Here is a 144179-nt window from a genome sequence, read left to right as displayed (position 1 = left end):
CACAAATCTATAGTCATTACTTTTACATGTATATAGGGTTATTTTAAATGATGAAACCAGTGTTGGAGCCGTCTGGTGCTTATTTCGTAATGCTCATGTTTTAAGGTTTCAGGAGCTACCTCAGCATTCAATATTAAGTATTTGGCATCAATAAAAAATAAGATTTTTATTTGGTATCTGAACCCAGGTCCACTTCTGGTGGTCAGATAGACCTCTAAATATATAATTTCTGCACATTTCCTCATTATCAATTTTTTTTTTTTTTTTTTACACACGTTACGTTACATGTCCCGAGGCTGTATCCACAAAAGGGAGCACATATATTCCCATTGCTTTTTGTGATTTTATTATTCCTATCCTTTCTAATTTCTAGGCTAGAAGGTGGTTGGTCAAGCCACCTTGAATGTTCAAGGTTTACTATACCCCTGTAACATCCTTTTAAAGGTGAGAGCAGTAAAATTGCTTCAAGATAATTCCAGCAATTAATGGATGACTTTGAATATACTGTATAGTATATTATCTTTAGGGAAATTACCACCACAACTTTTAATTACCCTGTCATTCTCATTTATTCTTACAGGGAAGCAATTAATACATGTAATTGTACTTGTAAAGCTTCTTATTAAAAAAGCTTTTAAAAGGAATCCTTCTGTGGAGGGTGTAAGAGAGCTCTTCATTTCAGCTGTAATTATAGTTTCTAAATGCAGGATCATTTCTAAGGAAACTCTAACATTAATACACGTTTGTTAATTATCATAAGGCAGACTGGAGAAGTAGGAATAAAACCCAAAAACCCATCAGTGTGAGGAGTGTTTTTCTGGTTCTTTTTTTATTACTGACAAGTCCAAAGCTTTTATTCTTAATGTAATAAATATAATCATTGATATTTGTAGTGTTTTTTCTTCCTTCAACCTTTAAATGAGCGAAATTCTCTCACATTTTCAACAGAGATCTAACTAATTTGTGTGCTTGCTTTGTAAATTATTCTATCATGATGTTACATTATTATGTTTTTTATCCTCACATAATGAAATAAATGCAAAAATCAGTTGATCTGTTGGTTCACACGACACGCTTGATGTAAGTTTCCAATCCCAGGGCCCTGCGTACTTTTTTGTTTTCAGTCCTACATACTCAGCTGAATTCCCTGATTAGATGGTTAGAGAGGAAAACAGCAGTGTCTGGATGACCAGGAGTGGATCCTAAAGCTTTCTCCCTCCTCCTTCAGGAAGTAATTTGGAGCAGAAAACACGGAGGGATGAAGAGGCAGAGAGGAGGGAACAAGGGAATGTCGAGGCACAGTGTATTTTCTACTCCATCATTAAACATGGACGTCAGTTATTTATGAAGCGGCCGTATTGTAGCTGATGTAGCCCAAATCCACAATATGCCTCAATGCCCATCAAATATGCACACATGTGATGAGCATGTGCAGCCTTGTTAAGCTACTGTGTTACTATGCGTACAGCAGCATCCTCTATTCGGTTGATACTGAATTAACATTGTTGTTGCTCTTGGGAGCTAACTGGCTTAATCTGGTAGCTGTTGTTGATCTTGCTTGTTGAAGAGAGGCAGGAGAGGGCAATGACAACACCACTGAACAGTGACATTATGCAATACAATGTGACACAAAATAAAAGTGTTTTTGTGAAAAATGCCATTATGATATAAGAAAAAAAGAACAAAATAAAGCTGAACTCACAGAAGCATTTATGTTACTATTAAAATAGGAATGATGAAATAATATTTAATAAAATTGTACGGGGTCAAAGTTTCTTAAAATCCCTACTACTACAGAAAGTAATTACACGAGACCCCAGAATATCTATATTAGGAGACGAAGAAATGCTCAAAGAGTTTAATTGCAATGAAGAGAAATTAATACTATTAATAATGACAGCAGCGGCAGCAAAAAAAAAAAGTAGATTAATTAAATGGAAATCAAAGCACCCACCTTCAATAAAACAATGGTGGATAGAACTATTCTAATAGTGCACCGCGGGAAAAAAATAATGTATAATGTTAAAGGTCTAACGATGACATATGACAGGATATGGGACCAACTTTTTAACAATATACAGAAAATAGAGGGGCAGATATCACTATAAAAATATATACATATTTTTATATGCAAACTGAAGCTATGATGGAATGTAAGATACAAGTTGAGAAGATACTGAATATGTATGTGTGTGCTGTGGGGCAATAGGGGGAATAGTTTAATGATGAATGTATTGACACATATTTATTTAAAACCATTCATTTAGAGATTTCATAATTATTTATTTATTCAAATATGAACACTTTTGGATCCATGTTTGACATTATAATATTGAAACAGTTGTGGAACTGGAAGACAAGCGCCATGCATATTGATTTAGTTATATGAAAATATTAAATAACCTCATGTAAAATTATTTTTTAAAAAGGACCATGTTGCACTTTACAACACCTCTGTGAGAAACTTTTAATTGGCTATTAAACAATTTAAAAGTGATGCCCCTATATGACCTAAATAAACAAACAAGAGAAGGTTGGCTATTTCTTATTCTTAATGCTTGTCATCGGTGCCGCCGGGTCAGATTACACTCAAAATCAGATAAAGTCATGCAGGTTCACCAGAAACTCCTACAGCTCAGACGGCCTCCGGCAACAACCAGCCCGCCGCGGACAGAGTCAGATCCGGTTTCAATGCCGCCTTTGACCTGCAGTCGAACCTCCGACGGGAGGTGGAGAGCTCCGTGTCCGGCAACAGCGGCTTCTCCTCTGGCCAGGAGCAGAGCTTCACCTAAACTGGGAAAAAAAAGTTTGGAAACTTGTGTTTGGTCAATTATTTCTCTGTTGTTACAATGCTAATGGTCATTGTATTTTACATCGTTGGAAAGCCTGTTTATTTACCTTCACAATGATGTCCAACTTGTAAGGATCATGCATTTGTGGGATGAGCAGCACAGCTGATTATGTGGGTAGCGCCCAAGAAAAATCTGCCAAAATACTCTGCCAATGGTAAACAGTGTATTCTCCTGTTGGTATCGACTCTTGCTTTGAGTTGTTTGGTGGATTGGATGATTGAACTCTCTATCAGTAACAAGGAACAAACAAGACATATTGGCTATTTTACACTTTATTTATTTAATACACCGTCAGGAGCCTCAGTAGCGGTGAAGGTAAATACACAGGCTTTCCAACCATGTAAAATACAATGCCAATTAGCATTGTAACAACAGAGAAATAATCGACCAAACGTTTTTCTGAGCCCGCTGAAGAGAAGGGGGGCACGGGAGAACCAGAACCAGGACTGCGCGGGGCAGATTATCAGACCCTGTTGCGGTAAAATGATAGGTTTTCTAAAAGGAAACTGGTGACCGGAAACACTACCACTTTTGTCCACAGGGACCGCTAAAATCAACACAAAATTTAAATTCTTCGTAGTAGCTTTAAGTTGTGGGCAAAATGAAGTTCTTTAAAATCCAAAGCTACTTATCTTCACAAAGTGAAGGCTTTTATGTCCTCAGGAATCTGAACACAAAGTGACCGTACAGGACACAGGCCACAATGCCATAACCAAAGGTGTCCTTGTGAAAGTACGTATACTAAAGGAAAGGAACACTGACAGCCATTAAGTGCAAGGGAAAATACAAAACATAAAAAGTCCTGCCAACTCTTTCCAAAAATAATGGAGCTATCAGCTGTAATGACATGGCCTCTGCAGCGGGAGACTCAGGGAATATTCAATCTGAAGGCTATAAAAGAGCATTGTCAACCCTGTTAACAGCCGACCCCTAAAAGCAATGTCTGGTTACATGTTAGGACTTAACCGGTGGAAGCACTTCCTCCGTGCACTCCATCTACCCCAAGGAGATTGAGTGTGAAGATAATGCACCAAGAAAGATGTCATAGTCACAGTTTAAGCCTCCCCTCCCATACCAATGTAGTCGGACTCTGGAGGCATCAACAAGGTGTAGGGACAAGAAAGTGATAAATCTAATACACGCTGACTGAAAGCTCACAGAGTCGGATGCTGTTAAGGGATTTTTTTTTCCTCTTTTTCTTCTTTTTTTTCCACATCGGTTGAATAAGTGGCGCATGGTTCACGCAGACTCGAGCAGAAACTGATTTCTATATTCCATATATTCCACCTTGAGCATGATGAAATGACGCCTGGAAACTGTACTCACTGTCAATGATTATTGACGTCATCGAAATTGCACCAAAGGCTCCCACAGCGCCGGAGAGCACGTTTGCATCCCCACCCCGACGACCTTGTGTGACTGAAGAAAGCAAAATGTCATAAGTATGGATTGTAATATATTTTTGACAGGGTTATTTCATGCGGTCACATGGGAAATGGAGATGTCAGCGCACTGTTATCAAGTTATGATGTAAACAGATATTTTACATGCCTGTCAGACTGGGGCTGACGTCAGGAGGCTGCGAGAGAGCCGTTGCCTCAGGACCACATCTTTAATATGAGTTTTCCAACAAATACATCAGCAGTTTATACGTAAGAACACCTTGAAAATAACATTACCACAAAATGCATTAGTCAGGGAGAATAACAACAGTCAATCGCGGGGCTTAAATGAAGACGAAACGACGAGGCTGGGCGTTGCAGAATATTTGCTGGGCTCTGTGTGCTTGCATGGTGATTGTGTCTTTCACATTAGCAATCAGGGCTATGTACTTTAAGGGTGACAGTAATGAATGACTTGCTCTTTATGGACAGCAGGGCACCCAGATAAGTGATGTCTTTCCCTACAAATTATTCTGTTTTAAGATGTGCACTTTCACATCACTGTGGCACCAACAATCTCCTGCTGAGTAACGACAGCCATCGGTTACAGCTAACACTTCTGTTTGTAAGTTAAGATAATAATTAGTTGAATGGTTTTTTTTTTTGGGGGGGGGGTGAAACACTTGATGGATTTTTTGTTGTGACATTTAAACTGTTCTGAGAGTGATTGCTTGGATTCTCATTTAACTAATCTTTAGAAACATTGGTGCATCACTTATTCACTCTGCTTCAAAACTGCCTTTTTAAATGTTAAATAAAATATTAAAATACTACATGTATTGAATATAGTATAGTATGCTTAAGACAAAACTGGAAACTGGAAATGACCAGTGGTGTTTTGTTGACGCATCCATCTACACCAACCACCTTCGTATTGTTCTATAACAATGCAGGCTGGTCTCATACACTGTTCGTAGCTATAACTACGAAAACTAATGCACTGTTATTTGTGTATATCCCACAAAATCAATTTGTGCGTAATTCACGGAATCATGGACCAGGAAATATAATGAGCAGCGAATGCCACGTAGGGAGGAGGTTGAGGTGGACGGGTGGGTCTAAAAATACCGGACTTTCGCTCAGGAGACAGGTGTTCGTGTCCTGTGTAGTAACTTATGTACTTAAGTGACGCCACTTACGGAGTTTTTTTTAAGCCAAGACATGATCTTTTCCTAAACCTAACTAAGTAGTTTTGTTGCCTAAACCTAAGGAAGTTGTTTTCTGTGAAGATATTCGTTGGAAAATGAAGAAAAAGGAGGAATAACTTTTTTGTAAGATATCATAGTTGTATGAGAATACGTTGAACAATGTCACCTTACTTCTTCCTTTCCTTACATCAAAGCTACGGACTAGAGGGCTTTGTCACTTTAACATAAACATACATTATTCAGGGGCACTTACTGATGTGACTGATGCTGTTGTCCTTGTTGTCCTTTAAAACAGTATTAATTAAATTTGTCGGTGACTTGGGGCAGCGGATCATAACAATGACATATTATAACTTTGTTATTGCTATACGTGTTAGCAAACAATTGTCTATTTACACATCCAGCAGACATGGTGTGAAGTTAGCATTCATTTGAAGTCATGCTTCTGGCTTCTTGGTGAATGTAAGTACAATGTCTACTCTACTTTTTATCTGCTAAATGTTGAACTATGTTCACCAGCTAGTTGCTAACTTTGTGAGGCAGGTAACATAAAGTCAGTTTACAGAGGTTTTTTTTGTTGGTCAAAGCAGCTTCTTGCTGTTGTTGGTATTGATGAGAGCTGTGAGCGTGAACCAAAAACCAAAACAATGAGCTGAAAGACGCTAAAATACTTTTGCGGGAAACTGCAGAGTTGGCTGATGATTCTGTTGGTTTGCCAGTATAAGAGTGAGCCTTTTCACATGATCACACATTGTAAGTTAGTCCATTGTTAATACAAGGATTTATATCAGTGCAGCTTTTATTTAAATATTTAATTGTGAATATAAAAGCTGACACAAACAAATCACCCTTTTAATGTTTAACTTTGTCTTTAGAAAAAAACAAAAAGGTGGAAAAAACATAAAGTATAACAGATATCAATTCAACAATCCCGACAAAGTGGGAGCTGTAAAGCTTTTACCGCCAACAGTAGCTATAACAACCCCCTCAACACTTCCACCACCTCTGGAACTACACTTAAGAGCCACTTTGAGTACACACCCCACTGTGCTGGTTCCAACCTTGGAGGCACACACGGGAATATGCAGCCTCCTGCAATATACACACTGGAGGTCATGAATATGGAAATCGAGGCCACAATCCAGTTTTAATATGTGGACTCAGACCTAAACTTAGATCGTCTTACACTCTTTTTTTTATTCACCCAAAACTCTGCTGATTTTCCCAGATGTTGTTTCCCAATGTTAAACTCATATCTGCATGCTAATACATGCTGTGGACAACTTTTTAGATCAAAATCCATCAATAAAATGAAAGAAATGTTTAAAAAAACTTCATGCTTTGAAGCCTTGGAATTAAGTCTTTCATGCCTTCAATTTCCACTGTTGTAAGCATTATTTTTATCACATTATGATGGACAATAAAGTTTCCTAAATGTGAATCCACACAGCTTTGTCACACGCAGAGGTTGGTTGAATTTGAACGCATCATCAAAAGAAACAGCGCTATTGGGGCACATGGAGGGAGCCAAGAAATTATTTTAATGTGCCGAATTTAACATTCAGTGCACCCATTGCACATGGATAGGGCTCGGATCAGTGAGGTGTGCTGCCATGTTTCCTCTAAGCCGGTGGTGTCCAGTCCTGTGCCCTGGAAGATATGCCGGTTTAAATTCCAGCCAAATTCAACACCAGCTGGTTTGTTCCTCTCTGTCTGGTTGAAGGCACGCCGATTAGTAAAATTAGTGGGGGAGGTTTTTGATTGAAAACCGTCACACTCCACCACTGGCAGGGTTGTGTGAATGATGTCCTGCCGAGCCAGATTGCACTACAGACATCCTCCTATGAGCCAGACAGCGTGTCCAGGAATGTTGTATTATACTCGTGTCCATCACGTGTTACAAAAACACAAAAGAAACGTGTTAAAACTAGACAGAACTTACTCCGTGTGAATTGCAGGCTGAATAATTTAGTGTCATTTGGACCGAAGACCTTAGAAAATGTCTGACTCTGTAATGTGATAGTGTTTAAAGACTGACAGAATACGATGGATTCTATCTTTAATTGAGGCTTTTATTTGTGTGGCTTAACAGATTGACCCAGAAATGACAACTGCTTCCACTTCAATCGGCCTGCTTGAATCCCAGAAAACGTCTTGAAAGAAGTCTTCTTTAAAAAATGACTTTCCCTTCCTCCGATACTTTCTCAGCAATGTTCCATTTCTGGAGCCTTTGCTTCGTGACATAATGGTGATATTGAGACAATATGTATCACTATTGCTTTGTATTTACTCAATTTGACACCTGCATTGCAACAGTTCACCTGAAGACCTGCAGTTTGATCATTTTTTAAAATCTGCCTAATATTAAACTCATAAACACAGTTTTGCAAGAATGGAACAATCCTGTGGTGCGACATAGATTTAAAACAAGGGTTTGAAAATCTAATACCATTTAACATGTTAAACATCAATCTTAAAGACATGTATTTCTTTGTGGTTACACTTTAAGATTGCATGCAAACATGTCCTCCCTCTCTGCCTGAAAAGCAGTGGCGTTTTTACGCCTCCCTGTCCACCTATTAGGTCAGTATAACACTGCCAGTCAGTGTAATACTGCAGACCATGTAGGGAACAACAACGTGTAAATCTGGCATGCAATAAAAAGGTCAACACATATGTCACGTGGGCAATAAATAATGTTTACAGTCAAAGGAAGACTACTCCAGTTATGAATCACAGAAATGAGAGTATTTACAGGAGGTTAATGACACATAATGACATGAATCAGGGTAAAAGCTCCGAGGTCTGTATTCTATTTTATTTCTATTTTTCACACACTAAAGGCTTGAGCACCTCGTTTAATAGAGATATAGAACTGAAGATGTCCTCTGAAGGTCTTATGTTAGCAAGAGTTGTCTTGTTAAGATATTAAATGGCTTGCTTTGTATTATACAAAGACACTTTCAGACATCCTCGCACATTAAGCACACAATGCACTAATAGAAAAAGGCTTTTGTCAGAACAATTAATAAACACTTTATGTTTACTTTTGCAGTATGTCATTTTTATGCTGATATGAAAACCAGGTCATATTAATTGTGGCTTTTCATTTTGGCCCCGGTCATTTACATTCACAAGGCATTGTTTCTGCGATGCTAAGAGTCAAAGATAATGGAAAACTTGACGCGTAGCTCTGCCCAGATCCTTGGAGTTATGATTTCAATTGCTATGCACAACTTGATTTTCAAGGTCTGGAGTCTTTCTTGAATGGATGCTTGGAATCTGGCTCTGGGGGTTAACAAGGAGGCTCCATACACTGTTTAACAATTCAGCCCATGCTCAGCCCACGTGACGGCGCATGCAATAGGGCCTGCACTTGTTTATATCTCTGGATAAAGCATCCCACTGGCCGCAAATTAAGCATTCAGGCTCGGCAGCCTTGTTGTGCTCCAGTATGACGTGTTTAGAGTACTAAAGCTGACTCTGCGCCCTAGGTACACCACTATCTTGTTTGGGAGCTTCATAAGTTCTAAAGCTGTCATATCCTTTGAAATGACTTCAATACACATGATACACATTTGATATAGTAACAAATTCATCCTTTTCTTTAAACCGAAAGACTTTTGTGGGGGGTTCAGCCTCGGATTGGTTACAAATTAGAGGCTCAGGTTTGTCTCACAAAGATAAGAAAATGTACAGAAAAACCTCTTCTTCAAGATTGTGAATAGTGTAAAGGTCAAATTAATCAGACACCACTTTTCTGTTATAAATTCATATAGTAGGAAAAGCTACGGACCAAACTTCTTTAGTGTTGAAACCTCCAATCAGAACAAAAAATGAGTATTAAAGAAAATTTAATTTGCCACATCTTTAGATTTTTCAGATGATATACTGACTGAAATTTCTAATCCTAACCCTATTTCTAACATTAATCCTATCTCTGAGATTAAAAGCATCCCGATGCACTGTAGATATTCACCTGAAACTAAGTCAAATTAACTGTGGGGCAAAATACAATCATCCATACTGAGCCTCAGAATTCAGCTTGCTATTGCAGAAATGTCAGCGGAGGAATGCAGATCAATGAAATGAAAAGATCCTCTCAAATACATTTCTGTGATATTTCCCGCGGTCATTCTAAAAACTAGCCAGAATAGAATAATTTGCCATCAATCAAAAACAAAATTGCAAAGCTTTTGAGTCCACTGTATGAGCCAGTTTACTCTAAATACCATCCTATATTATTAATGAAAACGATTTAATTTCCTCATATATTATATGCTTTAGAAAAAGATGATCCTCAACATCAACCCCTGCACCAGACACGTCACTGTGTTTTGAGTTCAGTCCACTAAACGTTTGGGCTCAATGCGACCTTGTGTTAGATGAAATAGCCTTCCACATATGTCAGAGAGATGTTAGAAAGCGTTCTCATTAAAGCAATTAATAGATCTTATCTTGTAGTGACGACAGGGGAAACGCTGGATCACACACTTTCGAGACAATACCTCTGACATCATATTACATGCATAATTAAGCTCTGTTAAGCGCTGGGAAGAGAATCTCTGAGGATGATACATGCGAGAAGAGACATGTCCTTATTTCGTATTTTTAGCACTTAGCTCTCTCCAATGTATTCGGCACTGCAGGGCGACGTGGACGGAGACAAACCACAGTGTGAACCGCCTTCCCTTTTTATTATGACTCCTTACTTCAATTAAACTCCCTACATTTCACACCGATCAATAGAGAGGAGTCTATAGAAATGTCAATACCTGACACATAGACTGCAGCTCCAGAGTAGCTGGAGATAGCACAGCATCCCCCATGTGTGTTTGGCTAACAAGTTCCCCCCTTTGAACTCAATGCAGGCTTCTTTTGTGAAATACCAAAGCATTGATTAATCCATCTGTACTGATCTGAATTTTCTCTGAGTTGTGTTGCATCCCTTTGAAATATTCAACGCAGAGCTCTTGGAATAACTATTATGTGGACCTTTGGTCTCCTAGGGGCAAGCAATGAAATTGGCTGCATACGAATGAAGTATCAGCAAGGCGTGAGCGCAGAGTGATTGAAACCACACTTGCATAATCATGCTTTTAGATGAACAGGTGCAAATTCGCAATAACTGCGTCCATGTATGCGCATGCATTCACACACACAACCTCACAAGCACATGACCTCCATGGCAAAATGAAAAAGGAACTCTCTGCTGAGACCAATGATGCCTCCCACAAGAGTCTACGACACACGGTTCATGAGTCATGAGAGGGGGCAGGGCTACAGTGTAGGTGGCCAACCCATTCTCATTCCCAGGGCGTAAAATACCGACGCTTTGTTGCGTCCGTCTGCGTTAGACCCGACACACAAAGCACCCTTTAACGTCGATATGAGACGCACCGGGCTTTCCATTAACTACAATGTAAACCCATCCGCGGCAACAATGAAGGCTCCAAGAAAGTGCGCAGGGATTGTGGTGACGTAAAGCGAAAAGACACACAGGGTGGGCGGGACGTGAGGTGGATGGTTCCAACAAATACATGGCTTTCATCCAGGAGACCGCTGTTTGTGTCCCGTGTTCACGTTCAGAGTCATTTTCACTGTAGAAAGGTGTTAGTTTTAAACCCAACCATGTTTTTTTTTTCCTAAACCTAACTAAGTGGTTTTATTGCCTGGACTCTGCTGAGACCAATGATGCCTCCGATTAGAGTCTATGACAAACAGCAAGTCATTCGCAGTAGTTCAGGCTATTCTCAAACACTGTCCGTAGCTATACTTACGAAAAGCAATGCACTGTAATTCGTATATATCCCAGAGAGTTATTTCATATTTAATTTACGTAATCGTGATCCAGAAAGTCTAAAGACCAACAAACTTGTAGGGACACATAGAGAGGAGGTTGGAGTGGATGGGTGGGTCCAAATACACCGGACTTTCACCCAGGAGACCATTCGTTCGTGTCCCGTGTGAAACCTGAAGTCAACGTTGATTCATTTTTCACGTAACTCCCATACACTTCCATAGTTATTTTAACCCAAACCATGATCTTTTCCTAAACCTAACCAAGTAGTTTTGCTGCCTGCTGGACATTCGTAGGAAAATGCACAAAAAATGAGGAATACCTATTCGTAAGATATCATACAAACTGTTGTATGAGGATACGGCAGATTTGATTGCTTAATTTGGAGCTGCACAGATGTATCTGAAACTCAAATATATGGCAAGTTTAAAGTGAAGTAAAGTAACTGAGACTATGCCTATTTTTCAGATAAACTTGAGGATAAATGTTCCTGCATGGGCTGAAAAAATTCTCCATCTCCTTTCTCCTTCTTATGTTACATACCATATTGTACTATCTGAACAATACATTGTTACAAAGCTGAAAACAGGGTTGTTATCTCAGCTAAAAGTTTACGTTTCGGAGACAAATGGCTCTCACAGTGACAGTAACATTGCATGTGCAGGTATCTTGTTCCACATAGAGACATAAATTATGAACTCAAAGCAGCATTTCATGTAATTAGGGAATATATATCTGGACTACTTCCTCTGTCTGTATTTAAATGCCATTGAATGACATAACACTCTACAAAGCAGCCGGTCTGTGTTTCACTCTCCGTATCTGGTTAAAATCTATCACTGCCTCTAAATCTAATTGCTATAATCAGACTTTGTTGTGTTGCAAGTTATACACAACAACAATCAATGTTCTGTTTACATTCATCAAACAAAATCATATCAGGTGACGCACGCTGGTGAAATTTAATAATTATGCTAATAGGTCTGTAGCTTGTCTTTAGATTAATTACATCTGAAAATATTAATTTTGGACGTATGGGTACATATTTACTCTGCAAATAAATCTTTCCTTTTTTGGTGTCCCTCTGCTGTCACAAGTAATACCCAAATTAATTGAAATATTCAGGATTAAGGGTTTTGTGTTTATATGACAAAGCATTATGTAAGCCGGAGAAGTGCAGAAAATATACAGACAATGACTTAAGATGTTTTAGAGGCAACGGGCTGCTGGTGCTTGACAAGAAAAATGTACTGACTCAGTAAAGGTTGAGTTGGACCCAAAAGCACAACCCAGAAACCAAGCAGATAAAGATAAAACAAGCAGAAGTCTAGAAACCAAACAAGGAAAGTCAGATTTAGCCAGGCAGGGATTATGCAAAAGGTCAGGAGTCCAAGGTTCAGGCAGAGAATCATGCAGGCAGGTAGCAGGCTGAGAACATGACTGGACCGCTTATGAGGAACAAATAAGACGCGCCGACAGCACGTGGCAATAGGATGTTATATACAGGGTGCAATTTGCCTGGTGGATAGGAAGAGATTGGTCTATATATCCGTGCTTCTACTGAATTATTTTAATTTTTTTATCCCTGGTGAGGACAAAATGTATTTGTGATTACTGCTACTTCACCACTCGACCATATAAAATGCCTACTGTATATCTAAGCCTGGCTGAGTGGCGTTATGGTACTGAAAGGGGGATTTAATTCTGGCACATTAACATTTAACCTTTTGTTTTGTGTGTATGATCACATCCCCTATGTGTCCGCATGTGGAAAGTACAGGCCAATACAGTGAAATACATCTATATAGGCCCACAGTGGATTGTGATTTATTTTCATGAATAAAATATTTTTTTCACAAATCGCACCCTTATTATATATACTGTATATATAAACTGGGAAAAAAAGTTTGAAAACTTGTGTTTGGTCGATTATTTCTCTGTTGTTACAATGCTAATGGTCATTGTATTTTAAATCATTGGAAAGCCTGTTTATTTACCTTCACAATGATGTCCAACTTGTAAGGATCATGCATTTGTGGGATGAGCATCACAGCTGATTATGTGGGTAGCGCCCAAGAAAAATTTGCCAAAATGCTTTTGCCAAAGTGTCTTTTCCAAATAAACTTGGTTTTCACAGGAAGTTTAGGTTTAGGCAAGAAAAACATTTAGGTAGGGTCAGGAAAAGAGTGTGGTTGATGTTAACTTGACTGACTAACGACTCACGTGACTAGCAAGTGACTAACGGATAACCAACGACTCACGTGACCAACGACTGACGTGACAAAATGTCAAATGTTGACTATTAGTTTCACACGGGACACAAACAGTCTAGTAAGGGACATTATCAAATGTTAAAATTTGCACTATGGAGCCAGAGAAAAATGGAAGAATGAGGATTGGCTTGCTTTCTAAGCAAATTGTTTTTTCAAATTTCACCACTGATGAAATTAAGCCCCGCAAGTGCAGGTGAATACTCAAACAACAAAATGTAATGTTGATCCTTTCACTTCCTGTTGTGTTTATACTTTCTGTATCTGAAAGAGCAGTCTGCAGGTCAGAAACAGCTCATCAGTGGGGTCCATGCACCTCGCTGTAGCCCTCAGGGCAAAGCTGCCTGGACCTCGTCAGACCACAGGCAGGCCAGGCCTGACACCACAGGCGTCCACATCCTCGGCTGCTTTATTCTCTAATTTTGCCTTAAAATATGCAGCAGTGTTAAACCCTCAGCGGTTATCAGCATGGCTGGCTGTCTCTTTGCTGAAATGCAGGGTGTGTTTGACTTTTCTTGAGAGATTCTGCAACAGGGGTAAGCGTCTCAGCTGGCCTCACAGCGTTATCTCTGGCACGCTGCCAGCGTGATACAGTGTTCTGCACTCGGCTGGTTTCATCACATTAGAGGCCGACACACTCGTGGCACGATAGGGGAAATTAGTGGTTACAGCAAGCCACTGACTGTCTCACAGGAGACTACACTCCAGTTAACAGTGGACACAATGCTGCTCAGTGATTTTAGGTAAACTTCTACTACCTTCACTACGAATTGGACCACCAAAGTCCTCGGATTAGTTTATTCCCTTCAATAAACCCACGCAACGAAATAATGTCTCCCTCGAAACGTAATCAAGAATGCAGTTTAGTTAGCAGGTGGTGCTTTAGTGGCCAATGCCATGGTCAAGTGTTAGTGTTTTAGTCAATTATTGTTTTTGAACTTATGAAAATACAATGGTTGCATACTGCATCAACAGATAAGAAGATAACGATTTTTTTGCTGTTAAAGTCAATGATTGTTTTTGAACTTATGGAAGTACAATGGTTGCATACTGCATTAACAGATAAGAAGACAACAATTTTTAAAAACAGTTTTTGTTTAGCTGTTTATTTTATCTGAACACAAACAAACGTTTGGAGGATTATTCCTGTATGTATCAGATTTTAAATGTTGCCACTCTGACGATAAGTTAACACAGAGGGTTGTAAGAGGATGTGATTATTATATTGATAATATAAAACTATAATCCAAGGATTCTAATTAAAATCTGTAATTAGGTTTTTTAATGAAGTCTCAGTTGACAAAGAGCAAATAATGAGTCTGTGTACTGCAGCACCTTAAGAGCCTCAAGGGGCAGCATTGGTTGCAGAGTGAAATGCTAATGAACAGACTCATTCAAAGCCATGAACATGAGAACGAATGGGAAAAAAAAGCATTCAAGTGCATATTGATGACAGAAAGACCAATGCTAAAAATAAAACTTCACTGTAGTCTTACATGTTTATTTTTTTCTTCATCAGGGGACATTAACTGACAAAAATGTTTTCAGTTTTGTAGGTGAGAAAGTGATTTAATTACAGCATTTAACAGATGATTCAGTATTCTGTTTAGCTATAATTTGGTGCTACACCATAGAGAATTTGTAATTCTCTTAAAAACATCCAATTCAACACAGTTGTTAAATATTAACTGTCATAGAAAAGCAGAAACAAAATCAATTCTTCTATTTAGTGCAGCAATCTTTGCAGCCGTAGTGGATGCTGGTGCCAAGAACTCAGAGTTTTATAGCGCAATTTATTTAATAGTGTAATTTTCATTTCTACTGACCCAACAATAATAATAATCTAAACAATAAAATCTGACAATCCAGCCAAATCTGTTTCTTTTCTCTCCCCTAAATAGCGTATTAAAGTTAAGCTATTCGCTTCCACCGCAATCCCTCGATTTGTTCTCATTATATTGTAGTCATTACTCTGTCAGCTGACACTGCGACTTCTCACATGAGAAATGGAAGCACATTGCGGGTGGAATTTTCCTCTTTGATTTTCCTGAGAAAAAAGATGACAAATACATTTTCGCACAGCAGATCTTCGTGTGAAAGGTGCTTTATAAATCAAACTTGAATTGACATATCTGTTCATTGTTAATGTCTGCAAATAAAAATACGTTTCCATAACACCGTGAAACTGTCAGTTCAGGATAAACTCACCACTGTAGTGAATATAATACAGTATGTATTCTGTTGAGACCTTCGGCAGCGTGTATCATGGACATAAAGCTGCTGCCTATTGAAACTCAACATACACACACTACATTTACTGTATTTTTGAGTGTCAGAAATCTCGGTTAAAACCTGAGCAACAGAAATAATCATGTAGAATCCAAAGCATGTAAACTCCTTTTTGCTAAACAATCCCAAAATGAAATGCTCCACATCTGTTTCTGAGATGACAGATGTGTAAACCACACATATATGACACTCCGACTGTTAATAGTAACACAAAACGATAATAATCAATACAGAAGTTGTCTTCCGCTCACGACACCCGGTTGAGAATTTACTTGTGGTGACATCTGGGCTGCTAACGACAGAAGCTTTCTCATGATGACAGTTCGCTGGGTGAACAATTACAGGAAACACATAACACAGGAAGCGATGGGAGAAGACTTTGGTGTTTGTCTGTGAATATATTAGAGGAAGAAACACATGTGATGATATTGATGGTGGTGGTGAGGTTGTGCAGATTATTTCATTTTGTTTTGTTTTTTTCCATTCCTACACATCAGCTGTATTCTAAAGTATTTATTTGGTCTGTAAAACTAATTCAACAGATTTAAGTTGTATTTCAGATCTACAAACTATGGGCCTGATCCTAGTTCTAACACACATGTTGCATTTCACAACTTAAGGAAGCTCACCTGCCAACAGGTCAATTTGCTTCAGGAAGACTTTAAGAAGGAAAAGTTTTCTCTCCTTGGGATCTGGTGACCTTGTTCCAACATGTGCATGTCTTGGGCCTGTTCAGTCTTGCTTTGTTTGCTGAGCATCATGCTAACATTACAGGCATGATGACAGCGCTGGCTGTTTTATATCTTACCTGCAGATCTGCTTGTCGGTAAAAATGTTGTTGTCTGCTTGCTGTTACTTTCTGCTCATATGCTACCAGCTCACTATCCACCATGTGCACTCTTTACACTGGTATTCTTGTACTAAATTGGCTTATTTTCCTTTTGATTGTTGTTTGGCATGAGCGTTATGATGCTTTCATGCTGTTGATTGTTATTATGATGCTTTCATGCTGTTGATTGTTACAGCGGTGAAAATGAATACTCATGTTTCAGTATTCAGAGTGTTTTTGGGCTGATTTGGTTTTGCAGCATATGGTTGTTGTTTTGTTGTTTTCTTGGGTTCCTATAATGAGACTGCCAGAGGCCTTTACTACGAAGCAGGATTTGGAGTTATCGAGGTTAACTTCAGGGTTAACTCTGGGTTTATTCACTGCCCCATCTAGACGGCTATATCTGACTTTTGAGTATTAAAATAATAAGTCTGTTAATTTACGCATTCACACATCGGCAATTTTTTCTTTTGCCAGCTGTCCTTCCTGCATTTGGCAGCTTCAACTGTGTTAATTTTATCCTGGCATATGTGTTTAACTTGTTTGAATTTGTATAATTGTATATTATAGTTATAGTCATATCCAAACACCGCCCTGCTTAGCAAGATAGCGTTTTTTAGGCTTAGTGAAGCCAGATAAGGAGAAGATACCCTGGGTATGTTGAACTCGCTTCGTAGTACAGGCCTCTGGTCTATAGTAACATTGTGTTTTGGCTGTAGAGATGTATTCACAACTGTATTGTTTTGCTCACATCCCTTTCACACAGAAATGTTCATGGGAAACTCAACATTGCTTTTGGTAAACATTCATTGACATTTACATTATTCCACCTACTTCATCCTCAGCTAAGCAATGCAAAGGGATTTCAACTCAACTCTCACATATTACATTTCACAAGACAGGTGATTGTAAAAATGCAATTCTTTTAAATGAGAAGTGGCTCTCTCCTTCTGCCTTGGAGTAACTATTTTGCTTTCTCTTCTCTTCTCCAACGTCAACACTCCTCCATAAAGCCTCAGCTTGGCACAGCTGTCACTTTGTTTTAGTGAGATCACAGAACGGCCACCACCATTTCTTTCCTAAAAAAAAAGTATTTTATTGTACAAAACCACAGCTAATTTAAGTACCAGAATCCAAACAGCTTCATTACTGGCTGCAAGTGCAAGTATTTTGGAACTGCATTAGCATCTTCTTTGTAACATCTGATTACAAACACGATGGGTGGAGAATATCCAGGGAGTACAAAGAGGGTAAACTCTTCCACCGGAGCAGAGATGCCTTTTGAATGATGATTCACTGATCTATAGGTGTTAATATTGCTGTCATGTAGGACTCAAACATTAAAAGATCTTAAGCCATCTGGCAATGTAACAAAGCACTATTCTAAATGCTGTTCAAGTGGTATGGTTATTACCGGCAGTGTGGAGGCTTTTGCATCTCGAAGCATGCATCGTATCCAGAAATGTGGAGCTATTAGCTAATGACTCAGTTATGTGATTAAAAGGTCAACTAAATTTAGATTTTGACATCTATTACTGCTTTTTTTTACAGTATGAACGTTGGCGTACTTATATGTCATATTGCCCAGCTTTGGTATAAAATTTTCTCCATGTTCATGGTCTTTAGTCTTGCAGTCTGAAGCCAGACTAAGTAACTCACTTCTGTGATAAAACAAGAAGCAAGGGAGAGCCTTGGTGAGTGGTTACAGCACATGCATATAACCGCAACATCCTGGCTTCTACTCCGGCCTTAGGACCTTTGTTGCATGTCATAACCCCTCTCCCTCTCCCCAGTTATACACTGTCCTCTGTCAAATAAGGCGAAAATGCCCCAAAAATAATAAAAAAAATAAAAAAAGCAGATAGTACATTCAGCTGTCATTTGAAGCGTCATGACAATAACAAAACCATTACTTCCTTCTTCTCATTATGAGATCTTCTCCTGCAGAGAAATGTGGTGGCTTACACACCTGGGAATTAATTTTGGTGTTAAATCAAAGTAAAATATTTAATTGAAGACACCCTCCTGCTTCACTGATCACAGCAACAAATCAAATTGAACTTGTCCTGATCACACCTCTCACACACACCTCAGAAGGATCTGACACCTCGCGAGATCTTGAATTTATAAGCTGTCTCTTCTCGACTCATTCAAACTTTTATGTGTGGTACAATTAGAATAAAATAGCTGTCTCGGGGCCACTGGCCATTACGAAAATTAAAAGCACTACTGCTCTTGACTATTGCAAATTGATTTTCATAATTCAATATAATTATGAAAGAATGTTATAATGTATATATTATTTATTAAGTCTTTTAGTTACTTTTTTCAATGTTATTTATATAATAAACAACAACAACCAAGTTTGTTGAAGTTTCATGTCAATTGAATCTGGACGTCCAAATCAACCATCTAACTGTAGGATTATAAAACTCCTGGTCCGGCCTTGACAGCCACTTCCGCTTTAGCTTAATGTTGCCTAGCAACGCACACAAAAAAGTGGTTATATAAGTAAATTAACAATTTGTGTGTTGAAGGCCACAGACTTAGGATCAGGCAAGAAAACCACTTAGTTAGGGTAAGGGAAAATGTCATGGTTAGGCTTAAAACAAGCACAAGTAAAGCTCGTATGGAAATAACGTAACATCATTGCGGAAAACTGTTGTCACATGACAAACGTCGTTAACTTACAAAACAAACACAGATTTGAACACCGGCCTCTTGCTTGAAAGTTGTTGGTACTATCCTCTCCACCCACCGTCTTTCTAACTTTTGTATACTACGTCACTAGCTACGAAAAACACGTGACAAACATCATGTGACAAACCTCACTTCATAACACTGCACCTTCATGAAGGCGTGTAATATATACGTCTCAGTGAGGCAAAACACACTGACGCTGACACACTTTCTTCCAGTGGACAGGTGGGTCTATTACACGCTTTGCCGTGTGACTAGGCTGTACAGTGATAGAAAAATAAAGTAAAAAGGGAATATTTGAACTCTCCTTACAGCACATGCTGTAATTGGTCATGAAAATCATTCAGTATTGTATATTAACTGTATTTAATGTTTAACAAGTTCAAATTGAAATGCTTAAATGGAAAGAAAAAGTAACATTCAACAAGATGAATTGCGAAAGTGAAAGGTGATGTTTAAAAATCTAAAAAGGTGACTAAATGACCTGCCTGTCCATCACTGAGGATTGAGCACAATAATCAACCAATCTTCACAACTAGTTATTTAAATTGTTATGGAAATTAAATCTGAGGGATCATTGGATGGAGTCAGTGACTCCATACAGCAGCTTTTTACTTGTTAGAAAAATGTCAGCGACCTACAAAAAGAAAATTAAGTGTGAATTCACAATGGCTGCAACCACCTGTGAATCGATTCACACACACACACACACACACATACACACACTCTCATAAATGCTTGACCTCCATGGGAAAATGAAAAAGAACTCTCTGCTGAGACTATGATGCCTCCCACAAGAGTCTACGGCAAATGGTTCATCAGTTTGGCCATGGCACGTGAATCCGTTTAGAAGTTATGTGCCTTTTTGTTATTGGCCACTCTCATTGCCACACGCTCTTTTTGCCAATTGGCATAAACACAAAGACACATCTTCACACACACATGCTTAACCTCCATGCCAAAATCTCAGCCTCTTAGGGCAAAAATAATATGTTTTTAACAATGTTTCCATAATGAGATTCTGTAAATAGAACAAAATTGAGTCTATTCTATTTGCAGCCATCTGAAAAGATTGTATGACTCTTGACATAAGTAATTAAGTTATGTTACACTTATTTCAATTTTTCCACATTAAATCCAAATTTATCCAGAGCCGTGGGAGTGTGGGCTCCACGACAATGTTGCCAAGAATAGTAAAATAGTTTTCAAACCCTTGAATTATGTAAAAGCTACACCACATCTTGTGATTAAATTCTCCAAAATTCTATGAATAAGCTGAAGAGAGTAAAACAAGTAACTCATACTACACCTTCCCCATCCTGCTACTAGGGAATCTGCCACCCCTCGGGCAATTAGAGTAGCTGTCCATGCAACAAACAGGATGGCTGATACCATTTACTTGGAGAAAGCTAAAGAGGGAGAGAAACAATTGTAACAGAAAAGGATAGAAACTTCCCCAACATGCCATCTTGCATACTGCTAATTTATAGTTTACTGCCAATAATGCCTTAATTATTTGTTAAACATTTGGCTACCTGTCAGAAGCACAACACAGCGTTGCTTATCTTCAAATCAACACTTTTGCCAGAAAACTCTTTAGATCCACAAAAAATCATAATTAAAAGTGGTTTACTTTTGATCTATGTTTGAATTTGTCCATGGACATCAGGTAAATTCTTCAACCCTGCGTCTTTCGCTTAAGATATGATGTTTAAATCAAACTTGCAACTCCAGACATTGAGCCAAGATTAGTTTAAATGCAAGGGTCTACATGGCAAAGCTCCTGCATGCATTTCTGAATTTCTGTCCTTCTATAAAAATGTGAAATCTCTCAGGTCCTCTCACCAGGGTCTGGTTGTCCTGAGGACAAGGTTATAACTCAAAAGGGATTGTGCATTTGCCATCTGTGCTAGAGAACAACCTCTCCCTTGATATTAAACTGATAAAACAAGCTTGGTATATGTTTGGCTTTTACTTTGACTGTTTTTGGTGAAGCAATTTGTAATCTTAACTATGAAAAGGACTGAGATTTATTCCATAAAGGTTATCATTTTTTGAAACATATAATAATTGTGGAGAAATTGGACATAGTAAAATAACACGTTGGCCAAAGACAGCGGGTTAAAAACAATAGTTCAAATACAAATAGACAACAAAGAAAGACACTACACTATTGAGGCAGAAGATGTGTTGAGCTCAAAGTGTTTACCATACCAATTGTTACAGAGTTGTGTAAGGCAACGCAACTGTAGATTACACAGGTCTGGAAAAGGAAATTGTCTCAAGTTCTCATTTAAATGTGACTGTGCAAGAGGACATGTCTCTGCTTCCTGCACTCAGGTCATTTTTATGGTAATACGGCTTTATGCAGACAAGCACACACCACAATGAGTCTTTTCAAGCCCAATACAAAAAAGGTAAAAGTAAAAAGCATTGCCGTGGTCTCCTCACATTTTTTACTTTTTTATTCTTATTGTTATAGGTTGTAACAATGGAACTTTGAATCTGACATTGATTAATGAATTATGTGATATAGTTGAAGATGTTGGAAACATTGTTATATTTAATAAGCAAATAATAGGCTCGTTGTGTCAAAATTTGAGAGCTCCATCCCTAAAATTCAGCGCTCTATAGGTGCTGAGACCAAAAGTGTTACATTCATCCCCGTTCTCCCCTATATGTTATAGATCAATACAGCCTATTTCAGTGCTCTCTATTGTATGCTGCAGCAGCAGACTTTGTTACTACCTGCCCCGCTCTCTTCACCTTCTTCCTCTATCCCTGTGTTCGCTGAATGTGAGAGATTGTCAGTAACTGTGTTTCTATTCTATATGAGCTGACCTCCTACTCCAAGTCACACGTCTGCCTCCTTCAGCTTCCTTCTCTCCTTCCTCCTATCTCCCTCCATGCTCCATGTCCGCTATGAGAGGTACCCAACCAAGCACTTGAGGAACCGATATGGCTCTGAAGACTAGATGACACTAAGCTTTATGTTTATACTCATGTGAGGCATCGTGGCATGATGCATAAAGGTATTTATGCTCAACGTCTTTGTTGCAGTATTCTCTGAAACACTACATACAAACAATTACGCACAAGAGGTGCGTGCTGTCATTTTTGGCTTGAGCACCCTCCTGCTGGGGACACTGCATCGAGCACAAAGTTGGCGTCATTGGTGGCATGTTTTGACGTGAGGTTCGCAGGAGGGGAGAGAGTGAGGCAGAGTCTGAAAGCGTGAAGTGTGAGAGTTGTCAACCCTTCATGGCCACGGTTGAGTCTTTCAACTTGTATCACCCTGTGGAGCAAAAATCGGTATGTGACAAGTTATTAGTAAGAATGGACATTAAAATGGTGTATATGTACTGCATTGCATACTTCAAAACATATAGCATTCATAGCATATTATACATAGCATATTTTCACCGTATATACAGTTGCATTTGGAAAGTCCACCCATTTAGCTCAAGAGTTTACCTCAGGAGCAGTACAATGTGCATCCCATCCCATCTGTGCAACCTCTTGATTTTATGACGATGATTTGATAAGTTATATCTGTAAGGGGTTGTAATATTTTTGCTCTGCTTCCTTTTAGTTTGAGTTCGATCTGTAGGCCAGCTCATTTGTGTTTGTTAGCTGTACAGATGGAGGATCAGATCTGTGAATGGAAAACTACGTGAGGTGTCATTGCCATGCAGCTTTGTGTCGATAATGGGAAGTTGGCTCTGTTTTTCTGAATGGAAATGAGATGGAAGCCATTGTTCCAGCTGCTAAGTGAACCAGAAGGTAAATAGTTGAATGATGTCCTTGAGGTTGTGCATAGCAACACAAGTTTGAATATGGTAAAACAAAAACAAACCGGGTCTTATTTTCAAGGTAGCTAACTTGCTGTGACTCTGGTTGGCTCAGTGCTCTTAGTTATATAAATATGCTGTATTTTACGCTGTCGTTGGCATGAAAAAATAATATTCCACCCTCCAAAAGTTCTTCAGAAGGTGAAAATAACGTAGTTGGCTTCCTGCCAGAGTGTGTGGCTGTGTGACGGGCGTTCCTGTCACTGCCAAAGATTCAGCAGCATTTGATTTGCCTGGTGGCTAGTGTTAATTTGCCACCTCATACGCGAACATGAAATACTGCTCTTCACGTCAGGCAAAGTGACTAATTTCAAAGGACTTAGTCTTTTGCAATCAGCAAACAGGGCCAGCCTCATTTGTGTTGACTGAAGGACAAGCACGCTAATGAAGAGTGTCATAATAAAATTGAAATGACATGTCATTTAAATAAATCTTACTGTAAAATACAGTAAATCTAGAAACAGTTTTTCAGCTAGCGAGGTGGAGTATGTATGTTTATTTCATTTATACGGTTATGGGTGATTATTGTAGTCCTTGTATGGTTATTTCGAAACCTATATTTCTTATTTTATTGCATTTCTTTATACATTTCTTTTGCCAACAGTAAATGTTTCCTATAAATCACTTTTTAAAAGAAGAGAACCACCCTTTCTTGTAACTAACTTGAATTCATTTTGAACGAATTAGATCAATTTAGCTTACATGCTGTTATGCATCTGTTACTGAGGCACTTCATTTTTTTTTTTTTTTTTGGAAAGGCAACACGTTAAGGCAGAGATTGTTCTTTTACAAACATATACAATTAGCAATTCCATCCTATAGTGAAGACTAACCTACTTCTATGAGAAGAGGTGAATCCCACAAATGGGTTTTAGCATAATACGACATTTGTGACGTGTAAATGACACGCAAAAAGCCTCAAATGCGTTATCATGATTTACGGAATGTCTTTAAAATGTCCTGTTATTTCAGGCTGTTCTCATACACCGTTCGTAGCTATGCCTATGGAAAGTAATGCACTGTAATTTGTATACATCCCACAAAATAATTTTGTACTTAATCCACGTAATCGTGAACCAGGAAGTATAAAGAGCAACAAATGCTGCATTGGGAGGAGGTCGGGTTGGATGGATGTGTCCAAAAACACCGGACTTTCACAAAGGAGACCGCTGTTTGTGTCCCGTGTAAAATCAGAAGTCTGTTATGAGTAGTTCCCAAAAACGTGGACTCAAATGCAGCACACAAAACGAGAGTTTTAAAGGTAGAACAAAAAGAATATTTATTCCAAAAAGGTTCCAAATTAATCCAATGAGCAGAGTGCAGGAGTGAGCAGGCAGGTGGGGAGCAGCCACAGCTGGCAGGTGACAGACCTGAGCACAGAGCAAGAAAAACACGAGGTAAGTCCAAACAATTCCAACAAGAGAGCAACATCAAAAACAAGAGCAAAAATACTCGGGAGCCTGATTAAGTTCAATACCACTGAGGGCGACGGAACGATCTGGCGAAGAGTAGCATGAAACCCGGGGTATATATATTGCAGGTGTGTTGATTGGTGGCAGCTGCTCCAGCCGAGCCCGCCCAGAGGAGGAGGAGGAGAAGGAAGGCCACACCTCCCGACACACTGACAAACTAGACAAACCAGGGGAAAACACACAAGAGACAAAAGGACAGGGAAACATAGGAAACAAAAGGAACTTCTAGACTAAAGGTAGTGAACATAACAAAGTCAAAGTTCATTTATTTTGTCACGTAACTTCCATACTTAAGTAACGCCACTTCCGTAGTTATTTCAACCCAAACCATGATCTTTTCCTAAACCTAACCAAGTAATTGTGTTGCCTAAACCAATCTAAGTTGTTTCCTGTAAAGACATAAGTTTATTTTTGAAAAGACAGTATGCATGTAAGTGGAAATTGACACGTGTTGCTGGACCATTCGTAGGACAACAAAATATGAGGAATAACTTTCGTAAAATATCATAGGAAGCGTTGTATGAGGATATATTGGCTATTTGTATGCCTTCCCATGAGGTTGGAGTAGGACAACACTGGCATACAGGCTATTTACAGTCATGGCCACTGTACCCTAACCTGCACAAGGACAGTTACAGTGAGCAGCAGGGTGAAATGCTCTAATGTTCTCAGAGAACTAAAGTTACAATAACCTTAACCTATAACCTTCATTTGATTTCAAACGCCAACATAGTACAGGACCATGACCTTGAGTCAAGCCACTACTGTAGCACCCCTCACCTTTTGTATTGCCTATCCAAAAGTTTCTATCTTCCTTACAGTATGTGTTCTGGTTTTTGCAGAGTTTTTCCTTGTACTTTTAGTGAGTGGCCTGGGATTGGAAACCACTGGAAAAACCTCCAGTTCTTTACAGAAACGTTACTTACTTTTTCCTCAAGTAAATAAAATACATATTTAAGCCTGTTATTTATTTTGGACGAATGTCTACAATAGCACCTCGGCGTTATCTTTTGATTAGGAATCCGAGCTTTGTTCAGTAAATTCTGTCTTATCACAAGCAAATCCTGGCAAGAGGACTCTTTGGTGCATCTTGATTGGACTCATGGATTTAGGGTGGATTTTGCATTCTGGCCTCTGCAGAACAGACTTTAGGCTTTGTATCGACACAAGCAGCTGAACATGCTCTCTGAATTTAAAGCAAAAAACATTACTTTGCATACGGGGGAAAGATGAGGACAGCACCTGTCTGGGTGAACTGTGTGCCACACATTTCAGTTCAGTCTTTGCCGTTGTGAACATGCCTGGTATAGCTCATAGAAAATAACTTACTTTACATTTTTTTTTCTCCCTTTTGTAACACACCTTGTACTGTAACAACTGTTTTTAAAAGTAAATTGTTGTCGTCGTCACATATGAGAGATTTAAAAAAAAAAAAACTCATATTCTATCATATCTCATGTGCTCAATATATAATCGTTGTATACTACGGGCTGTATATTAGAAGTGGACGTAGTCACCGTGACGTCACCCATTAGTTTGTGGACTGACGTTTTGAAGCTTCGAGTTCGGCATTTTGGCCGTCGCTATCTTCTTTGTTTTTAATCCAGAAGTGTCAGGAGAAGGTGGAGCTAAGTACAACCGAACGCTGAATAAGACATTTTCTGATGACCAAAAAGTATATTATTAACATTCATAAAGTGAAAACACACTATGAAAGGGTTAAAGTTGTAAGACGAAAACACAGACAACTCACAGACCGGACAATGCCGTGGTAGTGACCTGTCAATCACAAGGTAGCCACGCCCTAAAACATACCCTGCTTTATGGTCTGTTTGACTCTAAATGGGACCATAATTTAATAAATGAACATCATGCTGTATTGAAGAAGACTTGAAACTAGTGACTGAGACCATAAACTCATGTTTATAATGTTAACTGAGGTAAAGTTGCCCCCTGCTGGCTATTAGAAAGAATGCAAGTTTAAGGCACTTCAGCAATGGCTTCACTTCTCAGACCCAGATGTAAATCACTGTTCTATACAGATGTAGCTTCAACCAAAGCAACACCAATGGTTTGTTCATCAATATCAGTGATTGTTGAGCCATTTCTTAAAAAAAACAGATTAATCTCTCTACACACAACAACCTGACAAGGGCTAAATAATGCAAATTATTTACTGACAAAGGTTGGACTATGAGTGAAGAAACACAACAAATGCAGATGTTTCACAGAATGATTGATCACTGCATGAATCATATGTGAGAATTCACTTTGTTGTTGTTCTCCTTTGTCACTAATGTGGCTACAAGCATATATGGCTAGTACTCCTAACAGTTATCCTTTCATTTTTGTATGACATTAATTGTCGTGGTGAATAGTGTTTAATGTCGTCGGCTAGCTGTGATAGCTGATTGGTTCTTGGTACCACTGTTGTTGTCCTTGAACAGCTCAATTTCAGAGATCACAACAAGTGAGAACCGTCTTTGTGCATAGTATCTCTTAAGGGTAATAGAAGACGTATATGCATTAGTGTCACTTGAGAAGTAAACTCAATGTCCACTGCAAAGATGCTGCGTATCTGCACACATCCTGCACTAAGCCACTTATCTTCATTATGAACTAACTCTAGCTATAAACTGCTGTAGGGATGCAATAATCCTAGAGATAAAAATGCCCATTAAATATTTTGTTTTTACTTCTTTGGTGCTTTTGTAATAAACCATTTTGGCAACCGCCTTTTCATTTAACCTCTATTTTTTTTGTTTATTTGCATAGTCCAGTTTAAATAAGTAAAATCTAAATCCTCACTGGAAGGAAAAGCTTTTATCTCTGGCTACTGTGCCTCTGTCCAATGTCTTAAAGTTTTATTTAATAAAGGTCAGTAGTGCGGAGCAATGTGGAGAAACAACATCCCAGCTGAACTGCAGAGAGTCAGGACAGAAAGTCTTCACCTGCTCACGTCAGCCGGGCAGTGAAGCAGACCCACAGAGCGCAAGAAAAAGGAAAAACCAGCCTCGGTTATACTAAATTAGTGATCAACATAGTAGAATATTTAACATAAAGCACAGAAGCAAGACACTCTCCCTTTGTCCCATTTCTTTTGCAGCACAGTCTGCAGGCAGACAAACAATCCTGCTCTGTATTTGATGCGTCTTTTTTGTGTTAAACATATGTTCCACAATCATAGGTGGGCTTGTTAAGCATCCAAATAACACGGAAAAAAATAAGTCAGAAAAGAAAAAAACACATCATTTGTGTTTTGTCAAATACTGCTAAGACGTATTGTTTATTTTGTGTACTCACATGGATGTAATTAGTGTCATCAAAACAATCTGAAGAGTTATACCAACATCATACTTCACCATTTACTCTTTTTTTATTTGTGTAGCTCTCATGCTTTACATTACAGCTGAATGTATTATCTTTATTATTTATATTTGTATAACAAATTTATATATTTTTATTAATTTGGTTCCATACACATTTGATTTGTCTCTGTTAATGACAAAATTCAACGTTTTAAAGTTGTTGAAAAAACACTGTAATGATTCTCTGACATCTGTCAGGTACAATCAGTGGGGATTCTGGTATTTTTAGTGCGAGTGTTAAAGAAACCTCCCAAGATGTGTTAAAAGTGCACTCTAGGGTATTATTGCCATATGTCATGATATCACACAAGCATAGGATTGGGTTTTATAAAGAGAACAGAAACTAAATAAAGACATGAATGCATAAAAGTAAAAGTCAAACTGGGAATGTTGCACAAAGTGAAGATGTCTGCAGTACAGAGAACATGGCAAGGATTTTCAATCATATATATATGATGACTTTATGTCTCTTAAAAATGGGGAACTGCATATTAAAACTTGACATAGCCGGGCCGGCTGTGTGTGATTGTTGTGCATGTTCGTGCATGTGAGCGTGCCCCACTGGCTAGCTCATGGCCGCGCTGTGGCGGAAACGTAGCACCCACCCTCCGGTTCAAAGTCAGGTTAACACTATCAGCTCTGTCAGCCCTTTCGTCATTGTTTCCACGTTTAGTGCTGTTAGCACCGTTAGCTATGAGCCGCCGGCTCGCCGTATTGTGTATATGTCTATCCTGTGTTTAGCACCATTGAAAGTGATGTTAAAAGGGGAAGGCGTGAATAAAGTAATTCTTACCTTCTGCACTACATTGATTTTATCATTCAGATTTACTGGATAAATCATCACTGTAAACAAATTAAGCACAAATATTGAGTCATGAAACTTTTTAGCCGCTAACTTTCAGCCAGGGTCATATACTGTAGATGAGGTAAGGTTGCTATATGTTGCTGCTACATTTTTTTTTGCTTAGCAGGTGAAGGCTCATGATGCACTGCAAACTTGAGAAAACACAGCACAGATTTCTTCCTCTCGCCTTCACCCACTTGCAAATGCCATGTTGTTGACACCACAGCTTTCAAAAAGGGAAATCACCTGCATAAAAACAATGAGCTTCAAAGGCCAACGCACTGCCAACTGATGACAAGTCGTTTGTCCTTGTGTAAACTCTCGCAATCACCAAAAAGGCCACAGACAACACTTCAGGCTGAGATGCATTTTTGTGACAACATAAGCAAACCACATCCACAGTGCAGTAAACATAACGATTCCTCCAATACATTAATACAATAATTAAAAACAACTTACTTTCTGTTTTATGGATGGAATACAAGAGATGTTCAGGCTTGGATAAAAGGCTTGATATGAGACTGAAATTGGACAGTTGTATACGACACACACACACACACACACACACATAAACACCTGCTATTTCTGGGTGCCCTCTTCCCCAGTTCTCGGGATCTCCGCGAATGAGTTCATTCTTTTCAAGGAGGTCAATATGAAGACAATTTTAGCCAATGATATATCCTCAGTGGCGCAGCCCAGCATTTCTCAACTGTCATCACCGCCCCGGCTCAATAACTTTGAAAGATTGTTCTGGACAAGGTCAGTCCTCAGTCACCGTGCCCTAGTAGTTCCCGGCCGATCTTACTGCAATCACAGGGAGCCGTAAGGAGCCTGAAATGATCTAACACATACTCGGCATATTGTTGTAGCAAGCGAACTAGATTTGGATGAACAGAGCGGTTGCCTGCAGTGTGTAGAGCGACATAGACAATACACTCATAGAGGGGGAAGAATAAGCAGAATACAAAGACTTGTGATATATATGGCTGTGATTATAGCGCTAATGGTTAAAACTATATTATTGAAGTTACATTAATGTGCTCTTGTAATTAATTTGTGGAAAACTAATGACATGCAGATACTGTATTTCACTTCCCTTCTCCCTAAAAAACATTATTATCTTGTGAAAGCTCTGTTTGTGTGACCTGACAGGAAACTGTCAGCAAAGCTCCTGAAATGGGATGTGGCCTTGAATAAATGTCTTGATAAATTCCAGTTGAAAAGATTGATTCATGCTGCGTTCACATGCAGGAAAACACCACAGAGTTTCTGCTCAGACTTTACAGTACTGTGTGTCATTACTTTGCTGCATACGCTGCAGTCTGTTTTAATAAGCATCCAGCTCCGTCTCCTTTTAGCTGGGAAGCAAAAAAAGAAGACACTGTCAGTTGTCAGATGTGTGACTATAGCAAACATTAGCAAACTTCAGTCCTGTCATTTACTGAATGCACTCGCTGCTACTGAGGTCGTTGAAGTGTAACAGTGTACCATACAGTAACAGAACTCAAGAGGATTTATTGGCAGTGTTGCGAATCTCAACCCTGCAGTCAGAGTTTTGTGTGTGTGTGTGCTGATCCCCATCAAAGATACAACTCAAAATATATGGATAACGTATGGATTATATTTAAAGTTAAACATATTTTCACTATTTAAAGCCCCTACGTGTAGGACTTTGTGATGGTATCAAGTACAGAACGATAGAAACCGTGATTTATGTAGAAACAAGATATGGGGCCCTATTTAGACCATCCATTGTCTAAAGTGCATTTTAGGTGTCTCCAACTCCATTCTTGTTCCATTAGTTAAACGGTGCATAATCTGTGCACAAAGTAAGGTGCAAAGGGGTTGTGTTAGTTTCTTAATTAATCATAGGTGTGTTTCAGGCGTAACATGAACTAAACCAATCAGAGTGTCATATCCCATTCCCTTTAAAAACCAGGTGTGCCTGCATTGCTATTTAAATGGCGGATTAGGCAAAGTGGAGAAACAAGCAGTTTTCGGCAATGAAAATGTTGTTTTTGAAAGGCTAAACACCAACAAATATGGATTGAAGTTAGATAAAAACATGTTGATGATTTTAGAAATGAATTGTGTTATATTGATGAGTTTCATATTCTGTTTACTGATTAGGAGGACACTTAGTTTACTATTTATCTCATTCCATTGGCGGGGGGTGCTGATTTCACCTTGACCTGGCATATTGTGAAGGGAGGGAAGGGTATGGGATGATTTCTTTGCAATCCATCCAACAGTTGTATTTGACTCAACACCACAAATGTCAACCTCAAGGTGCTAGAGGAGTCAGGGAATCACTAAAGACAAAGGTATATGTCACCTGGGAGCCGTTAATGTCTGTATCAATCCACTAGTTGTAGAGAGATTTCAGTCTGGACCAAAGTGACATACAAAAATTAAATAACCGATATGAATGTCATCTGATTTTCTTCTTTTTTTTTTTTTTTTCATTTTTGTACTTTCCAAAAATGTGTTCGAAAAGATCCACTCATATGCTTTTGGTTTTGGTTTGCCACAATAACAGATGGTGAAAATGCCCTTCACACTGCTGAAAAACTATTTCCAGCACTGAGCCATAAACACCTCATGTACGTGCCCTCGGCAACGCAGGTTTGGTTTTCAATTGCCGACATTCTCTGCTTTTTTTTTTTTTTTTTTTTTTCTTAAAGACCAACCATATTAAAATCATTTGCATTTTAAAAGATCATTGTGACATGGTAGAATGGAAATGCCAGGGTACAGCATGAAAGAATGGCAAGGATATGAGCAATTGTAAATCCATTATCGGGGGGATTTCTTTTAATCCTACAGGGAAACACAAAACAGGCCCGTCAGTCCACTCTGATTTTAACAAACATGGATTAGCCACAGTATATCAGGGAATAAAAGAGGGCAACGCAGGAACTGCTTAGATTGGAAAAAAAAAATACACTTTTCATTGATTAAATCATTGGGACTGTAAACACAAATAGCCCACTGAGCCTCCAGTACAAAGCAAAACACTCAATTTCTCAGCAGTGGCTTGATGTGGCCGGTGTGTAGCAGTGACTGTATTCAGGGGTAATGATGCTGCCCTTCACTCTATTAGACAGATCCATAGGAACAGAGCTGGCACACAGTGATTTTCTTCTGCATGATCTATATGTTTGCTGCAAATTATACTGCAAAACGTCCATATCTCACCATCCCATAATGATAGCAGCTGAGGCTAGAAATATATAGAAATATGCATCGATTTGAAAAAGCCACAGTGGTTTGGCTCTTTCTTTAGCTTATAGTTGAATAATTGCTATTGGATCATTAACAGTTTTCACGCTGGGACCACAAGAATAGTGTGCAGATAGTAGGTGGTAATTGTAAAGATTTTGAGTTTATGTTGTAGTGTAACAAGTGGTTCTTTTCTAATATAAAATTGACCAGAAAGAGACAAAAGAGACACATGCTCTCTCTATATCCCTGTCTATAAACTGGTGATGAACATCATTCTTGTGATATTAGACACAGCTGTTTGGTATTTTATTGGAAAAAACTTTAAAGACGCCTGAGTACAGACTATAAAAGATTTTTTTTTAATATATATATATATATATATATACTCATCCTGGATTTATGGTGTTTTCCGTTTCTTGAAGGGATTTGAAGTTTACTTTTCAAACATAAATTACAGTGTTATTATGAAGGGAACATTTAAAACATAATGTTTTAAAATGAAATACTGTTAAGCTTACCATTATATATTAAATATGCAGAGTGTATACCAGAAGGAAGCCTTTATTTCATATTTAATGTTCTATAATAAAACAAACCAAGGTGCATGCTTTCTGGCTATATCTCTACTAATGTATTTATGTCAGATGGTTTCACAACAGTTGGATTTAATGTTGTTTTTTATTATTAGTATTAGTATAACCTGGGAGTCTGTTTATGTGAGACATAAGAGCAGTGATGAATGGATTTAGGACGTCTGTTAAATCCAGTGACCCGGACACCCAGAGGACACGGCACTTAAATAAAACTAAATACCTTTGTCAATATAGTTTTACTGTATTGTTCCTGCTTATATCGCTCTGGGTCCTTGCTGCAAGAGTTCTGCTCACCCTTCGGCAATCTATACATCAATACTTAAATGCTGCAGTAAAAAAAAGCTCATCAAAATTCTGTTTTGATAGACAACTGCCCGGCCGAATCTATTAAAACACAAACTAGTCGGTGCTCTATAAAGCACAAGCCTCCCTTCAACATATTGCAAGTCTTTTTTTTTTCCTGACATTGTGGGCAAAATGCAGGTGCATTCATTATCCTGTAATTACCCTGCTGTTAGTCTTCTGGTATATTATTCATTACATGCATTCTCCACACAGCGCTGTGACAGGGAAGGTAAAATGAATGAGCGCCATAGATAGGATCAACTACACCAACCTGCACTCCCATCATTAATACTGTGCCACAGCCAGGAAGTAACCTGCTCTCAAGGCCACTGCTAAGTGACCGCTCACACACACATGCATGCATACTCACACACACACTCCCTAAACCTTAGCAATCTAATCCTGAAAGCACATGCAGGCTTGTCCAATATTGTTCTGTGATAAAAACCAAATCTCTAAAATCTTTTGTTCACATCACGCTGAGGAGATAAAATTCCAGTCCATTACTGTGGGTACAGGTGGCACTTCATTCTTGGGAAGTTTTTTTTTTTTTTTTCATTTGGTGCAAGAAAAGCGCCAACAGCTGGAAAATGTAATGTTTCCGTAAATGATGCTTCGTGCTTGATGGTGGACACGATGCTTGCTGACTGATAATGTTTCGGGGGGTTGAAAGCAGGCCAACTTAGAGGGATTTGGGAGGATGTAGGAGAGAGATGGGACAGTGAATCACTCTGTAGGGATCACTGCACACGAGGAGCAGCTTCACCTAAATGCGAGCAAAGCTGGGGGAGCTAGATCCCTGTGAATAAGGCAAGAATACATCGCCATTGTATTGATCCACCAGTCATCCCTGCAGGGGCGTTGTTTCAGCAAAAGCCAAGGTATGGCGATGTGACATGACGTCAAGAATCCGCTATGCTATTGAAAGCTGTTTTATAAGACATATAGCAGTGCAGTGAAAAACGCCTTTCATCGTATCATTAGTCATTTGTTTAAACTTCACAGAAAATAAAGAAATACTTTGAATTACATGCACATTTCTAGTAGGTGACCAAGGCATGTTCAATAGGTGTTTAATAGTTTATTTGCCATAGACATGATTTGTCCCAATCTATAACCACATCATGGTAAATAGATTATTTGGAACTGAACATTTTCACTGAATGCAATCCAAGACAGAATTACTGGCAATAATACTTGTATAATGTGTTACATGTGTCAAGAGCTTCAATATGTGTTCCTTAACTGCAGTCCTTCCAACAGGGGAAATGCATTATTCTTAAAGGGACAGTGTGTAGGATTTGGCGGATTTAGTGGATCTAGTGGTGCGGTTGCAGATTGCAACCAACTGAATACCCCTCCGCTTACTCCTCCCTTTCCTAGACTGCAGTATCGTGAGCCGCTGAGTGTTAAACCGTGGTAACCCCGTCCGCCTCACTCAGGGGCCATCCTTACCATAATAACACAGCTTCAGGAGCAGCGAAAGTCAGACGGCAGCTAGTTTGGCCCTCTGCTGCTGACGTTACCGCAGTGTCAGCGTGTCGGAGAACTGAGGTGGCTTTCAGGTAACGTAAAAATGCGAAGGCTCCTGTAAGCTCCTGGTTACTGTAGAAAGATGACGGTGCAACGTGAAAGACACAGTAAAGACGACCCAAGTCCACAGGAAGTGCGCCGTGGGCTTTGAAGCAACTTTTCATAGTGGCCAAACGGTGGAACTGCATTTTCTATGTCTGTCATGTGAGGCCATTGGGCCCAAAAGACGGGAAGGAGATGTCCGTAAATTAGCGGCAACTTTTTTTTTTAGGTGAATCAACTCCCGAGTACGGATACTCTAATATTTAAATCATTAGGTCCTAAAAGTTGTAATGAGACTCAGACAGAGGCAGGAGCAAGGGCTGGGAGGCGGGGTTAAAGGAAACGCTACTGCGCCTGCTCTATGGGCCAAATGGATGGGGAAGATCGTCGGATAATCCGGTACTTTAGCACTCGGCAGTCGAGCCATTTTGGCTTGATGAGCCACTGAGCAACTCTCAAAGGAATGAACGCCAACGCTGTGTCCAGTTCTCTTTATACATCAATAAAGAGGACCCGCTCCCTATGTAGATATGAGGGGCTCATTCTAAGCTAACAAAAACACGATTCTTATTATCAGGTTATTATACGCTAATGAAAACATAGTTATGAATATTACATTCATTTGCTGCTAACACTGGTCCTTCAAACCAAAGTGAAATTGTGATCAATGTGTCTTTTTTCTTTAATATTTTGATGTCTCTGCTAAGGTCAGGAGCATGAACCTCTTTCATTGTCAGACTACACAAGCTTCTGTGCACTACCAGGGCATCTCTTTGGTCTGACAAAATAATTCAGACTGCTCATCAGCAATGAGCAAATGACTACAACACTTTCCACTTTCCAATGCATTTTGTATGAAGTACTGCTGTGAATTTAATATCATAGTGGTGCATGGTGTTATCACTTACTGAAAATATTTTGCAAAACTTAATCCGAATGAGAAAAATGCTTCACATAATGACCAATTAAATGGCCTTTCTTTGTTTATCTGTTCCCCGGTATAACATTGATTTTGCTGCAGGCGATCCAGAACTGTCCAAAGGAGTCCTCGCGCGCATGTTTTTCCTTCAACCTGAAGTCCCACTTGGGGTTTGATTCTGGCCCTCATCTTGTGCCTCGGCCTAGCAGAGTTTCTGCAATACAGCAACATTTATATTTCAACGGCTGAATATGAATTATGCACAATAAGCAGTGAGAAGGAATTTAATGATGCCTCGCTGCTACAGTCTGCCTCAACAAACGAAGAGTGATTCCCCCTGTCTTAGCCGCAGGGATGGAGGTGCTGATTTGAACAAATCTTTGACCTCATCCTTCTTGTTGCTTAAGGTTTGCAGTCAATGCACAGGTTTGGAGAGCGAGATGGGAATGAGGGTAGCTCACCCTGTCAGAATATTGATCCGCTCTGACATCTAATGTAATGATTCTTTGTCAGTAAAGAAATGACCGGACAGGCTGAATTTGGGTCGTATCACCAGCGACTTTTAATTAAGACTCCTCTGCCATCTCCTTTTGACCTCGTCATCTATAGCACGCTGCAGCCAATGAGGGTTGATTTTTTGTCATCCAAAGAGCGAACGCTTCTTCCACAGAAATTGGATGAGTTATCCTCTGTCGCTCAGCGTAACCTTGATTTCTTAGGCAGATAAAACCCCTGCCTCAAAATCAAATATTATTCTGTAACAGCAACAGTATAAACATGTTCTCGTATGCACAGAACGATTCTCGGAGTCTTGAAAAGCTCCACACTCGCATCTCTAAGCCTCATAAACAACGGATGGACTGTTTGGGTAGCCTTCACAAACATTTGATTTAAGCCCCGGGATGAATTTAAACATAAAAACACGATACACACTTCCAATGGTAGCATCAGTGTTTATCAGAGACTCAGAGAGGAAATAAATTACATCAAAGATACATCTTTGGCAAATACGTTTTATAATTTCATTGGTGAACACAATATAGAATAATCGTTACTAATCTATTCTTCAACCTCATAGAATGCACCAATTTCTTTAACATTGTGTATCGTAGCTGTGAAAACAGATAGGACATTTAAATCTTTAAGTCTTATTGTCAATAGAAGATTTTCCATAGAATGTAATGGCTGCTCAGTCTCTGTTGTATGTATTAATATTTAATTTCCAGCTATTAACACTCATTTGTTTTGAAGATATATATATATTTTTGATTGCCTTTATTAGAGCAGCTGGAACCCCTTTTTTGCCCGACCGTATTTGTATATGTGTTGGCAATACTTTTTTTTCAATTTCAGTTCAGTTAAAGGGACTGTTTGTAAGAATCAGAAATTGCTTGTTAACAGCAACACCTGTGACCGTTAAGTCAAGGAAAGTCAGCGTCCTGCTGCTCGCACTCGCGCTTGTGCTCGCTCTAAAAAGACATGAACGAGCATCGCTCAAAACAATGAGGCAACACACGTCAGCTAAAACCACAACATCACTCTATATTTCAGCTGCTTGGCAGTAATGTTAGCTGACCAGACAAAGGTCTCTCCATGAATCAGTGCCGATTCTAGTGTTGGCTTTTCCTGCCTCAGCCTCCCGACCACGGCCGGAGGGAACAGGGGAGACACCGGAGTTTTGGTCGGAAACGATCACGTTTCTCGCTGCGGAGCCCCGTCACTTCACAAAACACGGCAAACCTCTGTTGGTCTGGAGGAGCTCCAGCATTTATTTCTGCACAAACGTCCACTGTACATTCACTAGATTTTCTCAGAGCTACTAACTCTTCCGCAGTGTGGAATGTGCGCGCATGCACGTGAGAGGGGAGCGAAAGAGCGAGTGAAAACGAGCGCGCCGTGTGAATGAAGGCAAGCAGGCAGAGGAGCAGAGTACAGCAGGGACTCCGGTCTAGCTACGGTCTCCCCCGCGTCCTCCAACCGCGGCCAACACTTTTTTGCAAGACAGGCTTCACTAGATATAACTTTGCGGTTTTGGTGCTTCCGTGTAGTTTGTGTTGGAGTCTTGTCTGAACAGTGTAGCTACACTGTGTTTGTTTGACACATCCATCCACCCCATGCTCCTCCTTATGCAGACATTGTCTCTCTTTATACTACGTCACCTTACTTCCTCCTTTTCTCCTGCCATAATTACTACGGCCGCTCGCCTCCTACCATTAAACGTAAATATGAGTTGTAATAAGCTGCTTGAAAAGATGACCTATATGCCCCTTAGGTTGGGAGGAAGGTCTGTAAACAGACCATTTTTGTACTATGCTCACAAGTCTTCTTCTTCTTCTTCTTCTTATTCTTGTTCATGCTGATTTTGTCCTCATAAAATCCTTTTTTCTCTGTTTAACCTTGACGAGAATTGACGTGCTTCCTGCTGTGATGAAAGAACATACAGTAGCTACATGTTAACCTCTTGAAAGACCTGGAAACCTTGTGTTTCATTTAAAAATCCTACACTGACATGATGCATATGATGCATACAGATTAAAGAAAATGTTATCACTCATCAATTTTACATATTCAGAGGCTAACATGGTATGAGAGGGCGTCTTCGGTGTGAACAGTTGGTACACGCTAAGAGGTTGACATGAGATCATTTCTGCATGAGCAGTTGTTGACATATAATATTAACTATGATGACTTGGGCAAAAATACGTAGGACCTAACAGCAGGAAGTGGATGTCTGAAGGAGGATTCATGGGGTCTGAATCTCCGCCAAATCAAACACTTTTAAAATTAGAAGCCGCTGCCTGGGAGTCAGTGTTAAAATAGAAGGGTGAAAGGTTGCATGCCGGCCTAGTGTCGTGCTTGGGGAGGTGTGTTAGTTTACCTGTGGTGCTACATAGACACTAGCTATTAATTTCTGTATCATGACATGGAGAGCTATAATTATTAATCATGCCCTACAGGGTGAATACATGCATAAATGTGCCATATTAATGCATCTTCTCATTGATTTTTTTTTTCTGCACGCACACATGATGTGACACACAGAATATCATTGTCCTTGCGCCACAGCCATCACATTTTGCCATTTTCAAAAATAGGTCAGAAAATAAAACACATTTGAAGGTGTGATGTTGAAGGGCCCTTTTATTTTTCAGGAGCTGAAATGGTTTTCAAAATCTTTTAGTTTGTCTGTGCATGGCCCCGGGCTTCCATTCGATTCAAGTCACAACACTGTAAATGCCTTTGGACACTCGCTCATAGTGGTGAGCTATATTCAGTCCACTGCAGGCTGACTTCCTCAAAATGGAATTTTGTCTCAATTTAGGGACAGATTCTCATTTCTGTATGTCTTGTTTGCATATCACTGAACCAACAAGGAGTGTTTATGCTCAGCATTTCTAGTCTGCTAGCCTACGCATAGAAAATCGTCTCTTCCTGAAACAGATCAGTGACTCAGACACTGAAAGCTATGCATCTAAATTATAATTGGGAGGTGCACATACAGTACTGTAGTACTACTGCGAAAACACTCATCCACATATTGCTGTAACAAATGTAGTTGAGTTTCTACCAGCTATGGATCATAAAAAATGCATTCCCTCACAATGAATCCCCACCTGCTCTGTCTTTCCATTAAACCTTCATGGGATGCAGCTATTTTCTTCTGCACAGCGTCTCTCATCTTACTATCTGCTGTGATTTCATATGCTGTCAATTTCCTATTCAATTAAATGATAAGCCTTTTTTTCCCTATTCAAATGAAGGTAGAGTGTCCAAACTATTTTCAGGAACAGAGGCTACTCTACTACAATTTAAGGTCTTTTCTTCAAAAAGATTTACCTTTAAACCCCAAACTGCTCTTACCTGTAAAAGGCTTTGTGCCATGTCTGTTCTCTCAAGAAAAAGTATGAGCAGTATATGTTTGCAGAATATCTGTGCACCTCTGGTAATATGACTCCGCTTCTTCTTTCTTGATTATAAACCGAGTCTTTGAGAGCTGGTTTCTGCTGTAAAACACACAAATTGGTGTTTCCGGCAGACGGGAGATGGTCTTATTTGTTGAAGATATTAACATATCGCTTGTTGTTTGACAGCGTGGACAGCAGGCTGGGAATACCTGCACACAGCAGTGTAATCCCAAGAAGGTTCATTACACTAAACCTGCTCAAACCTTATTCCCAATGGGACACTCCTAGGAAACACACACACACAACTGCTCGATATTTGAAGTTGGTACTGTCTATATTTCCTTAGTTTTTGTTCTTTTTTGACTGTGTTTTCTGTCTCATTGTCACTGCTAACATCTGCACTGCAACATATGTTGCTAAATACTGAAATCAATACCCTTAATATGACCCAGCATGTGTTTCTCAGATTTAGGAGTCCCGGTTCTGTAAGAGACTAATGATGTTTTCATGCACCAACCATAGTTTTCACTTTAGCATTGGTCCGCACTGTATTGCTTAGGAGTTTGGATTGCTTGAGGCGAAAACCTGCCATGACTTTGAGTCCTGCATCATTTATGCATTGTCAGCATCAGGATGCAATGGTTGCAACAGACTCAGTCCAGTGAACAAACATATTGACGTGTTGCCACCCACTAAAAGATTAAATCAGAATTGTTTGCTCCATGTTGTTCTAATGAAAACAAATCCATTTTGTTTTTATTTAAGGTGCATTTCACACTGAAGTCTGTCAACGTCAGCTGAGACTGTAAACACAGACATAAAGTAAGGGGGGGGGGGAAGTAATGTTATTAGAGCTGACAGAGAATAAACATTAACCCTCCTGTTACCTTCAAATTTACTAACATCTTTTATCCTTGGGGTCAATTTGACCCCAGCAATTTAAACCTCCAGAAAATGATTATAATTAAAATTGTTACCCAAGTTTATGTGTCAGGTACTTTATGTTTGTTTGTTGACTACCTAAATAGCCCTTTAAATAAAATCAATATCTTCACGGGAACCATATTTTGCCACCCCCAAAGCGTGGGGAAATATCAAACTTCTCGCGAGAATGATGTTTCCCCTCCCCCATGTCGTGTGAACTATCAGTGGTTCTCGCACTACTACAGTTATGGTTATGTTAGGTTAGGGCCCTAAAGCTTTTTGAAGATTATAATGTTGCATGTTATAGTGACCTCAATATCATCCAAAACAAATGTGTTGTAAAATGTTGATATTTCTTATATGTTTTATACAGCTAAAACAGCCTGGGGTCAAATTGACCCCAAAGAACACCAATGCGTGCAGCATGTATACAGGACATTGAAAACATATCATCATTTTAATTTTATGTTTACCCAGTTGTCCCCATTAAATTAGGAAAAGTCATTAAATATGAAGCAAAAAAATTATGTCAATCATTTATTTAGAGATGTTAAACATTGAATGGGGTCAAATTGACCCCAAAGATAATAGGAGGGTTAATAAAACAGGTAAATGCCAACAGCAAAAATCCTCCAGACACAAAAATAGACGTGTTGGGGAACATTATGTACAGTACAAACTTGAACATGAATGCATCTGTGCATGTTGAATGTAGCATTTTGTGTTGGTGGGGAAGGTTTGTCATTGTTTGTTCTTGTACTTTTATGTTTGCGAGAGCCAGTTTGAGCTGCAGGTCTTGAGACTCAGATCATTTGTTTGTAAAGGGAGGACATTTTTGGCAGGTACTTACTACTTTAAGTTTATAGGGTTAGGGCATTGATTAAACGTTGTGGTTAGGCATGCTGATTGTAACTGCTTGAACTGTAATCCTCCTCTTACATTTCCCCTAAAAGTGTGGTCCATCACATTATATTCTGTACATTTGACCTGTTCAATGCTTTAGCTTTAGCAGTGTATACAGAATGAATATTGAAGATTGTAAGGCTAGTGTAGACTGGAGTATGCTTGAGAGACCCATAGATGAGGCAGGAATGTTTTTTCTTTCCTTTTCATTTTCACTTTTCTTTATATATTACTTTATGTCTCTTTATGTATGTGGTTTAAGCTAGGATGCACACAGAATGGCTGAAGTCAAAGAAGGAACAAAAGGAGAAAGGGAGACTATACAGTATAGCCTCTCATTGAGGTGAAGGTCAACTGGATAGGCTCTCCAAGAAAAGTAGCCTCATAGTACATACTGTGGAATACAAAGACTACATACAGCAATACAAAGATGCTCTCAACACCAAACGCTCCACTCTGGCCTCATCCACTCCTTTTCTGCAAACCTTAAGGTCTTCTTCTCTACAATAAACAAGCTTTTCAAGCCTATGGACAACCTATCCAACTCTTTCACATTTTATAAATGTAACTCCTTCCTGTCAGTCTACCAAGCAAAAATTTAGACCATCTTCAACCAACTGGCCACTGAATCTGTCACTCCCCCTCTAACCTACCGTTCACTCTCCCATTTCTCCCTGATCTCCCTTTACGAATTCAACAAATCACTTTCTGGCATGACGACTCCCACTTGCGCCCTGGACCCCATCCCTTCCACATTAGTCAAAGCTTGTCTCCCTGCTCTCCGCCCACTCATCCTCTCAGTAATCAACTCCTCCCTGTCTACTGGCTCTGTCCCTCCCACTTCAAATTTGCTTTTGTCACACCTATCCTCAAAAAGCCGAGCCTTGACTCTGACATCCCCTACAGACCCATCTCCAATATCCGATTTGTGTCTACTGTAACGCACCATCGCCTCACAACTCAAAACCCATGTGGACTCCAACAAACTCTACGAACCATTTCAATCCAGTTTCTCCTCTGACGTCCACTCCCTCAACTTCCTACTTCAACTCAGTGCTGCCTTCGAAACCATCAGTCACTCCATCCTCCTCACCCGCCTTGAGTCCTCCCTCAGTATCACAGACACCGCCTTCTCCTGGTTCAAATCATACCTCTCCGAACGCAACCAGTTCACCAGTATCAATAACACCAACTCCTAGCCCCAGTTCTCTCAAGGTGTCCCCCAAGGTTTGGTGCTCGGTCCCCTCGTCTTCATCCTCTACGTTTCCCCTCGGTCACATCATACGCCACCATGGCATCCATCTCCACTGTTACTGTATGCCGACGACACCTAGGTCTACATCTCCAACAAATCTGTTACTGCCGCCACTCACTCCACCCTCACAAACTGCCACACGGATATAAATAACCTGGATGCAAGCTAACTTCCTCAAACTCAACAGTGACAAATCTGAAATTCTCATCATCTGCCCCAAAATAACTTCCTCTGTATCGATGGCTCCACTGTTCCTGCTTCCACGCATATCCGTTACCTTGGTGTCATCTTTGATCAAACCTTTTCCTTTGAACGCCATCTTAACTTCATTCACAAAAATTAACAAACTACAATACATCCAAAACTCAGCTGCCAATCAGCTCACACAAAGTTCAAAGTTCTCCTCATCACCTAGAAAGTCCTTCCCTATAGCCCCCTGCTACTGCACTGACTCCCTGAACCGTCGTACCTGCAACCTCAGATCTGCCGACGCTAACCTCCTCACCCCTCTCATCCGGTCTAAGCAGTTGACTTGTCAGTAGAAGGTCCTCATACAAAAATAAGTACAATGTATGATCAGGATTGTTTTTGAGACTAGCAAGCAGAATATTAAGTCTGGATTGAACAAAGCCTGAGTCCTAGTTTAAGGCGGAGGAATAATGTCAGTCATCGCTGCAACTGTCTGGGCTGAAAAAATACTGTGTGTCAGGTGTGGAGTTCTACACCTCTCGCAGCCTAATATCACGATCCTGGTCTTATTTGTATTCAAGCCCTCAATGCTTTTCATCATCCTAAGATTTATGCCTGCCACATGTAGGGTCAAGTGTGCTCCCTCAAACTTTATCTCCAGGCTGGCGGAGGTAGAGCTGGTGCCGGAGTGGATAGTATATCATTTAGTAACATTTAGGGGGTAAAATTTATGTTGATAGGAAATGTAAACCATTGTCACGACCAGGTGGAAGAGTGAGCAATCAAACATGATGAAAAGATGACGCTGTCAACATTCGAGCTTTGAATCAGGTTAATGAGGGGAATAATAATAATTATAATTTTTTAAGTATCATCCTCTATTTATTATTTTTCCAGTGTCTCTTATCAATCTCAATATTTAACCCCACTATACTATAACCAAATACTTATTTTTTTTAAGTACACTAACATTATACACTAACAAGATTCAAACATACATTGGCTAAATTTAAAGATTTGTCTCGACTTACAACACTGGCCACTGACAACTGAAATCTAAATTTTATAATGTCCATTACTCTTCTGAAATATTTCATATTTTGCACGCCTGCATTTTGTAATTACAAAAAAATCAACTTGGAAAATAAAAGAACACTTTTGACATGTTTCCCAACACAAAATGCCCTCATTAGTGCCAGACAGTGGGCCACTGGGCGCTGATTCCCTGAAGTGTGAAACTTTCTGCCTCCCTTTATTCTCACTGTTAAGCGACACATTCACTTCTTTCTTCGACCTACGCAAAAAATATTCTTTCTCCACCCGAACACTGTCTTCTGATTCCTTTAAGCTATAAACTCAGCTTTATTTAAACTGAGGCATACAGTATTTTTCATCTCTTCAGAACTTTACACAGGTTTGAAGAATTTTTTGCTCCACAGCGACATGAATGATGAAACTTCTTATTCAACCCTGTCTTCTACAAAATTACGTTCTCATGCAACTAAACTGCATTCTCAGTTACATTTCAAGGGAAACATATTTTCTCCTGGATTACAATTGCAGTTTTAAACAGTTTTAAATACATGGTTAATGTTAATAAATTGAAGCAAAGCAAAACCAAAACGCAACAAAACTACTTGGTTAGGTTTAGTGAAAAACATCATGGTTTGGCTTAAAATGACTATGTTTGTTAAGTTATTAAGCTAGGGCCATAAATTAAAATAAGTGAACGTTGACTTTTGATTTCACATGGGTCACAAACAGCAGTCTCCTGGGTGGAAATCATTTGTTTGTTTGATCCATCTACCACTCTGACATCCTGTTTGAGATATGTCTAAAATAATCCACAACAAATATGTTTCCCATGAAACGTAATTCACAATGCAGTTTTGTAATTGTAAATGCAATTTTTAGGAGACAGGGTTGTCTTATTTAGTGTTTTCTTTGCTGTTCATGGAACATTTTTAGTAGAGAACTTCTCTCCTCCACATGCAAACCATTCTCACCACAAATACCTCAGCTTTGTCAGTGGCCCAAAGCTTCAAACTACGACCCTCTACATACCACTCTAGCGTCAATTTTGCTTATGTCAGGAAGCCTGTCAATATACACTTATTGTCTTTTCAAAATAAACATCCGTCTTTACAGGACATTTAGGTTTAGGCAGCAAAACCACTTAGGGTTAGGGAAAGAGCTTGGTATTGAGTGACCAATGACTCACGTGTCTAACGTGACAAAATGTCATTGTTGACTTTAAGCTTCACAAGGACACAAACAGCGGTCTCCTGGGTCAAAGTCCTGTGTTTGTGTGATCTATCCACCCCGCCCAAAGTGGAATTTCTCTCACTTTACGCCACGTCAGTTGCTCTGAGCATCTAATAATGACACAAGTGGGTTTACATCGGAGATAGTTGCATACAGTTGTATAATGTTGTCATTACACCGATGGGCACTTATTAGCCAAAGGGCTTTTACAATAATACTTCAGATTTATATACCGCTTTTCAAAGTTCTCAAAGACGCTTTACATACTGCAGAATAAAATAAAGAATAAAATAATAAGCAAAAGTTGGAAGTGAGAACGTGTTGCCACATTCAACCAGCATGTTGCCACATTCAACCAGCATGTTGCCTTCTCTACTGTAAACTAGATTGCAGCCTTTACCATTCTGAGGTCATACGCTTCATGAGCCTTTTTTCCAGTTGTCTTGTCTCTGTAAATTTCCCTTTTAGGTGGAGGATTTACTGGACTCCTGTTGTGGAGCAGTCAGTAAAAATGAATGAGTGTGATATTCTTGTGTGGAAGCCCATCAACTGAAGTGAAGCTCATGTGAAGAGTGCTGCAAGCAAAACAATACATTGAATGTGGTTTATTATTCAATATCCAAATGCAGGTTGGGAGAAAAGATGCACAGTACGAGCTTGTGTGTAAGCGAACATTTGGGTTTTTATAGAGTGAAATGATTTCTCATGGAAAGACACTTTAGTGACTGGCAACTGTAATTACTATCCCTTGAAAAATCACTTGCAAACCACGCAGGGTACTTATACAGTAAAGGTACTGCACAGCTTGACAGAACTCAAATGCAATTTTGAGAGTAAATGTGTCTTTATTGGATTACTGTAACCATGGTGAAAGAGAGCTGGTGGCAACTTGGTTGTGGAACTTTTTTGTCCAAGAAGGGAGGTTAGTGATCGACTCCCACCTTTAAAACACCTTCTATAATAGTTTCAGTATGTACAGATGATAACAAGGATGTTTTCTCAGGAGATAAATAACAGTTTGAAAATGTGGTTCTTATAATAATTCTGATTAGGAATCAGAAATACATCTGCACTAAAACATGCGGCCAGAAACACAAGATTGGTCTGTAAAACCATAAATATACATGTATGCAGATCATATATACATTAAAGACAATTTTCAGAACAATGAAACAGTTAATTAAACATTTGTTTTACTTTGAAATGATCAATAATAGTGTCCTTAGTGTCTTTTTATTCTGAAGCAAACTGGGAAGCAGTGGCCAGGTGCTGTACGGTGTCCCTGATTAGCTGCTGCAAAGTTATGAGTATTCAGAGCATGATAATTGTCCTCAAAATACATGCATGACTAAACAAAACAACACAAATAATCCCCCTTGTCACTTCTGGGGCAAAACCTACTCTGTGTGAGGTGAGAGATTAGAGCAGTTCTGTTGGTGGTGGGGGGGAGTGGGTCAATAAATCGATCATCTGAGTGTAAGAAGTCAGCTGGACATCATGAAGGACCTCTAACGTCTGGAGCCTATTAATTGTTTTGTTTATGTAGCTCCAATCACAACATACCACACCTCTCCCACGGAAAATTAATGATTACTGGCAAAAGGTTAATATCCACTCAGCTGAAAATGAATCAACAGTGAATTAATGAGATCATTACCTGCATGGATTGGTAATGAAATTAGTCTTCTTTCAGAGCAGGACTTTGTGGGATGTGGAGGTATTGACTTGAAAAATAATGCATCTGTTGGTGAAGCCCTTGACCAGATGGCCCGTGCTGAGCGATCCTGACTGTTGGAGGTCGCAGCCAATAAAAGAACTGAAAATGTCCTTCTTACTAGTTAAAAATTGATGTAATTTAATAAAATTATTTAAGAAATTATTAAGAATTGTTGTGATTTGTACTTAAGAGTATTAACTAACCAAATTAATGAAAAAAAAATATGTTGTCTTGGTTTAAATTGTACAATTTCTATATATTTTTTTAATATAATTAAATTTTTTTTATTTTCTTCACTTGTATTTATCACAATTGTGACTACTGTTATTTTGTTATCATATTATATGCTAAGTTTATTCATGCAATTATCTTACGTCGGGGGGGGGGGGGATCAATGTGTCTGTATTGATTGTGTTCTATCATTTGTGGGGGAAAAAAAAAAAGGTTGTGTCAAAGTTTCTAGTGTTATTCTTGTTGAAGAGACTCCAGGTTTTTCTTGCAGTGGCCTGTTTTTGCAGTCCTGAAGAGCTAAACTATCAGCAGGTCCCCACAGTAATTTCAGGAGTGATTCATACACATGAAATATGTCTCTGCAGAAAATTGTGCTGGGTTATTAATTGGCAGGGAGTCAGACAGTACTTAGGGAAGACTCCAGAGACGGCTTGATTCATCTTTCAATTCTTCATTTGAGCAGCACTTCAAAGTTAACCAGTCAAACCGAAACTGTAACAGAACTGAAATTTCATATTAACCAGCCTGTAGCTGGAGTGAGCTTTACAGTTTTCACAAGATTATAAACGTAAACTAAATGTTTGCAAAACAGACAGCTGGTTACCTCACTTAAACCCTGGGAAGTTTACTTTCAATTTGATTACTTTTAGGCCAATAAGATAAATAAAAAGAATCAGTATTCATCAACCAGAACGTTATATCCGACAGCACAGTGAAGGCCTGAAAACAGCATTTAGACCTTGTTTGGAGATATATTTCTTGCATATCTTGGCTACAGTCGAGCTTCATTGTTCACTTTTTTTTCATTATTAGCCAAACACATTTAGTGATTATTTTTTCAGAGTAAAAGATGAGTGGTACATAAACCAACCAAAGTTACAAATTAAACAAACTAAGCCTTGTTGCAACTGTATTGTTACTCTCAATGATTATAACCCTGTGTGGCCTCAGCTAGTGTTTTACTTATTTTTCATCTTTGAAAAGTTGCATGTGTAACACGGAATTCAGTTTTGATGTATGCAAGCAGAGGTCTATAATGTTGTGTGCATTTATGTAAATGATGTAACACAGTGCAGACGCTCTGCAGAGAGGAGGATAGAGTAGTGAGTGATCATCATAAACTGCTTTTAGAGAAAGAAAAGCTGATGTGTCAAAAGGAGACGAAGGTTTAAAACAAGGTTATGTTTTTAAAAGTTGAAAACAGAAAAAAAGTCAGAGGTTGTGTGCATTTCTGACACATTTGTTTTCCATTTCATCAAACTGATCAAAACTAGATCATACCCTCAGAAAATATCTCTGTTTGATATGTTAATATTAACTGAAGTATTGAATTGTTTTTAGATAGAAACTGCTTCTTTTACTACTTTGTTTCAGCCTTGTCCCTAAAATAACAATAACTGCACTTAATGTACAATAAACTTTAAAAGAAAAAATTAAAAGCTCTAGCGATATAAAGCATACATAAACAAACCTAATGAAAATGGTCCTGGGGAAATAGTTTCTACTGTTGTTTCGTGCTATTAAATCTCAAATCTGACACCACACTAATATTACATCTGGTTCATTTGAGGATATTGTTTTGTTTCCTTTCACAACTGCGAAAGACTACAGTTCTGCAAATGTTTCCCATTTTTCCAGTATTCAGCAAATATCTGCTGAGATCCCAATTTCTTAGAGGAAATGCCCCAATTTGTTCTCCACAGGCTGCTGATGTTTTTTTACCATCAGTGATTTCAATAATCACCCAAACAACAACACTGATCCTAACAGTTCAGCGTTGATACCACTGATCATACTCATTTTGTTTATGAACACATTCATCACGCTGTTAATGCTGTGTTTGGGCTGTTTTTTGTTTTTTTTTAACAACACAAGCACAGTTTCAAAATGTACTATTTCACGACACTGATTGCTTGCTTGTTTTTCCTCTGGCTTGGATTTTGCAAACACAAAGCTTATACATACATTGCTGTCCTTCAGCCAACTCTGAGCAGACACTTCAGAGTATGTTCATGAACACAGAGGATCGGCTTCTGGATAAGAATGCGACTGAATCCAACTATGACGTAGTCCGCTCAGACTGACTCATACTGCCTGCTGAGGGCTTCCCATTATTATTATTAAAAATAGATGAATAGAAAATTATTTCTAAAAGCTCAATTCTGCAATTTATCCCTTTTTTTTTTTTTTTTTACAAAATTGTTACATGCATTTGAATGTCTTGAGCCATATTTGCATAAGACTAGTGTTACCTGGACTCTAAATTGCCCGTAGCTGTGAATGTGAATGTGAATGGTTGTCTATCTTTATCTGTCAGTCCTGTGATAGTCTGGCGACCTGTCCAGGGTGTACCCCGCCTTCACCCAATATCAGCTGAGATCGGCTCCAGCCCTCCCGTGACCCTGAATAGGATTAGCAGTTACAGATAATTGATGGATGGATAGTATCACCTGGGGACATCTGGTAATTTGTAATAATTGCGGAGGTCGTCTGTGATCTTAATAACATGCAAATCTGCCATGTCCATGATTTGTCGAGTAAAAATTCCACCACGAATTACCTACTATATTTCGACAATAATATAAAATATTAGTCCCGTGTCAATTGGCATCTTGGTGATTTGGGGTCATATATTCTTTTTTTCTGCTTCTTTCCACGGCGCATTCGCAAGGGATAAGCAAAATCTGTATTTTAATTCAAATTTACTTTATATATATATATGATGTCAAGGCTCTGTGTACCATCTGCTTATATTAAAAATAACTATATAATATGTATATTTAATAATAATAAATATTATAATATTATATAGGACCATTTATGTTGCCTGTGCAAATGGACCTCCATGCTGTGTAGTGAGATGAGCCTCCTGAATTTGCACCCAAAATGCTGTCAAAACTTTCATTCATAACTGCTTACGCAGCCTCCATAATTCTTGACTGGGAATGTGGCAGAAAAACGGCGCAAAGAAAATAAAAAACTTTGCAAAAAAAAAAAATATGACCCCGAATCAAAGGGATGCCGTTTCATACTGAACTAATATTATCACATGACCTCTGTGTTTCATAATTTGGAGTGTTATTTTTATTTGACAAATTACGGACATTGCAGATTCGCACGGGAATAAGAACACAGACGACAATTATTACAAATTATTAGAGGTCCCCGGGTAATACCAGTCCCGTGTGACAAGGACATCATTTGGGGATCTAACCATGTGTTGAAAAGGGCTCAAAGGTTCACAGAGAACATGGAATAAACAGAGGCAACACTAAACTCTCCATGGCTGTCTGGTGCCAAGCCTTCAAGTTCACCAGAGTTTCTGTTCCTACATTGTATTTTCTAAAGACCTTTAAAAAAACTAGACACTACTACTATGTATTCTGCTGTACGAAGGCCTTCACTTCAAGGTGACAGAGGGTCCCTTTAGAAGAGCATTTCTGCAGTATAGTGCTGGGCTTCATGACAAGCCCCTATGTTGGCCTGCAGCCAAAACACTCAATTCTGCTCCTCGAGGGCTGGAATCCTCCAGGTTTTCTGATCCTCATTCTGATCCTCCTTGATAGTTAATGTGCCCCACTTGGTGCTGAATACAGTAGATACAGACCAGGTGTGGCTTGTTAACTGTCAAGGAGGATCAAACATTTGCAGGACTTTGGTCCCTGGGGGACCAGATAAAAGTACCTACTGTAGGGCCTAGAGCAGTTTCTCCCTGCAGACTGTGGGGGAAATTAAATATAATATGTGTTCAGTCCACTCTAGTTGCCTGTTGTTTGCATGTCCAAGTCACATGCAGCTTCATGCGGAGGAATCAAGTACCTCAATATTTCTTCAGAGGATAAGAAACTGATCTGTCATCTTTTCCCCACAGAGACATTGAGCGTTTCATTTCAGTACAAAAACAAGGCTTTATCTTAATCCATAGAGAGAATAATGAGCATCACACCACAGATTTACACATGCTGTTTCTTTCTCTGTGCTGCACACCGCATCTCATTTGTTCTTTGTATTTTTATTCTTCATCACGAGTGTCAAACATGTCCTGTTTGGAGAGCAAAACACAGAAAGAATTGATCATCTAAATTGTTAGAAAGTCTGGAAAATGTGATGAGAATGTGAATTGATTTGTTTCTAAGTATGCATTACTTTCCCCCTCTGGTAAAATATTTTAATAACATTTTAGTGTTATATTTTTAAAATTATGTTGCAGATAATAATGCAAATAAAATCATAAAAATAGAAAGATATATAGTGATATTTTTGGGCCATGACACCACTCATTTACTATCTAAAAGCAATGAGGAAACTGGTTTGTATCGCAAATGTTTCCTTTATTTTTTACACTTCCTTCTCTACCACTTGAAGGTCTTATTGATAACATTTTTACATAGACAAGTATTTTTTTAATCTAAGGTGCTAAATAAAAGATTCATGATTGTGAATTGATTATTTAAAAAATGTTGGCGGGTCCAAAATTAATGTTTTGTTTATTCCAGTGGAAGATGACCGTTGGTTCCCACTTCTAACAAGACTTGTGAGCCAACAGTAGCCAACAATCTGGGTCGTCAGTTAGTGTGGAAAAAGCAGATAAATGTCTGAGATTGACGGTGAGTGCCTGGCAACGACTTGTTGTGAAGTGAAACTGAACGGGGGAGGGAGAATGTGACATCTCGTGGCTGAATTTACCTTCAAGTCATGATGATATCAGGATGCGACAATGCCAAAATGGGACTGAACATGCTAGCTTTAACTAGTCATGCATGTGAATTGTCTTAAAAAGTGAAGTCAAAGCAGCAGATCCAGCTTCTGTGTGTGTGTGTGTGTGTGTGTGTGTGTGAGAGAGAGTTGTTGTTGTTGTTGTTATGGTACGTATTAATAAAGGAGATGTGGTGGGGACTACTGGGTTTAATATTATTCAGTTGCAACTGGATTACTGCACATTATCATAGCACAGTTCGGGGAGCCAATGCGATTTTCTGCCGAATTCATTAAACATACATTAATTATGTATGCCCCATTTATTGGTCTGCATTATCAACAGGTTTATCTTGGAGTGATTAGTGTTTAATTGGTGATTAGATGATAACTGTGATGCTGCGTGGCATTTTTTTTGTTTTTGCTTTTTGAAATCATCTTTGCTCAAGCGGACCTTTTAAACATCCCACAAAACCTTCACACTGAACACACAGCATCTCATTAAGTAACAGAACACAGGAAAGATAGTTGATAGTAAACAACACAGGGAGGGTCAAAAATAGCTCAGTAGCAATTGATAATTGTGCTGGACTTTTCTGCAGCCTGTATTTCTGCAAAATTGCTGGTAATCAAATTGATTTTTTTTGTTAAATCGGTTTTCTTTGATTCCAGTTTTCAGGTATTACATCCTGTTTTATTTGGGTATACTCATCTCATGTGTTTCCTGCGAGTGTGATTACCAATCCCGCCGTAATCAGGTCCACCTGTCCCTAATCACCCTTCCTCCCTTGTGTATTTAGTCTTTTTTTTGTTCCAGTTTCTCTTTACTGTTTTAGTAAATCTCAGTAGCATCTCAGCAATCTGAGTAGATTCCTAGACCTTGCTTCTGGTCTCTGCTTTGTGTTTTTGGCACCCTTGTCTGTCTTCTCTGGACAGTTACCTCTAAACTACATTGTGTTTTTGCCAAGTAAAGACTCTCACTTGTACCTTTTGTCTATGTGTCGTGCTTCTAGGTCTATTACCTGCTGGCTGCCAGCGTATCTTCATATATTTTATCCATTTTTTAACACTTTCTCTCTATTTCATAAAGTCATATATCTCTTATTTCTTTGTTTATATCCTCAATATCTGCAGTTGTAATGATTCAGATCAGAGAGCTCAAATAGGTATTTAGGTATTCAGGGCTAAAACACACAAGATGACTCAAATTGTAGTCGCTGTAAAGATTGCATGCAGTCCTGTGTGTGTGTGACACAAGGCAGGAATCAGAGAGTGGTGGTGCGGTGGGGATGGAAAATCACCCCCAACAGCACAGAGCAGAGAGGCTTTGAGTGAAGATTCATGAGAGGATGCTCTTCCTCTCCTGAGGTGGTTTGAAGAGGACATTCCTGATTCAGGATGCAGCAGCAGATGAAGTGATTACTTCTGGTTCTGACTCTGGTCTGTGGAAATGGCAGGAACTGTTGACCTAAGGATATACAGTATAGGAACCATGTGTGATTGAAGACATTAAAAAAATATTTTCATTGCTGTTAGGAACTTTGTAATGGTTATTGTTACAGCAACTTCACTCCTAGTTTCAGCTCTGAAATGGGGCAGAATATCATTTACACTCCACAAAGCAGGGCACCACCTAAATAAATGTATGCTTCATGGAAAATTTAGCGGTAGGGGAATTGAGGAGTCTTGTGTCTTGTCTTGTTGTGAATCTCAATATGTTCAGTCACCAATGTACACGTCCTCCTTGGTAACAAGTGGATGCATTGTCCTCATTTCCTGACCCCCCTTTCACCCCTCCGTATACACCTGAAGACAAAGATATATTGAAATAAAGAAAAAAGCGAGGCGGGGATTGTGCTTAATCCTTAATTTGGTGATCAATAAGATTGCGGTGCATGGGTGGCAGCTAAATGAAATGAGTGAGTAAGCCACCTTGGGAACATTTCCATGCAGATACAATTGCAGTATGGATAAAAGAATGATTTCATTACGGATGAGCAAAACGAGCGCGCTGGGAGAGTGTACAGTTGCATCTTGTTTTCAGCTTATTTCATTTTGTGGTTATTTGTTTTGGAGTGACTCACAGCTGTTGAGAAACCTTCACTGTGTGTTAACATTAACACATTGTTTTTTATTGTGTTTTGTCTTTTTTAGTGAATTTCCAACCTTTGCTAAAACATCACAACATGCATCTGTCTTCTAGGATTTTGGATATTAGTAGGCATTGAAAGAAGGTGATTAGTTAGTTGTAGAAGTTGACACTATTATGCTTCTTTACACAGCTGTTAATCATTTACTCAAATGAAGTGAAAAACTAATCTGTTGGTAGTAATGGAGACTTCACGACTGTCCAAATACAATCCAAATTCCACCAACTCTCTACTCTCGGTACTTCCACGGTACCACAAACCCGGTCTCACGGGAAAGTGTATAAATACCACGACATTACACGGACATTATGTGTGTCATGAGTACACATTTTAGCCTTTTCGGGAGTCATTTTTACGCCACGCAAACGTCCACAATTAGGTTTAGGCAAGAAAACCACTTAGTTAGGTTTAGGAAAAGCATCATGGTTGGGATTAAATTAAGTAAAATACGTAAAAATAATAAATCAAGAAAGGTGTACTTATTGCACGCTAAATGCCTTGCACAATATCTTGGCATTCATACACCTTTTCGTGCGAACGGGCTGTCATAACCTAACCCCCGGCACTCCTTGGTGCGTTGTCGTACTAAAGTTAACACGGAGGCCAATGAAGTCAACGTTTACAGTTTAATTTATAAGTTGATGTGCAGTGGAAGCCAGGCAATTCGTGAGCACATGATAAAAAATAATGGTCAATTGGCTGTCATTTTATTTTGTTAATGTAATGATCTGCCTCCGAAGAGCAAGAGAGACGCTGCTCAGTGATCAACTGCTCAGCAGGCAGAGAGAGAGACAGCTAGAAAACACAGTGTGTAGACCCCGGCACATTTTCACTTCCAACTCTCTGAATTTGTAGTTTATTTTGACCAAACCAGAGTTTGTGATTGCTGGATCAATGGAGAAAGACTAACCAAGATGGCTTTGGTGAGTTTTATTTTGTTTCTGTTGAGTTTGAATGAAGCAACCCTGTCTCAAAATTACATTCCCATACAGATAAACGGCATTCTCAATTACGTTTTGAGGGAAACATATTTTTTGTCCAAGATTACGGTCACAGTTTTAAACACATGGTTAATGTTGTAAATTGAAACAAAACAAAAAATTCAACAAAACTACTTTGTTAGTTTTAGTAAGACAAAATCCAAATAAGTAACCATTGACTTTTAGTTTCACACAGGACACGAACACTGGCCTCCTCCCTATGTGGATTTCCACGGACTATGGTTGGAATCAATTTGTGATACCTCAAAAACAAACGTAATCTGCAACAAAATAGGTTTCCCTCGAAACGTAATCCATAATGAAGTTTTGTTGTATGGGAATGTAATTTTTAAGAGACTGAAGTGTGTTTTATGATGCTCTGGCGCTTGAACATATTCTCCAGCTGAAAATGATGACTGCTACTTCTGTACAGAGGTGTGTATGGATGACGTAAAAGTCACTTGAAAAAAATGGGATGAGGTCCACTTTTGCCTGCAGTCTAAACATAGCCTTTAAGTTTGTTTTGATCTGGTTCTGCTTTATTACGAAATCTCCTGTTGATTCAGGTGCTGCCACTTTCTCAGGCCATGCGATCGGCTCATTCCCCTCACCTGGTCTTCCCTGCCCAGCTCCTCACCTGCAGCCCGTTCTTTCATTAGTCCCTCAGTATTTATACCACTCCACTTTCAATCGGTCGCTGCCAGACTGTCTTGTATTTTCCTGCCAAGCTCACCAGTGTTTCTGTAACAACTACTTCTGCAAACATTTATGTTTCTACAGCCAAACTATTCACACCGGTTTGGTCCAAACTGAGCTTATTTTTGCTGTACCCTTTCATTATGCCCTACAGCACTATATAATTATAGATCATATAACAGAAAACACTTTAAAGCACCTCTCGTAAACAGATTACAGCCTCTCAAACCGAAATAGGCACACAAGCTGCAACCCTTTTCAATGTGCATACAGGTACAGGTAGCTTTTTCATGCCATGAATTACTGTTTCTTTTGCCAAATTGTCAGTAATGACTGACAAATATGAATTTGTACTTCATTTTGAAATGACGGCACTCGAGCAGTGACAGTTTGATGAGCAGGCGATGCTCGTCTATCATCACAGTCTCCTTTAGTTGATGCCGATGAACCACACAGCGCAGCATGACCCCCACCGGGAGGAACACATGAAGGACAGCTTAGCATGCCTTTCATGTGTCGCAACTCTCCCAGGATGTATCACAGTACTTCGCCTGTACCTAAAACAAGCAAGGGGTACAAAAGAAAGAAGGTGTGTGTGTGTGTGTGTGTGTGTGTGTGTGTGTGTGTTGCTGTTAATGAGAGGTTGGATCCAAGTTTCAACTTCGGAGAGGAATTCCCTCATGCTTGTGTGTGATCCTGGAAATGCAAATGACAGCAGGAGTGCATATTCATAGATGGGAAAATGGAGTCCTCATCTGTCCTAATAATACTGCAGGGTGCCTTCTGTGGATTTCTTTGAGAGTCTCTACACTGAGTAGGAGGGACTGTCTGGTGCGGAAGGTGGATTATATGTGTTCTAAAGCTTGGGGGGAAACACGTGAATAGATAAATAAATAATGATAAAAGGCTTTACTTAAAGGGGACATAGCACACACGTTTTCAGGTTCATACTTGTATTTTGGGTTTCTACTAGAACATGCATACCTGCTCCTAATGTTCAAAAAACACACGAATATACCTGTATTCACCACCCTGTCTGAAACGCTCAGTTTTATTGTCTGTCTCTTTAAGTCCCTCTCCTGCTCTGATTGGCTTGAGAGAAAAATATGGAACACCTTTGCAAAGGTAGTTGAATCAAAGCCCACAAAAAAACTGACTGGGTTGTCTTATTTCACAGTTTGTGGGTTGATAGAAGTGGTTTAAGAAGGAAGTCCACATAGGGAGAAGGTCAGGTGGGTGGATGGGGCAAGCAAACACAGGACTTTCACCCAGGAGACCGGTGTTTGTGTCCAATGTGAAACCAAAAGTCAACGGTCACTTATTCAAATTCATGTCAGTCATTTTATGCCAAACCATGATGTTTTTTTTACTAAACCAAACTAGGTAGTTTTGATTTGTTTTAATTCACAATGTTAACCACGTGTTTAAAAGTGTGATCGAGCCAGGAGAAAATACATACATTCATTCCCTCGAAATGAAATTGAGGAATGCAGTTTAGATGTATGGGAATGTAATTTTGCAGGAGACAAGGTTGCTGAATGTACGTGCAGAAGCACTAAAAAGTGAGTTTTTCATATGTCCCCTTTTTTTTTTTTAAATGTATGATTAGCATGCAGTTACCTTCAGGCTATACAGAGCACTATGCCTTTTGTGAAACGGCTTCCCGCCGCGCCGTATCGGCTCAGAGGATGACGTGTGTGTGGAGAGAGAGAGGGAGAGAGAGAAAGAGAGAGAGGAGGTAAAAGTGCAGAGAGAAAGAAATATTGTCAAGAAAGCACTGAGAGATGGCTGCACAGAAAAAGCCTCAAAGTGGAAGTTGTGACTCTGGGATAGTGATACTCCGAGGTAAGTGTTCAGGCTTGGCGCTACAAAGGGCAGTATAGTGCTTACTTTGATTGAATCAATTGCTCTGTGTAAGTAGCTGCTGGTGCCGGCCTCCCCAGGGTGACAGAGAGGTCCGCGGAGAGGGAACCAATCCAGCCATCCATAGCCAGGGAACAGGGAGGATTAACAGAGCAATGCATCATAGCTGTAGCACCCAGTGATGTGTAGCAGACTGTATTTATTGACTCATTGGCTGTATTGATTGTCTCAATTGATGAATAGTCCAGAGACAACAGACAGACGCACAGCGAGTTATGCAAAATAAAAAAAAATAAGAATAAAGAAAAATATGATGGGTCAGTGTTGTTATTTCATTTGCATGAGTAAAGGAGCATTTCACAGCAAAACCCTGTTATTTTCCACACAAACATCCGCCCCGTTAGTCCTGCTGTTCACAAGTAAGCCTCTGATTACAGCACATTTCCCTGCCACACATCATCTCATTCAAGTTAAGTACATACAGTAATGGCTTGGTAATTTACCTGGGCATGTATGTGGTTTTTCCTTGACAGCAAATTCTCTCTGACATTGACATTGTTCCAGCGGCGGCGGTTTATTTAACACGCCATTAATCTCTAACGACAGAAGACCGCAGCAGATGTTTGTTAACAAACTTCTGCTCGGTCCTCTTTGACATGTATTACTGCGACAAGAGGAGGGTCACGAGTCAAACAGTCGAGAGCTAACTGATGTTTAGGCGACAGGGAAATTGTTTTTGTCAAGATGCAGAATTGTTTGATCCGCAGCTAACCCTTGATATTTGTAGTGCATGGATTCATTTGTCAAATTATGCCAAAATCACTGATACTGCACCGCATCTGAGTGCATGGCCATCAGTATGCTAATGTTCAACTATGCAGTGAAAACAATCCAATTATTGAATGATGGCCACTGTACATCAGCTCTCTCATTGAATATGTGTGCGATCTAATGAAGTGCAGAGCAAACTAGAACACTGAGTAAATTAACACTTTGGTAAACTTAGACTGACAAAAAAACAGGATTGTCTCCACTCCAAATACGGACAACTGAAAAGATGAGCGCGTGTCAGAGGATTATTGTACTATGTGTCTATCATTGTTCTCTTTTCTCTCTCTTCTAAAGCAGCAGGACAGCGTGAAAAGACAGAATACAGAGCACTTCATGGCCTTAGCCATTGAAATAGAATATCTTTTTTGTACTGGATGCTGGTGAGTGGGCGTGAGGGCAACAAACTGCAGGAAAGTAAAGGGAGAAGAAACAGGCAGAGTTTAGCCTTGGGGCTCATGAGGTAAGGACACTTAACTTATCGCATGCATTGCCATAGTCAACATGATTTTTATATCAGCTCTATGCTTTTTAAAAACAAAAAGGAATAAATCATCTCCTTTTCACAAATATAAATATATTTTTATGTTTAGTATATACAATAATGATTTGCCATCATCAACAACATTAGTATTGAAGGGAGAGAGAAAAAGCATGTCAGTAAACTCTTGCTAATGGATACAGACACTGCAAAGACAGCCATGATTGATTGGCGTGCTCAAGCACTCTCTCTGAAGACGAAGCGAGGACAATAGTAGTTTTATTGAAGAAGGCTGGTGGTGTGGCTGCGCTGCGCCGTGCCGCAGTCTGCTAGTCCTGAGAGCTGCGAGCTTCACTGTCCTCCGCCAGCTCCCATTCAAAGTTCTGGCCGGTCATTTGGTAGAACATCATGTTAAAGGGTTTGTAGAACTTGTGCAGCCGCCGAATCACGTCCGGGTCGATTTTCGGGTGAGTTCTCCCTTTAGACTTGCCGAGGCATCTGGGCGTGCTGCTGTCCTCCGGCTTCTTCAGACACGGAAAACCTTTCGTTTTATTGAAGTAAAAGTGTTTGTCTGTGACGATCCGTTTGAGTCCCAAGAAGTCCTGCACTTTGGCCATCTCGCCCGCGGGATCCACGATGAGCCTCTCCCCGCTGACAAAGTGCATTTGGGAGAGCGGGAAATACTGCATCCAGCTCTCCAAATGGAGCGCATATATTCCTATACGCAACGCGCTCCACGAGGCGTCTATGAGACCCAGCGTCCGGTTCTTAAAAGCCAGAACCTCAAAGGTGGGGATCTCTGGTTTCTTGGATAAAGTCTGCGTGTAGTCTGAAATGGCTCTAGTGACGGGATTACGCACCACGATAATAAGCTTGATGTCTCTGGCCATGGAGTGGATGCGCTTTGGGGCATGGTTAGTCACAAAGTAGCTGGGCGTCTTCTCCATGGTGATCTGCCCTTCCAGCGTTGAAGGCATCAGGTCTCTGGGAGCACAAACAGGGGAAGAGAAAGAGAGAGAAAAAGCAGCTTAGCACGGTATTATCCTCAACACCTCTTGCAGTGCAAATGAAATACCCAAGGACACAGCGCAAGCAAATTTGGTACATTTATTAAGCAGTACATTATTTGAAATTACAAGTGAAAATAGCTGTTATTATCACTGGACATTATGTTGTGAGGAGAAACATACAGCTAATTACACCCATGGAGTAATATGCAAGAGATAAAAGAAAGAAGATGAAACGGCAGGCAAGCAAGTATGCTCATTGCTTAATTGACTCCATCTGTGTTACTCCAGGAGCTGTTTTGGAACTTTAATAATGAGTTCGCTGCATATCATTAATACTGGGGTGCCTGGGGTATTGTTTTGTCATACATTTATTATGCATGCAAGGCTCACACTCTGCGCAGGCAGCTTTATGCACTTCCCCTGCAATGGGTGAAGGCTTTTCTTCTCCTCTCTCCGTGCTACGTTTAAGGTTAGGGGCTGTTCATTGAAGGCAGCAGAGATTAATTATCAGATTCAAGGTGATAATTTGTAGTACAATAGAAACGTCCCCGACTTGAGAAATTTATCTCAGGAGCAACAGGAAGGCATTTGCCATCGCCACAAATATTACTCGGTTATGCGAGGATGAGTTGTGGGATACGATGCCGAGTATATCACACGCACAGAAGCAAGTCTTGTTTCTATTTCTGTATCAATAATAAAGCATAGCATTCGCCTCGAGCAAATCCTTATCAAATGTTTACACTGATGTTCATTCCAATCCGTGCTGTTTTCTTTGTTTGAAGGCTATGTGATTCAGCGCTAAATTGGTACATTAAATCCTCTGTGAGACACGCCGTTTATTTCACTACTAACAGATACGAGCACAGGAGCTCCCACAATATAATAAAGTGAAACCAAATCTGAGCATGCACACCGCCTTTTTTTTTCTCCCCAAATTAAGTAATGTTTGCCTGGAAATTAATGTATAAAACCCCCAAAAAAATCCAAATTATTCCATCTGGAGACTCACAGAGTTGGTGCAGAGAAATTCTCCATAATTCTGGGATAAAAGCTATTTCCTTTCCCCTGCAATATATATTTTTCCCATTAGGCTGCCCCGCACCACAAACCTACAGTTGTAACGATATAGTCACATCAATCATTTGCATCTCGGACATATTCTAAATTAACTGTTCTCCAGCAAAGAATCCAATTTACTCTGCAAAACATAAGAGCTGTTATGCACATATCGACCACCCTCACACACACACACACACACATGCACCCATGGATACTGGGCTGAAAGTCTCACAAGTGGCCTGGTAATTGCATCTCAGTAACAGTATTGCCTTCCTGATGGGTAATTTCCCTCTGGATTATGTTTGTCTCTTGACAGCATAGAACTGTGGTTACTTCTGGGCCTGTAATGGGATATTAAACATATCAACTGATAGCATGGTGACTAGAAAGAGTATTAGTTTTCATTATATTCCATCACTTTTCCACACTTCCTCCCTTACAGTAATGAATGGCTAAAGATTTTTGCAACCTTTCAAGGACTTCACCTCGGTTCTGCCATTTCACTCAACTCCAAAGTACAGTAGGTGGTCCGAGGTGCAACATCACCATGTATGGTAATTGGAAATAAAAAAGATACCACATCAAATCACCTTGAAACAACCGGTATCCTACTGTATGGACCCGAGCTGCGACGTCTCACTGGTAATGTGCTGTGCATCTTTGGAGCATATCCAATTGACAGGACAGATGTACAATGTTCAAGGTTACCTTTTTCGAAGGCGTGTGCGCGTAACAAGCTATTGTCCTCACGGGCTCAACGCTAATCATCGTGCATTTAATTATAAAACAATGGAAGCCGTGAATACTTTTTGTTATGTTACCGAGGCTGCCGTTTTGATTGGGAATCAGTCATGGATCATGTACGTCTGAAATGTCAGTGGGACGGCGAGGCGGGACGGAAATCAAAATGCTGATAAACAAGCTAATTTCTCCGTGCATGGCAAATGACTCCTCTGGCCTTGCAGTCTAGTGGAACTGGAGTAAACAAGAGCAAACTGTTAACTCTCGCTTCTTTTTTTTTTTTTTTTTCCTCTCCGCATCAGCTGCACAGCTCGACACAGGTCATTCAGGTGGGTAGGTAAATCAAATCCATAGTGCTAAAGAGGCCCTGCGAACCATCTGCTGTTTACCGCCTCAGACCGACGACATACCACATTGCATTTACTTTTCTCGCATTTCACCACATGCCCAAAGCTTTATTTACATAGAAAACAGAAGATAAAGGCGCCTCGTACTTGGAGCATGGAGTAACTTTTAATGATCTCTACGATGAGCAAGAGAATTAGCTTTGTTGCTTTGAGAGATATAGTGGATGCAAGTAAACAATACAGACAGACTAATAGCAGCTCACGCACAATATGACTCTGTGATACCTCACTGAACAGAAAATAGTTGAGAGCCATTAAAATTCCTTGGAAAACAGCTGAACACAGTCTCATAACCGCTCTGTAGAAAATAAAATCCCTCGCAAACAGATCCATTATCGCTAAGACATTATCCAAGTCAGACAAATAAATAATAACGCAGAAAATCAACCTCTAAAATGACATTTCTCCAGTTGTATTGTACTACAACTTAGGAAGGAAATCCATTTCACACCCATTCCACATGAAATTCAGATCGCCCGGTCGTCCCTAAAGTTGATTCATCATTCAGAACGTGCAGTCTACCAAATCACAGCAAATCTTTGTTTGTTAAGAAGACAGAAACTAATCTTCGCAGATAATCACAACTCTTCATGCTTTAACGCCCACCGCAAAAGTGCTCTGGAACATGGCCCGGCATTTAACTCGACGTTTCATTATGTTCTGTCGAACTAGTGTACGGGGAATATTTCGAGGCATGATGAGGTGAGGGATCACGCTAATTTACATTCCCAGATACTAATAGGTCCAAGCTGTTTCTGGAAGATGGGAGTTTCTCCAGAGAAGCTGAGTTGTTTCTAATAAACTCTGGCAGAGAAATAAAAGCTCTCCCGGTCTCCTCATTTGAATTGATCGTGCTGCAGAGTATCAATCCGCCGAGCTTCCTCCATGTCATGTCAAATACAATCAATTATTCTAAAGGAGTCCACTCATAATAAGCTCCCGAGTCCAGGGAGAGCACATTTTGGAGACGGTGCCAGTGGCGTGGGCAGACTGTGATCCATTTAATAATTCCTTAAAAAATAATAATATGATATTGAGGTGTGAATTCTACAGTGGAAATGTGTCATTTTTGCTTTGTTTTCTGTCAATATTGAGACACAGAGTAATCTCTCTGTTGGGAAGGTGTAGGAATCTTTTCTCTTTTATGAAGAAACATATTATAAAAGAGGTGATGACACATGAAAGATATAGTTAATTTGATGTTCAAGCATTTTTTTCTGAAAAAATCTGGCATTTTCCCAGTAAACCAGCGTCTTCACTGCGAGTGAAGGCAGACAATAGAACGGATGACGAAAGGCATTTGTATTCAGGTGTTACTCTGAGTCCGATTTGAAATATCAATCGAGAGTGTAAGCGGCTATTCATCAACAACAGTCAGTCAGGACATTTGAAGTGAGAGATACTGTGGTCAGTTTTGCAATGAATAATCCCATTATTACACCCTGAGTGACATGTTTGTGATTACAGCAGTACAAAGAACAAAGACATTGGTTTTGCTGAGAGGTGGAGAGAGAAAAAAAAAAAAAAAAAAAAAAAAGCGGTCGGTCAAATGAGTCATTCTTCTACTCGGCTCTCAACAAGTGGCTGAGTACATGTTTGGCACACAGAGAAAACAATAAGCCTACAGGCCAGAGCAGAGGGTCTTAGTGGGTCTGTTATGGAGTGGGAGGCATTGTTTTGTCACGGTTAAGGTGCAGCTTTAAGGAGGAAAAACAAATACAGAGTACTCTGCCATTCTCAGTGATCAGATCAGGCTCAAGTAATGGTGGAGAGTTGGGTTTGTTTTTGTTTTTCTCAACCTGAAGCTGAACTTTCCACCTAAGAGCAGTGGAAGGATCCTTCGCTTGCCTTGAAGCTATCTATCCCCTGGATCTAGTTATGTAATATACATACATAGAGCTGTTGTAGGTTACATTTTGATTTTGTTTTTATATGTTCTTGTGTGTAGAGAAAGTAGACTCTTAAAGAAGCATTAAACAGCAACATGTATCTTCACATTATTTCATTTTTGGACCTGTCATGGAGCTCTGGTGGAAACTACTGAGGCTGCCTTGCCCTGACACTTCTCACTCACACCTATTATTTCTCCATACCCTTTTATCTAATTAGTCTACTTTATATTCTTCACACATTTAGCTTTTTATGGATCCTGCTGAATCATTTATTCAGTATCTCTCTCTCTTTGGTCACTTCCAAATCCAACAAGTCCTCCAAACTAAATGACAAAATACACTGTGGCAAGTTTATACAGGTATAGGCTGCACATACACAGCTAATACAAATGCAGTCTAGTACAACACATTTTTACATAACTTCTGCCTTTTGCTTCTCAGAGATAATGATCACAATTTGCATTTCCACAAGAGGTTCCTATCAGGTTATCTTAAAGGTACAGTGTGTAGGATTTGGTAACATCTAGTGGTGTGGTTGCAGATTTGGGTCCAACTGAGTATCCCTCTGCTCACTCCTCTCTCTCCAAGACTGCGGTGCTTAGTGCAAAACTGTGGTAACGCCGTTCGCCTCGCTCAGAGGCCATCCTCACCATAATAACACTACTTTAGGAGCAACGGAAGTCAGACGGCGGCTGGCGGTACCACGGTTTAGCATGTCAGAGAGCTACGGTGGCCTTCAGGTAACATAAAAACCTGAAAGTCTCTCTGTAGAGCCAGTGTTTGGTTTGTCCAATCTGGGCTACTGTAGAAACATGGTGGAGCAACAAGGCAGACTGTGAAGAGGACCTGGGTTGCGTTCGAATAGTCCTTTTTGCTTAGGAAATTCCTAACGGAGTGAAATGACCCCGGAAGTACCTAAGTAGCAGCTCTGACAAGAGCTCTTCGAACAGGTTGGTCAATTAAATCAGATAAAACCACATCAACGCAGTCCTGATGAGTCTTAAACTCTTAAAAAATAACAATTTTGCTTATTTAGTCACATAATATTTATTGTAATAAAGAAATACTTCAGATTTGAGACCAAGATTTTAGCTGAACAAACAATCCATAGACAGGCTTTTCAAACAACTGTTTAACTAACATATGTGTTTTTTACATGCTGATCACTGTTGTCATACAGTTTGCCACAGTACTCTGCTTCCTACCACCTCATGAGTCCAGCACGTTGATGGATCACAGACTACATATCCTTTAGTCCATCATCTCACCAACACAACCTCAATAATTAAATACAACATTTTTTGAGCCTGGTGGGATTTAAGCCAAATCATCCTGTCATAAATAAATAAATCTACATTATTATTATTGTTGGTCTCTCCAGAGTAAAGTTAGTTTTAGTGACAACTTAAGTAAACATGTCTGTTGAATGGCAAGAATAAAACAGTGAGACTAATTAAAACACAACACAGCCTCCCTACTCTGAATAAGCCCATTATACGTGTACTTCTGCAGCACTGTGGGCTTCAACAGAATAGTTGAGGACAGAAGTGACAGCTGGTCCTGATCAAAAACCTTATTCCCGGCTCTCTTCCTGAGATCCCCTAAAGACCGTCCCACTTCCAACAGTGGGCGAGCCAGGTACTTCTCTCCCCACATCACCAGGCTGCAGCGCTGAGATCTGAAGCATGTTCAGATGCCCTTTGGACATAAAACATCATGAAATAAAGCGCGGCGACGAGGGAAACGATGGGGATGTTTGGGAAGCTGTAGCGCCCTGCATCATTAGTCTATAACGGTGTATATGAGCTGGAAAATTAGTCTATTTTTAACTGTATTAAAAACCAGGGAGAAAATGAAAGCAATCTTATCTCACATCACAAACTCGGAGGATATTGCTCTTTTCAACTTCAGTGTCTAGTTTTAACATTACTGGCTATAAAAAGGCACTGATGTCTCCTCACAAGCCTAGAAATAAATATATAGTACAAACCCCCTACACCAAAAATAAAAGTCTTACATAATAGCTCATCTGCGCTGCAGTCTCCAAGATGATTTTCTTCTTTTATTGTTCTTTGCTTGTTTGTTTATTTTCCTTTTTGGATGAGCTGATGAGAGCTCATTCAATTTGATCACAATTGCCCTCAATATTCAATGTTATTGATGTTGCCACAACAAAATACAAGCACTCGTGATGTACTAGTCTCCACTCTTCAGCGGCAGCAAACACACATAGAAGAAACGTCAGTGTCATTTATTGATTTAGTTTGAACACAGAACATATATGCACATGATAGCAATAACAACAGGCCAGTCAGAAAATGGCATCTATTGTGCATTTTCCTTTTTGAATTACAGTTAATCTAAATATCCTTGTTAGTAAAGGTTAAAAAGTTTGACTAGATTGAACAACAAATTATCTTTCATTCATCCCTGCATCTTCCAATCCTCTCAAACTGTGTATTAGCTCAAAGAAAAGCACAAAACGGCCCAACTGTAATTGGAAGTCACACCTGAATACGTCAGAGTCAAAGGCTAAAATTTACATCCTGGAAATGTTGCAGATCCGGCTCAGTTAAGCAGAACCAATTAATATGACAGTTTGAACATGATAGATTTCCTTGTCTAGGAAAAATGGCCGGCACTTCAGGATCCAATCGCTTCACTGAAGTTGACCGCGTAGGAAACTCTGCACCGGCTGACCGCAGACGCACAGGAAGCAACATTTGTACATGAATTCCCCTGTATTGCTCATTCACGCTCATATTCCTGAGATTTTATTAGGTATATTCATATTAAGTGGCTTTATCTGAGGTGATTGGCCAACAGTACGTGTAAAATGATCGAGTGAAATAACAAAATGAGAACATTCCTGGCAATTTCTAATCACACACTGCGCACCACGCCTGCAGTGATGCAGCATCTGACAAGATGACGAGATTGAAGGACATCAATTACTCTGTGTGGGATAGACAAATGGCTACAGAAGATAAAAAATGTTTTCCATCAGAGCAAAGCCATATGGCTGGAGCCATCATCAGAAACAAATGGAATAAAACCGGTCATTAAAGACACCAAATTAAACAGCATCTGTGTCTGATTTTCAGTCTGTGCAACAGAGATTAAAACTGAGTTTTGTTTAATTTTGAATGTGATGTATTATAGACTTTTACCTGATCGCCCAGAGGTATGTTGAATTTAGTGTAGAGGAAGCTTAAAGGAAGGAGGTTGTCTGTCTTTTTCCTTTTTTATATCCAAGAGGTTATTTTTTTTGGCAGCACTATCCGTTAAACACCTGAACATGAACCTTTCCAGGAAATTACCTAGGACCATCACAGTTACTTTTTTCCTCCATTTTTTCCAATTCATTACGGAGCTGTAGGTCAGTGTGACACCACAGAGGAGGACGCTGCACAAACTCTCCCCGTTCTCCGTGCGAGACATTAGAGCATATATCGAGTAATACAGACAGACCTTGATTCAGAGAATTTCTCAGTTTTTATAGAAATTTAAGGTAACTCACAAAATGTCAGGATGAATATCAGGGGAACATTATGGCAGGCATGGGCTACTTGTTACGTTTGCCATTTCTCATATCGCAAAAAAAATTGGTAATGTGTGCCATAAAACTTGTCGGGAAATGTCAGCGTCGGGCTCTGTCTGCTCAGAGAAAAGCAATACTACCGCTGGGTCTACATATTTTATCAACCTTTAGGTATTTACACTTTCCACCAAGAGAGGCTCGACTCTGAGTTGACTATTTCCTTATTTATTCCTTAATGCTTTTGCTAACCTACCAACATTCTTTTAAAGCTATAGCCAGAGGAATAAATCAACAATCCAAAATGTAGCTGTGGTAAAAAAAATATCCAGTGAACACAAAATACAACAATGCCATAAATATATACCGAATGAACTATAAATATTCCAGGGCCAGTTTTGAATAATACAGGATGCTTCTGGGAGTTTCTTAGCAAAATGGTAGCAGTGAGTTCAAGTCTGCTCATGGCAACATTTTGACCTCAGTTCTCTCTGTCTACTCAAGTTTGTCTCAATGCTGCCATCAAAAGCTAAATAGTGCTGTTCAGTGCACGTCAGCATCCATTTCTTAGTTGCTATGAGCCACACAAGCACAGCTCCCCTTCTACAAGCTACACTTCGATTTATTTTGGACCAATTTGGAATAAGAAAAATGGCAGAAAAGTATGAACCTCCTTCATGCGTGTGCAAAATAAACGTTCCACACAAATCAAACCACTTTTCTTAATCTGCTAAACTGCACATTAAACTTAAAAATCTGTACAAATTGATTATTAGAAAGGCCATTTTGTTGCCCGACTTTTAATCTGAAAGGTGTAAACATGCCTTTGATTTTAAATCAAAAGCTCCCCTTTAGAAAACAAGAAGATTTAGCATGTTTAACACATTAACAAGTCAAATTGAAATGAATGGTTTTGCCTGCATTTCGCTCTCTATAACAGACAGGAGCTTGCAGTGCACTCTCACCACCATTCTTCAAGCTCAGCAGGAATCTCACAGGGATAAATGGTGTGGGAGTCTTGTACTTTGTTGTGAATTAAAATGAGCAAGGAAATGAAGATGACAAAGACACATTTCATCCACAGCCCTGAAATATTTATATAATGATCAGCAGAAAAAGGGTTAGTTATAGCTTAGCCGACTAGAATCCACTTTGAATTCCCACTAAAGTGGAATACATTGTGATTCAAGAGTCCTTCTATATCGAGTCTCCAGCCTTCGGTTTTATGTTTGAATTCCTCAGTGGATGAATGTCGAACCTCAACAGTGATGAGAAGTGATGCAACGCTCTTTATTTCATAGTGAGCCAGGTTTTGATCAGATTGTGTGAAAAGGTTATCTGGCAAACAAAAGAAAAGTAAAGTAAAAAAGCCTTGGAAGATGCTGTAATGATGCGTGTTACCTTATAATTAACACTCGACCTTTCTGCTCTTTGACGGTTCAAAAATGCCCATCACATTTTCTATTATCATTTCTTTTGTTGAAGAACAGCAGTGGAATCATAACTGAAGAAAAATGTCATTGAATTGTTAGCCCGGTCTCATGGGAAGGCGTATAAATAGCACGACATTACACGGACATTCCTTGTGTCATGAGAACGCATTTTAGCCTTTTCGTGTGTCATTTGTACGCCAAGTAAAAGTCTGCAGTTATGATTTGGCAACTCAACCACTTAGGTTACGAAAAAACATCATGGTTGGGCTTAAAATAAGTATACGTACACTAAAATCCGTACAAAAACGACATAACACAACTACAGAAAACATGTCACAAATGTCACTAAAAAACGTGTGACAATCATCACATGACAAACGTAACTTTATGTAACGCCGGTCAATAACGGTCTCGAACACAGGTCTGTATGTGCAATGTGTTTACATTGCAGTCAGGATACATGGCGTACAAATGACACACGGAAATCAAGAAAGGCGTTGTTAATGCGCGCTAAACGCCTTGCGCATTATTCATAATTCAATCCGTTCCTCCTTGGGAGTGAACCTTCATCACCAGAGGAATCAGAGTTGCCTGGAACCTCTAGAACTTTTAACTCAACTAATTTTTCAATTGACTTATCTTTTATCTCTATTTTAACACTATATTTTGACACTGCAATGTTAAAGTGTGCCGCAATGCTAAGCAAATCATCTTTACGACATGTCTCCACTTTATCCAAATTAGGACCATCTACAAAATACTGAAGATTAAATGCCATCTTTAAACAAATTGCAAACTACCACAGTGACTCATCATAATCAACTTGGTTGTTGAGTTGTTCATGGGGAAATAAAGATCCCGGACGAGCCCCCACTTGTTATGTCCACTAGTTAGAACAATAACTGAACAACAACCAATTAGACAGTCAAAGTGATAGTTTGCAATTTGTTTAAATATTTTGAATTATTCATACGCCTTTTTGTGTGAATGGGCTGATATTGTAATTCCTCTGTATTTCCACTTCAGTAGCAGTAGTAGTAGTAGTGTCTTGTGACTCATGTTTGACCCTTTGTTATAATGGCAACAACTGCAGCAGCACATTGATATGGAATAGCTCTTGAATGTGTATTGATCCCGCTATTTAAAATGAGTTTAAAAAAAAAATCTAAATGTATATCAAAAGTGTTCGGTCAGCGATTTTCCGCTGCAAATGGTCAGCAAATAAATGTGACAAACGGAAATGATTTTCCTCTCTTCAATGTGAGACTGTTGTAGTGGGGGAGTGTGGCAGCCTGCTGGTGTGTGTGTGTGTGTGTGATTTCAGATCACCATAATATTTATGATCCTGTGCCGATAGCTCTTTGTAAACACCGTGTATCATTTTAAACATGGTGTGAAATGTGTGTGATAAGTTCCTGCATGGCATGTTGATACTGTCAGTAAATTGTCAGACTGTTATTCCTGTTAATGGCATCCTCTGAGCACTGGAGGTGTTAAGCCTTTTAAAAATATTGTCTTAGCTCCAGATACATACGTAAAATATAGAGATTGTGAATATCTCCCACATACATGTGCTTTGAGAACGTGTCGCCTTTGCATTTAGAAAGGTCTTTGCTCCCAACAGACAAAGAGAGAGGAGGCCTGAAGTAAATCTATTCATTTTGTATGAGAGATTTACCAGCTCCCTGTCTCTATTTCTCTGCCCGAAGATCTCTCACGTACGTTTAATACACACGAAATGCACTGTGGTGTGTAGTGTGCTGCAAAGGCACCTTAAATACCAATCAAACACTGTGGCACAAGTTAAATTCCTTTCAGCTGCTGTGGCAGGTCATCTGGGCAGGTTGGCCCACCCCGGTACTCGCTGTAAAATATTGATGTTGGCTGTAGCGATAGAGGAGAGGAAAGGGATGGAAATGGGTCCTCGGGAAAAAAAATATGAGGAAGGCAAAAATGTGATGAAGCTGACATTGGGAGGTTATCAGAAGGAGCTTCTTGAATTCAGGATTAGTTATTGTTTCTAAACACCAGGACAGATCAGCATCAGCTCATCTTTCAGTACATTTATTTTTTTCTTTGTGTTGTTTTCAAATTATCTTTTAAAAGAAACTCATCTGACACAACATTAAACCTTCATCCCTTCCAAAACAACAAGAACAACAGAACTGATCAGCTCAGGCCTGGGGCCCCTAAAACACTGTGTATAACATAAATCTCTACGACGAAAATAACATGTCCAGCCTCAAATATTTACTTATAGCCCATTCTTCTTTATGCCATTATAACAGTTTAATGGTGCAGCCTGGCCTCACCAAATGGCGTGTCATTTCAGCGATGTCATATAAAAAGTGAGATACTACATACAGTATGGTGGGCGGGAGACTTTCACCCAGGACACCGGTGTTTGTGTCCCATGTGAAACCGAAGGTGTTGTTGACTTATTTGGAAGTTACGTTAGTGACATGTTTTCTGTACTTATGCAGGCTGTTTTCGTACACTGTTCGTAGCCATACCTATGAAAAGTAATGCACTTTGTGTATATCCCACAAAATTAATTTGTGTAATCAACATAATCGTGAACCTGGAAGTATAAATAGTGACTCAATAGTGAATCAAAAAATACCCAACTTTCGCCCAGGAGACCGGCGTTCGTTTCCCGTGTGAAACCAGAAGTCAGCGTTGATGTATTTGTCACATAAGTTACATACTTAACTAACGCTATTTCCGGAGTTATTTTAAGCCAAACCACGATCTTTTCCTAAACATAACTTATTAGTTTTGTTGCCTAATCCTACCCAAGTAAATGTTTTACCGAAGTAGCTTTGTTGCCTAAACATAAGGAAGTTGTTTCCTGTGACCTTTATTTTGAAAAGACTGTATGCATGTAATGAGCGAAAACTGACACGTGTTGCTGGACATTCGTTGGATAATGAACGAAAAAGGAGGAACACATTTTTTGTAAGATATTATACGAACCATTGTATGAGAATATGTTAACTTATGTTACGTTGTTTATATACGTAGTTTATGTACTTATTTTATAGCCTAACTACAGTAAGTGGTTTTGTTGCCTAAACCTAACTGCGGCCGTTACTGTAGTTTTGTTGTCTTAACATAAACACGATAGTTTCATGGTAAAAATGTGGCGTTACATAACAAACGACAAGTTTAAAATGTGTATCATGACACGTGGAAGGTCCTCAAAAGTGGAGTGCTATTTATACACCTTCCCATGAGATCACACCGGGCTACCTGCATGTGCTGCTCATATGCTTTCACCTTAAAATGTCGTAGTAAAAGTCCTTTTTAAGTACAAAATGAACCCATAAATAAAAAGTGTTCATCTGTCGACTACTGAGTACCGTAAAGTACATGTAATCATGTTTGTTGGAACTATAGTGAGAGAGCGTAGGAGATTTGTTTAGCCAGAATGCATTTTGAAAATGACTAAACCACACAGCAGTTCACACACACTGTCATTTGCAAGAGAAAAAAACCAATTGATTTTCCTGGTAATCTCCTTTTCAACTAATTTCCATCATTGACAACACCACTTATGAACCTTTAAAACCTTTAACCTTGTATTGGCCTGTTTATCGATTGTGATGAGAATGCTGCTGAGCATCACTACGTATTATTATTAACAATACACCCTTGAATCCTCGCTGTAGGTGAGTGCACTAAGGTTTACCCACGCATACACACACACTAGTATCTGTGACATGAGGGATAATTCACTTTATCATCAGAGTGTTTCATCAGAACAGCTGGAACAGTCTAGAGGGAGCTCTTATTTAAAGCGCAGCCACAAACTGAGCTGTTGGAAATAATTTACAAGTGAAAGGTTGGAGAAATATAGCTTCTGGACAAGGATTTATGGCAATTTAAAAGCAAAGTGCGAACAAAATGACTGAGCTGCTAAATGTCAATTAACTAAAAGACATTCTTCATACGCCAGCTTCACTCAATGGAGTGTCACCGTTGAAAAGTCTGGCGTATCTCGTGAAGGATGTTGATAAAGTTGACATTATGATGCCAAGATAATAACTTATACAATAAATTAAATGTGGCAAATGAATGAGTGTTGCATGGAATGTTTTACAGCTACAAAAGATGATTCAGACATTCATTAGAAACAGCAGTGAAGATACAATTAGGTCTCTTGTCAAAACACATCATCATACAGAGATATTTTAAAAGTGCATCATTTTATGTCCCTGTGATCTAAATTTGTGTCGGGCTTAAAGGGAGGCAGAGATGTTTGTACTGTAACATCTGGATGCATGCAAATAGGCTGCTAAGAATGTTATAATCATGCAGACAAGGCCTAAGCTGCTCCATTACGGGCTAAGCTGACCTATCAGTGGGGCTTTTGCTAATCCAAATTGTGCTTTAGCTGGCAGAGATTGCTCAATTCAGATGGTCTACTGGGAGGAAAAAAAGGCTAAAATAGTACACCTTCCATGTGAGCTGCTATTATTTATAAGATATTTATCTCTCAGTATCATATGTGCACAAACGCCAAGCTATTTTTTTCAGTTGGAAAAGCTCTTTTTCATGCTGGATTTTCCATTTGCCTATCATATAAATGCCAGCTATGACCAGTCCGCAGTGCCTTAAGCGTGCTTTCATTTGACACAAGCTTAACAGCCCCAGCTGTCATACTTACATCATACTCAAATGTGCTGAGTGACAGTTATATTTACGACTGCAGACAGGGGCAAGCACATGAAAAAAGTTCTTTTATGTAAGATTTACTTGCAGAAGCACGAGTGTTTTCTTTTATGTGTGACAAAAAGCCTCTTTCAGGGTGCTTTTGTTTTTAAGGTGTCATTTTGGGAATGCAGAGTTTGGCCTCGTTAAAGAGGATATATCATGAAAGACTCACTTTTTCAGTGCTTGTCCTCATACATTTGGATATCTGGAGTGCCTACCAACCCACAAACTGTAAAATAAGACAACCTAGTCAGTTTTTTGTGGGATGCCTAGATCAGAAAACATGTGATTCAACAAGCCATACAGATTTGGCTCCCCCTTCCTATGTCACATGAAGGCTCATTAGAATATATCACCCACAGCTTGAGAACTACCTTGGCAAAGGTGCACCATATTTTTCTCGCAAGCCAATCGGAGCAGACTGGGCTTTTTTGGGCAACCCATTCTCAATGCCAGCTTGTCAAATGCCGCCGATTGGGCAGTGCCTCTCAGCATCGGATACCAATGCACGGAGGCACACTTTAGCAACAGTATGTGACATAACAGACTTTCAACTAACTCCAATGTAAACCCACCCACGGTGTTATTTGATGGTCGGAGCAAGTGAAGTAGTTTTAAGAGCGTGAGGGGTGGTGGATGGGTCAAACAAACACAAGACTATTAACCAGGAGACCGCTGTTCGTGGCCCATGTGAAACTAAAAGTAACGCTGGCTTATTTTGTCTCGTCAGTCGTAACGAGCGTATATCGACATGCCGTCCCTGGACCGTCCAAAAGTAACGCAAAAAGGATACCCAATGTGTCGGTCTACGATGCAGAGGGGCACTGACCAATTGGCGGTATTTGACGAGTTGGGAGTGAGAATGTGTTGTTTCAGGTGGGGGGCTTAAAAAGATAAGCGCTAAAACAGAGCCTTTCAGACAGAGGGTGAATACAGGTATATTCAGACAAACAGTATGAGAAAAACTAGAAGTGCACTCAGAGACCTCCGCCAAGGCAGGTTTCATGTGCGTCGCCTGTGGTCGACCCGCTCTACCCACTGAACCCCTTTTATGCAGAGGCCAGCCACTAGGTTAGCTGTTTTATTCTGGAGCTGGTATAACTACAGCTAATATCAGCAGCTCACAGTTGGCTCCATAGATACACTGTGTTAGCCAGGCTGACATGACACAGGGGAAATTAATTTGCTACAGCCATATAATGGTTGGTTATTTAATCACTGTAAGATTTAATCTAACACCTTAATCGCAACGGGCTGCTTCTCCTCCTGGAGTTTCATACCTGTAAAGGGATTAGAGACACTTTTTAAAGGACCTAACTGTCAGAAAGAAAACTTGAAAATGGCGACTCAACACCTTCCCACTTCCAGTAACTCAAAGACCATACTATTGGGCGAACACCAACCAAACATCTCAAATAACTGCACAGAAAGCCTCTGCAGGACTTTTAACCTGTTTATTACGTCCGTTCCAGATTATTTCTGCTGGTCACAGCCCCAAACCAACAGAAAGATACCCTTTATCGCCGGGGAAATGGACAGACAAACAGCTCAGCTGTGAAATGGCTGTTGCAAGTCATTGAACATCTCGCATGGTTTTCAATACTCCAGATGGGAGGAGATATGAGGATGTAATCCTTGAATGGATCTCGGTGTAGCCCTCAGCAGCTTCTTTGAGCACTTCCAGTAAACCCCTGTACACACCCTTAATCTCCCCAGCAGAGGTAGTCTGACACGTGAAGTGAATCTGCCACACATCACACAAATGCAGGATAATGTTTTAGAGATACACAGATTAACTTGTGTAATCCCAGCTGCCAAAGGGAGAGCTTAAAGAGAAATGTGTCCAATGTTTATAGATAGAATAAAACCAAATATTAAAACCCTAATCTCCGAAGGCGTTTATCTATTGTTGTCCTCACATGTTCTGCTCTATTCTTGGAGTAAAGGGAAGAACTATTACAATTCAATTAAACAGAAATGATGTGAGTAACCTAAATAAAACATATTTTATAAAATTATGAGACACAACAATTTAATACTACTACTTTTTATTCATCTTCAAACTGTAGGGCAACATGTTTCTAAATAATTGTCACACATGTTTTTTTGAGTTTATTCGAGTTTAAATCAGCACAAACTACGTCTTTAAATAAATGTCAACGATAAAAGAACAACTCAGGTGCAAAACTCAGTGAATTAAGTTAAATCATCTTCACCAAAATGGGTTTCCAAGTAATTTCATGGAGTGACTGAGTGCTTCAGTGTCACACAGCAATTTGCAATTAATTTAAAAGACAAGGGTGTTAAACACAAAAAGATGTCCGCTGCCCTAAACAAATAAACACACGTTATTCTGTCGGGAGATGTGCAGCCACTTCACTGCTGCCGCTGTGTCAACTGGACAAGTGCAAAGTGATAAAAGTTACAGTTTTAATTATCATGTAGTTAGAGCACAGCATGACCTTAATAAATTGTGACCTGTTGTTACAGACATTTTAAATATCCTCTGATGTTGCTTTCATTCTCCGTGCTGTTTTTTTAAATGGAAAAAAACAATGTCCATTATTTAAATGTTGAATATGCGTTTGTGGGATTTACATAATAACATGGTTTTGTGAGTATGTTTTGGTATTCTGCATAGACCATTTGGGAGAGGGCATGGAAGGGGAAAAAGAATGAATTTCAAAATACATCGGTGATTAACTCCTTTTGCTGGAGCAGTCACACTTGATCGCTCCCATAAACTGCTTTGAGCATCATGAGGTCACATTTTCTCTGACAGCAAGTCAGAGAAATAAAACTAAAACAACCGCCCCTGATAGATGAGGCCAGACACAATTCTGGTCCAACTGTTGTGCCAAATGAGACAACTTAGTGGCTTAGAAATGGCTTGGTTTAACACATGTGGGCCATCAACATGCATGCTCCACCATTCCTTATATAGCCAGAGGCATTAAAAGCCTGGATAAAAACAAACAGCTGAAGGCCGTACAGTATATGGTGCCTATAGCACCATGGAAACCATTTGCCTCGGGGTAACATATGGTCGATGCTTAGGCTGCTGCAGCTGCATCACTTGTGGCACCTCAGCCTGCACAACACTGCCACTGGTTGCCTCTATATGCACAGAAACCTAAACAGTATCTCCTACCAGTTTCCTCTGGTTGGAGGATGACATTTATTTCTGAAAAAAATCCAAGATAGAAGTCACATCAGTTATTCCAGACTTGGTGGTAATGGTATGTCAGTGTTTGACATCATCCCCCACCAAATCTGTGCCACAGCCTGGCTGTTTATTTGGCCCACATGTCTGCCAGAGAAAAAACCTGCTGACTGGATAATGCACTGAGAGACATACTGCGCACCACACTGTCCCCATGCACATACTTATTAACTGATAAATGCATATTCGCAAAAGCAATGTGTAGACTATATGGTCTGTTGAGCCATAGTTCCTGTTGTCCTTGTACCGTAAAATGTAAATGAACAGCTTATTTCTGCACAACCGAACGCATTCCTGTACATTTATTGTATCTGATTACTTCCTGGAGCCGGAGGGGGGAATGGCTCTGATTTCATTTTCTGATGGAGTAAACCTCAGATGTCTACCTGGTTATAACCTACTAAATTATGAAGCTGGATGAACTTCATTACTGCATATACGGTCTATATGTTGACAGCTGCACATTCGTTTTCTGCAAACATATTGCTGACCATGAAAATCCCTTATCAATAACCAACACTTAAAGCAGGCACGCCTCCACCCCAGAGGATAAATGAGTTAAAGCAAATTATCCTGAGTAGCATGTTTTAATTACTCGTGGAAACCTGCTCCGCTATCTCTAGCTGTCTGCGTTTCACATCAGTATTCAATTAAGCAACAGTGATCAGACGATTTGGGAGTAAACTGCATTGCGGCTACTTTAGTGCTTCTCCTGCTGTGATGCAAGAGAAACTGACACTGGTATATTACTAAGACAGGCATTTTCGTATGTGTACCCATATGTAAACATACCATTTTCAATAACACATGGCAAAGTCAGTGTTATCATGACTTTCTATCTTTCAGACTGAGGACAGACTGGACTTTAAAGGAGACATATCATGCTCATTTCCAGGTTCATACTTGTATTTTGGGGTTCTACGAAAACATGTTTACATACTTTAATGTAAAAAAAAAATACATTATTTTTCTCATACTGTCTGTCTGAATATACCTGTATTCATCCTCTGTATGAAACGCTCCGTTTTAGCGCCTGTCTCTTTAAGACACCCTCCAGAAAAAGCCCAGTCTGCTCTGATTGACTTGGGAGAAAAATATGGAGCACCTTTGCAAAGGTAGTTCTCAAAATCCGAATGGCTTGTTGAAGCCCTTCTGATCTAGGCAGCCCACAAAAAAAGCTGACTGGGTTGTCCTATTTCACCGTTTGAGGGTTGGTAGACGACAGTTTTATCCTTGTCAGTAGCCAGGTTTCCTTCAGTGAGGCCAGTGAGTTCTGCGTTACTATACATCATTAACCACTGTGAGCTCTTTACTGATTTATCATCTCAGAAAAACAAGTCTGTGGTGTGAACGCCAGTGAGTCTGACCAATCCTTGAACTCTCCATGTTACTCTGCAGTGGATGTGGACCCTCCCTTACAGTACATAAAAGCAATGCTCCGGTCATTTGAAGAATATAATTTCACAATCAATCCGCTCTCATAAATCGAATTGGACACCGGGGTGTGCAAAGTCACACAATAAATGAATTGCCTAATGACTTGTACATACAAGCAATATATTCTCATGATAGCAGTGATAGAACAGAGGGGCCTCTGGAAGGCTTATGCTTTAGTCGAGAGCTTACAAAAGCAGTGAACAAGAGCCCTTTGTTGCTCCCTGTCAGCAGACGTGTCTTGTAATCTTGTAATGGAAGTTCAGATATCATTCACAACACAATGTGGCTTCGTATATTCTTCAATAAAGATCTGTTTAGGCAATAAATGTGCAAGGGGAAGCTGAAAACAACTTCGCCAAAGGCCCTCTCCAGTGACTTTTTCAGCTCATTCAAATGCCAGAAATGTGTTAAAGGGAAACACTTTCATGAAGTGATGTATATGATTATCTCCACCAGTCAGAAATTTAGTGAAAATGGGGCTCCGGTGTGCAGGTGAGGAGTGTATTTTTTTCGAGGACACTGTAGCCAGAATATGACAATAATGCCCTTTTGAAGTAAATTATATATTTTCAGAACATAAAAACAACTACAGGAGGCAGAATCCAACCTATTCAAACTGCCTTCACAGTGCAAGCTCAATACCTTCTGTTTCATTTTTTTTTAAATATGTAAATAACTACATACAAAGGCTCGACTTTACCCTCCATACTCTAAAATCCTATGGCAAATACTGTATGTGTATCTGCACACTGTTTGGTTTTGTATGCTTTTGGTCCAGGGTGGTTTTCCATGGTTTGGGTTGGTTCCAATTAAGACAAAAGTAATGCTACAGCCCACTCTGTTGTGATTGGTCAACCAAACCAAACACTTCGGACTCCATCCCGGCTCCGCTTTATTTGAGGGCGTTGCCAAACCAGCCGGTATGCAAATGTATCACTTGGTGACATCACCACGTTACGGAACAAAGGGTAGGACTTCAAGCGAGGTGTTTCAGACAGTTCAGGAGCAGTGTTTCTGACATTATATATAACACACTAAAGGAAAGTGAAAAAGCAAATTAGGTCCCCCTTTAAACCCAAATGCAAATATACAACAACATTAAATAAAATGTGTGAATGCAATGCAATAAAATATTAAAAACAACAGCAATACAATCAACATTCAAATCCAGACTGAAATATATGTATTTGATTTCTTTTTTTAAACACCACGGGATCCAAACGGAGGGTATTCCACAGTGTATGGGGGATTAACACAGAGAGCAGCCTCATCAGGTTTTCCTGTGGGAAACATGAGTAACATCTAGAAGATGTGAGAGTTCTAGTTGGAGCATAAAATTAAAAGCAGTCACTCAAAAATAGTAAGCTGCTAGGTTATGTAGAGCTTTATAAACTAGAGAGTGTGCTTCCAGCTTTGTGGCAGCAGTTTGGGGAGAAGACCCTTTCCCATCAACAGGACAGTGTACCTGTGCACAAAGCCTGGTGCATGAGGAAATGGTTTTCTCAGTTAAGTTATTGGTGTGGAAGAACTTAACAGGCCTATCCAACACCTTTGGGGTGAACTAGCACACTGACAGTGAGTCAGACCTTATCACCCAACATCAGTGGTAGACCTCACTAATGCTGTTGTGGCTGATTGGGAGCAAATCCCTTCAGCCAAGTTCGAAAAGCCTTCCCAGAAGAGCAGAGGCTGTTCTAACAGCAGATTAACACCCATGGTTTTGGAATGACAGCTTCAACAATCACTAATCGGTGTAATGTTCAAATGTCCACATACTTTTGGCCTCATATCTTTTTTTTATTTTGAAATACATTTCACTATGTTCTTCACGCCGTCATTATGCAAAACATAATATGCTTGTTTTTGTTTCTTTTCGTAAAATTGGATTCACAGTTCATTCATTTCTGTCACTTCCTGCCGTTTCTCCGAGCAGATGTTTGTTATAATTAATATTACACACATCACAGTCATCTTTCACACAACAAGGATTTTCGTTTCATGGTTTAAACTGAAAAAATATCAAACTGTTGGCCTCCCACCACTTGTATCTTGAAGAAATTATGAAACTAAGAGTGGTTTCAACAGGGATAATCTCCGATGAGCTGAAAATGGGTATAGAGCTCTTAATGTTTTTAATGGATAGTTTTTATATCAGAGCATAGCGGTTAAAAGCCTGACGGAAAGACTTTCCTCCTCAATTAATCCTTCCGCTTGGTTGTTCGCATGATCACATTTCAAACGTACGTTTTCAAGTCGACAGGCACTCGAATCTATGCAAATCCAGCTGAACGTCGTGTGCAAAACCTTCCGGCCCTGTGCAAAAAAAAAAAAAACAACGTATAATGTGTTGTTGTTTTTCCCACTTGTAACAAGCTCAGGAAGAGTTCTGCAGCTTGTCTGGGGGGGAAGGTCTGTGAGCCAGGAGAATTTCAGGGCATATTATGAGAAACAATATTATCACGAAGTCCACCTGATGATTGCCTCATTATAAATGGTCTCCACATTGACTTTTACCTCGGCGCGGCAGAAGGCTATTAAAGGATGCTTTATTCTCCTTCTGGATGTTCATTATTTCTCACAGCTAAGGATGCTGACATCTCGAACAAAAACCCTGAAGTGACCAGCCTCAGGCCTGTCAGGGGGAGTGAAGATAAGCCTTATATGCATTCATTTTTTCCCCTGTTTATATTTTGTTTAAATGACCAAGAATGATGAGGTACCACCATGATAATGCCATTTTTCATATACTTCTTTTCCACATTACATCGCTTCAACTGATCTTTGTCTGAAGCTGGTAGAAAAAAAACGAGGGAACAAAGGTCTGCTTCAGACATTTTCTGGGACAAGATGATTAAGTCAAAGAGAAAGACTTATATTATTGATAAAGATATGGTACAAGTCCCATTTGGACAGCTCCGTACTCATGATGACTTAATGTGCAGCTTGTGACAAGCACAACCAATCTCGTGACCACGTCGTCAGACATTCCCAATAAAGCCTGTAATTATTCATGTTGCTTAAGTGCTCCAAAGCAGAGAAAGTATTCACTTTGAGTTATTTACTAAGAAAAGAAGCTTGTTAGAAATTGGGCTTGTTTTCTTTCTCAGTACAGTTCCTATAAATTTCAAAAATGAATGCGCTGGCAAACCCAAGAGGTCTTTAAAAGGACGTGGTGTTGACGTGTCGGTTTATGACACTCTCTAATTGCTCGCAGGTGATTAAAATGTCTAAGTAGTGCGTTTGTATACCTTAAAGGTTAATTTTGTTATCCTAGACTGTGTTTTTTGATGTCCCTGACATGCTTGTAATCAAATCAGACACTAATTTTTGTTGACTCGATTAGTATTTAGCAACGTAGTGCACCCATGATATTTCCCTGTTATTCTCAAAGCAGATGTTCAGTGATATCTGATGGAGCACCATGGGCAATTAAAAAAAGCTGTTAAAGCAAATATGAATATTTATAGATTTAATCTCCAGATACACTGGGTATTGTACAAATGGATTAGGTATAATCCAAAGAAAAACTGTTAATACATGATATCATGCTAAAAGTCTAATGCTAAAGTTACATGTATCTGGCATGAGGGCAACAACGGATGATCCATAGAAGATATGAAGAGCATATACTACTACTAATAATAATAACAAAATGCCATCTAACACAAATTTTGCTGGAGTGTAAACTTCCATGAATTAAATAAAGACAGAGCTGCTATTGTTACCCTAAACTATGACATTGTGCCATCTTGGTCGTGCCTCGTTACGGTTGCTAAACTATGATTGGCTGATCACTATTTTGGGGCGGGGTTTAGTGAATGAAGAAAATATAAGTTACTCCATCATTTAACTCAAAGCACCCTCTTCCTCCCTCATAATTAGATGTTTCGCAAGCCTTCTTTCACTTTCAGCTCGAGATGTTTTGTGATGTTTTGATGATGTGACACCCTCTCTCGTCTTGTTTGCAATCCTCCACCTCGCGCTGCGAGCTGAGTGACAGAGTGTCCCGTCTGGCTGTCATTTGGCCTGACCATGACAGAGAAGCATATGGCTGCGGGCTCAGCTGCATACACATTCCTCTGCACCGAATCTGCCTATGCTATGACATTGACGCTCTATCTCAGCTGGAATGAGCTCCGTTCAGACCCTGAACGCCAACGCTACTGTCTGCAACAGAAGCAGTTTTGAGGTGGCTCTGAAAACCTGTCAAGACACATCACTGTTGTTCTTTTTGGCAATTTTAACAAAAAGCAGCAGCACGAGAAACACAGTGGACCTCATACGGCCCAGCAAGACCATCCCCCTCCCCTGCCCCACAGCAAACACACACATCAGCTGGTTGTATTTTTTGTATTTGTTCATGAAGAACCAGCCGTCCCCCTCATACAAACATATTCACAGAAGAATGATGTAATCCCAAACATCCCAAAATATAGGTATGTTAAGCATATTCTCTGATTCTCCTTTTTCTAATTAGACAGCTTGTGTCGTTTAACAATATTACACCTTTTTCTGCTTCATCTTTCATTGGGTTTAATTATAAGTACATTAAACAACTTTCTTCAGTGTAAACAAAACCAAACTTTGCCAAGAGTATGTTACCATTACTGAAGTTGTTCTAGTGACCTCCAAATTTGATTTGAATTCAATACATCACTTGCCAAAGACACTTACATTCGTTGGCACGGAAGTAGCACTAAGCTAGTTGTCACTGTTTTGTTTCAATTAACATAAGCTGTCCTAAATATGCTGAACACTAGCCTTCTTCAATACCACCCCAGGGGCAGTGCCTTAGAGAACAAAATAATTAACAGCTGTGCTGACACTTAAATCTGTGGCGTTTTACTGTTTTCATTATCTGTGTCACAATCATTTAGCTGTGTCATCTCCGCAGAGAACAAACCGTAAAGTGTAAACATTTAAAGATAAATAAGTTGATTGAACAATGACATCACCGCATGAATATATGGTTGGGTGTGGGTTTTATCTTGGGTTAGAAAATTGCAACACCCATGGAGACACATGAACTGACTTAAACATGATGCAGAGTTTCTATCACAAATTTTAGGAAATACACTTATTCGCTTTCTTGTCGAGAGTTATATGAGAAGATTGATACCAATCTCTACATCTGTACGGTATATAGGTATGAAGCCAGTTAGCTTAGCTTAGCATAAAGAGTGGAAATGGGGAAACAGACTTTTCAGTCTCACACTCAACTCGTCATATACCGACGTTTGGTCAGTGGCCCTAAGCTTCGAACTATGATGTTTTTGCACGTGTCAGGAACAGCGTGTCAATATACGCTGGTTACATTGCTAGAGTCTTTTCAAAATAAACTTCCATTTTCACAGTAAGTTTAGGTTTAGGCAACACAACCACTTAGGGTTCACAAGTGGTCGTGGTTGACGTTAACTTTACTAACTACTCGCGTGACTGGTGACTCATGTAACTCACGGGACATACGGAACTAAGGAGTCACGTGACTAACAACTGACGTGATAAAAAGTGAACATTTACTTTTACGGGCCAGGAACAGCGGGCTCCTGGTTGAAAGTCCTGTGCTTGTTTGACCCATCCACCCAGCCCAAAACGGGCTATCACGCTCTTTATACTACGTCAGTTGCTCTTAACGTCTTATAATGCTTTGGGTGGGATTACATTGGAGTTAGTTGAAAGCCCGACGCAAAACTGTGCGATCATACGTCGGTATCCGAATCCGATGGGCAATGCCCAAGCTGCGGTATTCTGCAAGTTGGGAGTGAGAACGAGTTGGCTAACCAGATGCAACACTGCAGCTTCATATTTATTTTGCAAACATGAGAGTGCTGTTAATCTTCTCATCTAACTCTCTTCCCAAAATAACTATTCCTCATTATGTTTCATTTATGTCTGAAGTTGAATTGAAAAAAAATATGGCCCACAAAACAATCACTATATTTTCATGTGAAAGCTGGCTGTGGCCGCCGTCGTTTGTCATAATGTGCATCTTTTGTCCATTTGGCCACTCAAACAACCTCCCAGAGCAGGGAGGCCATCGCTGTAATCAACCAGCTGCCTCTCACAGAGTCTAAGGGTCGTCTGCTCTCATTTAACAGCATGCTAAGAGCTCCGCACAATACGTTCCTTCCTACACCTAGTCATTCCAGCTGATAGACTGCACATTTCACAGAGTCTCATAGTCATTAGAACAAGAGTCAGCAGAGACTGATCAACAAACTCAGGATTTCTATAGGGAATAGCTCTCCTTCACATAAAGAGATTGTCTGAAATAGCTTTCTCGTTCTGCATAACAATTGCAAATCAAAGAGTATTTTTAAATCTGTCAAGACATGGTCTAAAAAAAAAAAAGACGAACGCTGACGCTTTTGTCTTATAATCATGTTTTTAGCATATTGTCATTCAGCCTCCCTTGTCTATCCGAGGGCCACAGAGGAAATGAGCTTTTATTTTTTTCCGAAGGTTATCCTGCGCTTCTGTTCTTCCCTTGCACTCACATGAACTACTTGTTGTACTTTAACATTAGAGTAAATCTTGTCTAAACGGCTGTCATTCCTCCAGACTAGAGCTATTTCAAAGGTTGCACAAAGGGATGGCGAGGCTATTACCCGCATAGGCAGAAGTGTTTTGATGGCTGTCTTGATAGCGTGGTCTGGTGAAATCTTGTGAATAAAAAATATGAAGAAAATGTCAGTCAAAGCAGTTAAATGTCATCTAAAATACAGAACGGATCAGGGCCTAAAACTCCATCGCAGCCAATTAAAGATAAATATGCCACGGACTGATGTTAGGTTATCAGGTCACTTCCATTTCACAGCAATTAGCCTGTTGTAAAGTCAAAGTTCTTGTGAAGGCTGAGCTGCTCAGTACAGTGTGAGGAGCTCTGCAGTCCTGGCTCATGACATCAGTTAGCTCGCATCAAAGCCTCTGACCTTTGCTGCCTCAAAGATTGTCGAGTTTTCTGTACAGGGCTCCCTACGATTGTAGAGTGTACATATCACAGAGAGGGCAGATCCTGTGACCCCATGGCCACTTTTTACCCCTAGCTTGTTGATGCCCTTCATGTTTACAACACAGGGCCTTTATAAGGTTGAGAAATAAAGAAATGCCTTCTATGACCTTTTGAATGTTCTACCATTGCCATTAAAATTGACCTGTGGTTCCAATTATTTGCCTCCTGGTCTTCCAGCACAACTGCAGGGGAAAATAAAGGGCATAAAATACAAGAGCGGGGGGATATTGAAGTGATTAATGCCCAATAACAGCAGCGACATTAGCACTGTGGTTGATCCAGTTATACATTTTTTCAATACCATTGCATTTGGCTTTAGCAGAAATATGATGAACCTTGTTATCAGGGATCAACCTGCAAGCCAGGCGGCGCGTTCCAGTTCCACCTTGTGCTTGTTCTTCCCTTTGCACTCGATTAACCTTTGCTCAGGTTTAAAATATAATGCTAACACCGCTAATATAGACACAGCAACGGAGAATGAAATTTGTACAATTTGTACAGAGTGGAAAGGCCAGTGTAACGTGAACCCTCTGTTCCTGCTCTGCACAGTTCTGAAATAATGAATGCTACAGAAGTGATCACATATTTACACTCCTGTGACATTATTGCATTAGTGGCAAGGAGTCTATGCTAATTTCATCAGGAGGGACTAATTGGAAAACGCTCTATTGAATCAAACTATTTAAAACTTTGGCAGAGACTGCACTTGAAGCGATTGCTTTTTGGGGAGAAAAGCAACAACCGGCGTGACGGCGACAATGGAAATACAAATCTATCAGATTGCCATTTAAGAAGATTAGCTGACTGGATGGTTTGAACTGAGGAGACGCTGCCTTTTTGAGATTTAAAGTGATTCGATAATAAGTAGCAAATGCACGGTGAATAAAAGAAGGAAACCTTGATTGATTGGGAAGTGACAGATATTTAAATGAAGTGTTCTTATTGATTGAACCAGTATTGGGATTCATTTGACAGTTCTGCTGAATTGCACTGACCTCCACACATTGGACACCGATCGCTTTATTTCCTTAGCTTCTACTCTTTGTGTTATAAATGGGCATCATCAGTGGTTATAATCTCATAGATGTGGGTCAGAACTTCCTTTCAGAGGGGGCCTGCTACACCCACTAGTAGGTTTTCACATCAATTGACATGGGCGATTGCAGAAAGAAGGAATAAAAGAAGACGACAGCGATCTATAGTGACCGTAACTATGACAGTAGCAAGAGCGGGAGTCAGGCGCTGTGGTATAGACGGCGTAAAACTCCGTATAGGTTGGAGGTCAGAGACGATGGACGGGACAAACACAGTACTTTAACCAAGGAGACTGATGTTAGCATCTTGAATGAAACCAACCAACCTTAAGTTTCACTTTCACTTTTACAACATAGTAGGTGTAGCAGGCCCCTACTGACCCACATCTATGAGGCTTTAACAGCTGATAACGTACATTTAATGAGCTGATAACAGTTTAATGTGTGCACTTTGAGTATTAAATTCGAACCATTATTGTTGAAAATTACATATGTTGTGATCGCCTGAATATTTGTTTCATCATTGTCTTTGGCTTCTGCAAAACAATCATAAGTTTGAGGCCCTTGATGCTCCAGAGGCTATTTCATCATAAAACCCGACGTCCCCAGTGCAATATCAAAGTTTATGTACTGTAGTAGCTACAACTAAACAAAGAATGCAACATTAATCTCCAGCCTGTAGCATTCAGCACAGCAGATACTGAATTATTGATGCCTTTTGTCAGTTTTATGAGGCAGCCATCCCACTCTGCCTGGAGTTTAACAGGTTAATCACTCAGCCACATTAAAGCCCAGATTTTTTCAGGTTGACGCAATAAAAAAAATACACTTGAATTCGGATGATCTGATGTTATACATATAGTACACTAGCCGGGATGGCCCTCTGGAGAAAAAGAGAGTCGAAAAACAAACAATATCATAAAATATGGATGTTTGTGTTCCCTTCTAAAACAGCGTATTTGACCAAGCAATGGATTGCTCACGTAGAGATTGAGACACAAAGGCTATTCAAGCAAAACAATAGGGCCCTTTGAGAGGATATGATCGCGGTGAAATATCTTAAACATTACGGTTGCTACTCAACAGCGGGGAGATATACTGTTAGTGAAAGTGCTTTGGAAAACCACACACACACACACACACTCACATGGTTTTGGTAGTCTGACAAGGTTTGTCTACAGCTGTTACATTTGAACTCGTGATTTCTTTGATGTTTTATTCTGACGTCCAAATGTTCATCAAGTCTGCTACTTAAAATCATCTTTCACAGTCCTCGAGCTGTACTCAGTTAGACATGTGCTTTTGTCTGAAGGGCTTCTTCCATTTCACTCTCAGTCCACTAATTGGCATAAGTGAATAATCCGCAGCGCCAATGACACTAATGTGACGTGGATGTATTGATTTCTCACTTACTGTGATGACAGTAAAAGGTTTTGAATATCTGAATATCGAAAAGACGGCGTCTTTCAGCTGTACAATCAAACCAAAGCTATTGAATAGGTGCCTTGAACTAATAAGGTATCTTCTGTATCAGTTTCACAATGGAGCCTTTCTGCAGTTCGCTTGAGGTGAGCTAGTCGAAGTGAGACCGCCGGGGTCAAACGTCAGTGACATCAATATGGATTTATCTGCTATCAGTTATTGCTACCATCTTTCTTCTTTATAGGGTGTGATATTTGTCTTCCATGTTGCAATTTAATATACAATAACAACTCACCCATCAAGATGATCTATAAATATCCCGTCCTTTTGTTAATCTCTTAACATCAAGGTAGAAAAATCCTTTTTTGTATTTCTTAATTTTTTTCAGCAGTAGTAATAGCTTTATGCAATATTTCTTTATACAATCTGTTTCATCTCCGGTGGAAGACGTAAACCTCTGTTCAGTTTTACTTTGAGACCCCATCTGAAGTGTGAAGCCGCGGGGCTTATTCACGCCTCTCGTCCATCATCTACATGTCAAAAACACTTTTAAACTCTTATCACTTCATCTGGGGAGGAGCTGAAATGAAATGGCATGGCAAAATGAATGGGGGGAAAAAAATGAAATGTGCTTGATAATGACAACCATGACAGCCACGATAAAAAGGCACAGCACTGACATGTACTGACACACACATAAAAAAAAAGTGTGGCTAATGTTTGAGAAAAAAGAGCAATATATGTACATATTCTGTACATATAAACCTGTTCACACCTCATATCTAAAAAAACCTGGGTGAAGGATAGGTTTGCACCTGCACTGTGTGGTTACCATGGTAACAATAAGAAAGGATCATACCAGGGCCATCTGTTTATTGTAGGGAAAAAAAAGACGTGAAGAGAGAGAAAGAAAACAAAAAAACATTCAAATACACATGTTTCTGTACCCATGAACGTTTAAGCAGATGTGAGGTTCAAACATGGGCTAAAGTTTCTTTCAAAATAAAACAAGTTTAAAATAAAGTATGCAAAGATAAGGAATAATTGAATGTATTTGTTCTTATTTATATCAATATTCAGCATTTCATTCTTCAATAGTAGTGGATACTCATTATAAAGGGTAGCGTTAACAGATACCTTGCATCGTATGTAAATGTTGTGAATAAATATGAACAATATCCTCATTTTTACAAATAAAATAAACATAAAAAATGTCAATGATTATTCTCCAAGCTCGTGAGACTCTCAGCTGTTGCTCATCTAGGAGGCACAGTATGAGAAAAAATAACTTGAGATCATAAGATGGTGAAAAAAAAAACACGAGTTGTGTTTCAATGAGCTATCGCTGAAACTTCCTGTCATGAATTTAAACCGCGGCAGGTTTTACTGAAGCATGTGTCACTTTGCAATTGCTACTTTCTCCAGTTTAGTGCCTTGCTGCTTGCACTCAAAACACAACAAATGCAAATCAGAGAGAAACAATGATTTAATACAAATTAGATCAGTGAAATGAGAGAATATTACAGCTGTTTGGGGAAAACAACTGCTTCTTTCCCCCCCCCGCATGCTGTAATAAAGATGGCAGTAATGACCCGCTGGACCTGAGCAACAGCAGACACTGATAACTCACAAACTCACAATGCCTCTTCTGCAAGCTTTGTTTATGCATTTTGATAGAAAGTCAACAGACCATTTGAACCAGATTGACACACAGCATATATACCCAGTTATTTCTGTTGATGAGAACCCTGGTCTATATGAGGAATTATTAGTTTATTGTTATAGGAAAACAAACAGAATATGCATTGATTAGACTGAAACCACATATCATAGCATTCATAGCCTCGAGCTAATTTGCAGTGCCTGTCCCTATTGCCCTTAATTGCTAACTGCTGCTTAAATGCTAACACTATGAATTTTTCAGCAGCCGCTAATGAGCGATAGCTCAGAGAAGGCATTTAATGGATCGTTGTTGAATTACAATCCTTCATGGGTTTATTTATGTGTGGCTGTGAAGGATAATGTACAGTACATTAAGTAGTTTATGAAATGTATTTACATTTTCTCAGGGAATGGTTTTTATTTCAGTGGCCAAGAGGGGAAACACTCTCATTTCCTCCCAAGTTGAATTATTATGGGGATAATCTTGTCTCTCTATAAAAGGAATGAGTGTGTCGTGCAGCTGAAATGATGGCTTACCCTTTTCACACAAAATCACCTGTGAGTGTTTTATTAATCTCGTATATTAGATAGCAGAAGAAACATTATAGGCTTTTCCTTTCCAAACTAGATTTGTTTCACAATCACATGTTTTTTTTTATTTCCAGGGCAACATGTTTGGGGAGTGGATACATTGATACATAACCTGAATAGATTAACAGACATTAAAAAGCAGGCACGGATTTAAAAGGGGCTGTAAATATCAACCATTACAAATGCAAAAATCTGGAAGTTGTAGAGCAGCACTGAGCTGTGTGCTCCCTGGTAATCCTTTAAAACCCAACAAATTCAGGGAATTTTGGAAACTAATGCCATGCTTGACCGCTCTGATGTGCCTATGCTGCTTTAGCACAGCAGCGTGGTGAGCAGAGCCGGTTTTGACATCTAAATCGCTGTTTGTCAGCACTTGTGCGTGGGGGTGGGAGACAGTCAGTTGTAATGCGCAGCTACAACAGCCTATTGGAAAGCAATCACACGTGATCGTCGTTTTTTCGCTGCGTAAGCCGTGATTGTTCAATTCAAGAATGAAACAGACAGTGATCATTATTAAAATGAATGACAGCGAAAACAGACCAACTAATTGAGCGTGTTAAGTGTCCTCAAACCAAATGAGGTATGACTAAATGCATCCTTGGAAATATGAAGCTGCGTTAGGTTTTTGGAAAAACAAAGAGTCATTGCATTCTTTACCAAAACACTGCATGCAGAGGCATACTGTATGAGTGCCAGATACGTAAAAATCAGCAATCAGCAGACAACTGCGTGCCAAAGAACGACCCCATGATTTCTAAATGTGCTGTGACTATGATGGAAATCCTAAATAAGCTGTGTGCTGTGTTTGCCTGTCTTTTTCCATTACACTATGATGTGCTTGTCTGTGGCGCCTCCAAGAAGCGCTGTAGGCAGGAAATGCAGAAGAAAATACTATCACTAATTTACAGCATTGATGTCAAACATCTGCGTCTGAGATACACTATTTTTCTTTCCAGATTTCCATACCGCAAAAACACTGGTCTTTATATGTGTTCTTTTACTTCTTGGTGACAATGAAAGACTGTAAAAATAGACACAGTGATCAAAGGCACATCTGGGAATGGTGAGAAGAAAAAGAATTCATCAGCAGTCGAGAGAAAGTGGGTCTGCTGCTGCTCGCGTCTGTCTAAAAGCAAAACTACGGAGCAGCTCGGCGCACGTCTCCTCTGAGAGCCAGGTGCTCAAAATCACCTGAGGTCACCGACTCTACTCCCACGTGGGCCTCCGTGCCCTCTGCAGGCGCTATCAATGTTTAAAAGCTTTATAAGCGGGGAGAGACTGAGGGGGGTTGTCATATAAAACTAAAAGCAAGAGAAAAAAACTATTAGAGAGAGGATCGGGGGGAAGGAAGAGCAGGGTTTGGGGAATAGAAGCTGGAGAGAGAAAAGGTGAGCATTTTTGTTCACTTTCGAAGATCTCAATCTCAAAACCTAATTCCCCTCCCTAGTTAAAAGCAGATTAGAACACAAGTATGAACAGAAAAGGGCTACAAAAGATAGAAAATAACACAAAGTGTCTGCTAAACACCGGACAATAAGGGCTCATTTTATTTAAACACCAACACAGCCAGGAGGAGCTGTGCCTCGCAGTGTACAACTGATATCATTAAATACTCTGTCGCTACATACACAGCGGGTTTAATTACTCCCCAAAGCTGTAGATGAAGAGAGCACCATTTTTTTATTTTTTTTTTGTGGTGAGGTAGCACTTTAGAGGATGACGCTCAGTTTTTGGTACTTGGCCCAGTCACCATGTAACACAGCACAGTGGTATGTGTGTGCTACATACAGAGAGTCACTTTTAGCATAACTGAGATCCAGAAACCTGCGGTGTAAATTACAACAACCACAGCCGTCAGCTAGAAGTTGGTCGGATGAGACAAGCCGTTATACTGGAGATGTTACAAGTCATGACTAAGTGTGAGGAGGGTATTCTTGGTAGTGAGCAGCGTGTGTGTGTGTGTGTGTGTGTGTGTATAAGTGCTTCAGATTTGGGAAAAAGCAATCGACAGAAGACCTTTTACCTCCGGTGTCCATCCTTCAGATGGAAGTGTCAAGGAAATACTTGACAATATTTTTGATCCAGCATGAAGTTAGAATATCAAATAGTCAGTGAGGCTTGGAGCTGGTGAACTTTTGTCCTGTCATGACGTTACAGTCCCGCACACTTCATTCAGATCACGGAAAGCTGTGTCAAGCGTGCATTTATAAATTCTTCAAGGAAGTCGTGCCCTCCTCAAACCTCTGTTTGACTTAAAGCTGGGAGAGGCAATTTATTTTTGATGTTATTGGGCAAAACTTCCATAATAACCTTTGAGCATGTTGTAAATCAAGTGGTGGCCCAGGGTGGGCAGTAGTCTGATGCTGTAATATACTGTAGAGGCAATTGTATGATAATTACCGTCCTGTTTTCTTTGCAGATTTGTGGGCCTGTGAAGCCCTTTGAGATGACATACTGTGATTCGAGGCTCTAGTGAGCTGCGATATCAGCAAAGCATTTCAGAGATGGAGAGAAAATCTTGCTAATAGTTTAGTCTTCTGCTAACCGTATGGCCGTAATAGCTGCACCGCAGCAAAGGAGCTCATGCAGAAGGCTAAACTATTAGAGAGATAGAGAGAAAATGATGTTTTCTGCGAGCTAGTAGCCGTGAGGCGAGCTCGCAGAAGGCAAAACTATTAGCAACATTTTCTCTGAAACGCTTCGCCGATATTGTCAGACTCTCTTCTTGTTAGGTCCGTTTTCCTTTTTTTGGGTTGCTGTGCAGTGTAGGCAGTTGTTGCCAATGCTGGAATAGCAACATTTCCTGCAGGATATTCTGCCATTGAATCAGGCTTTCACCATCTGAAGGGACGTGCATCTGTGTTTGTAGATCAGCCGGAACGTTCTCTCTCTCTGACCTGTGATTGGCCAAAGGCTCCCGTCACGGGCTAGATTTTCTAAAGCCTTAAAGAAGAGCCATGAGGAGGTGCAGAAGTCTTCTCTCAGACCACTTGAATTACAGTGATGCCAAAAATATACTGCCTACCCCCGCTTGAAAGGGTTGATCCACTTAAAATTCCAAAAAGCATATTTTCTCACTTACCGCAATAGTTTAATTTCTCGTGGCTTTGAGATATCTGTCGCTGAGATTTTTTGCCTCGACCGAAATACAAGGAGAAATACCTCAATGTGAACCGTTTTCATAACAGTCTTTCTTCAGTACAAAGTAGTTCCAATAAAAAAAATTGTTGACAGTGAAGTTTGTGGATCATCCACAGTAACAGGGACATGTTTTCTAGGAAAGACTCTCTGCTGTTGAATGACACTTTTTATTCCATGCTCTCAGCATCATAAATGGAATTTCACTTCAATTGTATTGTATTGGCTATTTCCAACTATTTATGTGCATGACTAGAAACCACGAGAGGTTGCAATGTAAGATATTATTTTTTTGGTATTTTTTTTGGGGGGGAGAATGAACCCTTTACATAACGCTTGCTTGAACTTTATATAACACTTAACATGTATTAATACTGACATCCTTATTCAGCCTCTCTGAAAATGATTGAATTGACAACTCTAACAGAAACATACGCTCAAGGTCTATAGCCATGAATATGCATGTTGAGCAGCATTGTATTGATAAATGCACCGTTTTCATCGCCCATTTCCACATCACCAGCTCTCTGCGCATACTGTATGAATTGCATTCAATGGACGTTAAGTAGCGTGTCATCAAACTCGGCCTCATCAACGGCACCATCATTAGGCTGAAAGCTTTGGGGAGCAGTACTCAGCCATGTGACAACACTGTCAGGAATGTGAGGTGTGACTCTTTTTTTCTGCTGGGCGGGACGGAAACGCTCTCGCTGCGTTTTATGTACATTTCAGGTTGACAGTGTTAGCCACGTCACACAGCACTGTGAAAGCGACCCACTGTGCTGTAAACGAGATGAGATGAGTCCTGTTGAGAGGTGGCCGCGCAATCTGTCTCTACTCGTGTGCTTCTGACCTTCTAATGATCGAGTCACGAGCCCAGGATGTCAACCTTGTCTAAAACTGCAACTCAAGCGAGAGTCTGAGGAGGGAGATATGAACGGTTAAGACTATGGCGCACAGAGACTCATTCTTAGCACCTTCGCAGAGCTGATAACAAAATCCCTCTGACATTAGGGAGGTAGCTGCCCTCCCATTTTAATTACCAGGGAAACTGCAAGCCAAACAGTATTACTATAGCCTCCTGATTCTTTGATGGCATTTGTCATTTTAGAGAGATAGGAAAAACTGTCAAGTAGGGTAACCCCTCTCTAAACTGGCACATAGATTCCCGGCTAATCCGGGTGGGAGAGGCAGACAGAATGGATAAACACTGAATAGAAGTGAGCAGGCAAACAATTTTAGCTGCTGCTCAAAGCATGTCTTAAAGTAAACAACCCTGTCAAAGAGATGTTCTTAAATTGTCATACCTAGAAACAGAGAATGTACTACTGTGGTTTTTACTCGAGACCAGAGAGGTGAACTGCAAACCAGTATGGGCTTTTATTTATTTATTGGGCTGTTTTAGTTGTTAGAGGACATTTTTACAGAGGACTCTTCCTCTCGGAATGGCTGAAAATATCCTTTGAATAAGACGGGGACTTATAAAAAAATACTGTGTTCTGCCATTGTAAGCAATAAGCCCGGGGTGAAAAAGACGCTAAAAGCTAAGGTCCTGCTCAAAGCTCCAGTGTGCTTAATGGCATGGAAACTCTGATGTTTCTTTATGTTTGCGTTGGTAATGGTGGAGCCATCTCGACATGTGCTTGAGTAATTAATGAGGTCACAGGATCGAAGTGCTTATTTTTTTACATGTCTGAGGAGTTTCACTTTTTGAAATGTCAAAATATAAGAAAACGCCGTCTTTTTTACATCATATAGTCTTCAGATGGTTTTATGGGTACAAAGGTTTTCATTAACACAGACGTCAAATTACAGACGTTCTGCATTTCCTTTGACCATAACAATATTGCCTCAAAATTAATTTAGCAACAATTAATCATTGACTATATTACAAATGAAAAAAAAACAAGTTTTAATATAATTCTCTATGCTCTCTTTGAAGAGTTGCCTCATCTATTGATTTAAAGAACCTCCGGGTCTGAAAGATGAAGCCAATGCCAAAGTGCCAAAAACTGCAGTTCGTTGAATGGCCACTTGATGCTGGCTCCTATAGTGAGTCAATCTCCATAGATCCCCATGTTAATACGCCTGATTTTACAGCAGACATAAACATGTTTACAGCCTGGTACAAAAAAGCTAATGTCCTCGTTCATGACAACTCTACGGGGGGTGAATTTTTATGTAAATCACTTGTTTAAATTACATAAAGACTTGAATGACAGGTCGCTACCACAGCGTTTTTCAACGTTCGGTGTAGGCTACTAAAATACACTCCAAGGAGTCGACTTTTTTCCGGTGGGAATATTTTGTTTTAAGCCAGTTTTCCGCAAGCCAAAATTAGCATCCCAATTAATTTCATAGTTAACGTGAATAAAAGATGCTAATGATACCTGGCCCTGCTCCTCTCCAGCTCCACCCACTCATCCAAATATGGTCACTTCTGGTTCCAAAAAATCTAAATGACGATGGCCAAAAAAATGCCAAACTCAAGGCTTCAAAACGGTAATCACGGTCCACTTTTATAAACGGTCTGCAAAATACCTGAACCATACTTTGATGTACACAACTGCATTATGCCCTACATATGTGATGCATCAGGACCAGACTCTTGCACAGTGGGTTTCCATTACTCTGATTACTTTAGCGGCAGCGATGGAGAAATGAAAGAGATTTTGAGATAAACAGATACAATCATCTAATTATTCTGGTTTCATAGAGAAAGCAGGTTTCAAACACCACGCGCTACGTATTCTTTAGAGCAGAGAACTCTGAATAAGGATCCTATTTTTCTCCTTGATCAATGTTATCTCTCCTTTTTTCTGCTATGTTTCCTGCTCTCTGTTCTTGTCCACTTGCAGTAAGTCTCACTTGAGATAGTGTCAGTGGAAGGGTATGCTGAGCTCTTTAACATCCCCTCTGTTCTTGAGACACTCTTTGTCTCTCATCAAGTGTCCAACCAGACACGGTGAAGCACGCTGAAAGGTTATCGGTGGTCATCACGTACCACCATTAACGATCACAACTTGAGCAAACTGTGCAATTCAAACATTGATAGCTGAGTGACACGGTAGCGTTTTTACAAAAAAAAAGCAAAATATAAACCCATTTAGCTCCAAAATTCAGTTTGAAAAATGTGTATTTTTTTTTGTAGCAGGTTTCCTCCAGTACTGCGGTAAACAACACCCTCAAACCCTGAGTAAAGTGTGTGATTTTCAGAAAACTGAAACAAAATATGTCTCAGGAGAGGGAGAAAAAGAGAAGTGTGCTCATTTGATTTACTGCAGAGACTGCAAAGAAGCAAACTTGAAAGACACAAGTTTACTAGAGTGAAGCAAGGCTTCCCCCGGCACACAGTAAATTATCTTTTTCACTTTGAAAGTTAGAAGCAGAACTAGAACTAGGAAAACATCCTTGGGGGGGAAAGATGGACATCTGTTAAGAGTGATATATTTCTGGTAGAAAAAAAACATTGTGAATGTTTACATGTGAAATTCTTCAGCACATCACCATGATCATTTTTTTTGTGTCGCAGTTCTTGTTGTTGACCTTGTTATTTTCTAGGCACCCTGTTACTTTTTAGCAATATGACACTGTGTCTTGTGCTGCAACTCAAATGTCTTGCCAATATTTTTAACAGCATTTCCCAACGACTGTTCCCTTATTTGTTGTGACATTTAGCGAGTTTAAGAGCTCGTTGCTACATCCCACAGGCCTGTCATTAGATGCAGTGAGAAACCCTTGAGTAAGGGGTCTGCAACTAAAGTGTGCACTAGGTGCCATTTGTGTGCAAATGCTAGCACTTACAATTTTCTTAAACTGCCGGGTTTCTAATTAGGGCAGAACAGCACAAATGTAGGGGACAGTGAGCGACGTTGAAGACTTTGTCTTGTCCGAGAATTATCTGAACATAAAAGTAACATTTACCACGAGAGAAAAGATTTATATTCTCCTTAACTTTCCTGTTATAAAGTACCACTTCTGTAATATCCCTTCAGTGGCTGATAAAGAGGTGAAGAGGGCTTTCCAGTGATGAATTAAGATCCCTCTCTCTGCTCCTGACATGTGGTGATGTGGCAAAAGTTCTCCACATTTAACACTTTACACGGACTGTGGTTTCCAATAGGTTCACCAGAAGTAAGAGGCATTTAAAAAAGGAAAACCAGCCAAGCATTTAGATAGAGCAAATGTCTTTATCCCTCACGACAGCACTGAATGTATGTATAAAGAGAGCAGCAGGATAAGGATGTGAGTGTTCCTTTTGTTCCATCTCAGACTAATTCAAACTGAATCAATGTAAGCTGCGAATCTAGTCACCTATTTAACACCAGGTACATAATGCTGAAACATTTAAAAAGGAGACTTTGAACTCATAAATATAGCAAGCTTAAGCCTTTAATTCTCAATTAATGAATTATTTACATTATTCAGTTGTAGGCCAATAGTTTAAAAATAATACAATAGTTTAATAATGCATCAATGTGTCTTTGTTCAGTTTAGTCTAAAGAAGACAGAAACATGTTTGTATGGTCTTTCCCAGTGGTGGAATGTAACTGAGTACATTTACTCAATTAGCCTACAGTACTTTTTGGAGTTACTTGTACTTTACATTTATTGATAATTTAGAATTGTACCTTTCAGAGAGAAATATCAGAAAAAAATACTCTTAAGATTTTCCATAAAAAAAAAATGCGTATAAAATACAACACATTTATTAAGATTAAATCAGCCGTTCATAACCGTTTTGACTTGTGACAGCTTACAATAAAGCAATGTCTAGTTTGGGCCCCTTTGGCACCCCTCATGTTTCAGATACGATACGATACGATACGATATGATACAATACGATACAATACGATACGATACGATACGATACGATACGATACAACTTTATTGTCGGTTTGCACTGAAATCCATTTTGCATCCATAGATGTTGTTAGCAGTTACAACAAAGAGACTTTCAGAGCAGATCAGGCCAATCAGAGCAGACTGGCTTTAAAGAGACAGGCCCTTAAACGGAGCGTTTCAGACAGGGGGTGAATACAGGTACAGTATATTCAGACAGTATGAGAAAAATAACGTGTTTTTTTAACATTAAAGCATGTAAAGATGTTCAAGCAGAAACCTAAAATGAGCATGATGTGTCCCCTTTAAGTAAAGGATCTGAGTGCTTCTTCCACCACTGATCTATTCCAGTGTTTTCTGATGTATTCATACTGTGTTTCAGTCATGCCTTACAGATAACTTGATTTAATGAGCAGCATGTGCATATAATTAGTTGAATTGATGAGACATTTTGATGAGATTTAATAGGATGCAATTCCATATAAATATTCAGTAAATGTAAATGTGCCTCCACAAACTAATTAAAAGACTGCAGTGGGTTATACGGGGTACAAATCGGAGGTTCACTGCCCAGACTGTCAAAATCCAGCACACACAGATGATGAACAAGAACAGAGAATTAATGCGTCGGGGTCCACTTTTATAGAGAATAAAGTAGTTTACCTTTGACCCGAAAGTAATCACCTCTGGTCGCTGTCATTACGGTTGGTTGAGAGCAAGTGAGGCTCAAGTAAACGACGGTCTGAGTGCCGGCCTACTTCGCCTATCGAGAGCTTTAGTGGCGGTTTAAGGCACTTGGTCATTTGGGGGGAAAAAGCAGAGATAGTTAATTTTTAACATATCTCTTCATTTATTTATTTTTTTGCATGCGCGGCCCCTTTGTGTCATCCGTCCCGAGCTTGAAAGGAGCTTTCTTGTGCGCTGCCATAGGGAGCCAGTCATGCAGTGTAATAGAGCATGCAGCAAGAGCATGTTCAGGCGTAAGAGACTACACAGTATCCACGCTGAGACACAGGATTTAACACATTTAAATAATCCCCTCTTTTCTTTATTTCACCACACAACAGATGCCCACAACTATTAAACTATTAGCTATTACCATATTGTGTGAAATGTACCTGGTTAGTAAATCAGAATCCATTTAAATGACTTGAAAATGGCAGTCTGACAGAGATGGAGAAGGGTGGTAATTGAGATCTTGGAACTTGTCACATAATAATGAAAAGATAATATGCTGTAGATATATAGGCTACAAGCCACCAGGATAATTGTCAGGTACGGACATAACAGTCTCAACTGACACTGTGATCACAACTATAATTTTTTTTTTCCCCCCTTTCATTAGTCACCTTTAACTTTGGCATTTTATCCAACTCGTTAAAATGTGACACCTGAAGAAATCATGTCATTCCATCTTACAGAAAGTGCAGCATCAGTACGGCCATTCAACGGAGGAAATGTATCAACACCAGCTCATCTTGCTGTTATGAGGCATTATATATCAGCCTGCATGTTGTGTGCGGCTGTAATGAATTGTCACAGAATACCAACTTGTGTGCCTTCTACACCGGATGAGAACAGAAGACAAAGGGATAACAGAGCTAGTTGTCTCCGATATTGGATATTACACACTACGCCTGCAGAATCGCTAATGAACTTCATCCAGTTCCATGCTAATGGTTATCAGGGTGATTTCATTCCCCCGGCCTTTGTGTGTAATTATTGATTGTCCAAAGAAAGGTGGGGTGTACAAAGCCCAGTAAACAGCAGGTAATTAGTATTTTTGGACCTTTGGCAGGATAATGTCCTGTGTTGCTGTTATTTGTATGCATGAAAGCAGAGAATGTGAAAATTCTTTTCACACACCGAGATAACTGGGACTCACGAGCTGCTATACCTGAAGCTCCATTTTATCTTGCCTCTTAAACATGCTAGCAATTAGACATTACAATTGGAGAATACTCACGTTTTCAATTAAAGCCACTAAGATAAATAATCTGTTAAGAATCAGAGTTTTTCCATGATAATGGGAGTGGATGCATTGAGGAAATCTTCCTTTAAGCATCATTATGCCTGAAAAGGAATACTATAACATGTTATTATTCCAATATGCCGACGTTATTCTCATTATCATGATTTATCTGAAGCTCTTGAAGAAAATACAATGTACGAATCCTTCTTTCTCCCAGAGGATAAATGGCACAAATTAAGTATAATCTAGAAGGTAGGCTTTCATATTCATGGAGCGTCTCAGCTTGAGGACCCGGTGGTGCTTTGTGGTATAAGTGACGCAGGCAATTGCCTAGGGCACCAGTTTGGGTGTGTAGGGTGGGGGTAGCTTCCTTCTTCTCCGACTCACAACTCAGTCAAATGTGAATACACAGACATGATACTCAGCCTACACTTTACAGAGATAATGGTATCTCCGGTGTGGATAAACATCCATTAATCCACTTCGAAATCAGAGATGAAAACATGCCTCTTATAACTTCAGATCTTGCCTCATAATCTACATGATTAGACGTTCTCTTCAGTCTGGTGTGCTCCTGGTTCTTTTCATTATTGATCAGTCTGCCGGAAGAAAAGTACCCATTATAATTCCCCTAAAGCCCAAGATGACGCCTACATAAGTCTTGTTTTGTTCGACCAACACTCCAAAAACCAAAGACATTCAGTTCAGTGTCTATATGACAAAGAAAAGCAGCACATCTTTAGATTTGAGGAATCAAAGAATGCCTTCACACATGACTGAAACGATTGTCAGAATAGCTGCTGATTAATTTTCTTTTGCAGAACAAATTGATAGCTCTAGTCATGTACATTCATGGTAACATTTCAAATAGGAACTGCTAATAGCTAATGCAGCATGACTTTCCACAATGCAAATTCGCCAAACTCTAAACAAATATAGGCTAAAATAAATTTAGGACCAGGACCACTACTGTGAGGATCAATGCTAAAAAAGCAGGACACATCTAAAGGCCCCTATACAGTCACCCAATTTGACTTGATCTGGCCTTTAAATGGGCGTTATCAGTCGCTATAAGCACCATAGATGTGGGTCTGTAGGGGCCTATATTACGCCTACTATGTTGTAAAAGCGAAAGTGAAACTTAAAAGCAACATATTCTAATATGTTGTAAAACTACTACTTCTTCTGGTTTAGGCAAAACAAATAAAAACAGATTTCAGCAGTAAAACTACAACTTTATGTTTCGGTAATAAAACTACAACTTGTTTAGGTTTAGGCAAAAAAAAAATGCAGGGGAAAAGCATCGTGTCTTGGGTTAAAATAACTACAGACACAAAGACAACTACACTTCGGTCTCCTTGATGTCCCATCCATTGTCCCCAACCTCCACCCCTTATGGAGTTTCACAATGTCTAAACTACAGCGCCTGACTTCTACTTCTGCTCCTGTCATAACGAATACGGTCGCTAGAGTTCACTGTCGTGTTCTCTTATACCTTCTTCTGGTGATCTGCCATGTGAATAGATGATAGTACCTACCTGTGGGTGTAGTAGGCCCCTATTGACCCACATCTATGGGGCTTATAGTGACTGATAACGCCTATTTAATAGGCTGACATCAGTCTAATCGGCTGATACAGTACCTGTACGGTATGTCACATCTTAGGCTATTTCTCAAATCACAACCTGCATGTGGCAGATTTGGAGAAAACAGAGAAAAATGAAGGTGTTTAGGTAGTTAAAGTGTCTGTAAGCAGATGGACTTAGACAACCATTATTAAAAAGATAAATTCTTAAGGTCACATCCACATTAGCTGTTCTTTTTCTTGAGTAACAGAGGGAGCAGATTAACGTCTGGTTTCATATCTATTAAACTCCATTTAATAGCTCCCGTTCCTCCAGTCGTAAGCACTGATTACCAAACACTCTGCAGGTGGGATGCCCAGTGTAGCCTTTGCACCAGCAGCGCATTAATTCTCCATCATGGCAATGTGAGATTATTACCATGTGGTTGTTGCTCATGGAAGTGGAAGTATTACTTGTATTTTCCATCATGGGAAGCCGCCACTTATCAACCGGAAACCATTTTTTAAACACCTTTCATGCAGAGTGAAATGGAAAGCTGATTTGTGCAGCTCGGTGAAGCATCACCTCTGCTGGCATGGCTGCGCTGACCTGTGTTGGGCTGGAAGAATACAACAGACCCGCATGAAACGCAACACACCATTAATGGACATTTGTCGTGGATCACTCACTCCAAAATGTCAACACGGTTACAGGCTGCCACTTTTCTTCTCTTTGCAGTCCCGGGAGCGAGGCGACGCAGGGTCACTATTAGAAAGCCCCCGCAGCTCTACATGTGCATGCATCATTCATGGGCTGGCAACAACACACACACACACACACAGCGAATATGATTCCAGGAAAAACAGGAACATTATAGCAGTTTGTGAAAAGACGACTGTATGTTTGAAATTAAATGAACTCTATTCTATTAGTTTTCTGAAAGAAGCCAGTGTTATTTTGATCCATCAGCCTCGTGTTACAGTGTGTCCTGGACCTTCGAGGTAGGCGCAGCTCCTAAATCCAAGAAAACTTTGGCTGTCTAAAGTTTGTGCCAGATTTCAGAAGAAATATGCACAAACACCCACACGAGTCAAATCTCTTTTTGTCAACACAGGTGGTAAAAAAAATCAGAATTTATACAAGTTTTAAAGGAATTTCTGACTTTCTCCATTAAAGACCTAATCCCTTTAATGAGTGACGATGAACACTGGTGGATTACTGGTCAAGTTATTTAGTATTTAATGATTAATTTACAGCTAAATATTAGTAATAAATGTGACGTGCATTTTGGGCTATAAAACATGTTAAAAATCGAACTATTACTGAATGTTAGTTGTCAGTGTATATGAAGAAACAAATTTAGCAAGAACAAATGACAATAAATCCTAATTCTAATGTGTCCTTTCAGTTTTGGAAACGTTATTTCTTGAATGTATTCCAATGTTGCAAAGCTACAGAGGCTGATAAGCATACAAATATATATATATATATATATATATATATATATATATATATATTTTTTTTTTATTGCCAGTGTTTGTTTACTTTCCCAGCTGCATCTACAATATGTTCTTATGTGTGTTTATTCAATACTGACAAAATGAAGAGGAAATTTTAATGGATTTAGTTTTATGGACTTGCTGTTTGGGTAGGTTCATAACAAACACCACCTGCAATGGCATATGTTGCCTCCGTCCTCCTGCTCGAATAAATCAAGTGTCGTGATCGCGAAATAAATCCAAAATGAGTGCACAACTTTTACTGCACATTCTCTGCACTGTAAAAAAATGTCTCTATGACAAAAAATAAGTCAACCCAAAAAAAGTGCTGGATGATCACAGCTTTGTAAGACTTCAGGGATTAACCGTTGGACATTTTTTGTTCTCTTTGAATTTTGCATTTTAACTTTTGAACTCGATCTCGCCCTATTGAGGCACCCCCACCAAGCAGAAGCCCCCCCTATATAAACTGTGAAAAACTGATGTCTGCGTGAGTTTCCTGTGAACCGTTCTGATGTAAAAAGCTTCCGAGCAAACTGTTAAATCTTTCAGCGATATTTGCAAATCCTCTGAGTGGGAACACAAAAACCTACTCTTCTCTGTGTACCTGATGCATTATTTAACCACCTTCTAATGACACTAAACGGGCTGAAAATTGAATAAACTTCAAGGAGGCCCCGACTAATTAAAACAACCTTTTCATTTATGCACATGCATGGAGGCAGTGCAGGTATAGCGCGGTGGCCTGCGACGGCTGCCACGCTCCCTGACGGACAGGCAGCCCATGGGCTCGGCTGTCTCCCCCTGGCACCAGATGACCTGATTGATTACGGCTGCTGCCAGTCTTCCTGAGAACTGCCAATATCCGATGTCGTGCCAAAATAAAGGCATCAAGTGTGTATCTACAATTACAAAGCTAAGACGCTCAACCGGACTGCGCACTCATCCCCCATCTGATGCCTGAAATTTCATATGCTCCAGGCTGCATCTTCCTCTTGAATGTTAGAGGAAGATTAAAGTCATCAACAGCTTGATGCTGCTTTTGGTGAAGTTAAAAGAGAGCAAGATAAGCTGGAAACACGATGATAAGGAGCTATCCATGGAACGCAACAAGAAAAAAAAAACATATTTTCAGCTCTACAAGGTATATAGGATAATTACTCCAGAGTTTTTTTTTTCCCTCCTTTTATCCACGGCGGTGTTAGATGTCGTACCTGTTTCCCTAAAGAACTTTCTGAGTGTTATATAAAGGTGAAAAACACACTTCATTAAAAAAAAAGACAAATGTGAGTAATGGTGAGATGTGAACAAAGAACAGACAACACACCTCTTTCCTAAATTAATTCTGCCAGACAGCTCTCTCCATAGCATCTCAGATTACACAAAGCAAATTGCTATGTAATTACATGCTAAAAGTGAGACAATTACAGCATTCCTCTCTTTTCTACAGTAACAGCTGCATAATCACATGTAAATGAGTTTTGGGGGGCTGATATCACTTACCTATATGTGAATGGCATGTCCAAATCACTGAGGGGCAATTTGACTCTCAAAACACTTATTCTGCCATTAGGAACAACAGAGACTGGTGTACGGAGAATGATAAAGAGTCGGCTTTTTAATGCACCAAACACTTTTTAAGGTTAAAACACATCTGGGGTGCGATTACACCGATGGTAGCATCCTGTTCTCTAAATAATGCAAATGTTATATTAGCAGTGATTTGGTTATTTGCTTGGTTCCCTAGATGTTTCGCTGTTGAGAATATGGAACGAGACTGAGGTTCATATTTGTTTAAGGGAAGGGGGAGCAGAGAGCTGCTCTGGCAAAACACAGCGGAGACTTCTTTTCAGTTTCTCCTCTGCGGTACCTCCTGGCGATCACTTATCAGCAGGCAAATCAGCCCAGTCGTTGACCTCGTGCCCTCTGGCACTCATTAGTGCAGCGCGTGACAGTGATGGAAGGGTGGGCTTGTCCCGGAGTACGCTGCTCACACGGGGAATACATGGGTCACAACTAGTGGGTGGCCAGATTAGTGCGTACCGCGGAGAGCTCTCTGGTGTGCTCTGCCCCGGGCGAGCTTTTGTCTGCTTCCACCCCTCCCCTCTCCCGCCAAAAAAACCCTTATTCCACCTTTTTCTCTTCCACTTATTCTGTTCTTGTTACCCTGGATATCGGGGGGGGAAACTCGAATTGGAGAGAGGCTGAGCTGAGTGATGTCATGTTGCTCAAGCGAGCACTCAAGGCATTATGGGCCCAACGTGCTGAGTGCACTGACATGAGAAAGGACCTGCTGCGGCTTTTTTAGCTCTTTCTATAGCATCATGGTCGGTGCATAGTGTGGCATCTTTGAGAGATGAGAACCCCTGGGGTCACTTAGGCAGTGTATATATGATGGAGTTGCTATTGACTAAAGTCAGGCAAATAGGACAGTGTACCTTTAAAAGTATTCTGGGATGGGCACAGTGACAGCAGTAGCTTTGACACTAGAACCTGCGGCTGTTTTTCGATTAACTTTGTTTCAATAAAATATTCAAGTCTGTGACTTTTCCTAAAAGTGTGTTATGTAGCGTCCCCTATTGCTATAAATCGTCAAGATAATGCCAGATTTTAAAAAAAAAATGTATACCTAGAAACACTCGTGGGTAAAATGTACCTCTATAGAGAATATCTTCGTGCTATAAAACATTCTATGTTTCTATGGCAACAGCTTTTGTCTACTGTGCCTAATAGAGCTGCTTCATAAGTCATAGGCTAACCTTCATTATGGACATGAGAAAGAGAATTATGGATGTACATCAGGCATTAAACCTGAGCAATGCATTGAGTGAAGAGTCTGATGGTGTGGAGGTTTCAGGACAGAGCGATGTGTCCTGGGCATTGACTGTATAAAATATGGACGTAGTCTCCGGGACGTCACCCGTAGTTGTCTGAAGAGCCGTTGTGCAGCTCAAAGTGGATGGCTCCGGCTGTCGCCAAAATGGACTAAGGTGTGGATCGATGACACACATAGCGGCGATTGACCTGAGATGGTACCCACCTGTCACTCAAAGCGGCCACGCCCACAATTTCACCAAACTTTAAGTCTTAATATAATTTAAATGGGGTTATATAAAATATCATTAGCTATGGAAACCAAAACGTTTATTTCTGCTGTAAAGTTGTGCATTTTAACATGGGGGTCTATGGAGATTGACTCGCTTTTGGAGTCACCCTCAAGTGGCCATTTGAGGAACTGCAATTTTTGACACCTCCGCATTGGCTTAATTTTTCAGCACCAGAGGTTCCTGATTGGTTCTGCGGAGATTGTGACTGTTGACGTAGGGACTATTGTACAACGTTATACAACCCTGAGTTGTAAAATGATATATCAATGAACCTTGTTCCTTGAAAATCAATGTGTTCTAATAGCGGGTCAATTTTACCTGTTGGCGGTTTGAGGTATACAGCGCCCCCTGGCGGTTCTAGTGTTGAATATAATGAAATACAATACAGACTTGTTAAGCCTTGTGTCAAATTCATATCAAATATGTGCTTTTAAATGTTGTTTGGGGTTAGAGAGTTGTATAAAAGTATTACTATCATTTTGCACTCACAGCACCTAATAGTATGATTTCATGATATATAATCCAGGACAACTACCCCCCAAATAAATACCATAAGTTTTAAAAATATAGTATTTACTGCAGGGATATTGCATTGTATTAAAAACAATGATCTAATATAGTGTAGCAAGCAAAATATGCTTTCTTTTACTGTTAAGAGGGTATTTATTGGTTATACAGCAGCCTCTTCACTTGCTTTAAACATGTCACTTAACCTCAGCACTGAAACACAGCTAGACAAATACAAAATCATCCGTCACACACATTGTGACAATAAAAAAGCACATATATTGAATGAGCCCTTCACATTTCAGTTCAGTCTGTAATTCTTTTTTTACTCGGCGGGAGGTTTATTTTCAGATCCACACATCCCCTCCTCACAGTTCTACCTAGAGACTGGATTTCCAGCGCTGATACTACTGGTAGGTGCAGGTGCTGACACATGAGGAGCATTCTTCTTCCTGTAGCTTTAGGTGTCTGTTGGCTGCACCTCCTGAAATAACACTAACTGCGGTGTTAACACGGAAAGGCTTTCCGCAATTGACATGATTACTGCGTGTGACAGAAAATACGTAAAGAAATTGCAGAGAAAGAAAAGACTTGAGTGTGTGGGATGTGTGGCTAATTTCATTCTTTAGTATAGGCGGGTGTGAACACTATGGAATAGTGTTCACCCACATACTGTATTGTCCAGATTAAGCTGGTTGGACAGAGGCTCCCAGGGTATTTAATCAGCTTCCCCAGACCATTACCCCAGTATGGGGGAGTGCAAACACCCAGTATTGTCTTTTCTCTAATTCTATGCTATCTCTTATTAAACCAGCACGACAAGAGCAGACGTGGGAGCAGCAGCGGTGGTGTGTATGTGTGTGTGTGTGTATGCATGCAGAGGGGTGTACTCTTGCAAAGCTTTAAGGAATGACAAGACCAAAGAAGGTCCACAGAGAGAAGGTAAATAAAGGAATGTCTCAACCTCTAACAAGGATTTTAATTGGCTATTCAAAGATATAATTACACAGACTTTGAGTAACAATTACTCCAAATATATGACCTTCAATGCTGTTAACAGTAACCAAATTGGCATTGCGACTCTATAGCTGTGGTGTCCTTAGAAAGAAATTATCCATTAATGAAATTACACTCCATTTAAAATGATAAAGGAGAGAGTGTGAAGATGAGGGAAAAGGGATTTTATTCCCTTCAATTTGCACCTCTTTGACTTTGCTGGTCAAACACCGACGACCTCACTAGTTTACTCTGAGAAAGCTTTTATGTTTTCTTTCTTGCATCATACCACAAAAATGAGGGAAAAGTCATTGATTTTTTTTTTTACAAATTCAAAAAAGCGAGAGGTATGCCGTGTTTGTGAAGCTTTAGTACAGAGCGAGCCGTCCTCTCTGGAATGGAGATGACTAACCGCGATGCTTGGCACAGTCTCTTACTGAAAAAGGAATTAACATCATTATGTGCCACTTTAGGAACAGATGTAAATCGAGACGCGCGACTGTGTGCAAAAGTTCAAGTGTTGAAATTGTCATTTTAAGTACAGTTGAAAGTGAAAAACAAGGCTAGAATGAAGTGTTCGCCACCAAAAGACTTAACACTATGAATCATGATCCGACTGAGCTAATACGTGTTTGTTTTCTACCTTCACTAATGAATCTGATAGCAGATGTTAATCTAGGCATGACATGATTGGATTTACATCAATTATAATAGTGATGAACATTTGCTGTTTTTCTTACAGTGCGCAGTCAAACATATTTTTAACCCAAATCTTTTAGCTCTTCTTTTGTTCCCTTCAAAAAACAAGCACACGTCTGAGCTACTGAGAAGAGGAAGAAGTCGTTCTGGCAGAAGTTCACGGAGCAGATCAAAGTGTGAGGCTTTGTCCGGTGGAAGATCAGCCTGTGAGTACGGCACCGGGGGACTGGCAGACTCAGCTCTTTCCTTCAGTACTGGGTTAATGCAGTTGTGCCACTAAACCTGTCAGAGCCTGTAACAGCAGGGCAGATGTACAGCTGCACGCTCTAAAATACTATTACTGGTGCTACAGTCAACAGCCATACAGAGATAGCTGCAGATGCGCAATCATAAACCTGCTAGTTAAAAAGAATCCAATTAACATTAAACTATTTTTCATTGTGAACAATTTCCCCAGTTGACAGAAGTCTTTGATGTATTACAGAAAATGTTAAATTCTGTTTACTTCATCAATTTCAATTAATTATGTAATTGTTGCTTCATTGTAATGATTTTAAACCTCGTAGAGTTTCAGACTAATGGCGTGGTATAAAGTTTGGACAGAGCGAGCTGCTGTTACATATAAACACTGTCAGATTTACCACAGACCGTAGACTTGTGTGTTGCGGTATGATGTGTCTTTGTTCTAAAGATGAGACGATTTGAAAGCTGTGTCACGCTTTCATCTCAGACTGACTGACTTCACAGGCTGGTGTCCACGAATACAGCCACAATTTAAATGAAGTGCTTTAGTGTGTGTGGATCCATCCCCAAGTCCAAAACAAGAACACACTAAGATATCATTATAATGCAGACAGAAGCTGCAGCAAGAGGACACCATACCCAAGAGCATTTTTCCCCTCCAAAACCATTTCTTTTTGTATCCATTATGTTTCTGATTCAGAGGCCCTCAGAGGGGAAGACAAAGAAGATTTACTTTGTGCAATACAATGTAGGCCGTAAGCCTTAAAGCAAGGGTCAAGCCCCACAGGATATTCTCTGACCAACTCTGGAAGCAAATCAGAGAAAACCACCAAACCCAGACACGTCTGGTGTTTTTTTTTACGCTCTGCTAAGTTAGTACTACACACAGTAGTAAAACAAACAAATCCATGAGTGAACACAAATTATTATTATTACAATTTGCTGTTATGTCAGAAAAGATTAACTTTTTTGGTGCCTCTCTCCTCTATGATCTGGAGTTAGTAATGGTCATTTTTTTTCCTGAATAAAAAACATATATATTTTCTGTTATTTAAGTGGTATTCAGCTTTTTCTTGCCAGAAGCCCTGGGCTGTAATGGATGTGGAGTGTGCAACTTAATAGCGTATAAATCGTCTAAACCGCCACTAATACATTACATTTTGTAATACATTATTAGAAGGTAATTATGCTCAGAAAACCAGGATTTATACAGGCTTTCAGGTCTTTTAAAACACAACAAATCATTTCAAAGACAGAGAAAAAAACTAATAATTAACAAAATCTTAGAATCACACAGGGTCATAAGTTAGAGCTTACCTTCAAATTTGGAAGTAACAAACTACAGGTTCATGAAACCACACGCTTCGATCAGTTTTTGCATTTTTCAAAACCTTCAAACATGTCAACACATTGCATTGTCTTAATCAATACTTTGTATCTTATAATCTTTATGATAACATGTTAATCCTACCAGGATTAATGTTTAATGATAAGCCATTTGTACACTGATATTACTGAAAAAATTGTTTGAAACTAGCAAAATAAATCCCGTGAAAGCTGCATTAAATAAATTGAGCGTGGCTTTGAAATGAACCGAAGCACCCGTCAGTTACTGAAAGTCTTATTTCAATTTTTTTATAATATTGTAAATAGGAAGCATTTAGTTTTATGTTGCTATAAAACTAAAAAGTAAATGTAATATAAGCCGTTTAAATTCATCTTATATGTGTCGGTGGTACCTGATTAGGCAAAAGTCACTTTATTGCTTAGGTTATCTTCAGGAAATGTTGACTTTCACAATAAGTGCGCTGTTCATCTGATATCATCTTGACTACACATTTAGCAGTGCTCACAGCCTAAAACAAAGAAGATGTAGCTCAAAACAAAGTCGTCAGAATCTTTAAAAATGTTCCTAGTTTATTGTGAGATACATTTTAAAATGTAAATCTATTGGATCATTGGTATTAAGTACACATACAAGTGACTACTGCTGATTCCCTGCCACACTATCAGGTCCGTAATCTACTCAGTAAAAGGGAACATATCATGCTCATTTCCAGGTTCATGTATTTTGGGTTTCTACTAGAACATGTTTACATGTTTTAATGTTCAAAAAACACAATATTTTTCCAATACTGTTTGTCGGAATATAACTGTATTCACCCTCTGAAACGCTCCGTTTTAGCACCTGTCTCTTTGAGTCCCCCCTCTTTATGAAAAAAATATGGTGCACCTCTGCAAAGGTAGTTCTCAAGCTGTGGGCGATCTATTCTAATGAGCCTGCATGTGACATAGTAGGAAGATGGAGCCAAATCTGAATGAGTTTTTGATGTAGGCAGCCCACAAAAAACTGACTGGGTTGTCTTATTTCACAGTTTGTGGGTTGGTAGACACTCCAGATACCCAAATGTATGAGCACAGGCACTGAAAAAAGTGAGTTTTTCATGATAGTCCCCTTTAAGACTACAATAGAAGAGATTCCTGAGATTTTCAGCACATCTTGCATTCATATGCAGCCCTATTTACCCGCCATCACAGAGTGGCAAATTACATGATCGTTCTTCAGCTGAATAATGTGGCAAGCAGCGAGACTCATTACTTTCCTTGATTCAAGGGTAGTTCTTTGGCTAATCTGTTGTGCAGTGTCGAGAGCTGTTTTCTGATCAGCTGGCTAGCTGAGCGAAAAAGTCGGTTTACTGTTGCCATGGAAAAACTGTGTTTCACACATTGATCATCTCACCATTTCAAAAGAGGATTTGGCTCCGGTAAAGTTCTAACGCTACTGAATCAAAGTAATCACAATGATCAAAACATTCATAAACCAGATGCTCTTTGCAAAAAAGAAACATGTGTGCTAAGACTTGCCTTTTGTTAATAGTGTTGTTAATGTGTTCATTAAGATTTATCAGTCAAACAGTACACGAAGGGATGCTGGGTTGAGGATAACTGCCTTATTGACTAGATATTTGCTAGTTCCACAATGAGTGAATGAATGATTGCACACTGATATGTGATATTGCACAAGCCAGTCAGGTCTGTGAAAGGGTTAAGTGCATCCAGCCTCTGGCTCTGCCTTGACAGCGTTGCTGTTAACAGTGACCGGGCAGGCCGGCCTCTATCAGGAGGGCTGCAGCGGGCATTACCACGGACAGGTATCACTACAGCCACGATGAATGAGGACAAGAGTGAAGGTGGATATTAACATATCCTCTCATTACCATATTAACAGTTTGCATGAAAATGTGGCTGAAGTGCTTCAATACAGTTGAATTCCAAGGTCACTGCCACATTAAGTCTGATCCTTCAAAAAGTCCAAATAATCAGTTTTTTCAAAGCACAATATGTGATGTTTTATATTTGCTCTGAAAAAAAGCAGGGTCAACAATGTGAGGGTGTTATTGCGTCAGCTAAGTAAGTGTTTCTGTGTGAGTGCGAGGGAGTTTGTTGTATTTCATAATTATTTTCACATGCTACGTGCTCGTGCTTGAGAGCAGATATGGTACTGTGTGCCGAAACACTTCTGAAATATTCACCACGATATATTTAAAATGATGAAGGTGGGATCAAATGCTATATGTTTGACAGCAGAGAGAGGATGCCATATTATTAGGGATGTAACAATTAAACTAAGATAGTTGAAGTTTCTGTTTTGCTCCACAGTCGGTGTCACAGACAGATTTGTCCTTTTCGCTGTTTTGAACAGTGGAGTTTGACAGATGGGGAGGACTGAGCCCAGCGTAGGTTAACATACGCTAAGGCAGGATGGTAATTCCCATATCGGTACAGAGGCACACTGTTTACATAATATTCTAAGGGGAGTTGAGAACCACATACTGCATGCTACTGAATATTACACACTCCCATAATTTCCACATTGCTGGGCGACCAAACAGCTCATTTAATCAGTGAGTCATACAGTATATAAATAAAGCATGTGTGTGAAACATACAGGCAGGGTTAAAAGGTTTTATATACTGTTCATCAAAACAGTCCAACAGGCAGGACGTGTGATTACAACTTTTAACGTGTCATGACTGTTGGTATAAGACTCTCAGAAACAGCTGATCTGCAGGGATTTTGGCAAGCTGTAGCGTCTTTACTCAACTGAGAATGGCATGATGGACTAAAATAAATATGCAATCAGGGCAGCGTGATGAATGAAATGGTGACCCGTTTCGAATGCTATCAGCCAATTGCATAGGCGTTATCCGTGGTTATCAGCCCCATAGATATAGGTTAGAAGGGGCCTGCTACACTTACTAGTAATTAGAGGAAGGCCGTTATCATCTATTATGTTATGTCGGGAGCAAAGGAGGAAGCCAGGTGACAAGGTATAAAGAGCATATAGTTGTCGGGGGGCGATGGATGGGTCAAACAAACACAGGACCTTCATTCGGGAGGCCGCTGTTTGTGTCCCATGTGAAAAAGTCAACGTTGATTTATTTTACCATACTTTTGTTACATAACTTACACACTTCCCCAACGCCGACTTACGTCGGCTACGTAACAAGCCTACTTATTTCAATACATACAATGATCTTTTCTTAAACCTAACCAAATAGTTTTGTTGCCTAAACCTAAAGTTGGTTTGTTTTTTGTTTACTGCAAATTTAAACATGTTTGTTTTTTGAGCTGTTAACTAAATGATGACTGTACTGTTATTTTAAACATTATTGCTAGTGTTAATATTGACATTTTTTACAGAATTTATAAAAATAGGCATTTCATGGGTTGAAAATGGCTCAATACGCCGTATACTGTTTTAAATCAGCCCTGAACCTCACAGGTCAATGCTGAGATTGAGTCGATCTTTTGGGACTGATCTACTTCATGAAATTTATATTACAAAAATATTGTTAACGCCCTCTAATCAGTCAATGAGCAACTATTGCCTCATGCTACATCCACACTAATACTTTTTTTGTTTTAAAATAGCGTTTTAAACAATCTCCTTCCAGACGAGCATTTTAGGGTCGTTTCAGAATTAATCTCCGTCCATACTACCATGCCAGAAAACTCATATCACATGATCATTCACATACTCTGGGCATGCATGCGCAGGTTTAAACAGGAAGCAGTGCTGGACACGGTAATTGATGCAAAACGCTCGAATAATAGCTTGCCTCTTGCGCATGTAGGTATGGGTAGCAAAAAAAATGCAGAATTTAACTGCACAACAGCTGTTGGCATTGACAAAAAGGTCAACAAGGCTTGTAACTCGTTATCCATGTTGAAATTAACCACTGGTGGTCGAGGCTGATGTTCATGTGATGGGGCGTGACTAATCAGGGAAGGACACGTCATGACTGATAAGACCCAATCAAGACGCGGACATGGGTGTCTGCTTCATCATTTTTAAAGGTCTCCATTTCTGTCTGTCCAGACTTAAACGCAACCTCGGAGTTTTCAAACGTCAAAAATGCTGGAGTAGTGTGCAAGCTAGGCATAAACATAGCAAAAGTTTGGCCCATCTGAAGCATTAGAATGGTAGTGATAACCACTGATAATGGCCATTCGATTGCCTGATAACATTCACAATGGGTGCAATGGTGCAATGAATGTTTTCTGAACACAGGTTTGGCTCCTTATGAACCAGTGGAACAGCTTACCCAAGAACTGTTGCTATATGCATCCCTTCAAGGCCAAAGTGTACTGGTTTGAAATGGTACTTAAAGAAGAAGGTGTAGATATCACCATTTCACGGGATATCTCCCATTGAATTATCATTCAAGAGAGAGAGAGATGAAATATTTTCTTGTTGTGTCACGTACGAGACTATAAAACTGCAAAGAATGCAAGTTTAGACTTCTGTTCTAATTGTTGTATACAGTATGCAAATACGCCTTGCACAGTCATCTTATTTGTTTCAAATATTCAGTGAAATCGCACATTTTGTCGACCCGTCGAAACGTCAGGCTGTCGGTTTGAGGAAGGGCTCGTCATAGTCATGGGCAGTGTGAATTGAGTTGCACAGCTGGAGTTATGTTCAACGTAAGGCGAAGTGACAGCAATGCTAATCAAGTATCAAAACTGACACCGCGTTCCCATCGATGCATCAGCCCTTCAATGATTTATTAGTCAAAGTGAAAGCATGTGTCACTGTGTTGAGTGCTCGTGGGTAAACACGGCTCCCGCCAAGGTGTGCCACTTAGCAGCCCCCCCCCCCCCCCCCGACACACCCCCGCTCCGCTCCCCCTCGAGCATGAACAGCACTCTCCACGAGGGCCGCTGATAGCGCAGTTGAAGAGTAACTTTCAAAAGGGGTAATCCACATGCAATATATCTAAGCAAGTCACTTAAGAGTGTACTAAAGGGCTATTATAAGAGCAGAAGGTAGAAGGGGGATGTGTGTCCCTACTTCAAATGGGTTCTTCTGCTGAGTAAGCCCTGCCGCCCTCCCCCTTCTCCATTCCCATTCCCTTTTCTGTCCCCAGATCAGAGGGAGGACGGAGAGCTGCAGCAGACCCCAATTATCAGACCGTCATTCACAATCCTTCATTTACCTCCTCAATCGCTGCTCACTGCAGTCATTTTAGTCAGGATATTCCTGCCAGGGCCTTGGGGAACCAGAGGTGGAGAGGTTAAAGACTCCAGAGCAACTGAGTTCTGGCATAAAAAACCAAGGGGACGAGACATAAAAGAGAGAGAGCTCTGCTTTTTTTTTTTTTTTATTTGCATCATGGACAGAAGAAGAAAGTTGTCTGTTTGTTGTGTCTTCACTTTGGTGTTGCCAATTAATTCTGGATTTCTTTGTGAGTGGATCGCTGGAACAGGGCCTGGTTTGATGGATAAACAATGCTCCAGTGCATAATTTACTTGAGCACGGAAGTGCAAACACAAGATCCATTCACTCTCACTCTCCCAGTTGTATTCTTAGCATCCACTTAAGCTGACTGTGGGGTTGTAATGAGATTATTGTGATTGAACAACTGAAAAAAGTGATAATTGGACACTTTTCTTTTGTCACTCCAAATGTTTGCAACATCCTCTATACGAGTAATTGGGAAATCTAAATATGTGACGTGTAATCGCGGCTGCTTCCTCCTATGCAATAATAAAATATCACATATAGTGATAAATATTGGATCCGCTGCTTTCTGCATAATTTATACATCTTAACATCTGAGAGGATGCCCGCCCCCGCCAACACATTTCATTGGCTGTCTGGTAAATCAAGACAAAGTCCCTGCTGCCTGGTTTTGATGCTATAGTGAGGTTGTTCATTTTTAATAGCAAGGGGAGAAAAAATAGAATGGCTAATGATGTTGATTTTTCAGTTAGGCCGACCAACATGTTGGGTTTTCATTGAGAAAAGCATAAATCATTGCAGAATTCTGGACTTCCTATATTGAAGATACTGTCCTCGTGCCAGCCCACACACACACACACAAACTTGTGCACAATTATTGTGCTATTTGCATTAAGCTCCTTCAGTAACTCTGTGTTCATCACCCCTTAACAAGTTTCCTTTCTTCATGTATGTAATTAATGTGGCGTCTTTGATTACTTCAGAAGAGAAGAGGTTGAAATTAATATTTTACTCTGGGCAAAATTTATTTCCTCAACTTCATAATTATGTATAATGAAATCCCTCCAACCATGAGCAGCGGTGTCCTATGTATTTTCACTCTTGGGGAGCAGTTATGTGAATACGGTGCCTGCTTTCCTCTGTTACAGCACGGACAGCATGAGCCGTTGTTGCATGAGCATAGCCTGGAGGAATTTATCCTTTCATGTGAAAAGGGAAGGAGAGAAGGCTGAGGGAGATTAATGGTACATAACAATATAGATGACTGTGTAAGCATAGAACCAGTGTGCTGTATACATTTTTTTTCTTATCTTCATGCATTTATTTATTTATTTCCTCTCAGGCAATTCTGTAAAGCATTAACCCGGACAGAAACCTTGCCGAGAGGTTAACATCCCCGATGTATCTAGAACTGAAATGTGCATCTAGCACTTGCACATGTAGACCTTAACCTCAGTGATTCGACATTTGTTATAAATTTCTACCTGAAAAACCCCTTCTAGGAGGACATGTTGGGTTTTATGTACGCAGCTTTAACACCGTCGTTCTGGCCAAATATGAGTCCCTCATGTAAGGTTGGGAAATGGTGAACATCTTGCGTCACTAAGCCATTTCTCATTTAGTTGTCTGGTGGCCCATTTTCAGTAATTTCAGTCATTTAAAAAGATACAGCAGGATGCGGGTTCCTTTCACAGTTTGCATCTGCTGTACAAACAATCAGACTGTTACGGGCAGCAAGAGGAGATATCTGGCATTATTCAAAGTTTAATCACAAGGGGTTTTGATGACACATTTGCGTTTGAATAAAAGGAAAGGTGCTCGCTGGGCAACGTTGATTATACAGGGCCAAATCAAGATGAACACATGCTGACAACAATAATAATTCTTCTGTCTGACCACATCCGTATCATCGAATGATAAAACGCAATCTGATACGTGTGTGCAGAAAACAGGCTGCTGCAAAAGGCAAATCTCTGGCACCGTACTGCTCGCTGACAATGACTCATTTTACCCCTTGTTGCGTTTTAAGCAGGTTGGTTACACAAACTGGGCTACAAATGAGCACATTTACTTTCATCATGTTAGTTTATGTTACAAACTATACATAAAAAGCCTTGATATGGTGCCTACGTTTCTCCATCCATCTCTTGCATTTCTCCATGGAATCACCTAAAACAAAGAAAAGCTGTTTTTTGTTTTTCAGGAGAAAATAAATTGTTGAAGAGTTTGCAGAGTGAGTGAACATTACATGGTCTTATGAATCTTCCACAAATCAATTTGAGGCCCTCTGAGGGTTTCTAATGGAATGCAAATGTAAGCATCCCACAGGGAGCTGTACCTTTAATTAATTTGGACATGGACCACACGTTTCAGACTTGGGATTGAGGTGTAAACAGATGAGTGTTTGGCAATTTACCTCCTCTATGCAATAAAGATGTCCCCATAGCACTCCCAAATAGCTCCAATATGCAAGTGAGGAAATTCACAGTGTGCCCTGATTTATTTGCTGTTATTAATGGGGCGGTGTTGAAGGAAGTGGTCTGTGGCTGCCAGCACAATATCTGACCTCTGAGAGTGCATTAAATCAAGGCATTAGGGAATGCAGTAATAAAGAGGCCAGCTAAGGCACTGAGCCTGCTCCAAAACAAACAAACCACAACACTAGCATAGAGGAGGATGAAATCACACCCAGAGGCTTCTCTCATACACAGGAAGCCAACATGGAAGTCCAGCATCATGTGTCAGTGCAATGGCAGCAGCTGTTAACCGTTCATTCACTAATGTTGTATGGTCAGGCATCGTTTAACACACCTCCTGGTGGTTAAGATAAAATAAAACTGCCTCTATAAGACAACTTGTTCCTTTTATTGTTTTTTTTTTTTTTTTCGTTTTTCATCGAACAATTCTTGGTATCAGTAGTATTTGTTTTAATAAGATTCCGAGTCTACAGCCATGCTAGCGGCTCTAACAGGTTGTTCTTAAACAAAGCGGTGCTTTGAGCTAGTCAGCATTGCCTACAGTGACAATGGAAACATGCTGATGCTGATGGCTATGACCACCATCTCAATTATAGAATGGTAACATTTGCTAATTTGCACTAAACACAAAATGCAGCTGAAGGAAACGTCATTCGTTTTGCATTTGGTCATAAATCAAAATGGACAAACTTGACCTGATAATGGCACTATTTGAAAAGTCGGGGGATCATTGAGGTTATTACTCTTCATCTTAAGGCCTTTGCACAACGGGAGCATTTCTTCTGTGCGATTAATTTGCACGTCAATACATTTTTTCAAACTATTGTTTTTGTCATGAATACTTCCACACAGAACATGAATATTATGCGGCAAAATGGTGTTGATTTTTCTGAGCTTTTGCACCTTGAATAAAGGCATCAACCAATCAAGTCGGGCGGAATGGGTTGACTCGCGTCTATGAAAAAAACACGTAGGCTCCATAGTCCGAACCAAGACGGCAAACTTCATTAATCCTTTCAACCTTGACAAAGGCAGCGTAGACCAGATCCACTCCTTCCGTTCTTACCTTTCACAATAAAAGCCGTAATATTCGCAAGTGAGTATTTTGCATTTTCGTGTCGTATTTCGTGGACCCCGGTATGTAAAAGCCTGTTGTGGCAATCTATCCAGTCGTCAAGAATTTTTACTAAAAACCACAAACGTCAACTTCATGATGGTGCTAGAGGTAGCGTCACAGGATCACCAAAGTCCTTAGGATTCATCCTCTGGAAACCATGAATGTCTGTAGAAAATTGTGTGCCATTCCATCAAGTAGATATGTTGCGATATTTCACTGAACATTTTGAGATGATTTTAGCACTAGAAGAAAGGTTAAGGGATCAAAGTCATTCCAAGTCAGTCCTCTGGGGACCATGAATGTCAACAAAACTACATGGCAATCTATCAAGGCGGTTGGCCGACTGGCAGACCAACATAGCGACCTTTGTAGCTATGCTGCTAGCATGGATAAAAGAACCAAAATGTCATGTCATTCCTTTTCTCTCTCCCTTTCATAACTATATCTGTCAATAAAGGCATAAAAAGCCCCCAAAATAATCTTTAATAATAAAATGTATTAATTATTTAAAAAAAAAAGACAGCAGGTATGTGCATTACTTCAGTTGCAAAATCTTAAGGGCTATGTGGGAACAATAATATCTACAAAAAATTGGACGGTTGCTTATTCAAACATTACATATGGAACCAAGCCACTGTGTCTGAAACATTGTGCTTGGTAAGCCAGTTGAACACATTTTATAGTGGCAGCAATTTCTCAGAGGTAAAATTAACAACAATCACATTAACTATAACGAGAAAGAAAGCTCTTCAGAGTATCCTAACAAAACAGATAACAGAGATCGACACATTTGACAAAACCTGGCAACCCTATTGAGTTAACACATTTGTAATGTCTAGACAAATTTCCCCAAAGCTCAGAAAAATGCCTCAAAATGAATTCTTCACTTGTCAATACTTCAGTGACGTTGTGCTAATTTTGGTCAAATGCCAACAGTGGTGCGCACACACCTGGCAAACCATCTGCTCCACAAGTTTTCCTCTCAGACTTAATAGTCATTATGACCAAGATCGTGAGTCACCACACTTACTTCCCCAGAGCCATCCCTATACGCCAACAGCAGTGTTTAGATGCAGCCTCCACATAGCCTCTTGACTCCTACTCATACCTACTTGATCTGTCTGTCAACTCACAATGTTTGCACAAGCCTTAACACTTGTATTGACTCACACACTCTGCCAATGTTCTATAAAGCTCATGAATATTTGCTCAGTATATTTGAGTTTATATTGTCTAATATACAAAGTACAATGTCACAGTGACACCAATTGGCTGATTTATTTTCCTTAGGGGAGACAATGGAATTATGCTGCTCTACCGTTTGCCCATCATCTCTTTGTGCATCATGGCCAAAGATTTACATATCTAAATCAAAACTGTGCCTTGCACTTGCACTGCTGTGGAACATGATGAAATATGGTCTTAATTACTTCACAGTCCATGCTAAATATGCACATGAAATTGTTCTACCATTCAGAAAGGTGGAATTTATTCCTTACATATTTTAAGAATGTCTTTGCTCACTATACAAGAAATATAGTTGTCGATACCAATACCAGTGAAATTCCATGATTTTCGATACCACAGTATAAAAACACATAGAAAACAATGAATCCCATGTACTTCAACATACACTCCTTTATTAACGTTTGCATACTGGTTTTTTTTTGTGAATAATAATTAATCCCTGATGATCCGCTTCAAGTTTCTCGCCAAAAACTAAATTTTACAAGATTACATTTGAACACATTATGATAACGTTAGAACTTACCTTCTCCCAATATTCATTTTACTGAATAAAGCTTGAATGTATCATAATGTAATTCAATGCAACTTCCTTTACCGTAAGCTGTTAGCTCCGTTATTTAGCCAAGCAGGACTGCTGCCCACCGGCTGCTAACAGCTAACGTTAACTAGCTCACCTCCTGCCGATTTCAACACGGGATTTGTTGTTCACAATGTAGCATAAAGGGTTACATTTTCTATTGTCCCCGAGATGCTGTTAGTCTCGAGCCCTGATTCCTGGTACCTGCGGTAGCCTCCTGAGTACCCTCACATTTTCAGAATTTTGACATCAACTTAGTACCAAAGTATTGGTTCTCGTGATATCACTAGTCTTTGACTATGTAATCTCTATATACAGATTTTGCATTCGCATGTAGAATCGGACTGAAAACAATGAGCAGCGCACGGTCTTGGCCCGGATATCCACTTGCTACACCGGAACCCTAAAAATATCCTTTGCACCCAGAGGCTTATCAGACCAATAACCGATGGGTTCCGAGATTTTTGACCACCATACACCACAAACGTTGCAGGCAAAGACTGACTTTCCTCAATTTGATGTAGAAAGGTGTGGGCTGCGTTCAACATTTCATAGAGTTTCAATAAACTTTGCTAGAAAAATGGTGAGAAACTAGTTTGGCATACAGAATTCCCTTTTATCACTTTTCCCCCATGTACCTCGTCTCATTCATAAAGACAAGAAAATAGCAAACTCTTCACTGTTAAATCAATGCTTCTTATTCCCTAAACTCCCTCCAGGCACATACAGTATATTCTAGCACATACGGTAGGTGGGGGGGGGGGGGATATTTTCCTGTTTTACATGCTCATAGCTCCAAGACCTGACATTCCTTTTTTTGTAATTGTGTCAAAACCACAGGAGACTTCATGATTACATTCATTTTCACCGCACGATTGCTCTGGCGACTTTCAAAAATTGACAGAACGTGCGGTGGACATTGTTGTGCTGTTCAGATTTTGAGCTCTCAAAAAGACAAAAAAAACTCCGGAAACAAAAAGCAATGAAGTCATGGAGAAAAAGGGCTATGTCTGACTCTGTGGGTTAGCACTTATCCAGGGCAGGGGGCAAAGCCTCTCTGATGTCAAAGAGTCTGTGCAACCCACTGTCAGAATAATTTGCCACCGCACCTATGCAGACATTCCTCTGTGAACTTAAGAGTGGCAAGCCTCCGAAGATTAACAGAAATATATATTTTGGTGTTGACATTATTCCGGCTGCATGCATGAAGAAATACAATACTAAATGATGTTTTTAAGCGAAAACATTTGCTGACTTGCGGGAGAGCAATTAGAGTAGATGGGTTTAGAAGTAGATGAGTGTTTAAGGCGGTAGTTCTCAATTCAAGCCCTCTGGACCTAAAGGCCTGCTGGTTTTCAGTTTGAGCATGTAATCAGGAAGTGGTTTACACCTGGGACGCCAGGTGAAGGCAATTACCTGCAATCAGCTACCTGGCAGGATAGAAGGAAGCGGGAAGTAGTGAATGGTTTAGCAATGAAAATAGTGGTGCATTGAGCATCTCGTTACAAGATGGTTTAGAATGGCATATCTTCATATTTTGAGTTGTTTTTGAGGAATTCTCAGATGCACTCTGGTACGCTGATGCTTGTTTGAAAATATAAACCAAGGCATTCATCCATTAGTAAACAAAAAGGACACTCTAAATTCTTCAAACCACATAGCCTACAAGAAAAGTATATATACTCTGATGAGTGCAATCATCCTACAACACTTAAAGTCTCTAACAATCATGGCCGTACTTGAGAAATCCATGCAAATATGTTACAAGTGGACTAAAAATATCCTCACAAATAAAAATGTTTTGAAATAAGTAGCTGCCATTGTGTCAGTATGTGACGATCCATCTGTTCAAGATGTGACAATACAGCACCAGGACCATGAAATAACACGAAGAAACATATGCACATTACAACCGAGGCAAATTACACTATATATTATTAAACTCAAGGTGTGAAATTCCTTCCTCTGGCATTGCTCCGTTGCTTAACTAATTATCATGGCGCATTAATTTTCCAAACCCTGAAGCCTTTGTTGAGTTTACCCAATGTGCAGAGCGTACGTGTTTGTTCCTGTAAAGTGAGGTGTATTACAAAACAAATTTAAGAGAAAGCACATCGCTCTGAGCTGAGACAACAGAGCCAGCAGCTGCTGGGACGCCTTCATTTGTATTCTGCAGATTGCATCAGAAATTTGGAAAATGTTAATTGGAGACAATGTGTTAAGAGGCAGATATGGTCTGACGTGTAGCCAACATAATAGTATTAAGGGTGAATTTATTATTACAATATGCTGAGGGTGAAAAAAGAATGCCATCCTCAATCCATAGAAATACATAATAGATGATAAAGATAGCAGTAAATGCGCAACATTTGCTTGGACAAATATGCCGGAGGGCCTTTCGGCTGACACATTGAAATCAAAAGACACTGGTCCCCCCCCCCCCCATCCAACAGTGGACATGTTGACAAAGCCCTCATTTATTACAGATTCCCAACCCGGCGAGCACAGCCCCAGCGTGACGCTGATTAGAAGGCTTGTACCAAATAAGCTTGAGAGCCCCATTTCACCACAAACCTATATTCATTTAGTTCTGCAGATTTATACATCCAGCTATCTGGGCACGAAAATCCAGCATGACATGAGAGTGTATTCTGCCCTTTTGAAAAGGGGGTTAATCTCTCTTTCTTTCATGAAGAAACCTCAATCTTACAGTGACCAGCATGTCTCATATGATGCAGCGGCTGAAGCAATAAATTGAATTAAATAAACCCATTAGTTACAGCAGCTACCTTCTCACCTCGGCCCAGATACACTTTCATGGTGAGTTGGTCCTTTATAAAGACCAGAGGACACAGTTTAAGACTGCGATGGCAAAGTGACCTTGAGTCAAAAGACAGAAAGCATGTCCTTGTTCATTACTCAAATCAATTAAGACAACCGTTTGCTGTGAAGCACAGCCCCTGTGTCTTCTGTCGGTGTTTAAAAGTAAATGTATGCTCATTCAAAAATCAATTCATACTTAGGATTCTGCCTCCTCCTGTCTTGTAGACATGAAACAAACCAGAGGTCGATTAGAGTAGAGAGCGACTATTGGGAGATTCTCCATGGGCGTACTTAAAATGCATGGAATGAATAACCAAGCGCAGCTCAAATACCTCATGAAAAAAGACAGAGAATAAAGTCAAGGATCCTAATCCTCCCATCCTGCAACAGCCTGAAAGCACACTGCTATGTTTTTACAGTTTTGTCCCCAACAGACACCTCAAATAAAACACATCCTGAAGTTTTGCCTGTGTTTTTCTATTTATATTGGTGTGTCTTTAAAGTAATCGTAATATCCAAATATGCTAACTCCGGCTAACTAAATTTGGAAATGATTTAATTTTTTTATGCTTGTGTTTTTGGCATCAGCTTTTCAAATACCAAATTTTCAGTTCAATTTCCAGTTCCAGTTCCAGTTTCCAGTTCCCAGTTCCCAGTTCCAGTCAAATATCTGGCAGATAGTCATTAAATGTACCCAGAAATCTTACATCCAAACTTCCAACAGAATAGTATAAAGTCAACAGGGGACTTTGTTCATTGTTTTCTACAGACTATGCACATATTGTATTGACGAGTCCTCATACATAATACCACTATAGGTGGTTCATCAGTGGCATTACAAAACATCCGTGAGGTGAGTTTTCTACTCTGACACTCTGGGCCCTTTTTAAATGATCTATAGTGCATGGCACAGGTGCATTTAGGACGTGTTCAACTCCACTTTTGCTAGTTAGTAAGTAAAGTGCAAGGGGCAAAGGGGTTGTATTTAGTCTCTTAAGTAATCATAGGTGTGTTTTGGGCGTAACATGAATTAAACCAATCAGAGTGTCCTCTTCCATTTCCTTTAAAGGCCAGGAGTGCCTGCACCTGGTGCATTGCTATTTAAATAGCGGATTCGGCAAAGTGGAGAAGCGAGTGTAGTGAAAATGTTTTTGGGCGCTTTTTTGAATGGCTAAATGCCAACAAATATAGATTGAAGCATAATATTTCGTTAGATAAAAACATGCATTGGATCTTGGAAATGATTACATCTATCTGTTTTCAATACATTTTGACTTTTGAACTTTACAACACTCTGGATTTATTGGAAATGTTTGGATTACAGAAGTTAAAAATAAACCTATGTGGCCACCACTGGAATCTAATTCTACAAATAGCATAATACTACTGATAATAGTGTAGCCTGATATTTATCTGCAACTGTGCAGAAATGCATGCAAAAGAAAAAAAAAGATGCTGTGTAGCATTACAATGTTGATTTAGAATGTCAATGTCAATGCTTCGGAGCTTCCAACTACTCGGTACAGCCCTAGAATTGTCCTCTATCAATGATTTTATAGCTATTCTGTTTACTGATTAGGAGGGCGCTCCGTTTACAATTTGTGGCTTTCCATTGTGCTCAATCCGGAGGCTGAATTACACCTGTAAGTCAGGCACTGCACTGCAGGAGAGACGGTGCGTAATGTACAGACATCAGCCTGAAAACGCCACCGTTTAGGGGGAGGGCCGACAAACTTTGAAGTAGCCTACGTCTACACTCACAGAGGGATGAGGAGAGGAGACGCTGAGCGCAGACATACTGTAGGTGTCCACACGAGGTGTAAAAACAGCACTCGTCAACTCATCATGACACATTTTATGGGGCGAGCCACATGCGTGACAGAGGATTTTGTGTTTCCTTAACATAAATAAAAACATTTCCACAATAACTTGGTGCAAAGAAATTAAACAGAATGCAGGAAATCAAAGGTTTGACGCTCAACATTTCCATTGTGAAGCAGTAGGCAGATCTTACTATCTTTTATTTATTATAATTTACGTCCGTAGCTTAATAACGTAACAAACATAGTCATTTTAAGCCCAGCCATGATGTTTTTTTTACTAAACCTAACCAAGTACTTTTATTGCCTAAACCTAACCAAGTAGTTCTGTTATGATTTTTTTTTTAGGGGTTTTATTGTTACAATTTACAACGTTAATCACATTTTTAAACTGTTCAAAACTGCGACTGTAATCCTGTTTTCCTCGAAACACAATTGAAAATGCAGTTTAGTTGTATGGCAAAATATTTGTGTAGACAGGGTTGGGTTAGGGTTACACATATGCTCCATAATGACCTTGGTCCCTTGTCCACAAAATATAAACATTTTAAGCATTTGAGCAAACAACCAATGTTATTGTTCTTTCTCTGGTGAGTCCCATATGTCCATGGTGCTCTGGATCCCTTAACTTTGTATTCAGTTTTCCTTTATTTCCAGTGTTATGGCATAGCCACTTCATGTGCAACCTAGACATGTCACCTATTGTTATCTTCAGAATAAGTTGGGCTACTCAGAAATGCCTCCATGCCAAATGCAGCATAAAGTCAGCCATGGATGTACAGAAAAAGTCTGAATTTGATTATCAAACGTTTTACTGTTCAGAGAAAATATATTTGATTCCAGCAGTATGTTAACATTTAAGGCCTTTAGACACCGGGGGCGTGATGAATAAACAACATGAAACACGAGGTTTACAGTGTCATGGTCGTGGGGTTTTTGTTAAAGTTTGAATGTCCTCTCCTCTTGTGTCTTGTCTTGTTTTCCTTCCTGTCTTTGTTGGCTTCCCGCCTTTGTGATTGCCGGCCCCGCCATGATGATTATCACCTGTTCTTCATCAGCCTTGCTGTCACCTGTCCCTCATTATCGCCCTGCTCTCCTCGTGCATTTAGTCTCTGTGCTCGCCTCATCTTTTGTCAGTTTGTCTTCACATGTTTTGTGTACCTGAAAATCTGTCTGCTGTTCTTGACTGCTTTTGGGACTCTCAGCTAGCAAACGTTTTTGTTTAAATAAAGTATTTCCTTTGTATCAGCCCGCTTCTGAGTCTGCACGTGGGTCCTTACTACCTGTCCTGCTCCCTGCACCACAACAGAAAGAAATAATACACTTTGCCGTCTTGATTTGCACTAGTGGAACCTCTGTGTTGTTCTTTCATAAATACACATGCAACTCAACCAGTTCAGCACAACATGGTTGGCTTTATTCGCAGTGCAAAAGCTCAGAAAAAATCAAATTTTTTCCGAAAAAAGTCCCTTTTTTGCCGCATAATATTTGCATTCTGTGTGAAATTATTCAACAAAAATGACTGAAAATGAATAAAAAAATATGATATGCAATTAATTGCATGAAACAAAAAATGCTGCTGGTGTGTTAACGCCTTTAGAAGAAAGGGTTTGATTTCTGAAGCTATATGTCATGATTAAGTTAGTGTAATTTTATTTTTGAAAATATTTCTTCAGTAACTTCAAAAAATACTGCAGTGGTGGATAGGTTATATATTTCAGCAAATGTTGGTAAACGTGGTTTGTGGAATTTGGTTTTACAACAGAATGAAAAGAGGATGTGAAGGCAAACTAAACTCTCCCCATTAGCCCTAGGGCAGCACCAAAACTATATTATGATTTCAACTAAAAGTCTTAATATTCTTTCTCTTTGTCTGAATCACAATTCATTGCTGATTTTATTGTGTGTGGTTGTGTGGTGCATTATCCATAGAGGACAATATATCGCACATGTCAAAGGACCCACAAGGAAAGAGTTGGCTTCATGGTAGAGAGAGAGTGGCAGAACATGTCAAACGCCAATAATCCACACTATCCAGGAAAAACAATCACTTCCTGAAACAGACATTTGCAATTAGCCTAATCCTTAATAGCGTCCTTTTGCATTTCATTGTCTTAATCCAAGTCTTAAGGGAGTTTGGCAAATGCCAGAGCTTGTGTTAATGACTTCCAACATACCAAACACTCTGAGAGCGCTGGTGGCAGAGACGTAGGCAATATGGTTCATCACAGAATCTGTATTGTATTGATCGAAGCGCCCGTCAATCCAGCGTCTCTACTGTATGTAGAGAGTGTGTTGAGTGCAGTTTACACATCGAGATATCAGCTCATAGATTGTTTCACACTGTGCTAAAATTATTCCAACGGAATACCCCATGGTGATTTGTGGAAAAGAAAGCGCATGAATAAGTAAACAACATAAAGCGATGAGAAGCTTCAAAGGCGATGGGACAATCACAGCAAACAAGATCCTGGAAGCCAATGAATGTGTTTGTCTTTGTTTGTGACAGTGACTCAGGGGTGTAAACAGAGGAATTAGCTCACACCTCCGGAGTCTCAACACATCACAAAGCCATAATTGAATTAAGTCTGTCAGGTTGTTGCTGAACTGTAGATGCTACGGAGAGCACGAGATGCATTTGGCCCCGATTTGGTCACCTCTATAAATGATCCGAACTTTACATTCAATCAAATCCTCGAGAAAAAAAAAGGTAATTTCTGAAAAATCTTGAAAAATGAGCTGAAATGGAATTTTTGTTTAGCAGCCAGAGTTAATGCTATTTATGTGCTTTCTCAAGATAGCCAAGGCTTTCTTGATGGATAAAAAGCCATGCATATGCTGCATATATCTACTGTATAATGGTCATATGATAATGCCACCTATACCAGTGGGAGAAGCCAACATTTTCATTTCCCCCCATCCCTCAGCATAACACACCTATCAGCTCATGGACACACATTTGAAACACACTCCCAGCAGTCCCTGTATCTTGGCTCCATGACCATTCCTGTCAGGGTTTTCCCTTTGACTGAACAAATGCATCAGCTTGTGTCATGAGACCACATCCCTCGCAGCCAATAAGGAGCATGAGCAGCGCAAGTGCTCCAGGAGATGTGGAAGGAAAATTGGAATCTTGACAAGTGTGATTGACATGCGTATTTGTCCCAAGGTAGTCTTATTTGCAGAGATTTAAAGACGTCTGTAAACCAGCATTCTGCCGAACAGAATCATTGTTCCTCCAGACTAGAAGCACATCAAGGCAATTCTGTTGCATGCAAATAATCTTTTGGGAGAGACGAATCCCTTTGAGCATAAAATGACTTCAGCTGAGCTTATACTTTATTTTGGGTCCAAAATAAATAATTTAACAGATGAAGCTATGTCTTTCATTCTCAGACAATCTGTCCATGTCGTGGAACAAAAACACAAGCCTGTAAGTCCTCCCTTCCATTGCTGCGACAACGCAGGAGACGGCTGCTCTGAATTTTATCCGTCTCTTTTGATGGACACAAAAATAAAGTGGATATGAGCCTTGATGGTGAACCATAACCCACGGCCACTTCATAGCAATGGAGGGGGGAAAAACTGTGAATTAAATTCTAACCATAAGTAAAATAGACTTCCACTTGAAAGCATCGGAGTGTAGCTACAGCAGGGCAGGAGAAAGAGATGAATGTGTGTGCGAGAGTGGAGGAATGCACATGAATTCTGAACAGGACCAAAGGCAGGATGAAATTGGCTATACCCATTAACTTCTCAAGAGGTTTTCTTTTTTTTTTTTCTCTCTCCATATGCAAAAAGGATGGAGCGGTATTACTTCTTCCATAATTCCCATGTTACAATACAGATCGCTACAATAAGATCAAACCAATCTGTAATCCTGGAATGGAATGAAAAAAGGAGCGTCTATTCAGCCAAAACAAAACCACTGAAAGGAAAAACCTCCTGAAAGGTAATTCAGCACTGTGCTCTGTGTTGATCCACTGTATTAGGATATTTGCTGCAGCAAATATGAAACCTGGAGAATGGTGTTGTAATGGCTGTACTAATTAGCTGTGCTGGAATAGCTGCTGCTTCGTGGCTGTACTTGTTGAAATTCAAATCTACAGTGTATTACATCCGAGATTTCAATAATTCAAACCTGATGATGTTGATACCTTCTATAAAATCGGTGATGGTCCATCTGCAGAAAATGGCATTTAACTGGAAAGTGCTTCTAGTGCAACCCTGTATTTTGCCACTTAAATTACATATTTAGGTACACAATGAGGAAATGTTTTTATGAATATTAATGGCAAAATGTTCATGCTGCACGTGTCTGCAAAACGTTGATGTATGTCATTTGTTTCCCTCCAATATCTACTCATTACACTGAATTAAATAATGGGATGTGATGTGTATATTTTTGCAATATTTAGCCAAAGCCATGATCATTCCCAAAACTTAAAGGTCCAATGTGTGGATTTTAGTCGCATCTAGCTGAATGGACTTGGCATAAACAGAGTATAATATACATAAGTATGATTTAATTAGTGTATAATCCCGTGCAAATTAGAATTGTTGTGATTTTGTTACCTATAAAATGTACCCTGTATATCTAAAGAGAGCAGGTCCCCTTCCATGAAGACTGCCATCTTGCACTGCATGTTTTTACACTAGATCACTAGCCACTAAATCTCACACACAGGTCCTTTTAAAGGAATAGTTTTGGGACATTTAGGGAAATATTTTTATAAGCATTCTTGATGCGAGAGAAAATCAATACCACTCTTGTGTCTGTATGCTAAATCTGTAGCTGGAGCTAAATGCCAGTTAACCCTATAGCTTAACAAAGCCAATAAATAGTCTGGCACATGAGCTCCAGTAAAAGGTGATTTGTTGTGTCTACACCATAGACTGAATATAAGAAGTGGACGTAGTCACTGTGACGCCACCCATTTGTTTGTGGACTACGGTTTTGAAGCCTTGAGTTTGGCATTTTGGCCGTCGCCATCTTGGTTTTCTGGAACCAGAACTGACACGAGAGGGTGGAGCTAAGTACAACCGAATGCTGAAAAATACATTTTAGATGACCAAAACTGTTATAATTAACTTTCACAAACTGAAAACACACTGTGCTGTACATCATGCTGTATTGAAGAAGACTTGAAACTATCGATTGAGACCATAAACTCATGTCTACAATGTTTACTGAGGTAATAAATCAAGTGAGAAGTAGGCTCATTTTCTCATAGACTTCTATACAATCAGACTTTTTTTGCAACCAGAGGAGTCGCCCCCTGCTGGTTATTAGAGAGAATGCAAGTTTAAGGCACTTCAGCATTGGCTTCACTTTTCAGAACCGGAGGTTGCTGCCTGGTCTGCACTTGGATTAAAACATCAAGAGGCAGAATCCATTACCCTTGGACAGAGATGGGCTAGCTGTTTTTCTCCATTTCCAGTCTTTGTGCTAAGCTAAGCTAACCAGCTGCTGGCAGTAGCCACAGACCTGATCTTGTCATCTAACTTTCTGCAGGAAAGCAAATAAGCGTATTCCCTCAAATGTTGAAAAAGTCCTTTAATGCAAGCCTTAAGTGTACAAAATAGAATTCATATAAATGTTGGATGATAAAATGTGGTGGACATCCATAAGTCAAAGTCTGTACAGGAATGACGGAGACTGTGTGGGATTATGAGCAGTCAAACATGCTCCCACACAGACCTTCAGAAGCCAGGATAATGTTTATCACATCAAATCATAAAGGGATATTAATGCCCAAGTTTCCTATTTTCCATAGAATATGAAACCAGGATAAGCCATACAAGAGACTAGTGTGCAAGTAAAGATACTACCTGTCAGAATATAGGTTAAAGGCATGGCACTGACATTTCAAATAAAATATTCTGCAATTATCATAATTATTCTAAAATATTATAATGAAAATACATGCCTGGCCTCGGGCGCCAACATGTCCAGAAATGGCCCTGCACATAAACTATATATTGAACCGATTTCCACTGAATAAATAAACACATAGACATCATAAATACAGAGCATACCATCAATGATTCAAGTAACCTGATACAATCATGTATACACTTCTACATACAAGAGACTATTAACAATGTGACTACAATTACATGGTGTAAATATGTAGATATGCAGTTCTACCTCACACTGGCACTCCAGCATTACCCTTCACAATCAGCTGCATGTTGGATAATCACTGAGGAGTGCCTACAGTATTTACAATAAGAAGTCACATCTTTGCTCATGGAGAAGATGACTTCATCATATTGTTGACTGGACAGGAATAACATGGAAGTATAGTACACTGTAAACAAATTGCTGTTAATTTACAGCAGGATTTCAACAGTGTTAACCTGTTATTGCTAAAACCAGTGCTTTACTGTTAATACAAAAGAAAACCTGATAAATTACGCTCATAGGCCGTTTTTTAACTGAACTATAATGTATTCTTAAAAAAACAGCACTTTACTGCTGATCAACTGTCTAAAGTATCATCAGTAACAGTTTCATGCAGTATTTTTTTTATTCTGGGACCTGATCTGCACATGTGAGGCTTGTACATTGTACATGATTGTAAAATCAGTGAATTATCTTTATTGTTCTTCACTCACATGTTGTTCTGGTTTGCATTCTGTGCTTTTAGCAGCTATAGACACACATTTTGGGAAAAGTGTCAACAAGTCTATTATAGCCTTTTTCCTAACAAGTGCCTTTAATTGTATTTAGTGTGACTATTCCTATGTCTGTAACCTGCTAAGTCTATTCATCTAGGTAAAAAATAATGTTTATTAAAATGTATGTAAAAAATAAATAGTGCATTAAAACAAATCACTAAGATAATGTAAAAGAAAGGTGGAAAACAGCTATATAATGTATCTTTAAACAGTAAATTAACTGTAAAATACTGTGAAATTAATTTAAAAAAACAGTTCAAACTGTATTTTTCTTTAACAGTACAAAGCTGTAAATTTCAGCGACAGTATAATAATGTTAATTTTACAGTAACATAAAGGCAACCCTGCTGCCAGCTCTTTACTGTTATTTTACTGGGAAATTCTTCACAGTGTAGGCTTTACTGGTCAATACATCGGTTTGTATATGGCACAGAGTAATATTAAAAAAGGCTGTTCTATCAGGCTGTAGCACATAATGAGTCATTTCCTTGTGCTATGCTGCATCTAAAGAGATCCTCAAAACAAGAAATAAACATGATTGCTCCTGTGGTAACTGGAACCTCGGAGCTCCACGATGCCTGGGAGTTTAATCAAGTGGAAAGAGGGTGGACTATGACTGTACTGAAGCGGTCCACTCTCTTGACAGCGCAGGGGTATGCTGCTAATTAAAAAGTTTAATTCCACAACTGCAGCACTGGCATCAGAGCACTCAGAGGTGCGTCCTTGTGAGTCTTGGCGCCGTCTTATCAGGCGTAGGCAGATTCTGCCATGTTGGGAAGGCGCGGGACAGGGAGGCACTGCGGCAGCACACAGGCCCAGCTGGAAGGGATGGCATCCTGCCTACTCGGGGATCTGGCCCACCTTGCTCTTTTTCCCCATCTCCCCACTGAGTGGAGTCACGGGCTCCCAGTCAGGTGGCAAGAGTCAGGGGCTAAGCTGCCCACGGAGCAGCTGAGAGAGGGAAAGCAGGGCTAAACAAGGGATAAACGCTGGATTTAGACTTTCTGCTGCTGGGCTCGGCAGTGGATCCATGTCTCCATTACACACCTCCTGTCACCGGGTCCTTTTCGTACGACCGGAGGTTGCAGGTACACTAAAGCCTGCGCCGCGGCACACACTGTTCCCTGTTCCTTCAAAGTCCCACAGCAGCTGAATCAGACAGGATACACTGACACAGCCTCCATGAATAGACTGTAATATTAAAAAAAAAAAAAAGGAGATAGGTGAATTTTTGCACATTGCAAAGAAAGGATTCGTTCCTTTGATAAGGTGAGGAGTGAATGCACTCTATTGTATGACCTTGCTGGAGGTAAAAAAATTCCTGGATCTATTGATTAGAGCACATTACAACTCGCACAATGAGAAAAGTCCTTGGAAATGGCAAGGCTAATTCTGTTACATGCTTTTAAAAAGGCCACGGCTTACGAAGCATCAAGAAAAAGATGATTGAAAAAAATAAATCTGCAACAAAAAGTAAAATAGTTTTAGAGTATGCTGGGATAAAAACAATATCTACTAGGACTAATCGCCACAGAGCTGGGAGCTACTGCTGACTCGTTCCTCTGCACAGGGACGCATGCAGCCCTGAAAGGATAAGAACGGGCGCTCTAAAGATTTATAGGCACATCCCCTCAGCTTTTATTACAGAGGGGGTTAAAGTGTCATTTTAATAACACAGAGATATTAGAGCTTGCAAACCTCAGTAAAACTTTGGTTCTGGTTCACAGTTATCTGATTTATCTTATGTATAAACGCTTTGCAGGGGAGACAAAAGGATACACAGTTATGCACATGCAGACCTTTTGCAGTGATTTTTCTCACATGTTGACCAGAGATATTTAAATTTCCAAGTGACTACCATAATCTTAATTATTCATTAGCAAAAATGCAAGTAATGCATGCAAATCAGGTTCTGGATTTTTGTGCAGTGCGATGAAAGTCATGAAACTACTTCAAACTAAAGTTGTTTAGATTACGACCTGCTGTTGCTTCGTCTTTTTCTCCTTAAAATATGCTCTTAATTTACTGCCGCCGAGTCCCGACTGTGGGGCTATGATTTTGATAAATGATGTATTCACCCCATAAACAGGTGCGCTTGGCAATAAATCCTTTTACACTGGGTCAAATCCATAGAGTGTGTGGTGAAACCCGGCGTTACAGAAGGTGGCAGCTGTAGTGTGTTTGCGGCAGGCTGACAAGAGCGATAAGTTATTCAGGATGGCTGTTTGTGTTCACTACAGAGAGGGACACATGTTCCTTCATACATGACTGTGCTGTTTTTTTTCTTTTGGCTGCTCTTACTGGCAGTTATTTGATGAAGTACAGTATATAAATCAATTTTATATCCTGTTAAGTCTTGCACTAGGACACTTTATGAGATGAGTATAATTTATGGCCTTTAGCCAATTATTGGGACAGGAAGTGAGTGTAAAACTATAAACAGACTTGTTCATATACACATATTAAATGGATGGACAACTTGGTTTAGTGGGTTGTATTTGAACTCATTTTAGAGGATTTGAAAAGGCTTGTTAAAGGGTTTTTCTGTGTTATGTGGAGAAAATGTGAAGGGTGTGTATCTGGCCCTCTCAGACAATTTACAGGGAACATATCAGGAAAAACTCACTTTTTCAGTGCTTGTTTGGGGGTTGGTAGCCACAAACTGTGAAATAAGACAACCCAGTCAGTTTTTTATGGGCTGCCTTGATCAGAAAACATGGGATTCAACAAGCCATTCAGATTTGGCTCCTCTTCCTATGTCACATGCAGCCTCATTAGAATATATCGCCCACAGATTGAGAACTTTACAAAGGTGCTCCATATTTTTTCTTGCAAGCCAATCAGAGCATGGGCTTCTGGGTGTTTCATACAGCTATATTCAGACAGACAGTATGAGAAAAATAATGTGTTTTTTGAACATACAAGCATGTAAACATGTTCTAGTAGAAACCCAATATACAAGTATGAACCTGAAAATGAGCATGATATGTCCCCTTTAATATGTAATGAACTATATGGACCACCATGTGATAGAAAAATACAAATGGATTTCATTGAGATTCAAAGTTGATTCAACAGGATTCTATAGGGTCTTTTTTTTCCATCAGCGCCCCATTATTCTGTATTATGCTACCTTTTACATTAGTGATAAAGTCAATGGCATTAGTATATTTCACATTTGTTGCAGGTTTTGCATAACACAGTTCTTTAGTTGAGATTTCAGCCAGTGTTGTATACACACACACAAGCACAAGGACACTGCAGAGACAGAGTTACTTGAAATTTTAAGATCTATGTTTCACAGACATATCGATTTTTGATAAATTTCACACAGAATTTGTTTCAGATCTGCGGTTCTGTGTCGATGTAGCTGTGTCTCTGACTCTTGTATTGATTTCTTGATAGGTATCAGTTCACCTTTTGCACCTCTGGCTGATATAGATACGGATAAAGCCTAAAATACCAACGCATTCAGTATGGAATCCACTCTTCATTACCTTGAATCTTCGCTTTTTAACTCATAAATCACAGAGATGTTTGAGGACACATTCATGCCTCAACATTCAAAATTACTTAATTACATATTTATTACATAATTCCATTACTACGCAGCACATTTCTCAGCACAATTGCTCCACACCGGGCTCTTTGAGTGTGAAGAAAGCCTTTCTTACTGCTTGTGAAAAGACTGATGTAACTGCTCCCACTTCTCTGACTGTCCAGTTCACACTTCAATGCAGAGCAGAATTCCATTGAGCCTCAATAGATGAGAAACCTCATTCCTCCTGCTGAATGATTTGATCTGGTCACACACACTTTTCAACGGGAATTAATCTAAATCAGACAATCTGACTCTTTTCAATATTATTTTTTAACAATGTCTTAGAGTGATACTGCCACTGTTAACTCTACTACTCCCCTACTAAAGAGCTTAAAAGTATGTATTTTCCTATTTTGTACTGCAATAGTTTGAAAATTTTTAAAGGGGACATGTTATGGTTCACTTATCAGGTTCATATTTGTTTTTTGGGTTTCTAGTAGAACATGTTTACATGCTTTAATGTTCAAAAAACATGTTATTTTTTCTCATACTGTCTGTCTGAATATATCTGTATTCACCCTCTGTCTGAAACGCTCCGTTTCAGCCCCTGTCTCTTTAAGACCCCCTCCCGAAAAATGCCCAGTCTGCTCTGCTGGCTTAAAAATAATGACTCCGTCAACACGACTCCATTGTAATTGATCATACCATGTTTTTCTACCTGTCCCAAATAATTATGGCTAACTTTTTCGGACAGCAATTCAACATTTTTATGATTATTTATTTGTTTTTTCTAGCTTTTTGCTCTGCCAGTTGCTCCTTTCAAACCCTAATGTGTCCTCACTAATGTAAACACTATTTGTTTGGCATTTTGCAAAAAGGCAGAAAATATCAAGCAGTTAACCTCACCAATTAGCCCTCATTAGTACGGCCCCCAACTAGCGTGAATTCCTGCTGAGAATGCCTCACCCGCAGCAGGCATAAATCTTCATGTATGATCGATAATCAATGACATTCTTTAGCACAATTTATGTGGCACATTATCTTCCCTATCTGAATGCTGGCACAGCGCTGGAGTAACATTTGCTGTATTGGTCATCATGCATCAAACGTTTCCCCTTCCAGGATGGGCGTTTGCACCAGGTTGGGGCATGCTCAAGAGAACAGATAAGTTAAATCCTCGCGGTGGTGGCTCATCCTCTTTACTCAGAAATAGAAGCAACATTAGAAGCGCCAATTGGCTGATGAGAGTCCTCTGTGTATGGTAATGATGGCACTACATTGCTAATTGCTTGTTCAAGTAAGCCCAAAACACACTGGAGAAACTGTCCAAGAGCGATAAAAACAGGAAAGCAGCACCAATCACCAATCTGGGCCCGTCTACGGGGGCTCGTAGCAGACCCTCACTAAACTTGGAATCCTGATGTGAATATTAGATGTGTGCTGGATTTGTGCAGATAATTTTTTATGGACATGGAAGTCTGGGTTTTTAGAGGAAGCTAAAACCTTCTTGGTGCATCATCCTTACAGTCATCACTGTAAGAAATACTGTACAGACTGAATTTAAACTTGAAACCAAATTCTACAAAACATACAAAAAGGTCTGAAAGCATTGTTTTCCTTCCGTATCCTCTTCAGGAATGGAGTAACTTTCAAAGTTTACTCTGATATGTATGATGGATTACTTACTCTGTATTTTATGATTAATAGTTTACTTTTGTTTATTTTGCTTAATCCCCTCAGCTGCTAATGGAGCCAGTAATTGGCCAGTTTTCAGAACTGTGAAAAATACACTGTGCTATTTTTGAAGCACAATTGTACAAACTGTCATTTAAAAGTAGGTCTTTAGTATATGTTAATTTTTTTCAAAAGTAATATCCTGCACGATTGTGATTTAGTCTGCCATTTACTGTGCATCCTCTCACACAACAACAACAACAACACAGAGATTCTAACCTTTCAGAAAATGTTTCACTTGCACTTTTGTCAAAAACGAAGGCCAATTACCTTTTTTTATTTATTTTTGAATAACTTGATAAAATGCAGTTATTATGATCACTCCTCTATAAGGAACAAGCCTTTATACATTATAAACTGGAAAGCTGCTGCCTGTACTTACTTTGGTGAGAGTGTGGCGGTTTCTTAAAGGGGACATTTCATGCTCATTTCCAGGTTCATACTTGTATTTTGGGTTTCTACTCGAACATGTTTACATGCTTTAATGTTCAAAAACACATTATTTTTATCATACTGTCCGTCTGAATATACCTGTATTCACTGTCTGGCTTTAACGCCTGTCTCTTTAAGACCCCGTTCCGAAAAAGCCGGTCTGCTCTGATTGGCTTGAGAGAAAAATATGGTGCACCTTTGTAAATGTAGTTCTCAAGCTGTGAGCGATATATTCGAATGAGCCTGCATGTGACATAGAAAGAGGAGCCAAGTCTTAATGGCTTGTTGAATCACATGTTTTCTGATCTAATCAGCCCACAAAAAACTGACTGGATTGTCTTATTTCACAGTTTGTGGGTTGGTAGACACTCCAGATACCCAAATGTATGAGCACAAGCACTGAAAAAGTGAGTTTTTCATGATATCCCCCATTATCTCCCATCACAGCGGCTGTGGAATAAGAGGGGGCGTGCATTGCTGCCTACATAAAAGAGCTCATATTTCCTTTTTTTTCCCTTCGACTGTCACTGATGTTTGACCATGTCAGACATTTGCCGGGATAATCACAACATCCTTGGATGATTCTTTGCCTAACCTATAGAAAAGTACCAACAAAAAGCATTTACTATGCTATTTCCTGGACAGAGAGTTGGCAACTAAGTGTTCAAGATTCAGCATCGGCATAAACACATGCTTACAGTCTGGTTCGACTACTACCCATGACCTCCAGTGAACAACCATACAGTACTTTAAGTGGCAAAGGCTAGATGCAAGCCTGAGTGAATCCAGACTGTACATTTTCACTTCTTGTCTTCAAGGTTCTTTTAATTCACAGCACAAAACTCAATGGAACTTTCCTTCCTCCTGCTTTCTTTCCTCCAGAGCATTACACAAAGTAACAGCAAAGTAATCAGTTCTTTCTAAAGATCACCAAACCTGAATATGTGGAAAGGACAAATATCCACAGTCAACACGAGCTTCCAAACACAATAACACAAAGACATCATTGGATTGTTGAGAAGCGACTGATCGAGCATTTTGAGCACATGTAAGCGCTTACAAGATGCCTTTGGGTTACATTCCCCATAGTCTATCATATCCATCAAAATGTGGAGCAGGTGTTACTGCGACAGGCCCAAATTTATGAATCACATTTTATGAGATTACTGGTCTCATTCAACTACACCAATGTCAAATGGTTGCAAACATCTGTAACTGATCATAATTTCACTTCCATTAAGTCCACATTAGCCGGAGCATCACAGACAGAGAAGAGAGATGCAGTATAATGCATCATTTAGAAGCAAACAAACAAACGTGGGCTGAATGAATTTTAACATCAGTGTCTGGTATCTGAAAAAAGTGGCTTGACTCGTGATTATTTTTAACCATTTAACCATCAACTTTGACAACAGGAAATGTGTTTCTTTCCCCCCCTGAACGCATCACTCTGAGGTGGACGGTCTTCACAGGACAATGGCAGATATAAAAATGAAGGTGTTTGTTTGGCTCAGGGGCCCTAAAACACAAGAGCACACTTATTATTATTCATGTAAGCATGTCATCCTCCTGTCTAATGAGCCTTTCACCGTGAGTGTAATGAAACAGCTTGCATTAACACAGGCAAAATGAGCAGCCGAGAGCTCCCATGTCTATGCAGCAAGATGAAAGCAGATGCTCCGCAACCCAAACACCAGCGTAACAGACCTACGGAGGAACAGAGGGGACTTTGAGTCAGCGTCATTCTCATCAGCTCATTGACTCCATTAGAAAAATCCTGAGTTCCCCTTGGTCAAACATCATCATGTGAAAACAACGCCCAACTGAGCCATGACCAACTGACCATGAATGAACCCCTCAGATTGATTTTCTTGTTTTTTTTTCTCTCCCATAAACACAGCAATGATAAACAGATCCCTCTCTGGCTAATAAAACCTGCAGTCAAAGTGAATGTCAACCATCACACACACACATGAAAGGGGGTGTGAACACATCCATGCTCATTTTGAGCAATCATCTGCAAAGCAAAGACAAAGGAGGTTTTCAGGAATTACAGCACTTATTACATGTTATTATAAGCAATTTGGTCTGGTAATTGATGGGTTTTGATGTTCTGTTGAGAAGAAGCAGAAATGACTGGCTGACTTGTGAGATCAAAACAGATTAAACACCAGGAAAAAAAGACTTTACTGGTTCTCCTTTAAATATGTCCATCTAAAATGTATGTGATATGCAATCTGTGAGCATGAATGCATGTGTGTCTGTGTGTGTGTGTGTGTTTGTGTTTGTGTGTGTGTGTGTAAGAGGAAACTAGAGATGAGCAATTAACTGAATAGTACAATTTCTCAATAATGTAATCTAGAAATGACCAACATTATATTATTTTTTTAATTTGAACATCATATGATGATACTCTCTCACAGTGGGTTTCATTTTTTTACCAGTGGGCACAGGAACCAGCCTGAAGAGCACACAGTGGTTCTGTTCAGGAATACTCATGTAACATGTAAAACAAAATGTGATTTTGGTTTAGAGACTAAACAAAATAGAATCAGACGTTTAAAAAAAAAAAACAGTGACATTCCTCTGTGTGTGTTTGAGTGCCACTGTGTGTGTTTGTGTGTGTGTGTGTGTGTTAAAGGTCTAAACTTCAACTGACTTGATATATGGTAGATATGCATGTTCAGTATATTCAGTTCAGTATATAATAATGCACACCTATGTTTCAGAAACAAGGTGGAAACTAAATTACGCAATGTTATGATCTCAGACTCCCAACACACAAAAATTATAGAACTTCATTCAGATAGTGACAGTCTCTTAAAGGACCATCCCACAGTTTTATCTGTTTCTACAAACCATATGTGCATTATACTAACCACTTTACAAAACTGTTGTTCAAGTTTTGGAAACATTTCCAGTCAGTCATCATTCATGTCACTATATGCTAAATTTTGCAGGACTTGCTGGAGTAAATTAATCCATCACACATAATCTAATCCACAGTGAACAAAAACGGGAGTATATTTTTATCAGAATAAAAAAAAAAAAAAGGTAATGAAATGTGGCTGAAAGTATGAAAAGTTTGCTTTACCATGTATAGGCAGAAATCACTGTGATTGATTGATTGATTGATTACTAATCAAGTATCTTGCTAATTGATTTTCTTACCTCCAAGAAAAAAAACAATGCCTGTATGTGGAAAGTAATAAAAACACATCCGGGGCATTCTTTGGATGGAAAATGCTAAAAAAAAAAAAAAAAAAAAAAAAAAAGCTAATGAAATGTGGCTGAAAGTATACAGAGAGTGAAAAGTTTGCTTTACCATGTATAGGCAGAAATCACTGTGATTGATTGATTGATTGATTGATTGATTACTAATCAGTCTCTTGCTAATTGATTTTTTTTACCTCCAAGAAAATAATAAAGACCTGTGATTATATAGAAAATGCTAAAAAAAAAAAAAAAAAAAGCTAATGAAATGTGGCTGAAAGTATGAAAAGTTTGCTTTACCATGTATAGGCAGAAATCACTGTTATTGATTACTAATCAGTCTCTTGCTAATTGATTTTCTTACCTCCAAGAAAATAATGAACACCTGTGATTATGTGGAAAGTAATAAAAAACACATACATTCTTTGGAAAAAATGCTCAACAGCAGCTTTTTAAGTGCATGTCTTGTAATAAAAACACACTGCTGAACTCACCGGTACCAGTCGAGCCCCTTCTCGTAGTTCCTGTCAAAGAAGTGTGGCTCATTCCCTACGGCTCTGACGTCCGGGTGCACCCTGAGAGCCTCCAGCAGAGCTCTGGTCCCCCCTTTCTTCACCCCGATGATGATGGCTTGGGGAAGTTTCTTCTCTCCATAATCCATGGTGCAGTTCACCCTGAGGTCGCTGTCCGTGGTGCTGAATTCCTGGCGCTCCCTCTCCACCAGCGCGTCGGTGCGATACGACGACGACTTCGTTGGAGACGCCTGCGTCCTAATCCACTCCACCGTCCTTTGTTGTTGCTCGGCCTCGGCATGGTGATCCTTCACGCTGCTGGAAACCTCCGTGGTCCTCTCCTCTTCCTCCTCGGTGAATTGGGTAAAGCCCTGGGAAGCGGAGTAAACTTTCTCCCTCAATGTCACAAAAGTTGTCTCCTCCGTCACCAGCCTCGCCTGGTACGCGTAATTCTCTTGCAAAACTGGGAACTGCAGCGAGTTGTAGCAGCTCATCAAGCTGTAGAACAAGTAGGTGACAGAGAGGGAGAGGGTGAACATGAATAAGATTTTCCTTGGCACTTTAGAGGTGAAAAGCGAAGTGCTGGACCAAAATGCCATCTCTGATAGCAGTGATCCTCTCAAAGAAGTGGCCAGACATGTTTCCACCCGGAGTCTTGCATGGACACAAAAATCAACAGCAATAATCAGTCACTATCAGCCGCAAAAAAAGCGTGGAGCTGGACCAAACCAACCCTAATCCAACCAAAATCGCATATTTATAAGGATAGGAAATGGGATCGTTAAAATTCCGGAAGAATATCCACCTTTTTTTTTCTCTCTCTCTCTTGAGTATCGATTTCTTATTCCAAAGGCTGACAGACAATGTCACAATTTATTGGACTGAACTTGCAGATTTGAGAGGCTGGAGGTCTGGCGTCCTTCCAAATGAGCAGCCTGGCTTGAACTGGACAGAATAATAATATGATGATGGACCGGATCCTGGCATTTTAGAACAAAAGAGGAGAGAAAAAAGGACCAAAATGTGTTTAAAGTAGGCTTCTTCTTCTTCTTCTCATCAGCCGGAGTCCAGTCCAGTCTGCGATACAAGAGTGGATTCACATCCATCCAGGCAACCTCACATCCATCGCATCTTTCCTCCAACACAAGAGGCGAATCCTCTCTCTCTATTCTCTCACTTTGCGCAGCAGAAAGTCCGCAGCCTGTGCGCACAGAAAGCGTCCAGTCCTCCTCTCTGACTACCGTCCTTGCGCTCTTCTCACATTGGTAGCATCCAACGATGTGCGCATCGGCTGAGTGAGCTCATCTAAACTGAAGCACCGTAGAGAGCCACACACAGCACCACACAACTAGTGTGTGTACACCCACTTTTTCTTTCCTCTATCCGTGCACAAGTAGGGCTATAATAAACGTCAGATTTCCTCTTTTGGAATATAGTTGGCGTGGACAATCTGCTTCTACCTCATTCATGTGGCTGCATGCTGCTTGCAGAGATTTACAGGAGCTGGAATATGAGCTTATTTTACACTGTGCAGTTGTTTCATAAAGTTCACTATTTTAAAGTCCATCTCAGGGAAGATTATTTTTTGATAGAGATTAGATTTTTACAGAAAGCTCATGTCTGCACCCTGCTGGTTTTCAGTGGAGCAATGCATAAGTTAATTTACAAAAAGTGTATTCTAATAAATAAAAAAAGAGGTTTATGTATAATGAGTAACAGTGTGTTTTAAATTAAAATAATGAGTCATGCAGGGTGTATATATTTCAAAATGCAAGAAAACAATCCATGTTCTGCATTATGCTGCTTAGCCGTATTATACACTGAATTTATCATACATGGGTGCAGACTATAATTACTGATGAGAATATTCACTAGACCTTAACTTGTACACTTTGTTGCCGCAATATGAGGATTTAAAATTGCACGCCACTGAAATGTCTCCCTGTATTAGAGGATCTCATTCATCACACACCTCCAACACACCAGGAGAGCCAGCGTCACACTAAGCAACCCGGCTCTCTAATAATTTGCCACGCCTGCCTCTCAGAACAGCAGCAAAGCACTGTTATAAATAATTCTGAACTTAAAAATATATATGTGTATGTTCCTTGAGCCAAATTTGTCTCTTCTAAATGTCTGTAGCTGGCTCAGCGTTGCAAACCAGGGGTGACACGAAGTCATTTCATTATAAGAGTGTTGCGGTGTTACTAAAGGACAACTCTTTTGCATTCAGACTGTGTGCATTTCCACCGAATCAGAAAATCTATGTCATCCGATGAGAGCTAAAGTACAGAGAGAAAAAACACATCTTCTCATCTCATCAACATATAGTCGAGATTTCTGAACCCAATGGAGATATAGCTGTTGTAAGTGCTGTCTATACTTAAGGCAGCTATCTATATCCATCACTATGTTTGTAAAATAACAAACCAATGTGCCAATGTGGCACTCCCCACGGCATTACAGAGCTTTATTTTCAGCTCATAGTTTAGCTTTCCGGCCCACAACTTCATACTGTTTTGGTTCAGTTTCATTACGTCGTTTTCAGCTGCTGTTTTAAGCAAAACAACTCTAAAAACCAACGGTACCTGCTCAGCACCAAACAGCAAACAGATCGACTAACTGGTGAATACGATGGAGCATTTAGCAGCTAAAGAGACAGATATTTCTCTTCAGGAGTTGGTGGAGACCAAAAACAGAGCTAAAAGAGACGGAATATCCAACCAGGAACACAAGTCCAAATAAATGATAATGTTGCTCCATAAACATGTAAATAAGACACTATCAAGTTTGACATTTCAACCTAAAGGTCCAGTGTGTAGGATTTAGTGGCATCTAGCCTTGAGTTTGCAGATTGCAACCAACTGATAACCCCCTCCGCTCATCCCTTCCTTTCCAAGCGTGTCAGAGAACTACGGTGGTCTTCAGGTAATGTAAAACGTGAAAAGCTCTTTCTAGAGCCAGTGTCTGGTTTATCCGTTCTGGGCTACTGTAGCAACATGGCGGACTCCGTGAAGAGGACCCGCTCCCTATATGAAGGGCTCATTCTAATGTTGTGTTCACACTACGGGCAACATAGCAACAGGCTACAAGTCATTTTCAATGGAAGCCGGTGACATG

At 39.7% G+C, this 144179-nt stretch overlaps 1 protein-coding gene and 1 long non-coding RNA gene across 2 annotated transcripts; both read right to left on the bottom strand.

The window, feature by feature from the left end:
- Positions 1–24434: 24434 nt before the first annotated feature.
- Positions 24435–24899, bottom strand: LOC119502443. The gene is made up of 2 exons (XR_005210076.1): positions 24659–24899; positions 24435–24551 (listed from the first exon to the last, which is right to left on the bottom strand). It is a non-coding gene; the product is annotated as an uncharacterized LOC119502443 (long non-coding RNA).
- Positions 24900–56570: 31671 nt separating this feature from the next.
- Positions 56571–142440, bottom strand: hs3st4 (heparan sulfate (glucosamine) 3-O-sulfotransferase 4). Its single transcript, XM_037793487.1, has 2 exons — positions 141042–142440; positions 56571–59588 (listed from the first exon to the last, which is right to left on the bottom strand). The coding sequence occupies exons 1-2, from the start codon at positions 141656–141658 to the stop codon at positions 58934–58936; spliced, it is 1272 nt and encodes a 423-aa protein (XP_037649415.1). The 5' UTR covers positions 141659–142440; the 3' UTR covers positions 56571–58933.
- Positions 142441–144179: the final 1739 nt, after the last annotated feature.

This window comes from Sebastes umbrosus, chromosome 14 (assembly GCF_015220745.1).
Source record: "Sebastes umbrosus isolate fSebUmb1 chromosome 14, fSebUmb1.pri, whole genome shotgun sequence".
NCBI lineage: Eukaryota > Metazoa > Chordata > Actinopteri > Perciformes > Sebastidae > Sebastes > Sebastes umbrosus.
Note: the sequence above shows the minus strand (reverse complement) of the source record. Positions and strands in the feature narration are given on the sequence as shown.

Excerpts from the sequence above, each read along its gene's own strand:
- hs3st4 (XM_037793487.1), bottom strand. The coding sequence starts at position 141,658 with ATGGCATTTTGGTCCAGCACTTCGCTTTTCACCTCTAAAGTGCCAAGG. Across the intron at positions 59,589-141,041 it reads AAGGGGCTCGACTGGTACCG|AGACCTGATGCCTTCAACGC; the intron begins GTGAGTTCAGCA and ends TTGTGCTCCCAG.